This window comes from Eulemur rufifrons, chromosome 3, assembly GCF_041146395.1.
Source record: "Eulemur rufifrons isolate Redbay chromosome 3, OSU_ERuf_1, whole genome shotgun sequence".
Lineage (NCBI taxonomy): Eukaryota > Metazoa > Chordata > Mammalia > Primates > Lemuridae > Eulemur > Eulemur rufifrons.
The window spans coordinates 5998564-6132477 of record NC_090985.1 but is presented as its reverse complement, the minus strand read 5'-3'; the positions used below and the strand labels follow the sequence as shown (position 1 = coordinate 6132477).

Sequence of the window (133914 nt, the reverse complement as noted above, 5' to 3'; positions counted from 1 at the left end):
TTGGGCCTCCTGCTTGCCCCTAGTGGCCCTCCCTGTGGGTTAAAGGAAGCGGGATCAAAGATAGGTTTGGGGCCCACCTTCACCTGTTGGGGACTTTATGCAAATTCTTAATTTTCTTGCACCTTAGTTTCCAATTTGTGTAATGAAAGCCTCGGGGCATGCATCAGCCTGGACTGTGGAATAGAGTAGGGACCAGGAGTGGGACCCTGATTCCCTCTAAAGGCGGGGAGACCAGTGAACCATTCCTCTTCTGAGGCAGACTGGCACTGGGTGGGCCCTTCCCTGGTGGGGGTGGGGGCGGTGGGGAGCACACCGTGAGGAATCCATCCCGGGCACATCCAACAAGCTGGCCGAATCTGATCAGGTTGCTGGACCATCTGAGCAGAGGGAGGGATGAGTCTGCCCCCCAGGACACCCCCAACTTGGCAGGGTCCAGGGCTAGGCCTGTCGCCACAGCTGCCACCACTGGCCTCTAACAGGTGTCCCGCCACTTTTGGACAGGGGTAACAGGTTTCGCCAGTGAAATGTGAGTGAAAATGACAGAAAAAGCATTTGATAAAATTCAACACCCCTTCATGATAAAAACTCTCAGAAAACTGGGAACAGAGAGGAATTTCCTCAACCTGATGAAAGACAGCTGCAAAGACCCTACAGGTAGTGCCACACTGAAGAGTGAAAGACACTGAAGAGTGAAAGACAGAAGGCTTCCCCGCTAATACCGGAAACAAGGCGGGGCCGTCTGCTCGCACCACCCCTATTCAATATTTTCCTGGATGGAGCGTCTAGGCTGTGCAATAAGGAAAGAGAAATAAAAGGCATACAGGTTAGAAAGGAAGAAATCAGACTGTCTCTGTTTACATACATGATTGTCCACACAGAAAATGTCAAAGAATCTACATTGCCTGGCCCCTCAGGGGGTTGAGTTTGCACACACGTCTCAACAGGTACGTTATGCGTGAGTATCTACGCTCAGCTAGACTGTGAAGTACCTGGTGTCTGGCATCACATCTCTACCTGTTTCTCGGCACCTTTTCCCTGGGCTTCTCTGCCCCCCAGCCCCTCCACTGTCTTTTTTTTTTTAGCTCGTACTGCCCTAGGCCTCCTATAATACCTTCTATACCCCCCCTTCTATCTGTCCCAGCAGCCCCAGAATGCCTTTGCTCATGGTCACGTCCAGGAGAAGCAGTGCCAACCCCACTCTGGGGTGGGGAGAAGGGGAGGAGCCTACTCCCTGCGCATCCGCCATGGGACCCCTCTACTCCCAGGGAGAGCCTGGCCTGGAAGCTCCTCCTCACCCTGGAGCTGTCGCAGGGCCCACCCTTCTGGACCTGGGTGGCTGGATGCCTTTCTGGGGCTCCAGATCCAAGCCAAGAACCTGGCATGGGAGCCCAGTGATTTGGGCCTCTCCGATGCAACTAGGCCCCAGGGGACAAGTGTTGAGGATTGCTAGAGTGTGCGGGGCACTGAGGAGGGGGGCCAGGCAGGCAGGAGCAGTGGGTCTCACAAGGTTCTGGGCACCATTTTCCAGGGACTGCCAACCTCTTGAATGTCAAAAAAGCCCTCAATTCCCATATGATTGTGATTTCATTTAGTAGCTAATAATGGAGAAAACTCAGAATGACCAAAAGCTCTTGTTTTATTGTCATATTCTTGTTTACTTGAAAATATAATACATGTATGTGGCTAAAAAGTCAAAAGGCCCACAGGGGTATAACAAATCTCTTTACTCCCCTGCCTTGAGGCTTCCAGTTGCCTGCTCCGGGGGCCAGCACCGTTACTGCTTCTTGTCAGCAACGCTGTAAAATACATTAGCATTTTATTAAGGACAAAATGAACTAGACATATTTGGATGAGAGGCTGCAGGTGTGGGAGGCACACTTGTTAGGTTGAAAAGACAGCCCCTAGGAATTCTCAGACAGGAAACCCTTTGGTTACCATTAATCAAGCACATGGGAGCCACTGAAAGATTCGGAGCAGGAGCAGGAGAGGCGCAGCATGAGTCGTGCATGCCAGGAAGATCTTTGGTGTCAGAGCTGAGGGAGGGTTAAAAACACACAGGGACAAGTGTGGAGGCCAAGAACCCACAAAGGTGGCAAGAGAGAGGTGGGGCAGTGGGGGAGCGGGGGTGGGGCAAACGGGAGGGCTCTACCCCAGCCCCAGCCTGGGGTCTTCAGCCCTCAAGGCTGACAAATTGCAGGTGACACGTGGAGCCCTGCCCTCTCCTGTTGCCCCTAGAGTCTCTGGGAAATTACCTCGGGGGCCCAGCTGCTGCAAAGATGGAGCCAGGTAGGGGGATGGGTGGCACCCCAGCCTGGAGCCTGGGCCCTACCACCTCCCACCGGCCAGCCTCCGTCTTCCCTCTCCCCCATGTCTGGCTTTCCCCTTTGATCCCCTTATCTTGGCCAGCCTCTCCGGTGGGTTCATTTGGGAGCTGCCTGAGTTAATGAGTTCTCCGGGCAGCAGGGCCCACAGGCCCCCCCACTGGGGTGAGGCCTTCACACTTCTGGGGCCTGTGTTTTGACAAGTGCCGGACCAGTGGCTCCTGCTCCCCTGGCCCGAGCCTACCCTCGCCTGCCAAAGTGTAAGGCTGGGAAATGGGGCCTTGAGGCAGCCCCACCGGAGCAGAGGTGAGAGTTCAAGCCCTGGCCGGGGTGGGGGCAAGCAGGACAGGGCAGCACCCGCTTAGGCTCAGGCCCAGGCCTCAGCCTTCCCCACGAGGCCCAGCCTGCTTCCTCAGGCCAAGTCAGGGTCCTGGGCACTGTCCCGGCCCACACAGCCCCAGCCTCAATGCCCTCATTTCCCGGCCAGCCCCTCTGACAGGGGAGTGCTAATCAAAGGTGCTATGTAAACACTCCCCTTGCAGCCCCTAATTCCCCACCCCTCTGGAGCCAGAGGCCCCAGGAGAAGGAAGCAGCTCTGCTCCTACTGCCAGCCTGTTTAGCATCAGCAGGCACATGTCCTGGGAAGCTCCTAATTTGGGTGTCACCTACAGCCAAGGATCTTCCGCCACACCTCTGCACCAGCCTGAGAAACAGGCCCTTTCATGGAGAGACTGTTAGTGATGAAGCCTCTGCCTGCCTTTAGACAGCCTAGGACACCCCTCTGGGGTTTGGCCAATGTGGGTTAGAAACCCCATATTGCCACATGCTGCCTGTGCCACCTGGGCACCTCACTGTCCGTCTTCGGGCCTCAGCTTCTGTTTCTGTGCCACAGGATGAGTAATACGTGCTGTGGGGGTCAAACCCAGCTGCACTCTAGCCCAGGCGGCAGAGCGAGACCCTGTCTCCAAAAAACACCCCCACTGCATGGAGCGTGCATGTACCCTGTTGTCCCTTGAGGCCTGGCGGTGTGCTGGCGCTTGGCTGGGGCACACTCACAACACCCTGTGATGTGGGTGTTGTTGCCCCACTTTGTAGATGAGAAAATGGAGGCTCAGAGAGATTGTCCCATGTCACCCAGCTAGCAGGGGCAGAGCAGGGGGCCATTTGGCTCTTTCAGAGGCCAAAGCCTCTGCTCCGTCCCTCCCACGCCTCCCCTGCCTCCTTTGGAGGATGTGAGTGGCTCCTTTAATCCTGGAGGGATGCCCTGAAGGTGAAGGGACCCAGGAACCCTCAAGCCCAGATTAAGTCCGGGTCACAGAGATCTGTGGAGTTATAAAAACAGTTTTCTAGGCCCCCCCTGGACTCGATGGACCAGAATCGCAGGAGGATGGAGCCTGAGAATCTGGGTATAAAAAATAAAATCTCCCCAGAATTATGAATCAGTGCCTCACAGTGAACATCCCTGAGTCAGAGACTGGAAATGGCACTGGGGACTACCCAGCTCCCCACCATGGAGCCCGAGCCCCCCAGGTGGCGGATGGATGTGGCCTGGCAGCTGTTTGGGCTCAAGCCCAGAGTAGTCACGGGGCCCAGCAAGGAGATCCCCGACTCCCCGCACCCTGTGCCTCCTTCCCCATCAGCCTCCAGCTAAGACCCGAGGCTCCCAGGGGAGCCCCTTCCAAAGACCAAAGACGAGCACCCCCTCCCCTCACACCTCTAGCTCCTGGAGCCACCGACCTGGCAAGCCATATGGAATAGATTATTCTGGACCCACGATAATCTGATTATCTTGGCCACGGATAAAAGTCGCAGGCAGCAGAGGGGTGACAAGGAGGGAGGGGGTGGGAAAAGAGGGAAGAGATTTGGCGAATTCCAGGAAAGGCTCCAGAGGAAGCGCCAGAATCTCAGAGGGTCTGGAAGCCCTGCTGGTAATTCAGGCTAAGTGGATAGCACCTCTCTCCTTAGGGGTGTCGCAGTTATAGCCCTTTGCTTCATCCAGGTAAGTAGGGGGCAAGTCTGAGCCTTCGAGTGAAGAGTGGGGAAACTGAGATATAACGGGAGGAATGTGGGGAAAGTCATCACATAGCACCTCAGTTTCTCCAACTGTAAAACTGAGCAGGGATTCCCGACTGCCCGCTGAGACGTCGCCCGGGCGCCCGGCGCCCCCGCATTCCCAGCGGCAGCCAGCAGAGGGCGCTCCGGCCCGGGATCTTCGCATCGGGGCGGGCGTTCTGCTCGGCCGTAGGGGAGGCCGTTTCTGTGGGGCTTGGGCCGGAAGCCAGGCGTGGCTCCACTCGGGGTGCGGGTGGGGTGCGCCGCGACCCGCGGGGGTTTGTCAAGGATGCTGAGGCCGGCTTAAGAAGCGGGTAATCCCAGCTCAGCGCCGGGGTGATGGGGTGATGGGCGCCGCTGGCTCCCTCCGGACGCCAGGTTGCCCATTTGTCCACCAGGCAAAACGCACCTTTCTGTGCAAAGAGGCAGAGCAAGACGGGGACACAGAGGAATGAGGAAAAGAGACACAGGTTCAGCAGGGCAGGGGCCAAGCAGGGCTCGGCATCCCCTCCCACCCCGTCCCGCACACACATCCCTGGGTGCGGCCAGGAGGGAAAGACGTTAACCACAAGCTGCCTGAAACTCTAGGCAGGGGACGCCCGGGGCTCCGTGCCCTCACCAGCTCTCAGGGGAGGGGTGCAGGCCCCGCTCAGCCGCCAACATGGAGGGCATCCAGCCTCAGCTGCTCTTCTTCCTCCCACACCAGCCCCTCCAGAAAAGCCTGGGCTGGAGCTCTACCCGGGCAGCAGGTCCAGGTCTCAGGCCCTCTCTGAGCGCCCCAGCCTCTCTCTCTGCTCACAGCAGGGGTAAGGTGCCGGGACAGCGGCCAGCACCTGGCAGGAGGAGGACATGTGCCCAGGTCACCAGCCTGGGATCCCGCACGTGTTGCTGGGGTGGTTCAGGCCCTCGGCCAGCTCTTGGTCCTCCTTCCAAGGGCAGGGGAACGCCCTCCAGGTATCTGACTTCAGACCCAGAGTGGGGCCTCCTAGGACTGAGCCAGAGGCCTGGGCAGGACCTAGGGGAGCACGGAGCCAGTGGGGTTGCTGCGCTGCTCAACCACAGGACCTACGGCCTGCTGTGCTCCCCTCACTCAGATAAGGAAACCTCATCCAGGGAGGTCACATCACTTGCCAGAGGTCCCCAGAGCCAGGGTCCCAACCCACTGGCATCTGGCTTTGAGTCGGAGGCACCAATGGGGAATACTGCTGGGCTGGGGCTGAATCTTTGGGAGGGACGAGTTGCCTGCTCGGGAGTGGGAGGGGAAGGGCTGACAGAAGGACTGTCAGCTGAGTCCAGTGGTGACCTGGTGTGCTGGGCGCCCATGGGAGACAAAGAGGCACTCTCTGCCGGGGCCATCAGGGCAGGTGGGGGGGGGTGCGTGGGAAGAGGGGACCTCAAATTGTGCATTTTCTCCAAGAGGAGGTGGGGGTGGCTGTTCCTGGCAGAGAAAGGTGTGAGCCCAAGTCTGAAAACGAGGAAGCCCAGGGCGAGCTGGCAATGCTGGGGGGCTGGCGCCCCGGTGGGACATGGTGGGGACAAGCGGGTGGAAAGGGTGGGGTGGGAAGTCCTGCTGAGTGAGGAGTTTGGACTCTTGGGGAGGCAGTGAGATCCGCAGAAAGTTTGAGGAAGAAGAGGGCCTGGAAGGTGATGAGCTGCAGGCAGGGGCGGGGTGCTGGGGTAGGCCCAGATGCCAATGCAGGCTGTGGCCACAGGCGTCAGGAGCTGCCCGGCGGCAGGCTGGGGCAGAGGCCTAGGCTCTGCTCTTCCACCAGCAAGAAGGCTGAGCCAAGGAGCCCCAGGGCTGCCCGGTCCAGCTCCCAGAACAGTAAGGTCCATGGAGGCAGCTCAGGCCTAGGGCCAGCAGTGCCTGGGCTCAGCACCCCATCTGAACCTCAGTCTCCTAATCCATGGAATGGGTGTCCTTACTGGGAGGACTAGAGGCAGCACCACGTGTTGGGCACTTGGGTTTCCACAGGGCCTGCCTGCCTGCTCTGCTGGAGAGGGGTGACCCTCTGAGGCCCTGCCGGCTCTGGAAGGAAGACCCAGCCTCCCAGGCCTTGTCTCCAAGAGCCACAAGGGGCTTGGGCTGGAGCTGCGGAGAGGGTCTGCAAAGCGTTTTCTTGCCCCCTTCCTTTTCTTTCTTTTCTCATTACCAAAGTAATACAGGCTCCTTACAGAAAAGTGGGAAAAGCGAGGGGAATTTAAAATGCCCCCCGGCTCCATGCACCCAGAGAGAACCCAGCGACATGGCCCATGTCGCTGCAGCAAGCCTGTCCTAGGCATCTCTGCTGACACAGGAACAGAGACAGAGGCATGAGAGACAGCATGTCACTTTTTTGTCCCTGTTTTCCATTTTTTAAAGCTTCTAGTATGTATATTTCTTTTTTTAACAGCATTATTGAGATAGAATTCACATACCATACAAGTCACCTGTTTAAAGTATACAGTTTGACGTTTTCATATATTACATTTTAAATTATTTAAAAATTGTGGTAAAATATATATAACATGAAATTTGCCATCTCAACCATTTTCAAGTGTGCGATTCAGTGGCATTACCTGCATTCACAATGTTGTGCAACTACGGCCACTGCCATTGCTAAAACATTTTTATCACCTCAAACAGAAACTCTGTACCTATGCAGGAACGTGCTCCATCTCTCCCTCACCCGTCCCTTGATCACCTCTAATCTGTTTCCCGGCTCCATGAACTTGCCTGTTCTCGGGACCCCATATGTGTGGGATCAGACAGTCTTTGTCCTTTGGTGTCCGGCTTATTTCACTGGGCAGAATGTTTGTGGCGTTCATCCACCACATTGTAGCAGGTATCAGTATTTCATCCCTTTTTATGGTTGAATAATATTCCACAATAAAGACAGGCCACGTTTTGTTTATCCATTCATCCGTCATTGAACATGTGGGTTGCGTCCACCTTTTGACTGTTGTGAATAGCGCTGCTACGAACACCTGCTGGAGTCCCTGCTTTCAGTTCCTGTGGGTGCACAGGGAGCATATTGTTTTGTGACCAACTTCTCACTGACGTATTATCAACATTTTCCGGGTCAGTAGATGTATTGCTGCAATTAGAATTTTAAGGCAGGCCTTGTACTCCACCGCTGGCGTGGTGGTAACAGTTTACTAAGCAAACTCTACGCTGAGATTCCTTAATGTTTTCCGTGTAAGTAAACCCTTATACCCATGTTTTAAAAATTATTTTAAAATTGCACATATAATACATGAGTGCAGTCTACTTGTGAAAACGTTAAACATTACAGCTAAGATTCAAGCTCTCTTGACCACCCCCCAGAACCCAGACCTGCCCCGCCCCACATCGAGTAAGTCCTAGTGTGTCGTTACACACCTGGCCGGCATCGTGAGGCCTTCGTCTATGCATTTAGACACATATATACAGCAGACCCTGAAAAATACGTGGGATCATTTGACTTTCTGTGTAAGGGTCGTCTTTCAGGTTTTCATGTTCATATGATTTTGCTAATACCAATGGTGTTATACTGAATGTGTGTTTTGGGTTTGTCACTCAGCAGTAGGTCTGAACTTGCACTTTTAATCTTTTCTAATCAGGGTAGATTCCTGCCAGGGGAATGGCTGGGCAAAGGGCATGCTGAACCTGTTCAGCCTCAGGCCAGCCCTGTCGAGCCCCGGAGGTGGGTTGTGGCGCCAACCTGGTTAGTGGCAGCCAGCTGCACCGCCCACACACTTGGGGCGCCTCGGCCAGGCACCTGGCCAACCTGTGCACTCCCAGGGCCTGGGGTGGGGCATGATCTCCAGGGTGGAAAAAACTTCCTCGGCTCAGGCGCTGGATCTCGAATCTGTGTTCGCGAGGGGCCTCCAGAGCTGAGGATTGAGTTCATCCTAGCCTCAGTATTTGGCACGTGGTCAGTGCTGATCACATAAGACACTTTTGTAAATTTGACATCCAATTTAAGCTTTATCCCCCTTCCCCTAGTTGTCCTGCAGCCTGTCCAGGGGCACCCCTGTCCCCAGCCTCTGGCAAAGGACCCCACGTCCTTCTGTGGAGAATACTCAGCGGACGAGGCCAGTCTGACAGCCTGTCAGGGCGAGCCCCAGTTCTAGTGGCTGCTAGGTGACCTTGCCCTGGAGGCTCAGTCTCTGGGCCTCCCAAGGACACTGATGGTGCTCTGCTTGGCAGGGCCACTCATCGGGCTTCCCTGGCTGTGCCATGCGCCCGGCCCTGGGGCCAGGGCAGGCTGACGTGGGCTCCGAAGTAAGGGGCCCGTCCAGACCTGAGTCCTCCCCGACTCCTTCCACGCCCAGCCCGGGGACACGGGAGGGCCCTGGGCCTCCCGGGGCTGGGACCTGCAGCCTCCCACCCCCACCCAGAAGGACTTTCTGGGGCTTCTGAGGGGGCGTGCTGCCAGGCTGTTTTGGAGGCCCCGGCACACCCTGGTTCCCAAGTCAACACCTTCTGCCCCAAGGGAGGCAGCCTTTGTGTCAACAGGCAGCCAGGAGGTGTGAAGGCAGCCACCGTGGCCAAGGGGAGGCTGGGCTGGCCCTCTCTGCCGGGCTGGTAATGAGAATACCACACCGGCAGCCTCCCTGCCTGCCTCCCTCCCACCCACGTTCCCACAGCCTGACCAACCCCAGGGCCCAGAAGGGACCAAGGGGAGAAGGGAAAGGAGACCGGAGGGTCAGAGGCCAGGCCTTCACCTGGCTCCAGGTCCTTGCTGCTGCCCAGGGACAAGGTGCAGGTGGAGGACTCCTGGGAGCAGGGTCGTGGGCAGCCAGGTGCCTGCTGGGGCCGTGTGAAGCCACCGAGGGCAGGCCGGTCCAGTCACACTGCCCTCCCACGCCCCTCGCAGCCAGAGCTGACTGAGCACACTGGGGGCCAACCTGGACCTCTGCCCTCCCCGCCTGACTAGTGGTTGGGGCCAAAGTCCTGGGAAGTCCATAAGGGAGTGGTGGGACGGAGGCCTCAGTTTCCGCACCTGTCTAATAGGGAACATTGACATGGGCACTGCGGGCCTCAGCACCAAGCTGACCCGTGCCACACAGGTAAGCCCAGCCCAAGGTAGCAGTGGCCTGTGGTTCCGGCCCTGAGGGTAGGCCCGGCTGAGCCACCTTCGGGCAGGAGGAAGCAGGGTGGGGTGGTGTGAGCCTGCAGCACCCGGGAGGCCTCACCCTGCACTCCCCCAACCCAGGATGCTGAAGGGTCCCCGGTGCTCTACCCACGCTGCCCAGTGCTGAGGCAGCAGCTCCATCCCGCTCCATTCTGGCCTCCGTGGGCATGGGGTCCGGCCGCCTTGTTTTGCAGAGCTTGGCAGAGGCACAGCGGCCATCCGCTCCTGCTCCTGCCCGGCCTAACGTGCAGTCGGCCGGCCCCTTCTTGATCACCTCTGGGAACAGGCCACTCCCCCCCTCACAAGACAGCTCCTCCGACCTTAGAAAGTTCTTCAGACTCTCCCTGGAGTGTTCCCCCAAGTCCAGGCCTCTGGAGATAACTATCACATCCCCTGTGTTTTTTCTTTTTGGACTAAACACCTTCAAGTCCTTCAGCTATTTCTCTGGTGACCTGGCTTCAAGCCCCCTCACCAACCTCCCTCCCCTGAGCTTGGGTTCGTCCCCGTCGCTAATAAACTGGGGCCCCAGGTTTCACCACTTACCTAAGCATGGCCCACCCTGCCTAGGGAATAAGGAACCGTCACCTCCTCAGTTGAAGACCCCTCTGCTTCTTGTGAATTTGAATGCAGCTTAGGATCACATTTGCTTTTCATGCTCTTGACACCTGGAAGGCAATGACTGCCGGGCCCTTCCCCCACGTGCTGCCGTTTGTGTGCTGTCTCCCACCCTGAACTTGGAGCAAGGGCACACAGAGCTCTGCTGAGTCCGCCTTAGGCCTGATGGGCTGTTCCAGGCTGTCAGGGTCTCTTTAGATCCCCCTGGCTGTTGCCCAGTTCATTTCCTGGGTGTGGGACTTACCCCAAATTAGATCAGTTCGTATCTCCATATAAGATCATAACACTGCCCGTGACAGGGCTGGGAATAGAGCCTGTCACACATCACTAGAGACCTGCCCCAGGTGAGCATCCACCCACTCATCTTTGGGAACACTAACTCGGTTGTGAATCCACCTAACTGAACTGTCATCCAGCTCACATGGCCCGGCTTGTAGACAAGGAAGCCCTAGGAGCTTCCTTAGTACGTGGACAGGAATTGTGTTTGGTTGCTCACAGCAATACCTAAAATGACACCTTAAGGTGGTGATTTTCTCTCACATTAAAGAAACTCAGGGGTGGAAAGTCCAGGGCCAGTATGGCACATCCATGTTGTCACCAATGCCTTCTTTTTCTGTGCCACCATCCTTAGTGTGTGATTTCTGTCCTTGAGATTGCCTCAGGGTCACAATAAGGTTGCTGAAGCTCCAGCCATGACATTTTCCAGGTAGGAAGAAAACACAAAGAGAGAGAGACACAGGCATGTACTGCTCAGCTTTAAAGAGCTCTCCCAGAAGCCCCAACCAATGGCTTCTACTAATATCTCATGGCCATTATGTCTTCAAGAGAAGCTGGGAAATGTAGTTTTTAGCAGGGCATATCACCACCCACAACAATGTACGGTCCTGTTATTAAGAAAAAGGCGCATAGATGCTGTGTGGGCAACCAGCAGTGTCTGCCACACTTGGGAAATCCACACACATTCTACGGACCACGTTTCCCTGATCCAGCTACCACCTCCTCCTATCACAGAGAGGACAAGGTCAAAACGGTGCTACTTGCACGCTGAGGCCCAGAATTTAGCTGCCTCACCCAACAGCACATGGCCACAGTCCCTCCTTTTAACAGGTGAGTCACATGCAGGGGAAAACCGCGGAGAAGGGCCTGCAGGGCAGGACCCAGACCTAGTTGTTCCCCCAGCACCGGAGCAGGTTCCAGCACAGAGCAGAGACCTGGCTCCACACCCATCCAAAGGCGGAGGGCCCCAGGGCTGTGGGCAAGCTGGACGGGCAGCCCGGCCAGGACCCAGCCTGCCAGGAGAGGCTGGTTCTGCGTCTCCATTTCTAGCCTTGCTCCAGCGCCAGCTCCAGGCGCCTGAGTTCTCCCGCTGCCTCCGCACTGCTGCTCTGGTTCCCCTGCCACAGGACGGGAGCTGGAGTGCCCTGCTGAGGATGACCCCATGCTGGGCCCACAGAGCAGAAAGGCTGCAGATGGGGGCAGGGGGCAGGGCAGGCTGCCCGAGGCCTGGTGCGGGGCTGCGTCTCAGGAGAGGAAGGAGAAAGGGGGATGGTTTCATGCCCTTACTCACCATCCAGCACACTCCTTACCCACTTCATTCTGCTGCCCCTCAAAAAGCATAACACTGGCTTTGTGCTAAGTACTGTAACATGCCTTATCCTCTCTTATGCTAACAAGGACCCTGGAGATCAGAATCCCCACTTTACAGATGAGAAAACTAAGGTCGAATAAGTTGCCCAGGTTCTCACGGCCGGTAAGGGGGAGAGCTGGGGCTCTGAAGCAGGCCTGACTCCACAGCCTCCCAGCCACGAGGCTGCACTGCGCCCCTGTGCTGAGTGGAGGCCCACTGGGCGTCCCCTTCGGTTTCCCTCCCGGTGAGTGAGGCTGGCAGACAGTGGGCCCTGTGCTTCCAGAGCCTGGCTGAGGGGCCCAGTGAAGAGCCAGGGCCCACAGCACACCAGGCCCAAGGCCCCACCCTCCAGAACTTACACTCCGAGATTCAACAATTAGTCCAGGACCCGGGCTCTGGGGCTAGCCCAAACCCAGCTAGGAGGCCAGGCAATCCCGCAGGAAAGAGCAGTCAGTATATACGAAGTGCAGGGCTCTGTGCCGGCAGGAATTCCGAGTACTCAGCAAATCCCTTCCTGGGAAATCCCTCTAGGCTGGCTCTAGGGGAATCATTCTGTAAATTCGGAACCTTTCTGGAGACCACAAGGCCATTCCACCGCGCATACCCAGCCGTTCCTGCACAAGACGGCACTGTTTGGCAGGAACTAAACACACGCTAAAGGTGCGTGCTATGGAGTATCACACAGCAATTAAAAGGCGTGAGTCAGAAATGTAAACAGAAACGGCACATTAATCTGCCATTTCAGAACCTAGATCAAGGCATATCTATGAAACCTGATGACTTTTGTTTACAACTGTCAAATACTGGTGTGTAAGTTCCTTGATAGACAGTATGTCAAGAGGTTTATAGTGCTGTGCGGCCTTGGGTGAATAAATGATGTATTGAAACTGCATTTGCCATGATTTCAACCTCAAAAGTGGAGGACTGAATGTTTTGTAAGTCCCGCCTTATTTCCCCCTAGGAAATAATTTCATTTTGTTTTGTTTTACCCCAGTTTAAACCCTTTTAAGCCGAAATGTTGCACAGTTAACTGCTTTCCAAAGAAAGCCTGTTTAAAATTGATTCCATGTTCTTTTCACATTATGGACAAATTAAAAATTTCTCCTCTTTATTCATAGAAGCTAGAATAAAAAACAGTTGCCTTGATGAATGCTATATAACATTGATTATTACTTCATCATAAACTTAAAGCGGTAACTTGGTGTACTTTCTCCAATATATTTTAAAATAAGTTCTGAAAAGGAAAAAATGATTTATAATTTTATCATTGAAGGTTTATCTGTACCTCTTGCCATTTTACTTTTTCCGAAGTTAAAGTTACTTAAACGGATGAACACTTAAATCAACTATGAGCAAGGTTTTCTTCTGTATATAACCCATAGTTTAAATCTGTATTCACAAGCAGTAAAGATTTGATCCATTATTTAAAAAAAAAAAAAAAAGGATAAGTTAGCAAAATTTGTCCTGATATGGAATGTTCTAAGACATGCTGTTGAAAGAAAAAAAAAAACCCAAACACAAAGTTACTGACACACACACCTACAATGTGCATAGTGTAACCTGACCGAGTGCCGTGAGTCCGAGGAGGATACGCACGTCTATGTAAATGCCCTGCACTGGTCTGGAAGGACACACGCAACCTAACAACAGCTGTCACCTTTGCCGAGGGTTATGGGGGTCGGTTAAAGGGACTCAAACTTTATCTGATTTTCCATTTCTCACAGTGAAATGTCATGGTTATGTAATTTGTGTACTTAAAAGTTAATTTTTAAAAACAGCCACAAAAAAATTACAAGGCCATTGACTACTTCAGGCTGCTGCAGGCTAACCTATTCTGGAACACCACTGTCATCGTTGACCTTTTGTTGCTGATTTTTACAAATTTTGTCACTCTTCTGCTCAAAAGTCCCTATGGCTCCCCATTGCCCTGGGAATACAACCCAACTCCTCAGGCTGTCGCCAGCCAGGGTGTGCACTGGCCCCCTCACCACCGCCTTGGCGCCCTGCTCCTGAAGACCTTGGAGGGTCCCACGGCCAGGCCCTTGCTTGTGCAGTTCCCACCCAGAACCTCTGCACCCGCCTCTCTCCCTATTCAAATCCGACTCACGGCTCAAGGCCCAGTTGTGACCTCTCCACCTCTGGGCTAGAGCCCTACTGGCCCTGGCCTTCATTTGCTCTTAGCCTGTGGGCTCAGCCCTTTCCCTGATCACTGGAGACACTGATAACCTTTAAACTGTCCTTGTTGCTGAGGAGTGAGAATGTTTATAAATTTTACTATCTCAATTACCCCGCACAAAAGTCCGGTGAGAAGATACTACCATTATTATTCCTGCTGTATTAAGCAGAAGTGCAAGCTCAGGCAGGTTAGGGGCCCTGCCCAGGGGCACAGAGCTAGTTAGTGGTGGAACTGCTAGTTACACAATGGCCGGTTCACAGTTCATTTGTCTTTCCCACAAGACTGAAATCTCGCGCTTGCTACTCATTCACCCTGGTGCACCTGACATTGACTGGTTGCTAAATAAATATGAATTAAATGAATAATGCCCACAAATGCCTTAAAATGTAAGCACCTTCTTTATAAATAACAGGAAACATTCAGCTCACTTGCCAGGCCCTTTCTAAGCGCTACAGGGACTGCCCACCTAGTACCAGCAACCACCCCAGTGTAGGCATTTTGTACTACTGTTGGTACCATGACCAGGACCTAAGGCTCAGAGGAGGTAAGTGGCTTGCCCAAGGTCATACGGCCAACAGAGAGGCCGGCATGGGGGCCACCTTCACCCAGTTTTCAGCACCCACTGTAGCCCATTCCTATTGTGCAGGCTGCTCTGCCCCTTCTCGCAGGGATAGAAACAAGCCGTGGGCAGTGAGATGACTCTCAGCGTCATTCAGCAAATCAGCAACTGTGGTTCTGGAGACCCCACAAGGGTCCACCTGTGCGCCCCGCTCCCAGTCATGAGGGCAGGCTCCCCAGGCTTGTCTGCCCAACACACCAGTAGGCGCTGCGTGGAAGTCACTGGGCACAGGCCCCGGAGGATGGTGATGAGAGAGGCAGCCACTCCTCACGGAGACCATGAGGAACCCGAGGGACAGCCCGGCCGCCCGCGGACTATGGCACTACCCGCCACTGCGGTGCTCCTGGGCACTCGCCCTGCTCAGCGGACGGGGCAGGGGCAGGGGCAGGGGCATGGGTGGGAGCACGGCGAGAAGCTTAGCAGCTCCATCCAGATGCGAATTGTCCCTCCCACACTTCCCGGGCTGCAGGGGCCTCCATTAGAGCCCCGGAGGAGTCAGAATCCACACCTCCGCAAATGGGCCGCTTTCCCAGGGCCCCCCTGCCCAGACCTTCCCTGGGCTCTGTGGGTTTTGACACCTCTCTGTAACCTGGCAGGGGGGCACCTCGCACCTTTGGTCCAGATAAAAGCTCAGGCCTGGAGGTGGCCAGCGCAGCCTCCCACAGCCTGCAGCCTGGGCCATGGCTCAGTCGTCTCCGCAGAACCTCCTCAGCCACGACCACTGGATCTTCTCCCAGGGCTGGGGCTGGGCCGGCCACTCGGACTCCACGTCGCCGGCCTCCTCCTCGGACTCGTCGGGTTCGTGCCCCTACGACAGCACCCGCGGCCCCTCGCAGCCCGCGCTCCCCGCCGGCAGCGCCCGCGCCGCGGAGGCAGCCCCGACGGCGCCGCGACGTGCGCGGACCTGGCCCTCGGGCGGGCAGCGGCAGAGCGCCAGCGAGCGCGAGAAGCTGCGCATGCGCACGCTCGCCCGCGCCCTGCACGAGCTGCGCCGCTTTCTGCCGCCGTCCGTGGCGCCCGCCGGCCAGAGCCTCACCAAGATCGAGACGCTGCGCCTGGCCATCCGCTACATCGGCCACCTGTCGGCCGTGCTGGGCCTCAGCGAGGAGAGCCTGCAGCGCCGACGCCGGCGGCGCAGCGACGTGGCGTCCCCGCTGGGCTGCCCGCTCTGCCCCGACGGCGGCCCCGCGCAGGCGCAGACGCAGACGCAGGTGCAGGTGCGCGGCCCGGGCCTGGGCTCAGCCGCCCACTCCGGGGAGTCCTGGGGGTCCCCGCCCGCCTGCCCTGGACGCGGAGCCGCGCCCGAGCATCTGGGGAGCGGGGTCCCGGACACAGATCCCTGGGTGACACCCCCTTACTGCCCCAAGATACAGTCTCCCCCGCATCCGTCCCAAGGAAGAACCCCTGACGAGTCTCTTTGGATGCAACCCCAAGCCTTTCCCAGGACGCAGACATCCCCAGAGCCCGGGAACTCGGCAGTGCCCTGGACCACGCCCCCGGGGCCCCTGGAGCTGGCTGCAGTATACCAGGTACGCGTCGAGGCCCTAGATGCTTCCCTTGGTCCCCGGACTTAAGTTGGAAATGGAACCTCTAGTGTGCAAAGAATCTCATACTTTTTACATCCCAGGTTATGTAATCTAATGTTATCTAACAGAGGGGAGAATGGAAGGAACCCTGACCTCCTTGGGGGAAGAGGTGGGGCCCTGAGAAGTTAATGCCACCACCAGTCACATCACTGCCACCCAGCAGTCTTCACAGCCATGGGGGAAAGGGGATAGCCCTCGAACTGGCTTAGAGAGTAGGAGGTGGAGACGGGGGGCTCTGTCAGGAAAATTGCTCCAAGTGCTCCTGTATGAAGGGTTCGGGGAGGGAGGAAGCCCTGGGGTAAGGGCAGTGCTCCTTGAGTAGACCGGCTCAGGAATGGTGACTTCATGTTCTCTTCAAGCTTCTTTCATTCATGAGGCCCATGACTGACTCCTAGTGCATAGAAGATCGTATTAATAACCAAAATTTACTGAAGACTTACTGTGTGCCCAACATCACTTGTGTATTAACTTATTCAGCCCTCCCAGCAACTCTGGGAAGTAAGTAGGTGTTATTAGCATCATCCCATTTTGCAGATGAGAAAACTGAGACTACATGAGGTTACCTGAGTTCTCATTGGTAGTGAGTAGCAGAGCTTGGATTTGAGCCGTGGCAGTGTGTCTTTGGAGCCAGGGCTCTTAACCACTGTAACCGCTTTGCTTCGCTGCATCCATGGACCAGGGCTGTGCAGACTCTGCCATTCACACCTGGGGGAACTTTCAGGTTTGAAATCTCATCAGGTAGTGGCCCACTAACCAGCTGCTCTTACTTCTCTTGCAGGGTATCTCTGTGTCTCCAGAGTCCTGTCTGTCGCTGGAAACCCCACCCCTTCTGCCCCGCCCATCATGCCAAAGACTCCAGCCTCAGACCCAGTGGGGATGCTGGAGCCACAGTGCAGAGGTGCTTCCCTGCTCAGACGACCAGGGACCAGGCCCCGCCTTCCAGCTCAGTGAAACAAGCCCTCCCCAGAGCTCAGGCCTGCGGCTCAGTGGCTCCCCTGAACTTTGGCCAGAAGATCTGGAGGGGGCCCACCTGGGTGCCTTCTACTAAATGGGATTGCCTGCCCCCTTTTCAGCCAGGACTCAGGCCTGTCACGTGGGTGCCTCATTTGCTACCTCAGTGGTTTTCAAGCTTGCTGTTAGCCAAGGATCCTTTTGCCCTGGGATGTCTTTCAAGGAAGCAGTGCTTGACACGGGTAGTGGCTGGGGCAGTGTCTTCCACTGCTAGACCCCCGCAGAACGCCCGGTGCTCTGCACAGCAGTCCGAGCTGCTGTAGGATGAGGGCTGTGGGCTGCTTGACCCCAAAGGCGGCGGGGCTGGGACTGTGGGGAGTGGGTGTGGGGGCAGGCCCCATGCTCAGCTTCTTGGTGATAGCCAGAAGCCTGTGTACTTAAATTTTTTGTACTTCTTAAAAGAAAACACACAACAAAAATTTGGTTTGGTCTGTTTTTGTTCTATCAACTTGGGTTTTGGGTTGGTGTTTTGATTTGTTTTATTTTCTTTGTCTCTGGAAAAGAAAAAATTGTTCCCCTTCTGGGGGGAACAAGTCATGCTACTCTTCTCCTCCCTAAATCCACGCCTTCCAAGGTTGGCATGGGCCTCACTTGCCAATTTGATAATACTTACTGCAGCTGGGCTCCAGGGCCAGGGGCTCCCCTTGGCCTGTGTGCAAAGTGGCACAGGTGGGCTGGGGCTTGGGCCTGTTCGCTCACCGCAGACACAGCACCACTGCCCTCTTGCATTCTTCTGGGTGCGTTCCTGCTGACTGCGGGCTGGGTGCACGCAGCTATGGACTTCTGGACAGACGGGGCCTCAAAACAGGGAGACCAGATTCCCAAAGACCTGTGATTTAGAGCTCTTTCACAACTCTATCAAATTGGTTTTCAAAGGCTGGCTGTGAGCGGCCGCTGTGTGCTAGGCCCAGTGTGTTGGTTGCCAGGGCTGCCACACCAAACTACCACAGACTGCGGGGCTTAAACAACAGAAATTTATTTCCCCGCGGTTCTGGAGGCCAAAAGTCCAGGATAAAGATATAAGCAGGGTTGGTTTCTTCTGAGGCCTCTCCTTGGGTTGCAGATGGCCACCTGTTCACTGTGTCCCCACATGGTCACCCATCTGTGTCTTAATCCCTTCTTACAAGGACACCCATCATATTGGTTTAGTGCCCACCCTACGGACCCCATTTAACCTTGGTTACCTCCTTTAGGGATCTGTCTCCAAATACAGTCACATTCTGAGGTGCCAGAGGTTAGAGCTTAACCGTATGAATTTTAGGGGGACACAATTCAGCCCATGACACCTGGTGTTGGGTGCCAGAGAGAAAATATTTCCCAGCCAATGAGGTGACTTACAGGGAAACTAATGAGCGGAGCCCAGATCCTAAATGCAAGGATGGGGGTCTGCATAAGGCGCTTTAGGACTAGGATGTGACAGCCTGGTGGGAGGCAGGGGTGGCAGTCCCATTTCGTTCTGTTTCGTTCTTGAGTGACCTGCTCCGTTAGTCCTGCTGCCTTGATTGTGCTGTCCTGTAAGAGTGAGAGGCACGGCCAGGATCTTGGGGAAATGACGCCATGATCTGTTAGCAAAGGCTCCCATGGGCAGGGGACCCAGCAGTGGTGGTGACTTCCTTCTGTATCTGCTGGCTCGGGAGGGGAGAGTTGCAGGAGAGGTGACCTTGGAGACAGGTGTTGAAGGATGCGCAGGAGTTTGCCAAGAGGAGTGAGGGAAGAGTGACCCAGGCAGAAGAAACAGCACGAGCCAAGTGGAACCAGAAGTAGCTAGCGGCTAGAGTTGACAGGGAAAAGGACGATCAGGGGTTGGGAAGGAGCTCGGCCGCATGGCTGTGGCCGTGTGGAGCCCCCTGTCCTGGTGTGGCGGGACACACAGAAGGTGGGGAATAGCGGGTGAGCTGGGCAGTGCTGCTCTCGGTCCCTTTGGCAGCTTCATAGAAATGGAGCCAGGCACAAAGCCACTGAGACGGGCCAGGTCGAGAGAAGGGAAGAGAGGCAGCCCAGAGCACGAGCTGCCTGACCTCCTGGCTTGTGCTCCTGGCCATGTGCAGGGTGTCCCATCTGACCCTGTGTGGCTGCCCTCTCCCTGCTGCCATGCCCTGTGGCATCAGGCAAGTCACTCCCTCTCTGAGCCCCAGTTTCTTCAACTGTGAAGTGGAGGCAATAATAGACCCTACCTCTCAGGCTTCTTATACTTGGCACATAGTAAATACTCAATAAAATGAGTAGCTGAATAGAGTCATGTTACCCAAAAGATGACCTAGTCCAGTGGTTCCCCAAATCTGGCTGCATGTGGAGCCATCCTGGTCCCAGGACCCTAGTCCAAGAGGGTGATTCAGTGAATTAGGTTCCCCGGCTAAAGCCCCAGGTTCCTAGGCTGTGACAGGACCCTTTCTAGGGGATTCTGAGGCCCAGCCAGCTTTGGGAGCAACAGCTATTCTTCATTCATTCATTTTATAAGTGAGGAAACTGAGGCCCAGGGAAGGGAGTGACTTCCCCCAGCCCTCCAGAGAGGTGTGGCCGCAGGCCCCTGACTCCTGCAGCCCTTTCTCCCTTCCACCCTCCCACCCTGCCACAAAGACCTGAGGTCTTGGCTTCCTGGACTCTTGGCATCTGTGCTGAAGGCAGAACTAAACAACAGTCCTGGGTCCTTCCTGTGGCTCCCACCTCTCTGGCTCCCACCTGTCCCTGTGGGGACAGAGGCAGGGCCTCCCAACCACGCTCTCCAGCTCCCAGGCCCTGCGAGGGCTTCAGTGGAGCCCAAGAGAGGACTGGCCTCCACCGGCAGCAGCTGGAGATGAGCATCCTCTAGAGCCTGGCAGCCCCATCCTCTGGGTACCCTCAACGTGTTCCTCTCAAGGCAGCAAAGGCAGAGCAAGTGGCTCCTGGCATCCCTGTCATTCCAGCCGAGGGACCATGTGTGGATTATGAGCTGGAGTCACCTGGGAGACGTCCTAGCTGCTGCTGGGGTGAGAGCAGCTCAGCTCAGGCTAATTCTGCAACTCCTGAAGCCTCAGCCCTGCCTCCCATCTATCCGTCTGTCTGTCCCTCCACCCGTGGCTCCATCCCAGGCATGCAGCTCTGGCTGCACCTCTCTGCCAAGTGCCTGGCGCAAGACAGAGAGAGGCCGATGTTGGTACCCCATCTGGGATGACTGGTCTACCCACACCTTCTTCCTGGGGACCCCAGTCACCATCCAGAAGAGACTGGAGTCACTGAGTAGCTCACCCAGGCCTTTCAAAGACAGTGCAGTGGCGAGGACACACTGGTTTTGCATGTGGGCAACTGAGGCTGGGAGAAGGGCCCTGTGGGCCCAGGTCTGGCCCTGTGCTGAGCAGTTGCTCAGCTGGGCTGCTGCCCCCGCCTCCACAGCTGCTCCTTGCTGATCCGCAGAACCTTCCCCCCCACCCCCTCCTACCCCCCCCACCCCCCGCTGGCCTCCAGCGCCAAGGGGTCATCCCCCTGCAGACAGAGCCCTGGGCAGGGAACCAGCAACCTGAGTTCTAGCTGGTTTCTGCTCTTTGACCTTGCTCAGGGTTCTCCAGGCAGGTCTCTGGCTCTGGGTTGTCCTCACTGCATCCCGGGACCGGCCTCCTCCAGCTACGCACACACGCAGGGCCTTGTGAACGCCAGCATGGTAGGCTGCCCAGTGGCACGAGCGTGGCAGCGTGGACAGTACCGACCTGCCCCAGCTCCGGGTGGACAGTGGGCATCCACACATGTGCAGTAGAGCCGGACAGCGCGTTCTAGTTCTGGCCCCACTAAGCTGTGACTTAACCTCCTTGCCCTTCAGTTTCCTTGTCTCTAAAACTGAGATAAAGACAGTCCTTATCTCACAGCACGAAGAAGACTAAACGAGATAATGTGCATAAACTCTTCTCCCTGGCAGGCCAGCTCTCCCCTGGAATGTCCCGGGAGCCCGGAGCCCATCAGGGACCCAAGATGGTGAGGCTGGCCCCTCCCCCAGCCGGCCCCCAGAAGGTCAAGTGCCAGCCACAGCCGCTGGGTACTGGCGACAGGAAGGGCCAGCCCAGAGGGGCTGGGGGACTTAATCTGCGGCAGCCCAGGGAGCCTCCCGGCTGGTGGAGGGACATCGCCCCCCATCTCTGCAGGGCCCCATCTCTGCAGGACTCCGCCCTGCTCTTTGATGTGCGGATGGTGGGAGGGGGGTGCCTTCCTGGCCCACTGCCTGCTTCTCACAAAGGGGAAGGGGCTGGAGGGGCTTGCAGCCAGGAGACAGGGCCCAGGCAGTAATAATACCAGCTGTCCTATGTGTCAGGCCACGTGCTAAGTACGTGAATCTCCACACATCCACACACCAACCCAACAGGCCTCGTTACTTCCTCTTGTAAATGAGCAAACTGAGGCTCGGGGGTTTGGGTCACTTGCCCAAGAAACAGTGGCTGAGCCGCGATCTGAAACCAGACCTCCTGGACTCCAAGGTTCCAGCCCACAGTGTTGGTTGGAGGTGACTAAGGCCCCCTGCAGCTGTTATCACCTTCCTCTCCCTCCCATCCTGCTCGGATGCTCTGCTGGGCCTCGTGGGGCTGAGGCTGAGGTGAGCCTCCCACAGTCTGGCTCCCTTTGCCAAGAAGGGCCCACCAGGAGCCGTGTGGGTCCCAGAGGTGGCCTGGGTGATCTGGGGCACAGCACCCATCTTAGGAGCCTGGTAAAGCTGTCTCCACCTGGCGGCTTGCCTGTCCCCTCAGCCCAGCCCATCCCTGTGTGCCACTCTAGAAAACAATCCCTTTCCAAGTTGATATCCCACCTGCCCACCCCCCACAGAGCCTGCAGAGGCGGTGGGACGTGGCCCTGGCTGACGAGTGGTCACACCAGGCCTGGGCCCGGGCTTGCTGCCTTCCCTGCGCTGACCTTTCCCCCACTGTCGCAGGTGTCCCAGGCGTTCCTGTGGTGCAGGAAGCGGGGTGCAGCCAGCACCTGCTCCGTTGCCTCACGCAAGGGCGGGTGCTTTCTAGAGCGCACCCTCTGCACTCTGCCAGGACCCGCTGTCGCCATGTGGGAGTGCTGGGTCCACAGTTGCTTCCCCGACACCCGGCATCTTGAGCCGCCACAGCCCACAGGAGTCGGGCTGAAATGATCCCCGCAGGCAGACACCTGCGGCGGCACGGGTGCAGCGCGCCCTCGGGAAGGGCCGGCAGGCTGGGCACTCGTCCCCTCCCAGGCCCCACAGAGCTCCCTATCACCCCAGCTCTCCTCCGCCTCAGCATCCCCAGCTGCAGTGCCGACCACTCTTGCCTTAGTTTAGTAATGAGCCTCAAGTCATCTAGAAATCCTTTATTTACAATTTCTCTTAGAAAAAATATACAGATCTGCTGCCTGCTGATTCCTCAGGTTTGGGGTCTTTATGGGAAGGTGAGAAGAGGGTGCAGGGCGGCCCCACCAAGGCCGTCCATTGTCCGTCGAGGGCTTCTGCTCACGCGGCCCTGCAGCTGGGCTTCCCTGAGATCAGCCCCAGCGCCCTGGGCGACAGGCGCCACGCCAGGCCTGGGGCAGGGCTGGCATGAGGGGCAGGGCTGGGAGGTGCTGGGACAGGCTGGCCATCAGAAACTAGACTGGCCCCAAGGGCAGAGCAGAAAGGATGACACTGATGCCTCAGGCTCCGGGAATGGAGGCCCCGTCACAGGTGACTGGGACAGACACACATGGGCATCTTGCATGGGGGCCAGGAGACTTGAAGGACCAGGACTATTTGTTGTTTTCTGTGAACCACGTAAGCACTGTCTCCTTGTTCTCCTTCACCCACTTGATGTTGGCTTTCGTCTTCTCCAGGGCTTGCTCCAGGGCCCGGGTGCCTGAGCCGAAGCCTGTTTCCTGGTTGTCCTCCTTGAACTGTTCCAGCTGCCGGGACACAAAGGCTCTCAGCCCCAGGCTGGGCTCTAACACGCATCATCGAGGGGAGGGTCTCCCAGTCCTCTGGCTCCCCACTCCACTTTAGGGCCCCCAGGGATGGGGACCATGGTGTGGAGGACCAGTCCTTCACCTTTCCCCAGGGCAAAGTCCTCACCTACGCAGCCCCAGGTACAAGCTGGCTCAGGAAGGTATGTATGTAGCCCTCATCCTGTGATATTTCATTGAGGTGACCCTTAGTTTTTAACTGAATTATAATCTCAATCCAATGGAGAGGGGAGGGAGGGAAGAATTAAACAGACATCACATGGAAGCAACCAGCCAAATCTAAAATGTGGAAATTTCTAAACCAGAAATGATCCAGTTGCTTCAATAAATAAATGGCTTTAAAAAAAAAAAAAAAGACCATTATAGCTTATAAGACATACCAGTATTGGAGATTCCAGCCAGGGCAATTAGGCAAGAAAATGGAATAAAAGGCATCCAGAGAGGAAGAAGTAAAACTATACAGGCAGATGACATGATTTTGTATACATAAAACCCTAAGAAATCCAAACATAAACACACACACACACACACACACACACACACTCACTAACAAACTGTTAGAACCAATGATCTCAGCAAGGTTGCAGGATACGAGCGGGATACAAAAATCAATTGTATTCCTATACACTACCGATGAAAACCATGAAAATGAAATTAAAGGAAACAATGCCATTTATAACAGTATCAAAAACAATAAAACACTTAGGAATAAATTTGGCAAAAGAAGTATAAAACTAGCATACTGAAAACTCTAAAATATTGTTGAAATAAATTATAGAACACCTAAATAAAAGGAAAAAAGGCCCAAATAAATCTGTGTTCACGCATTGGAAGATTTAATATTATTAAAATGGCAATAGTTCCCAAATTGATCTAGAGATTCAATGCAATCCCTATCAAAATTTCAATTACCTTTTTTTTTTTTTTTTTTTTGCAGAAATTGACAAACTGATCCTAAAATTCATAAGGAAATGCGAGGGACCCAGAGTAGCCAAAACAATATTGAAAACACTGGAGGACTCACACTTTCCAGTTTCAAAACTCACTACAAAGCTGCAATATGGTGCTGGCATAAGGAAGGAAAGAGAGATCAGTGGAATAGAATTGAGAGTCCAGAAATAAACCCTACATTACAGTCAGCTGATTTTCAACAAGGTTGCCAAGCCCATTCAATAGGAGGCATAGATTTTTTCAACACATGGTGCTGGGACAACTGGATAATGACATGGAATCTAGAACCCTGCTTCACACCATACGTGAAAATTAAGTCAAAATAGATCAAATTCCTGCATGGAAGAGTGAAAATAATAAAACTCTTAGAAAAAATAGGTGTAAATTTTGGATTAGGCAATAATTTCTTAGATATGACACCTTAAGTATAAGCAACCAAAGGAAAAATAGATAAATTGGATTTCATCAAAATTAAAAACTTTTGTGTATCAAGAGTACAAAGACACTCAATTCATACAATGAGAGACAATATTTGCAAATCATATCTCTGATAAGAGTCTAGTATTAAGATTATATAAGATCTCTTGGATCACTTGAGGAGTTCGAGACCAGCCTGAACAAGAGTAAGACACTATCTCTACAAAAAAATAGAAAAATTAGCTGGGCGTGGTGGCACGAGCCTGTAGTCCCAGCTACTCGGGAGGCTGAGGCAGGAGGATCCCTTGAGCCCAGGAGTTGGAGGCTGCAGTGAGCAACGACTTCACTGCATTCCAGCCTGGGCAACAAGGGGAGACTCTGTCTCAAAAACAAAAAAAGAATCAACCTAATGCAATAAGTTGTCTTTGTCTGGCTTCTGATTCAAACATATATATCAATTGCAAAAAGACTTTAAAAACAACCTAGAAAATTTGAATATGGCCTGGGTATAAGATGATAGTAAGGAATTGTTCATTTTCTTGGGTTTGCTAATGACAGTGTGATTATGTTTTTAAAATGCCTTTATCTTAGATATGACTAAAGCATATACAGGTGAAATTATGACAGTGACATGCTATAAAATTGCCTACCCCAAGAGTATGGGCAAAATGTTGATAATTGTTGCACCTGGGTAATGTGTACATGGAGGTTCATTGTATCATTCTCTTTACTTTTGTGCCTAGACAACAATTCCAAGATGAATTTTTAGAATTGAATTGGCAACACTGACAGCTTCTTCTGTAAACTAGGAAAGCCTGGCAACGTGGAGCCGGCGCGCCCTCGTGACCACGCTGAGCGGGAGCTGACTGGTAGCTGCCCCTTTGCACCGGGAAGGGGCCAGACGGAATCCAGGGCTGGGGGACAGCTCCTTACCTGTTTCAGCTCAAACTCTGTGGAGAATCGTCGGGTCACTCCCTTGATGAGGTTGGAGAAGGAGAACGAGCCGCCACCATAACTGCAGGGCAGGGAGAGAGGGGCCGTAAGGGGCTGGGAACTAAGGGTCGCCGCCTGGCAGGCGACACTGACTCCTCACAGCTGCCCCGCGAAGGAGGCCAGATTATAGACGCACTGAAATGACTGACATGCCTCAGCAGACACCACTAGGACGTGGGGAGCCAGGACTTGAACACAGGTCTGACTGCAGAGTCCCTCACTGCCCTCTCTTCCGGAGAACACTCCCCCCCAAGCTGGGTTACTGTCTGCCCGGTCCGTGCAGCCCCCCACAGATGGGCCGGGCTCGGGCCCACCTCGGCGCTTGTCGCCCCCACTCCCTCTCCGCAGACTCACTCCTCAAAGAGCGTCTTCCAGTTGGCCTGGATAAATTCCCAGACCAGAGGTTGCCCAATGACGTTGTTGACAATGCTGATGATGGTGGAGGTAGCGTCCTGCTTCCGGATCAAGCTGGAGTTCAGGGTGTAACTCAGGTACCTGTGAGGGCCGGATACCGGTCAGCGACCACTTCCGAGGGCTACGGGCCGCAAAGGACCCTCCTCTCCCACACACATCACCTCCTCCTGCATCCCCCCCACGGCCCTTTGGTGTGCAGAGAGCTGAGGGACCCATTGGTCCCACCTCCCTCTGTAGATGGGAAACTGAGTCACCAAAGCAGGGTCACAGGGTCACTGGCTATGCCACAGGTCATGCCTGACATGGAAATATTCAACCATGAATAAACGAAGGAAGGAGAACTAGAGTCCCAAGCCCTGGCGTCAGGTAGGTGGCCACTCCTGTCTTTCACGTTGTGGGTCCAGGTGACAGCATGTGAGGCACGCAGTGGGGGCTTGAGGGGGTGCCCGGCTGGACCTTCAGAAGGACTCAGGTCCGGCTACGCCAGAGCCTGGGCAGGAGGGAAATGAGTTGTCGATGGAGGCTAAGAGGCCGCAGCAGTTAAGAGCCAGGACGTGGACCCAGACCTGAGCTTGCCTCTTGCGTCTGCCGCTTACTAAAGCCTCTGGTCTTTGGGCAAGTCGCTTTGCTTCTCTGAGCCTCAGCGTGCTCCCCTGTGACACGGGAAGGCACTGCCCCACCTCAACAATTTGTGAGGAGGGCAGGGGCCTGCCTGGTCCCCCCGGGGAGCGCAGGGGCGCGCCAGTCCTGTCCCGCTGGTCCTCACCTGTTCAGGATCCACACCTCCCTGCTGCAGGCCAGGCCTGCCCGGAGTTTGTCAGCCTCGTTCACCAGCGTGGCGTTTTGGAACTGCTCCCAGGCAAAGTCCCACTCCTCCTCACCGCCCAGGGAGATGGCGTTGCAGTAGATGGTGGTCCGCAGGTTGGGGTGGATCCTGGGGCAGGGTGGGGACGTGAGGTGTGGAACAGCAGCAGGGAGCAGGGACAGGGTGGTGGGCTCCTGGCTTCGGCGTGAGGGGCAGATTGGTGGGGAAGGAGCAGCAGAGACACTCACGGGTTAACGCTGGGGTTCTCCATCCACTGCCTGAAAAGGTCGGAGGCCAGCTGCTGACACTCAGAAAGCCCATTGGAGCAGGCGGTGCTGATGGCGTTAATCTCGCAGTACCTGCGCGGGGTGACACGAGGTTAGCACGCCTGGCCCAGACTCCAGCCAGGATTCGCCTCCTGACACACAACCCGGCCCTTGAGGGCTCCCCTATTTGCCTTGTGCCTTGGGCCTGAGCTTTCTTGGTCCCCAAAGCAGCCCAGGGACCCACAGGGGCTGGCACACGGTCCAGCCCCAGCTGCAACACCTGGAAGCTATATAACCTTAAACTGGTGATGTGGCCTCAGAGAGTTTCAGTTTGGGCCTCTTAATAAAGAGATAGTCTAAAATGAATACTGTACCCAGTGACTTCAGTGGTACCCTTTTTTCCTGAGACCATATATAATTTTAGTGGCAATAGAGTCAGTGCTAATCTAACCAAATTACATATATATATTCATAAAGAATTATTTCACATGGCATTCTCCACATGAAAAAAAAAATTCTGGGAGATGGTCCAAGGATGTTCTATGTCAAAACATGGCCTATTGGCCCTAAATTTTCCTAAGAGGTAGCGGCTTATCTGTGATCAGCTGTCAGAAAGTAAATTCCATTTAAGCTCTTTCATCAGCAAATTCAAAAGTGCCTCCTACAAGGGCACAGTTAACCTTTCTTCTTTGGATTCCAAGTTTTGATTTCTCTCTCTTGAATTCAGAGATTGAGAGTTCAGAAACTGACTCTGCACAGGATCTTTTGACTATATCAAAAAGCAAGTCTTTTAGGGGTTATTCTCATACATGTTAAAAAAAAAACAGACCACACAGAGCCTCGGGGCAGGACCCCCGCTCCTGGGTGGGCGTCTCCCCTGCCGGGTGGCCCCTAGTAGCCAGGCACTGCCAGGGCGTTGCTCCTGACGCCCCAGGTTCCCTGAGACCTCCAGACCCACAGGAGGTCACACTCACTGGTCCATCAGGCTCTCCGGGACGTCAGTCCAGTTGCTGGTGATATTTTTGAAGTGGTAGAAGAGGGGCGTGACCTGCTTCTTCAGGTAGTTCTGGGGAAAAGAAAACATGAACAGCTTCAAAGACTCACACCTGACCTGCCTGGAGCCCCACAGACCCCTGACGTGGGGGGACAGGCGCTGGCAGGGAGGTCAGAGCCCAGGGCCTGGCCCCGGGCAGACAGCGCTCACAGTAGGTTGGTGACTGAGCTGCGGTTCTTTCTCCTCAAAGCCTCAGTCGGTTCCAGCATCCTCTGTCTGAGACACCGTTTCTGAATAGTGCTTATCGTGCGGAATTTAGAAAACACAGAAAAGCACAGGCAGAAAGTACAAGAACACCCAGGAGCTAACCGAAACTGTGATCTCCAAATGAGTGGGTCTACTCCTTCTTTTTTCTACTCTTCCTTCTTTTTTACTTAGCATATCTACCATTCTGCACACAGCTTTTGCCCACCAACATCGTAACAAAAGCAGGAACTGGTGTTACTAAAAGCCTGTGAACTCTGGTTCCACGTGGCAGATTAGCTGCGCCAACCTAGAGCGTCCAAGTGTCAAAGGAATCAGCCCCCAGGAACAAGGAGCACAGGAGAGGCAGGAGCGCATCTGCCGGCGGCACAGCACAGGCGCCGGGCTTGGTGGAGTGGGAGAATTTGCGACTGAGCATCTGTAGAAAGGGAGACAGAAGCAGACTTGCTGTGACAGGGCTCAGAATTAAAGGGACAGGTCATCAGGGGATGTGGGGACGCAGGGGCTATGAGAGGGAGGTGGAGACAAAGTCTGTAGGAGTAATTCAATCCCCAAGTCCCCTCCTCCCCCCTTGCAGCAGGCAACACCCCTCACCTCCCCCGTGGGAGAGACTGGACCGGGAGCTCAGAACATGGGGTCACCAGACACAGTGGGAGGGTTGCTGGATTGCAAAGAGGGTCAGAGGTGGAAGTTTCCATGCTGAATAGCGGTATCCTGGTTCCCTCCCGACTCTGATCCCAGAGCGTGAGTATAAGACGGAAGCTCACTCTCCGGCAAAACTGAATGGTCTCGAGAGAACACACCCACGGATACTCGTTTGTGAGGGTCCTCACTGAGGAGTTACTTGGCCACTCGTCACCCCGCAACGAGGCCTCTCCCTGCCCTCAACAGGCGACAAACTCCACCCTCCCTGGAGCTTCCGATCACTTCTTCTTGTCTCACTCTCAAATCCAGAGCGGCAGCCCAGCCTCCAGCTTGAAAGGAGACCAAAACAAACATGAAACTCGGAGGAAACAAGTCAACGGGAAAAAAAAAACTTCCTAAAAGCCTGCAATAAACACCCTCCGAGAGTGAAGACATTGCACAGGACGCTGGAACCAGAAAGAGCATTTGGAAATCTAAAAATATGACAGAAGAAATGAAAACAATTGCCCGGCGAGGTGGTGATGCAAAGCTGAGCGAACCTCCCAGAGGGCAGAACAAAAAGTGAACAAGCTGGAAAACAGAAGATGTCAGGAAGCTGGAGGACCAGGCAGGAAAAACAAGCTGGATTAACAGGGGTTCCAGAAGGCGACGTACCTAGAAAAAAGGAGGGGCAGAAAGGCTAAAGAAGCAATGCGAAAATGTTCTAGTACTAAAGGCCGTGGACATCCGGATTGGAAAAACTGGAAGGATGAGAAAGGGCCCACATCAAGGCCCACCAGGATTGATAGAAGCACCCAGAAGCTTCCAGAATGGGGAGAAACTGATCGCATCAAAAATAACTAGAAATGAGAAAGGCTCGGGCTTCTGAACGGCAACACCAGAAGCTGGATTTCAACGGAGCAAGATCCTAAACATTCTGAGGAATAATTTCCAACCTAGGAACCTCTAAACCCATGTGAATTCTCAATCCAGCGTAAGAGCAGAATAAAGACACTTCAGACAATCTACCTCAGAAAACGCACCTCTCATGAACCCTTTCTCAAAAACTCCTGGAAGATGTGTTCCCCGATGAGAGAAAAAAAAAAAAAAAAAAAATCAAGAAAGAATCCAGGGGACTCGGGACACGGGAGATGCGACACAGGAGAGGGAGCCGTCTCTGAGCAGAGGGCTGTGTAGCAGTTCCAGAGTCCGGGACCGAAGACTCCAGGAGGGAGGCCTCCGGGCAAAAGCAAAACCGATGTATCATGTGGTGCATTTGAAAATGTGTACAAAAATGGAAACATAATATTTAGATAACCACACTAAAACAAACGCTGAATACTAATTTGACTAAATATTGTGATTTAGCTACATGAGGAGGATGAGGGGAACCCAAGCAGAGTTAAAACTACATTTACTAAAATGCTTTTCTTACCATAAGGGTGTTAACAGATGACTTAAGATTTTTTAATAAAAAAAGATCTCTTCAAGTATGATCTCACGGCTATATAACATCCCATCCAATGTGTATTCCACAGTTTGACTTTGCCAGTCCCCGACTCTTAGACATTGAAGTACTTGATCTTTCATTAACCACGCTGCGGCGAACATCCCATGCACGTAGCTTCATCCAGAACAAGCCTGAGTTTGCTTCTGGGCTCCCAAGTGAGAGCCTCAGCCCCCAATTGGGTCACTGTGTTCAGCGTTAAAACACTGCCGGGCTGTCAACCCTGGCGTCTCCCTCACAGCCCAGGAGGGCTGGCCAGGCAGGGCAGGGCCTGCGCATCTCACAGAGGAGTTCACTGGGACTGAGAATGGGTGCCCAAGGCCACACGGCCGGCTAAAAGACAGGTCTTCTGCCCCTCAGCACAGTGACGTTTTCTGTGCCTTCCGGAAGCATTCATTTTCCATATTTTGAATTGGCAAATGTTGCTGGAAGCTTCAGTGACATCTTTGCGTCCCACCCACTCTGCTCACCCTTTGAGCTCCTGCTTCCTCCGCCTCCATACCCCTCTCAGGCACTCACTCCTTGGCTCTCAGGAAAAGACCCGAGCCGGCAACATTTCCGGCCACTTCCTAGTGGTGCCCTGGCGGGCACCGGGCACAGGGGAACCCTGCCATACAACCTCGTACCTTCATGGGGCCATAGACCTCGGAGCGGTCGAACATGAGCTTGAAGTAGTTCAGGCTGTCCAGGGCGGCCTGCCAGGGCATGTACTCCCTCTCTTGGATCAGGAAGAGGGTGTTGTTCAGCGCCAGAGTGACAGAGACCTTCTGGGCACTGGGAACAGGCAGAGGGGCCCAAGTAAGTGCCCCCACCCAGCCCAGCCCAAGCCCTTAAACCTGGGTCCCTGTGTGCCCTCCTGGAGCCCAAGGTCCCAGGGCCCCAACCGAGCCAGCTCAACCATTTGCCACAGGGAAGGAGCACCGTGGCTGCCGGGTGGTGTCTTGGACAAGGCCCTGCCCTCACCACGGCCAGTCCCATTCCCATTGTACAGATGAGGAAACTGAGGCTCAGAGAAGTGAACTGACTTGCCCAAGGCCACACAGCTCATAAGAGTCAGAGCTGAGATCCAAAAGGGCAAAAAGCCTGCGCCCTTAACTCTGCCCACCTCTTCTGATTTGACGGACCCTCTAGGCCTCCCTCCCTCCTCCTCCTCCTCCTCCTCTGCCATCTGTGCACATTTGGTCCACAAATGTCCTTGTCTGTGGGTGACATCGCTCATGGCAAAGAGCTTAGCACCTCACCACAAACACAGTGGGTGCTCGATAAGTGTTTACCCATGCTGCATCCCTCCTGTCCTATCCCTCCCAGGTTTGTTTTAGCACCTAGCACAGCGGCCTGGCCCTCAGTCGGCCCTCAGGAAAAGCTTGGTGTTGTGGACTAGAACGTGGCTTTGGAGTTGGGTGGGCCTCCGTCTGGCTGTCATGGGCTACTGTGTGACCTCAGCAAGGTGTCAGGTTTCTCATCTATGAAATAGGCGTATGGGGACCAAGGGAGGGACATAGAGGAGCACACGGAGCCCACTGCACAGGGCCCGGCACACAGGAAGGGCAGTGGGAGGGAGCCGGGCTCTCATCACGGACTTGGACTCGCTGAAGTCGTGAGGCTTCTGCCGCTGAGCCAGGAAGGGGGTCACTCACCTGGCCAGGTTGAAGGCGTCGTTGATTATCTGCGCCCGATTGATGACAGGGATGGCCTAGAATGGGAAACAGGAGCATGTGACCACGGGCTGGCAGTGGGCGGCAGGCCTTGTGGTCTGGGGCCCCACTTGGGGCAGGGGACAGGGCGGGGTAGCAGACACCCACCGACGGGTCTGTCTGCAGCTGAGTCTGAATCTTGTTCCAGTTGTCTTCGTCATAGTTCACCTGGTAATAGCCTGTCACATTGATGTTCAGCAGGATCCACTCACTGTCGGCGGTTTGGAACAGGGGGCTTTGGGCTGCGGGGAGGGACCAGAGCTGTGCGGGGCTGCTCAGAGGCCACGGGCCGACCCCGGACCTCCTCTCTACGGCCTCGGCCAGGGCAGCGGCCCCCACAGCCTGGCACCGGCTCACCCTCAAGCTTCTGGGGCGATGCCAGGAGTGGGCAGGAAGGGGTGAAGAACTGGGCTGCCGGGTGACCTTGCAGACCATGAGCCATCTCTGAACCTCAGGGCCCACCCTGCCCCCCAGGCTCTGACAGCTGCCTCAGTGGCCCCACGACACACTCCCAGCCACGGACTCAACCACCCAGCCTCCTCCTCCTCGCCCTCCTCACTCCAGCACACGCTAGTCACCCTGGCTAGTCACCCCGGCGGGAACCCAGGCAACTCCTGCTCCCGTCCACTCAGACCCCAACACTGCTGTCTCTTCCTGGGGCTTAGCACCCCCTGCTCCCTGCCGTCCCCCTCCCCACTCGCCTCTCCCATACTTTCTTCTGGCAGCGAGGTCAGACCCAACCATAGCCACAGGTCAGAGCCAATCGCGTGCCCACTCCCCCACCCCCCACCCCAGCCATTGTCTTCTGCAGCCTGTGGGGCCCTTGGGGAACAGCTTCATCTCATGGGCACATCTCTGCCCTAGCCACACTCAGTCCCATGCTCTCTCCTACCTATGCCCCAACACTTGCTATTCCCTCTGCCTTGGAACACTGTTCCCTGCTGCATTAGCCTGCCCGACTCCTACCCTCCAGCTCACCTCCTCCGGGAAGCCCTCCCTGACCTCTCCATGACATGGAATGTCTCTATTCCCCCTCTCTGGCCCCAGACCGGTAGCCCCGACCACACACTGTGTTAGAGCACTCAGCACAGCACTGGAATGTCGCCAACTGCTGGTCTTTGTCTGTAGCCTTGGCAGAGGCAGAGGACGACTTGCCTTGACCTGGGTTTCCCCCGAGCCAGGCTGAGTGGGGCTCCTCAGACCGGGTGCCAGGCGCTGTTTTAGGCATTTTATGTGGATTTCTACTTTAACCCTCACACATTCCAATGGAATATTATTCCCAGCCCCATTGTACAGATGAGGAAGTAGAGACCAGAGAGGCATGATAACTTGCCCAGAGTCACAGAGCTGGACAACAGCAAAGTGGAGACTGGAACCAAAGAAGTCAGCTCCATGTGTGGAAGGAAATAATGAAGAGCCCCTGGCTGAGGCCCAACACGCCCTCAGAACACGGGGTGGGGCTACCGCCCACGGGGGCAGGCCTGGCCTACCTGTCTCGTTGCCCTCCAGCCAGTATTCCTCCTGCTCTACGCCATTCTTGAGGGATGAGATGGGCACGATCCACAGGTAGCTGCGACAAGAGAGCCAGAGGCCAGTGGTGAGAGACGGCAGCTCCTGGCCACTGTCAGCGAAGAGCAGGTCCGCCCCGAGCGCAGCTTCCGCCGGCTCTGGCACCGAGTGCCCCAGTCCCCTGGCTCTGGCGGGGGGCCTGCCCACGGCTGCCGGGGCTGGGTCCTACTACGGTCAGGGGCCCCACAGCGACCACCCTCCTCCCTGCCCAGGCCTCAGTGACCGCGTCTGCTCACTTGAAATCTGAGGGGCGAGTCACATTGGAGTCGGGGTCAAGGAGGAAGTGCTGCTGGGAGATGTTCCCTGTCTTGGTGTCCACAGTGATGACTGGGAAGCCCATCTGCAGGATCCAGGGGTCCATGATGTTGCGCACAGTGGTGGGGAGCTTGATGGACGTCTGGTTGTCCACAGCCTGTGGGCAGCGTGAGAGAGCGTGGCGGTCGGTGGGCTGCCACCCCCTGTCCCCTCCCATCGAGGGCACCATCTGGGCTGGCAGCCAGGAGCCAGGGTCCCAGTCCAGCTCTGCCTGTCCTCGGCTGTCGGTGCTGGGCGGGCCGGAGAACTTCCAGCCTCTGGTTCGTTCGACATCACTTAAGCAAATCTACGTGGCCCTCCATCCTGTGGCCCACCCTGAGGGGGGTGTGTGTGTGTGTGTCGGGGAGAGCATGCCTGGGACACCCACACTTCCTCCTGAATGACACTGGGAGGATGAGAAGGAAGAAGAGACAGGAGGAAAGCCAGCTGTCCAGACGTCTGTCACAGGCAGGGGCGAGGCACAGGCCGCTGGGGGTGGTGCGTGAAGGAAACGCACCCAGACTGGGTGTGAGGGGATGGGCTGCGGGTGGTTGTTATTGTCTCCTTGGGTCTTTGCATCCTTTCCCATGCATGTGCCTTGCTTGCTTTCACAGTGACAACAAAGCCAACTCCTGCTAATAATTGAGAAAAGGAGTCACCTGAGAATGGGGCCAAAAAGAGGGAGAAGCCATGTCAGAGGGTAACAGCTGAGGGGGGCCTGGGGGGCTGCGGGGTGGGCTCCGGGCAGGAGGGTGGGGAAGCAGCAGGGCAAGGAAGGGCGGGCAGGTGGAGGAGTGGCAGAGTCTGGGGGAGGAGGAGGGAACTGGTCCCAGTTGTGACTCTGTGACTAGACCCTAGGTCCCCCCTCCCTGGTGGGACTGGCCCTGGGGACTGGAAGGACAGCAGCAAAAGTGGGGGAGCAGCTGGACAGGAACACTGGGCCCTGGGATTCGGGAGAGCAGGTGGGCGCATCCGGCTGAGGCTGGTCACAGAGAGGGATGGGGGTGGCTGTCAGGGATGACAGGGAGCGTGTGGACTCCAACCCCAGGGGAGGCAGGCAGGGAGTGGCGGCCTCTGGGGAGGGCAGGAGGGTGTGTTGGTCGGAAGGTTTGCCCCGCAGCAGGGGCTGTGGGAGTTTGAGGGCAGAGGACGGTGAGGCGGGCGGGGCAAGGGGCACACCTGGTGCCCGGGGAGGTGCTGTGTGCAAGGACGACCGGAGGGGCCAGCCGGGCCGTGAGGCAGCTGGGAGGGCAGAGTAGGTTGAACTCCTGGCTCCAAAGTTCCAGGCAGAGGAGGTTTGGGCTTGGGAACTTTGAGGACCCGTTTCCTCACGACTACAGGGAAGGGGCCCCACGGCTCCCATCACAGAGCCTGTTTGGCGGGAGGTAAGCTGCGGCCGGGGGTCCCGGCCCACGGTCTCGCAACACCTCCTGCCAGGGGCCGTCACTGTGCCCACCGTACAGATGAGCACCGCCCGGGCTGGCCGCACGGAGCTGGCACAGCCCGCCACGCACGCACTGCCCCAGGCGCTTCGCCAGCAGAACAGCTCTGGGGGCTGACACTGACCTGCTGCAGGTGCTCCCACAGGTCCAGGTAGATGGTGTTCTGGTAGGCAAAGGTGTGCAGGTAGGACTGCGGAAAGACAGGCTGCAGTGAGGGCCAAGCTGGTGCCCCCACGCCCCACCTCTGTGGCAGGCCGCGGCTCAGGGACGAGGGGCGGGGGCGGGGGCTGGCCCCGGGCTGCTGTACTCACCGCCAGGCCCTCCTTGAACAGGTCCTCGGTCAGGAAGGTGGACAGCATCCTGAGCACCGCGGCACCCTGGGGAGGGGCGGGGGGCTCAGAAGGCTGCCCGAGCCCCCAGGACCCTGTGCCCCAGAGCCTGGCAGCCCCCTCCCCATGCTCCATTACGTCTCAGGACCAACAAGGAGGCAGGGTGGCACCTTGTTGTAGGTGATGGTATCGAACAGCTCGCTGATCTCGGCCGGCGTGTTGATCTCCGAAGCGGGAGTGGACAGCGGGTGGGAGGAGGCCAGCGCATCCACGGCCATCACAGGGTATATGTCGTTCAGCACTATGAGGTCTTTCTGCAAATTCCCGACGGCCATCAGGAGACTGGCCCGGGAGGGGTGGCCCAGGTCCCCCTCCGCCCCCACCCCAGGCCGCAGGGCAGCTGGCTCACCACGTTCCAGGTGGACTCTGCATAGTTGGCACCCAGGTACTCCACGTAGGAGGCAAAGCCCTCGTTCAGCCACAGGTCGTTCCACCACTCCACCGTCACCAGGTTCCCAAACCACTGCAGGAGAAGCGGTCAGCCCTGCAAGCCACGCCTGATGGGCACGACAGTCCCCAGAAGTACCCTCCACCAAGTGCCGGCCACCTGCCGACGTCATCGCAACCCCTCCCTCCTACTATCCTGCCAGGTGGCACCGTTCTCAGCGGCTCAGGGCAGAGCCAGGACTTGTGCCATCTCCTCCCAGAGCCCCTGTGTCTTCCCCTGCACTCCCTGTGGGGGGACTACCTGGTGGGCCAGCTCGTGAGCAATGACAGTGACCACCCGCTCCTTGTTGGCAATGGAGGACGACGTCGGGTCGTACAGCAGGGAGTTCTCCCGGTAGGTCACCAGCCCCCAGTTCTCCATGGCGCCGGCGTTGAAGTCAGGCAGGCCGATCTGGTCTGGGGAGGTGAGGCCGTTGGAAGGAGGGGCTCTGGGTGTGGCACCGGCCACAGCCTCCCACCGCAAGGCCCCTCACTCACCAGATTTGTTGAGTGGGTAGGGTGTGTTATAATGTCCGGCAAAGAAGTTTAGGATAGGGCCTGTCACATTCAGGGCATAACTGCTATGGTCCTCCTCAATGGCACTGGGCCGGGCCCAGATCCGGATCTGCGTGGTGGTTGGAAATGGGTGAGGGGCCCCTCCTGGACCCTGGTGCGGGTGAGCTGCATCCCAGGGCTCGGTGGGCTGGGGGACCAACTAGGCCTGGTCAGCAGAGGTGAGGGCCAGGGGGCCCTGGAGGCTGTAGGTCCCAGGGAGGGGGCTTTGGATGGAGAGTAACAATCGTCACAGCCACCATCTGTCTGACACCTATGCGTCAGGAACTCCTCCCATGAGCAGGAGCTGTTATTCTCATTTTTCAGACACAGGGACAGAAGCTCACAGAGCTCACTAGGTGTGGACTCAAACACTGGCCTAATGGTTCAGAAGCTGGTGCAGGGATGGAGGGAACAGGGTTACCCCTGGAGCCAGGGCCAGCCTGGGCGAAGGACAAATGGGTCTGGCTTCATACCAAGACGCCATTGGGTGCCTGCTCCTCCACGTGCGAGAACTCGCTCACGATATAGGCCAGAAGGTACGTGGACATCCTGGGCGTGGTCTCGAACTCGGTGACACTCCAGGTGGAGTCTTCCTCAAATGGGACGCTGGGGCCTAGGCAGGGAGCACACAAGCCTGTGGGGTGCGCCCTCTCTCCTGCCCTGCACCCCAGCCCCAGGGTGCCTGCGCCCCAAGGCTGTGTGACCCAGGACAGACACTCTCACCTTTGGGAAGCATGTTGGACAGAGCTGTGAAGTTCGCGGGGTGGATGAGCGTGATGTTAAATTCGGCCTTCATGGCCGGTTCATCAAAGCACGGAAAGGATTTCCGGGCGTCTGCAGCCTGCATCTGTGTCGTGGCCAACACCCTGCCCAAACCAGAGTGTTAGAGGGTGCTCCTGGGCGTGCAGGGAAAGGGGTGCTGGAAGGCTGTTCCGGCCTAATCCCTGCCGTCCAGCCCCCCTCAAGCAGCCTCCCCACCCGCCAGGCCAGCCGACTGTGGGAGGCCTGGCGGCTCCGGCAGTGCCATTAGCTGGGGCGTTGGGCAAGTTTCTCTCCTCTGAGCCTCAGATGTCCTGGCTGTGCCCCTCCTCCCTGACTCCCCATGTGGGCCGGAGAAGCCCTCCTCAGTTCGCCGTGTGGGCGGCTGCTCCACTGGCAGCCGTGGATGAAAGGATGGGCCCGCCAAGGGCTCCAGAAAGTCCAAAGGTCCCACATCTAAACCCTCACGCAGCCCCCAGCATCCAGCTGTGCCCTGGCACCTAGGACCTGCCCCCGCGGGCAGACCCAGCAAGAACTCACTTTTTGACATTGTTCTCCGTGTACTCGCTGCGGTAGAAGCCCGCCAGGTCGTCCGCCAGCTCCCCCTCGAACTCGCTGTCCATCTCATACTGGCTGTTCTCCTCCAGGGAGCCGTTGAGGTGCACCACCAGGTACTCGGTGAGCTCCACCAGCTCGGTGCTGACGATGCCAGGGGGCTGGGAGCCCCCCACGCCCCGCAGGGCCACCCTTTGCCCCTGGGTGAGGGTGTAGTTGAGCTGTTTGCTGTGGATGATGATGACATCAGTGGCCTCCACGCAGGTGAAGCGGACGGTGCTTGAGCCCTTGAAGATGTACAGGCCGTCGCTGTTGGGGGTGAGGTAGGGCCTCAGCGTCACCTGGTAGGAGTCGGGTATCAGCGTCTTGGGCAGCCGGTAGAGGTTCCACGGTTCGGTTTGGTCTGAGGTGGTGGCCGAGGTGGTGGTGGTGCTGGGGTTCCCGGGGGACACCGTGGGGCTCGTGGAAGACGCCGTGGAGCTCGTGGAGGACGCCGTGGAGCTCGTGGAGGATGCCGTGGGGCTCGTGGAGGACGCCGTGGGGCTCTCAGCGTTCCTGTTCTTCTCCTGGGCGTACACGACAGACAGGGCGATGATGGTGCTCAGAGCCACCAGGCCCAGGAGGATGCCCAGGATGCCCAGGGACTTGGAAATGTAGAAGCCCTTGGCCATGGCGAGGGCAGGGAGGGAGCTCGGGCAGCTCAGGCCGGGCAGAGACCGAGCAGCCTCAGGCCAGGCTTATATCCCTGAGAGGGAGGAGCCCGCAGCAGGCAGACTGGGCAAAAATTAACCAGGGCTCAGACAGGCGAAGGTCACTGGACTGGGCCAGGGCCGCTCTGCCTGGGCCTCTGGAGCGGAGGTCCAGGCGCGTGGGGAGCTCGGCTCAGGGGTGCCTGCTGGGAGCAAACAGTGTCCAGTTACAGGCTGCGACTGCCTGGGAGCTGGCCCGAGGGCTGAAGGGCAAGCTGCAGGCTGCAGGCCCAGCAGGCAGAGGGAGCGGCCAGGTGGCATTGCGTTGATGTGCCTGCAAGCCGAGATGGCGGGAAAAGCGGCAGGACTGAGGTTAGAGTCAGGGAAGGACTTCCCAAGAGCAAGACGTAGGAAATGCACAGAGAAGACGGGGACTGTTCCCAGCTCCTGTCAAGAACATGCCGGATCACCCTTTGGTTGCATCTCTGGAAGGATGCCAGGGGCTCCTCAACGGCAAGATCCCAGCCTCTGTCGCATGCGTCCGAGCAGGGAGTTCTCGCAGGTTCCCTCCCTGCCATTCCTGCCAGGTACTTTCCCCTCGATCATCAGCTCACTGAATAAGTAAAACGAGCTGTCCTGCCTCTCCCACGGAGGCTTAAGCTCTCCCCACCGTGACCTTGAGCGTGACCTTCCTGAACCTCTGTCCTCATAGATAAATAACAGTATTTGCCTTTCAGGTTTGTTGAACAGATTTAATGAGAAAACATTAAACACCACATAGTAGAACCTAAAACTCACCCCCTGCTTCTTACCCAGAGCTCAAGCATTGCCTCTTTTTCTGTTCATGGTGGAAATGAAGATATCACTTATACTCAACAAAACGTGCCCTTACAGGAAAACAGTGTTCTTCACCCTTCCCACCCTCCAGCCCACTTCCTCAGACCTTGACACCGCCCGACCCGCACCCCCACGTCCAATTCACCCCCATCTCACCACGTCCTCTGTCAAAGCCATTCTCGTCATTTATGTGGACACAGCTGCACCCCTCAAACCTGTTCTCCACACAAATTGGATCATTTTCTGCCACTGCTAAAAGCTTTCCTTTCTCTCATAGAATCCACACAAAACCTTCCACAGGGACCCCCAAGGCCGGGTGGAATCCGCCTGCCCCGTTCCCAGCCTCTCATTCCTGCCATGCTTCCTCTTGGGCTGTGCACCAGCCACGCTGGACTCCACCCATCCCCTCTACCACAGGGCCTTTGCACATGCTATTCCCTCTGCCCAGATCACGTTCTCTTATCTCTTGCCCTGGTTAATTCTTTCCATCCTGCAAGTCTTCCTCAGAGAAGTCGCCCTTCCCTCCCCAACCAGGTCAAGCCCCTGTTAGCTCCATTAGCACCACAAATCTCTTCTTCAAAGTCCCAGAACTCAGCACAGTTTTCCATTTGATCCGCGTGATGATGACCTGAGTCGTGGACTGTTTTGCCCCATGAGAGCAGGGCCTTGGCTGCTTCTTGCCTGGCACATGGTAGGTGCTCAATACATGTATGTTGAATGGATGCACACAGGCATGAATGAATGAATGAGTCAATCCGCGAGAGACTCCTTACTGAAGTCTTTCTAGCCTTCATCTCCATACCTGGCCCTGCCCCACACCTGCCCCAGGAGAACTTCCCCCCTTCTCTGAGCTCTCCACCCAAGGCAGACAGACAGGACTCTTGCGTCTCAGGGCTCCCGTGCCGGCTGCTCCTTTATCTGCCACCGCTGAGCCCACATGAAGGCTTGTTAACTAAATGCATGCATGAAATGGACACATAGATTAGTTCCATCAGGCATAAGTGCAAGAGGAAAAACTGCCACCTCTCATCTGGCCCATAGAGGTCGAGGCCTGAGCACAGGGTCGGTCTTTGGGGGACGTCCCGGGTGCCTATCTTTCAGAATCAGGGTGCTCGGAGCCCTCAGCATGTCCCCCCTTCCCTCTAGAGACCAGCCCCTGGGGACTTGGTCTGGGGCCCGTGTGGGCTTCCCACTGCAGTGACCAGAAGCCACCCCATCAGGCCTGGGCTGATGGCCAAGGGGCACTAGTGGGAAGCCAAGTGTCTGGAGAGGGCTCCAGCTTGGGCACAGTGAGAGAGGAGTAATGGCCCCCAGGGCTGCCAGTCTCCCTCTATCAGGGTGGAACTTGCCAAGGGAGGCCATCGTCACAGCACCACGTAGGCTGGCACTGAGGGGCCATGCAACCCCCTGCACCGCGCTCACTGTGTCCCTGACTTGGCCTGCAGCCCCCTCCCACCTTTGCAGCAGAAAGACCCACAAGTTGGCTTGGCCTAATCCCTTCTCCAAACAAAGCAAGAGGCCCCGCCTGGCCCACCGTGGTCTCTTCCTGTTTGCTTTGGACTCAGACCACGGGCCCAGCCGGCTGGAGTCTTTACTGTTTTGGAAAGGGCCTCTGGTCCTCCAAGCTGGTGCAGCAGGCAGCTCAAAGTTGGCCCTGTAATGAGAGGTCCCTGCTCTGGGCACCATGCTAGCCCACGCTGGGGGTGCAAAGATGGGCATGCTCTGCACTTCCCACCTTCGGGAATATGGAAAAGGGACCCCCTCTCCAGGCCCTTGCCACGGCCTAGGCCTGGCCACCTCCACACCTCACTGGGCAGCGGTGGCCATGCTGACCTCCCCTGTCACCCAGCCCCACCAGCACACCTCAACAGAGGGATCTTCTTAAGAGTGTGATAAGAACTCTCCCACTCAAACCTGGTCCCTAGCCCCTCACTGCCTGCAGAATGAAACCTCAACTCTGGCGTGGGCCGTAATACCTTCTGTGAACTTGACCGTCCAGCCTCTCTTCTTTTCACTGCCCACTGTGGCTCCAGCAGCCAGCATTTCTCCAAATCCTCTGGGCTTTTTGTACCTCTGTGCCTTTATTCATTCTGTTTCCACTGCCAGAATGCCTTTCCTCTCCTCCTGTCAAACTCCTACTCATCCTTCAAAACCCAGTTCAAATATCATACATGGCAGCCCCTCTCCCCTCTGTGCTTCTCCAGTCTCCAGTTCACACCTCTTTCACAGCGCTTATGAAAAGGCCACCAGTGTGTTCAAAAGCCTGCCACTAGACCTAAGCACCACGAGGGAGCCTCTGTGGGTCTGTAGGCCTCTTCGTGCCTAGCACAAGACAGTGGCACAGTGCACGGCAGCCGAGCGAAGGACAACACCCGCCATTCCCGCCATGGCCTACAGGCCCAGTTCTCTGGTCTCTCTCAAGCCCTCCCCAATCCCCTCTGCCCCAGTGGCCTCTTTGGTTCCTCAAGCCCTTCTTCAATCCCCCTTCCTCTTCACACACAAGCTGGTCCTTGGGCCCAGAAAGCTTCCTGCCTTTCCCCCACCTACTGCCCCCTTGTCCTGGAGGCTCACTTTATCGGTGCTGCCCCAGGGAGCCTCCACACCAGGCCTGCACCCAGCGCACAGCCGCGGGCAACACGTGCTCCTGGAATGACATAGCAGTTTGAGATGGAACTTCAGACCCTTGACCCTTGGGACGGGTTCCACCCTCCACACCACACACTCCTTCCCGGCTCCTAGACTGCACAAACCACATGTCTGATCTTCCTGTACATTATCTACTAAAGTATTTTGCTTTAAATCAATTCGCTTTTTTACTCAGTCTCCTTCTGAGCAATAATGAAATCATGGTTAGATATGTTAACTTCCACATATCAATCGTGACTACTGATTTATAAAAGCTGTTCATCTAGGTAGCCCCTAAGATCATCTAGTATAGCTGCACCCACTCTGGGAACCTCTGCTCCATCCTGCATGATTGGAGGTGGCATCGCCTGTGGGTTATCAGGTGAGCAAAATTCACGTGTTCCCTTTACTGTTAATCCCTTGAAGGAGTGGAAGCCAAGCCCTCAACCCATCTCAGCAAAGCAGCCTTTCTGCAAGTTTATGTGTTTCTGCCCTGCCTATGTTTTAGTCCAGAAAACGTAAGTTCTTCTATAAAGCAAACAAAAACCTTAAGGCTGACAACAATTGTGCTAGGGCAGGGGTCCCCAACCTAGGGTGAGTTGTATAATTATTTCATTATATATTACAATGTAATAATAACAGAAATCAAGTGCACAATAAATGTAATGCGCTTGAATCATCCCAAAACCATTCTCCCTGGCCCCTAGTCCGTGGAAAAATTGTCTTCCATGAAAATGATCTCTGTTGCCAAAAAGGTCGGGGACCGCTGTCAGCTAGGGAATATTTAAGGTATGGCCACACCTGTAGAAGATATCAGCTGAATGGGAAAAGGCTGCTTTGTCGCAGATGTGGGCTACAAGGTGCCTTTCTACTGAACTGGGACAACGCCAGGAGCCTGGGCACCCGCAGCGCTGCCGTGGGATCCAGGCTACATCCCAGACCCCTGGGCCTTTGGTAGGTCTCTGCCCACTCTCAGTGTCCCCACCCGTGAACTGTGGGGCTGGGCAGGCTGGGAGCTAAGGGACAACCTGAAGCCCACCTGGCCACTCGGAAGGAGCAGTGAGGGGCGGGGGACAAGGCTGGGGCCCCGGCCAGGGCATGCTCTGGCCCCGCAGACCCCTGGCTTTCCCCCACGCTTCTGAGGCCTCGGCCCACAGCTGCATCTCCCCAGGGTGCTTCCTCTGGGAGCCTGGGCATGGTCCATCCTGTGCGAACCACACAAGACCCCCAAGAGACTTTGGCTCCCATCAGCCTCCGCAGCCCACTGCAGGGCGCTTGGAGGGGAAGGAGCAGAGGGGCCCAGGGGGCAGTGGGGAAGTACATCAGCCACGGAGGGGCCCCGTCGGGGGTGCAGCTCTTGCCTGGCAACTCCCATCTGTGTAACTGAGCATCTACTTTGTGCCTTGCCAGGATAATCACCCCCACTTGGCAGATGAGGAAACTGAGGTGCCGAAAGGTGATTTGCCCAAGGTCACACAGCCAGTTAGTGGCAGATTCTATGGGCTTAACCACGCATGCCTCCTAAGAGCATCCTCCCGCACAGCCCCCCACATCTACTCCGGCAGTGCCAGGGGAGTTGAGGGCCACAGCAGGACACATACACCCTTCCAGCCAGCCCGGGACTGGAGCTGGGGAGTTCTGGGAAGTGGAACTTTTTGTCAGCAGGGGCCGGTTCCAGACACAGGCCAGTGAGGACCCTGGCCCTGCCTCCAAGGTGTGAGAGGCCACCGTAAGGCAGGGCCCCCACGGCAGACACCTGGGGCCGGGCCCAGGCTGGCGGATGGGGCCCGCCAATGGGGATGAGGGCACCCAGGGACCTCAGTGTGCACAGGCGCGCGCTGTCCCTGCCGTCCCTCCGGCACTGTTCGGAGTTACCCCTCTCCGGAACACCAGGGATCGCAATGGGAACCTTGATGTGTCTCAGCTGCTCCCGGGGGGACCTAGGGTGGGCTCCATAATCCCTAAACCTCGGTTCCCACGTCCCCAAAGCCCGCATTTTCATAGGGTTGTTAGAGGAGGAAGAGGGACCTGAGGATGGCTAAATGGGCCCTGGAAACCAAGAGCTCCCTTTCCTCTTTCCCGAGGGCAGGGGCGCAGGCTTGAGACGGAGGCACAATGTCGCAGAGTGACAAAGGGTCCTCTGGCCCTGCTCGGGGCTGTGGCGGGACACCGAGTCGGGCGGCCTCTGCTCGAGTCGGGGCTGCGCCCCCATCCCGCGCCCGGCTCCCCACACCGCCCGGCGGCCTCTCGCCGCGTCCCTCCCAAGGCTCCGGCTGCCCGCCCCGCCCCGCCCCGCAACCCACCGTCCCGCGGGGAAGGCCCCTGGCCCGCTGCCACGAGATCGCAGTGGGAGTTTAATTCACTTTCCCCGCCCTCAGTTTACCCATCTGAGAAAGGGGGCAGCACACATCGGCTGTCTGTATGCGCCGGGCGTCGAGGTCCCGGGCTCCCTCCGGCTCCCGCCCACCCAACGCCCGGCAGCCCCCGCACCCCGGTCCCGCCGCGCCCCACTTGCCTGGGCGCTGGACCCTGGCGGGCTCCGAGCTCCGGGACGCCGCGCCAGCTGCCACCGACACTGCCCCGCCACGACCGGACTCCTCCTCTCCTGTCGTTTTAAAGGGAAGTAACCTGACCCGACCACCACTCCTCCCGCGTTAACCCCTCGCAGGCCGCCGCCCGCGCCCCGCCGCCGGACCCGCCGGATCGCCCTGGGGCCCCGGCCTCCCGCCCGCCGACGCCCTCCGCGACCCCCCGCCGCGGCCCCAGGCCCTCTGGCCCACATCTGGACCGCATCTGCCACGGGGGAGGGGCGCAGGGCCGCGCCCTCTGTGCCCGCGGGGAGCCTCCCTCGGTAGGAAGAGAAACCGCGCGTCCCGGGAGATGGGTGTTCCGATAACTGAGCCTTCCCAGGACTAACCGAACTTTCTTGAGACCTGGGGCTGTCTAGAAGCAAGGGAGCAGCAGGACCTAGCACAAAGGGACCGGGGTGGGGAGCAGGAGCTTCTCATCCCGACTCCGTCCCGCGGGCTGTGTGGACGTGGGCTGGCGCTGCTTTCCCCGGGGGGCATCTTTCCCCAGACGATGCTGGTACTGGTTCCCACGGCCGGTGTCAGCAGGATGCCGTCCTTCTTGGAGGCTCTGGGACAGCATCCATTTCTTTGCCTCTTCTGGCTTCTAGAGGCTGCCCCCACTCCTTGGCTAATGGCCCCCTTCCATTTTCAAAGCCAGCAGTCTCTGGCTGGCGGGTTTCTCTCATGCTTTGTCACTCTGACCTTGGCTATTCCGCCCTTGCTCGCTGTTAAGCACCGTTGTGATTACAGCGGGGCTACCGGTATAATCCAGGGTCATCTCCATATTTTAAATCAACTGATTGGCAATTTAATGCCATCTGCAACCTTGATTCCCTGTTGCCACATAGCGTAACATATGCACACATTCTGGGCATTAGGACCAGGCACCTTTGACAAGGGGGTCATTATTCTGCCTACCACGATGTTCAAGGTGACTTTCAGAATTTCAGGTTTAGAAGCAAATTTAGGGATTATCCAATCTAATCAGCTCTTCCTCATCCATGACTGGGTCCACGGGACAGTTTAGCCCTGCACTGTGTGGTCCAGATTCGTTGCTTTTAGACTGACTGTTTTTTTTTTTTTTTTTTGAGACAGAGTCTCACTCTGTTGCCCAGGCTAGAGTGAGTGCCGTGGCGTCAGCCTAGCTCACAGCAACCTCAAACTCCTGAGCTCAAGCGATCCTCCTGTCTCAGCCTCCCGAGTAGCTGGGACTACAGGCATGAGCCACCATGCCCGGCTAATTTTTTCTATATATATTTTTAGCTGTCCATATAATTTCTTTCTATTTTTAGTAGAGGTGGGGTCTCGCTCTTGCTCAGGCTGGTCTCGAACTCCTGAGCTCAAACGATCCGCCCACCTCGGCCTCCCAGAGTGCTAGGATTACAGGCGTGAGCCACCGCGCCCGGCCTAGACTGACTGTTTTATTATTCTTGTTCTTGCCCTGCCTCTGGAAACTGCACAGTGGGCTGGGGTGCCTCTAAGTAGCAGCCTTGTTTCCCCCTCTTAATTTGTTGCTGTGATCTTAAAAAACAGGTCATAAATTAATTGGATTATAGAATTGTATGTAAAGTAAGAGTAAGTAGGCTCTGAGTGAGACTCAGAGGCTATCTGGGGTTTTCTCTCTTTCTTTCCAGTCTGTTGCATGCCTGACCCTCTCCACCATCATATCTGCCATCATCTCCTCTGTGACTGACAAGCCAAGGAAATGCTGTCAGGCCAGGAGAGAATCTTCCACCCTGGGTCTGCCTCTTCTAGCTCAGACTCTGGGAGGATTTTGATAGAAATAGTTATCTGGGCCGGGCGTGGTGGCTCACGCCTGTAATCCTAGCACTCTGGGAGGCCGAGGTGGGCGGATCGTTTGAGCTCAGGAGTTCGAGACCAGCCTGAGCAAGAGCGAGACCCCATCTCTACTAAAAATAGAAATAAATTATATGGACAGCTAAAAATATATATAGAAAAAATTAGCCGGGCATGGTGGTGCATGCCTGTAGTCCCAGCTACTCGGGAGGCTGAGACAGGAGGATCGCTTGAGCCCAGGAGTTTGAGGTTGCTGTGAGCTAGGCTGACGCCACGGCACTCACTCTAGCCTGGGCAACAGAGTGAGACTCTGTCTCAAAAAAAAAAAAAAAAAAAAAAAAAGAAATAGTTATCTGTGGCAGAAGTGCGACCCAACTTTTGAGGGGGCAATTTGGAGATAGGAATGAAGGTCACTTTCAGAAATTTAGCCCAAGGCAACGGAGTATTTACACATAAGGCTTTGCACTGCAGTATTATAGTATCAGAAAACCAGTAGTAAGAGGAAGAGCCTAAATATTCAGCAATAAGGGATTGGCTGACTAAATTACAGTCCTCCCATATGATGAAATACCATACCACTATTTTTTAAAAATTATGTTTTATAACTATTTGATGAAGTGTTGGGAGAATTGTTTTTTTTTTTTTTTTTAAACCCTCAAAGTGGGGAAGGTCTTTCTAAGTATAAAAAAACCTAAAGCCTCAAAAGAAAAGACTAATAAATTTGACTACATAAAAAATTAAAATTTCTGCATTGCAGAAACCACCACATGCAAAGTCAAAAGAAAAACTCTAAGGGAAAAACTACAAGTCACAACAGAAGCAAAGGGCTGATTTCTCTAATATATAAAGAGCTTTCATAAATCATTTGAAAATGAACCAATAGTGGCTCACATCGGCGGGGGAATGGGCAAAGGTTATGAAGGGTCCATAAACATGTGAAAACATGCTCAATAACTCTGTTAATAAGATAAAAGAGGCCTCGCAGTGGCTCTTGCCTGTAGTCCCAACTACTCCAGAGACTGGAGACTGAGGCCGGAGGATCACTTGAGCCCAGGAGTTGCAGGCTGCAGTGAGCTACAATCACACCACTGCACTCCCGCCTGGGTGACAGAGCAAGACGTTATCTCTTAAAAAAAGAAAGAAAGATAAATGAAAATTATGACACTACAAAAGATACTATCAGATCACGTATCAGCCCAGCAAAGATAAAAAAAAAAAAGTTTAGTGATTGCAAGGGCAGGAGCGAAACACACACCCTCTGCATTGCTCTTTGGTCTGTAAACTGACTCAAACTCAATAGAGGAAATTTGGCAATATTTATCAAACATCTAGACACAAGTGCTTTGACCACGCTTGTACTTGGACAGCACTCGTGATTCTAAAAATTTATCCTACAGTTATACTCACACATAAGTGAAACCACCACGTAAAAGGCTTTTCACTGCAGCATTGTTTGGAGCTGGAAATGACCTGTCTGCCAGTGGAGATGGGGTGAATGAACTATTATTGTAAGCCCAGGCGACAGAATGCACATGGCTATAGAAAGAACTAGGGCGCTCTTTATGGAACACTCTCCAACGGACTTTGTTAAGTGTGAGGACTGAACTCTGATCTTTTTCTTTGCCCCTCCCCCAAATTCCTTTCTAAGGGGGTCTGGTGAGTCACACCTACAAATGATAAAATCTCAGTAAACAAGTGTTTATGATAAGGTTTGCTTTCCAACCTGATTCCGATATGGCATCACGTGAAGGATAGAAGATGCTTCCTTTCCTGTGATTCCTGGTCTTTTGGACAAAGCCTAACTCTTTCGGCCAATTGTCAACCAAAGAATCCCTAAATCCACCTATGACTTGTGAGACCCCGCTTTGAGATGTCCCACCTTTTTGGGCCAGACCAATGTATGCCTTCCATGTATTGATTTATGACATTCCCCTGTAGTCCCTGTCTCCCTGAAATGTGTAAAGCCCAACTGTCACCCAGCCCCCGAGAGACCACTTAGTCAAGGCTTCTTGGGTGTGGCTCTCAGGGCCATGGTCCTCAAATTTGGCTCAGAATAAACCTCCTTAAATTACTTTACAGAGTTTGTCTTCTTTTTCCGTTGACAAGTAATAAAAGCTGGATACAGGGCGGTGTTCAAGGAGTTTATCCATTATACTTTAAATGGAGAAAGCAGTAGGCACGGAATTAGCTTTCATAGGTGCGGATGACTCTAAAGACAGGGACACGGATAACATCAGTTCCTCCCCGGGAGGGAAACCTGGCAGCTGGAGAACAGGATGGGAAACAGGTATTTCAACATGTCTTTTGGTCTTTTAAGTGTTGAACCATGTGACTATGGCTTTTAAAAGTCAAGACAAAGGAACAGAAGATTAACAGGTTTTATAACATAAAAATTTTAAAGTAGCATATTTGTGGGTGAAATGATTTGATGTCTGGGGTTTGCTCTGACATGATCCAGATGGAGAAGTCAGAGGTGCTCCATACGGCAGGACTGAAAATAAGGGAGATCAGAAACAGCAGGATGTTCAGTAATGGGGTGATTAGGTCAGTTGTGGTCCTCCATGTGAAAACCCCTATGCCACCACTTAAAAACAATAAATCATATCTTAGAAGTACTGGAAGAATATTTTTTGTTTTGTTTTGTTAATCATCATGGAGCAGGAAGACTTTTCTAGGAAATCCAGAAGCCACCACAGGAAAGACTGATGGATTTGACTACATAAAAGCAAAGGTCTCTGCATTGCAAAAACCACCACAAGCAAAGTCAAAAGGTGGGGGCAGGGGGTGGGCTGTATGCTGGTGATTGTTGAAGCTCAGAGATGGGCGTATTGGGGGTTCACTATTACTGTTCTTATTACTTTTGAGTGTGTTTGAAATTTTCTGTAATAAAAGGACAAAAATTTAAGTATATACAAACGTCTGTATGGCCAAAGACAAATATTACACTGCACAATATTTGTAATATATAAGCAACAAAAGCTTAATATCAATAATGTTCAAAAAAGTCCTTCAAGGCTGGGAACGGTGGTTCACGCCTGTAATCCTAGCACTCTAGGAGGCCAAGGCGGGAGGATCACTTGAGCTCAGGAGTTCGAGACCAGCCTGAGCAAAAGCCAGACCCCAACTCTGCTAAAAATAAAAAGAAATTAGCCAGACAACTAAAAATAGAAAAAATTAGCTAGGCATGGTAGCACGTGCCTGTAGTCCCAGCTACTTGGGAGGCTGAGGCAGGAGGATCGCTTGAGCCCAGGAGTTTGAGGTTGCTGTGAGGTAGGCAGACACCACGGCACTCTAGCGCAGGCAACAGAGCAAGACTCCCTCTCAAAAAAAAAAAAAAAAAAAAGGTCCTTCGAGGTGTTTAAAGAAATAAAAACAACACAATTGATAATGGGGCAAAATATTAGATCCCAAAATTCACGGAAGAGAAAATAAAAGCCACTGACACGTGAAAAGATGTTCAACCTTAGTCATATTCAGGAAACACAATTTCAGAACAATGAGATGTCAGTCTTCACCCACAATATTGGCAAAGGTTTAGGCCAATTGCTAACATCTAGAATTGCCCAGGGTGTGGGGAGTTGGCATTTTCATATACTCCCGGGGGACTTGTGAATTGCTCTGATTGTTTGAGAAAATAAAATGGCAAGACCTGTTTAAAATTTAAATGTATATACCCTTTCACCCTGTGATCCTGCTTTGGGGAATTTATCCTAAACCCAGGGGGAATGAAACCAGTACTTATAAGACGCATGTAGGAGGAGCTTTGGTGTAGCATTCCTTGTTACAGAAGACAAACAGCCCAGGTGTCTACAGAGCACCCTTGTTTAAACAAGTGATTAAATGTCCACAGGAAACATTATAGAGCAGTTAAAGAGAATGAGCGACTTGTGTATTTATCAACCCGGAATGATGTCCACAGTATATTTTTAAGTTAAAAAAGCAAGCTGAAGTAATACATTTCATCTTACCCCATCTTCATAAGAAAGAACTCTCTCTAGATGCATCGTGCTTGTGCATTGTCACGAGTGCTGGGACGGAACAGAGGCGAACTTGCCAAATGATTAACCCACGTTGGCTCAGTGAGGTCCACCTCGTGCAGGGGGTGGACTGGGGACAGGAGAGAGCGGCAGAGACTATCACATTTTTCCGTATACACCTGTGTATTCTTTGAGTTGTTAGAATAAACATGCTATTTTTATAGCAACCACACACCACCACCAAAACCATTAAAATACTGCTTAAAACAGGAAAGGAGAGCGGGGAAGGGGGCGACGATAGGGGCCTGGCAGGGCTAGGAATGATGCCTTGCTCATCCTGTTGGCGCCCCTCGGTGCCACCTCCATCCTGACACCATGTCCCTGCACCCCTGGGAAGAGGGTGCCAGATGTCGGGGTGTGGCAGGGAGCAGCAGTGAGAGGCAGCTCAGTAGGGGCCTTCAGCCTCCGCTCACTTCCGCAGCCTGTCTCCCCACACCACAGCCTCCCCTGCCTCCAACTTCCAAGAGAAAATCACCAGGCATCCTTCCCTGCCCTCGGGCCACCCTCCTGGTCCCTGGGAGACCTGCTCAGAGTTGTCCCCTCAGGCTTCCTCATTCCCTCCTCAGCCCGTGGGGCCTCTCCGTGCTCACCCTCCCCTGGCCTGACCCACCCAGGCCTCATCTGCCTCAGCTGCCAGCCTCCCCGGGGCATTTGCCTGCCGACCACTCACTGCCCCAGTCTCTCCAGCCCCACGACCCTGTCCTCTCTGCTCACCTGCATCCCTCAGCCACAAACCTCGGAGCACCCTCTCCTCCCACCACAGGCGGCCCACCCCTCCCATGGGCTCCCCAGCTCGCTGGACACCCTCCTTTCCATGCATGGCCTGGGACGTCCTGGCCAGCCCCGTCCACAGAGCCGGCTCCCTGCAGACATCTGAACTGGGCGTCCCGGGGGCCCTGCACGTTCGCGTCCAAAGCTGCCCCTGCCATCTCGCCCTACACCTGCTCCCACCAATCCTCATCCTTGCCTAGTGGTGTCACCACCGCCAGGCTCTTTGCTTCGTTGTCCCCTGTCCAATCAGCCCCAGTCCCTGAACCCTGCCTGAGCGGTGGGTGGCCGCTCTAACCTCCTTGGCAGACCCCCTGCCCTCACCTTGTGGGTATGAGCCTTGCCAGGCTGGCCAAAGGCAGACGGACACTTCACTGAGATCCTGAGATAACTTCCCCTCTGTCGGTGGGGGTGAGGGTCTCGTCTACTGAGGGCCTCTTTCAGGCCAGATGTTGCCAAATGCTGCACAGGGTTTTTCTCAGTTAACTCTTCCAACAGCTCGGTGAGGAACTGTCCCCATCTCAGAGGAGACAGCTGAAGGCTCAGGGGCTTGTCAGTGTCTGTCCCACTGCAAAGCTGGCCTCCCACTGAGCACCCCTGGGATCCCAACCCGGTCCTGGCAGCCACACAAATACAGGCGGAGCTCGTGGTCCTGTGCTTGGGTGGGCTTCCTGGTGGAAGGGACCCCACCCAACACCTCTGCCACTGACAGCTGGATTGGCCTTTTAGAGATGTCATCGTCTCCCTCTCCCCCAAATTGTTTAAATCCTTCAGGACTCCACCGTTGCCAAGGTCAAACTCCACGCAAGGCGCCTATCGCCTCCCCTCCCCCATCAGCACATCAGCCTTTCCCTGGATCTGGAGCGACCCGCTTGCCCCTCTGCCCCGGGGGTGGGACCTGAGTGTGAGGCTCAGCACCCAGCCTGGCCCAAGGCTGGCTGCCAGCAAAGGAGGGTGAAGGGGTGCAGGGCTCAGCTCTGCCTTCCTGCCCCGCCCTGCCTGTGGCCTCAGGGAACTCTGTCCCTCCCGCTGGGCTCTGGGTCCATTCTGTCCCTTCCACAGCCTGGGACAGCAACAGGCCCTTCCCCACTTCCTGAGAAAGTTCCCCAGAAAGTTTGCTCTAAAAGCTACTCTTTGTCCTCCTTTTTTTCAAAACAATGTGTTTTTAATCAATTTTATAATAAAACGCAGAGTTCTTGAAAACAACAGCAATGAGAAATTTAAAAAAATCTTAGCTGCAGGAAGTGCTGACTCTAGCATGCCCTCCCCGCCCAGCAGCTGCCGGCGCTCCTCCCCGTCGCCTGCCCCCCCAGGCCTCTGGGACCTGCCTGGGAAATAGCCTGAGCTGCCCCTCTGCGAAGCCTGAAGCCCCTCACTGTTGCTGCCAAGGTCCTTGCCTCTGGAGAGCCCCTGCTGCCTCCTGCCTGGCTCCCTTCCAAGCCCGGCCCCAAATTGTCCCCAGGGGCTCTCTTTAAAAGGCAAATCTGACTCCATCAGGGTCCTTTCCTCAAAATTCATCGGGGATTCAGCATCCTCCAGGAATAGAGCCTAAACCCCTAGCACGACATTCAAGGCTCCAGTGGCCAGTCCCTGACCACCCGGCCTCATCGCTCACCACGCACCTGGTCCCCTGCCTTTGCATATGCAGGTCCCTCTACTTGGGACACCCCTCCTTCTCCTGTCCATCTAGCTAATTCACTCCTTCCTCAAGACTCAGCCCAAATAGCTCCCTAAAAACTTGCCTTCTGCCCTCCCTTGCACAATGGGGCCTCTTCCCTGCTGTCCCGACAATGCTGTGGATTGAATTCACCTGATCTCTACCAAGTCCTGTGCTAGGTGCTGGTGCACAGGCCGGGCCCCTGCAACTGAGAAGTTTATTATCCCTGCTGCTGTTGCCCAGGTAGACCCGGGGTCCCCTGAGGATGGTACCACCTGTATCCAGGGAGCCCAGCATGGTGCCCACAAGGAGCGTGTGCTTCTTTCTTTCTTTCTTTCTTTCTTTCTTTCTTTTTTTGAGACAGAGTCTTGCTTTGTTGCCCAGGCTAGAGTGCTGTGGCGTCAGCCTAGCTCACAGCAACCTCAAACTCCTGGGCTCAAGCGATCCTCCTGCCTCAGCCTCCCGAGTAGCTGGGACTACAGGCATGTGCCACCCTGCCTGGCTAATTTTTCTATATATTTTTAGTTGTCCAGCTAATTTCTTTCTATTTTTAGTATAGACGGGGTCTTGCTCTTGCTCTTGCTCAGGCTGGTCTCGAACTCCTGACCTCGAGCCATCCTCCCGCCTCGGCCTCCCAGAGTGCTAGGATTACAGGTATGAGCCACCGTGCCTGGCCGGCGTGTACTTCTTAAATGCTGGTTGATTGTGAGAGGAGTGAATGATAACCACACCACCACCATGACACCCTGCTCCTTGGGACGGGGGTGGTGTAGGCAACGGACCGTGAGAGGCGAGAAACAGTGCTTTAGGTCCCCAAGGCTAGGGGACCCCCGGAGTCCAGATGCCTCTCCTGCCGCCACCACACTATTTCTGAATTCATGGGAGAAGGAGGTTTGGAAACAGCTGCCCCTGTCCCCACCAAAGGACTCCAGCCTGGAGGAGGGGATTTGGGGGAAAGCCCCCCACTGAGCTGCCTCTCACAGCTGGTCCCTGCCACACCCCGACATCTGGCACCCTCTTCCCAGGGGTGCAGGGCCATGGTGTCAGGATGGAGGTGGCACCGAGGGGCACCAACAGGATGAGCAAGGCATCATTCCAAAGAGTTAGGCTTTGTCCAAAAGACCAGGAATCACAGGAAAGGAAGCGTCTTCTATCCTTCACGTGATGCCATACCGGAATCAGGTTGGAAAGCAAACCTTATCATAAACACTTGTTTACTGAGATTTTATCATTTGACTCACCAGACCCCCTTAGAAAGGAATTGGGGGGGGGGGCAAAGTAAAAGATCAGAGTTCAGTCCTCACACTTAACAAAGTCCGTTGGAGAGTGTTCCATAAAGAGCGCCCTAGTTCTTTCTATAGCCATGTGCATTCTGTCGCCTGGGCTTACAATAATAGTTCATTCACCGCATCTCCACTGGCAGACAGGTCATTTCCAGCTCCAAACAATGCTGCAGTGAAAAGCCTTTTACGTGATGGTTTCACTTATATGTGAGTATAACTGTAGGATAAATTTTTAGAATCACAAGTGCTGTCCAAGTACAAGTGCGGTCAAAGCACTTGTGTCTAGATGTTTGATAAATATTGCCAAATTTCCTCTATTGAGTTTGAGTCAGTTTACAGACCAAAGAGCAATGCAGAGGGTGTGTGTTTCACTCCTGCCCTTGCAATCACTAAACTTTTTTTATCTTTGCTGGGCTGATACGTGATCTGATAGTATCTTTTGTATTGTCGTAATTTTCATTTATCTTTCTTTCTTTTTTTAAGAGACAACATCTTGCTCTGTCACTCAGGCTGGAGTGCAGTGGTGTGATTGTAGCTCACTGCAGCCTGCAACTCCTGGGCTCAAGTGATCCTCCGGCCTCAGTCTCCAGTCCCTGGAGTAGTTGGGACTACAGGCAACAGGGCTAAGTTCCGCCGCAGTAACAAACAGCCCCCAAGTCTCAGGGGCTTACGACCAGGTTCATTTCTTGCTCCCACGGCACCCCCTTCACGGGTTGGCTGCAGCTCTGTGCCACGTCGTCTCCACTCCAAGAGCCGGGTGGCAGGAGCAGCGCTTATTTGGGACACTGCCTGTGCCCTGGCAAAGACAAAAACAAGCCCTGCAGCCTGATGCTATGACTCCAAAGGTTTCCTCTTATCATGCTCAGGTGTCATTGACCAAAGCAAGTCCCATGGCCGAGCCTGATGGCAAAGGAGTGGAACATGCCACGCTGCCCCAGAGAGGGGCAATGAAAATTCCCAACAGTGACAATGTCTACCACAGCTGCTCTCACTGTCATTGTTGTTATTGCTCAGCCCACCTACAAGCAGGAGGTCACGCAAGGGTTTCACACACATGTCCCAGTCTGTTGTCCCAGGCACATCACTCCAGGCTGGGCTGACTCCTCCCCCTGGGCCAGAGTCCTCCACTCGCCAGCACCTGCCGTGCATTGTTTTGGAAATTTAGGGACTAGCTAAGCCCACCAGGCCCCAAATCTCTATCCGATTTGGCCACAGCCCACTCCGTGCGTCAACTCCCTGACAACCCCTACCCTCCCCCTTCCCACTGGGCTCCAGAAACGCTCCTTCCATGGCCCCCACCCTCTCCTAATCTCAGCCTCTCCTCTGAACGTGATGCCTAAACAGGCAGCCTCCCCCAAGCTGGGCATCCACTGTAGACACGGCTTCCCTCTGGAGTCTTGTGACTTTCCCTTCCCTGCTGACCCCACGCTCCCCGGGCTTTTCCTGCCTACTGCGTCTCTGATGTTTCTCTTCTTCCTCTGCTCCCCAAACTCAATTTACACCCCCATCCTGTTCCTTCCACCATGCCCGACTCAGAGCAGGTCCCTATCAGCCACACAGACACCAAGGCCCTGGCCACCTGCTGCCCCTCCCTGCCTCCCACATGCCTCCCTCCCAGCCCTGTGACAATCCCCACATCCTGCCAGTTCTGGCCCCAGAGTGTCTCAAGAATCCTCCACTCCTCTCCATCCCCTCTGTCCTGCCCTAACCCTGTCCAGGCACCACCAAAAGTCCCCTAACTGGGACTGAGCATTTTTTTCTTCTCCTTTTCATCCATTCTCTGTACTGAAGCCAGGTGCAAAAATGGAAACATCACTACTCTCCTCCCCAACAGACAGACTGACCACTCACCGGCTCCCTGCTGTCCTGCCATGAGCTCCAAATCCCTGCCCCGCCTCCCTGGAGGCCTCAGCTCCCCTCACCTGCTCCCCTCCTGCCCTCAGCCTCTGGGACCCTTGGGTGGCCCACCTCTCACCCCTCTGGCCCCAGGTCTGCGCGTGCCCTTCCTCCCCCCAGCTCCCCATCACTCACCTGCTCAACTGCTACACGCCTCGGTGCGTCACTGCGGGGCACCTTCTCACAGTCTTTCCCCATCTCCCTGGGAACAGGAAAGCATAGGGGCCCCAAAATGGCCTCAGCACCCCCTGGACTTGTGGCACCTGTTCTGTCCACTGTAGGGGTTTGAGGGTTGGGAATATACCTGTCTCTTCTAGCCTCGGGCGGATGTAGAGGTGTCTGGAGGGTGGGAGAGAATCAGCACTGAAAAGGACAATAGGGCCCGGGCGCGGTGGTTCATGCCCATAATCCTAGCACTCTGGGAGGCCGAGGCGGGAGGATCATTTGAGCTCAGGAGTTCGAGACCAGCCTGAGCAAGAGCGAGACCCCCGTCTCTACTAAAAATAGAAAGAAATTATACGGACAACTAAAAATATATATAGAAAAAATTAGCCAGGCATGGTGGCGCATGCCTGTAGTCCCAGCTACTCGGGAGGCTGAGGCAGGAGGATCACTTGAGCCCAGGAGTTTGAGGTTGCTGTGAGCTAGGCAGATGCCACTGCACTCTAGCCAGCGAAACAAAGTGAGACTCTGTCTAAAAAAAAAAAAAAAAAAAAGGGACAATAGGGACAATAATAACAATGACCTGACATCTATTCAGCTCATACCATGGGCCAGGCACTATGCCAAGTGTTTCCCATGGGCTAATCCTTTTTTTTTTTTTTTCTTAAACCTGTACGTTAAATTTTTTAAATCGAAGTATAACATGCCTAGAGAACAATTCAAAATCCAAAGTGAAGAGTGGATGAAGGCTCACAAAGGAAACACACAAGAGAAATCAGCACCCAGGTGGAGGAAGGGTGCACAGCCCAGAAGCCCCACTCATGCCCTTCCAAGGGGGCACCGCTTCCCTGACGTTTAATACCATAGATTCACTTCGCCTGTTTTTAAAGTTCAAATAAATGAAATCACACGGCCTCCAGGCTTGTGTGCTGCCTTCTCATGCCCAGTGTTGGATTTATCTCAGTTGTCGAGTGTCGCTGTGGGTAGTTCTTTCTCTTAGCTGCGTACTATTCCGTTGTACTTGTTTCTTTGTGCAATCCATTGTTGGCGGGCACGTTGGTAGTAGCCAGTTTTCGGCGAGTCCGCTTGATGCTAATAACATTTTATGCGTGTCTCTTGGTGGACGTGCGCGCTCATTTGGCATCACTGAGTCATGGTGTATGTCAACTCCAGAGCTTTCTACCAGTTTCTCAGGTTTCACACCAGCTGTGTATGAGAGTTCTGGATTAACTCTTAATCCTCACGACAACATCTGCATGCGATACTGAGGACAGCTGCCCCCTGTCTCTTCCTCACTGGGCGAGCTCCCCACTGTGAGATCCTGGGGCCAGCCTCCCCCTACTTCCTGGCCACAAGGCTCTGCCCGTGACCCAAGCTTCACCAAGCAGAGGCAGCCACTAGACGTGTGTCTCTTCAGGGAAAGGCAGTCCCATCCGTGGCCTTGGGGTCCAGTGTTGGCAGTGCCGGCAGCGTGTCTCAGAGGATCTTTTTCGCCTGTGGCCTGGCTAGCTCGGTTCAAGGCTTTCCACCTTCTCTTTGAGTCTACGAGAGTGCTCCCCCGTGCCCCCAAAGCCCTTTAGCAAATGCCACTTCTGGGTTGGTTCTATTGTGTGCAACTAAGAATGCTGACTGATGCTAGGGAGCTGTCTTGTTCCCATTTCACAGATGAGCAAACAGAAGCACAGAGAGGTCACTTATGTTGCCCAAGGTCACAGGGCTGGAAGTGGTGGAGCGAGGATTCAAGCCAAGTTCATGTCTTTACATCTATATAGTAAAGTTCTTTCTCACACACCACTCCTGACACCTAGAAGTGGGCAGCTAAGTGACTTGCTTAGGGCCACACGGTGGGACTAGAGCCAGGCCCTTTGGCTCCCACCCCACAACGCCTCCTGCCCTCAAGGCTGATGTGTGTGCAGCTTCATGCACGCCGAGAGGGAAGTGGAGGGGCAGCGTTCGTTCATGTGTTGAACCATCATTTGTTTGCTGACAGTGTAAGACGGGTCAAGCACTGTGCTAGGCACCCACGACACAGCAGCAAAAAAACTGGGAAAGACAGAGCTGACAGCACATGTGCCGTCACGTCAGGTGACAAGTCCAGCGAAGGATGAAGTGGGGTAAGGGATGGGGAGTGATGGGGACAAGTGGCTATTTTGGCCAAGCTGATAGGCAAGTCCTCTGAAGGTGACACTTGAATGAACTGGGGAGTGAGGCAGACCTGGAGACAGAGGCAGGGGTGGCAAGGGCCAAGGCCTGAGGCGGGAAGAGCCCAGGTGTGGCAGGCAGGAGGGGTGGCACAGGATGGGGACAGGAGGCAGAAGCGGACTGGCTAACCGGCGCCTTGTATTCCATTCTCAGGCTGGCAGGAAGCTTTGGGAAGGCGTTAAATACTGCCGGGTAGACAGGTGGCCTGATGAATGTGTCAGAAGGCTCACTGTGGTTGGGTGGTGACATGGGGCGTAGGGAGACAAAGGGGAGGCAGAGAGACAGCTGAGAGGCTGTGGCGCCCAGGCACGGGCACTGGGGTGCAGGGACGTGATGCAGAGGTGTGGGCTCCGGGACAGCCGACTGTCAGACAGGATCTGGGCCAGGGGAAGCGTGAGCCCGTCACTGACACAGCTGGGGATGCGGGCCCAGCGCAAAGAGGCCACCTGTGAGGGTCTGTGGAGGCCAGGGAAGCTCTGTGACCTGAAGAGAGGGCCTGGCCTGGAACCGGTGGCCTCTCTGGGGCTGAGGGAGCCCACAGCAGTGGGGCAGGGCCGGGCTGGGGATTGGTGTGCGGTGACCTGCCGAGAAGGGTTGTAACGCCGAGCTCCAGGGCTCAGGGAGCGGCCTGACAGGGAGGGCCCGCTTCAGGTTGCCAACCTGTGCCAGGTTCAGGCCGTGATGCCAGGTAGCGTCGCCATCACTCTTGGCTGTTTGGAACAGACTTTGGACCCAACCCTGTACCATCATTGTGCACTTTAAACAGCTGCCGGGCAGGCTGGCAGTTCCTGGGCCAAAGTAGGGCCTGGTTGGTGGAGAAGAGACAGACGGAGACTGGGAATCGGGAGGCGACTCTCAGCGGAACCACGCCCAGAGTCCAGCACCTGAGAGGGAGCTGCCCCCCACCCAGGCCAGCCACACCTCCCAGCCACATGAAGCAAGTTCCAGAAAAGCTGGCTCGGTAGTTGGCAGTACAAATCCTAGCTTGCCTCAAGGAGAAAAGCACTTCCCTACGAGAAAGGATGACTTCCTAGGCCACAGTGCTGCAGCTACCTTTGGCTTGCAGCCAGCTGCCTGTGGCCACTGGGAGAACACAGGCCACACGCATCTAGCTGGGGGGCTGTTCAGAGGGGTGGAGAGGGGACAAGGCAAGGGCATGTAGTGCCAAATGCCCAGAACCAAGAGGCTGCAGAAAAGCTTCACTCCAGGGCTGCCCAGGGCAAAGGTCGTGATCTTTGGCAGCAGGAAGTGCCCTGGGCTTCTAGCTGTCTCTGGGCTCCCAGTTTTGCTGCCAGCCTGTGAGGGGAGATAAGTAAGGCATGAGAAGGCACCCGTCCCTCTCACCACAGTGCCCGAGTGGGAGGAGCCACGCTGACTCACGAAGCCACACGTCCCCCATGGGCCTCATCTCTGCCTCCGCCAGGCCAGCCAAGGACTGAACTGCAGCAGCCCCAGACACAGCAGCCTCCTGGGGTCTTCCCTCTGTTGCTTCAGGAGAGGCAGGAGGCCTGGAGGCAGAGCCAGCATGTGCTACCCCCAGATCAGATACCCCCACCCTGATTGGTCAGGGCCTGAGCCATGCTGCTTGGTAAATATTTTGAGTTTCACCTCAGTCTGGGGGAACCAATGGACCCATTTCTGAAAATGGTCCCTGGAACTTCTTTCTGTCATTTTAGCCGTACCTTTCTCTCCTGGGTTTGCAAAGGACATTCATTCCCAGCAATGCAGAAGACAGCCTCCAGCTTGCCCCTCTTGAAGTCGTGGTCCAGTCCTCAGTGGCTGGGGGCAGAGGGCACCCCTGTTCCCAAGTGACCCCAGGAGGCCAGGCTGATGTCAGAATTGAACAAAAATGTAAGGTTTGCTCTTGATAAGGCCCAAAGATCCCATTTCTCATGGGAAGTGTGGAGTCCCTACAGGCCCCCTGCTCACCCAGGCCTGCTTGGCTCCTTCCACTGTGCCTGCTGGGACCACCTGACTCCCTCCTGGCTCCAGGGAAGGAAGTTCTGTGAGCCCTGCCTGGCCCCACCCCGCCCCCACCAATGGCGGGTCCTACCCATCACCAGTTTGCTCTTCTGTCTTCAAACCCTCCTCATCGTAAGGGAAGATTCACTTTCTGTGGACCCCACAACTGCTCCTACCGCTTTATCCAGTGGAGCCTCTGGATACAGGCATGAGACCCCTTTGATGGGCTAGGCCAGGGGCCACCTCCTGTCATCCCTCCGCAGCACCCTCCTTTGAGACCCACCTGGTTCTGCTGCCCTCACTTCCCCTCCCCCTGCTGCCAGGACATGAGCACCAGCCACTGCCCTTTCTCTCCTTCCCAGAAGCACTGAACTTCTGACTTATGCCACCCACCTTCTCAGCTCCCATCCCCTCTGCAAAGTTCCCTGTGACGCCAGCAGCCAGTGCTGACCAAGCCCTTCGTGGTCTACATCGGGGTCTCGGTGAATCCACACAATAACCCCGAGGCAGGATTCGTTACCCCCTTTGATGGATGAGGAACCTGGTCTTCCAAAGGGTCAGACCGTGTTTTGCAGAGCTGGATGGTGCCCCACTCTCAGACGACCAGCCTACCGTTTGCCCCACCACGGGTGCAGAGCCACATCTTCAAAGTTCCCCCCGGGGGCTTGGCTGGAGCGACTGCAAGCCCGAGAGAGGGCATCTCTTCTTGGAACCCCTCCCACTGCAAGTCCTCCCTTGCCCTGGACTCGCTCCACCGTCTCCATCTCCTCCCTTCCCTTGCCCACAGGCTCAGCTCAACCCTCCTGTCCTGTGGCCAACTGTGCTCGCCCCCACAGCTCCAGCTGTCACCTCTGCACGGACATTCATTTCCTCTCCTGTCTACTCAGTTTCCCATCTGCCCCAAGATACTCTCCAACCTCACATGTCCACATCCGAACTCTTGATCACTGTCCCTCCCAATCCACCTCCTCCTCTCTCCAGAGCCCCGTCCCCATAGCTGCTGCAGCCACACGGGCACCACCTGCCACCATCGGCTTTGCCTTTCTCCTCTCCCTCATCCTCCACAGGCGAGTCCTCCCCATGGCCTGCCCCCAGTGCCACCACTTAGGTTCTCCTTCCCGAAGTAGTGAGCACAGGAGCCTGGAGAGCACACGCTATGAGAGGCTGTGAGAAGGAATTAGCATTTGCCTCGACCATTTACTCATTCAGCAGTTATTTATTGAGCATTATGGACCAGGCACTGTTCATAGCAGCTGGGATGCAGCACTGAACAAGAGACAAACCCCATCCTAGTAGGGGGAAACAGAAAATAACTTAAGAAACCAAACGTACAGCATGCCAGAGTGCCGTGGGAAAAGGTGCGGCCAAGCAAGGCCAGGCAGTGCTAAGCTGGGGGTGCTGTTCTCTATGGGGTGATCTCGGAGCTCCTCCTCCCTGAAGAGGATAGCATGATTGTGGTGGGCTGAGGCCAACCACCAAGGTCAAATGGAACATAACTTAGACTCTCAGGAAGATATACCTTCAGTTTTGGTAATAAAAATCCAGGGACTTTGTTTCTTCATCCTCTAAATTGGAAACACTTGTTGCTCCCACGGATGGGGCCTCAGTGTTTGGGGAAACAGGGTGGGAGTTGTTTGCTGAACAGCCTTTCTTTTTTTTTTTTTTTTGAGACAGAGTCTCACTCTGTTGCCCTGGCTAGAGTGAGTGCCGTGGCATCAGCCTAGCTCACAGCAACCTCAAACTCCTGGGCTTAAGCGATCCTCCTGCCTCAGCCTCCCGAGTAGCTGGGACTACAGGCTTGCGCCACGATGCCCAGCTAATTTTTTCTATGTATATTTTAGTTGGCCAGATAATTTCTTTCTATTTTTAGTAGAGATGGGGTCTCGCTCTTGCTCAGGCTGGTCTCGAACTCCTGACCTCGAGCGATCCACCTGCCTCGGCCTCCCAGAGTGCTAGGATTACAGGCGTGAGCCACCGCGCCCGGCCTTGTTTTCTTAAATTTTGAACTATATGCATGTATTTCCTTTGTTGAAAGGAAAAATTGAAAGAGAAAAGAATTTTAACAGTCTCTTGGAAAAGATTAATCATTTTCATGGAACTACTTCTCTACCGGGCGCCATTCGTATCTGCCAACCTCTGCCAGAACGTCACAGATGTCGGTCCCTCCAGTGCTCCCAAGAGGGCAAACAGTCTTAGCCTTAAGGACAGTCGCTCACCAACCTGCGAGCACCAACACGTGCTGGTGTGTGAGTGCAGGAGGACCCTAGGCTAACCATTAGCACGCAGGGAGGTGGGCACACTCTCTGCAGTAGCACAGACTTGGGAGGCTGAAAATCAGGACGTTTGCTAGGCGTCAACAAACTTCTCTGGGTCTCTCATTCTTCAGTGGCTTTTCATTTTGGCCACTGCTAAACTTGGACTAGGCCGCACTCCCGATCTTTATTTTCATGTACCAATCACCGCTGCATCCTATTTGGAAAGCCATGGACAGACGGTCACACTGAAACTCCCCACTAAAGACTGGTCCACAAGATAAGATTTAACCAACAACCTGGTTTATGGCCATGTCCCCTGGTTTCTTTTCTGGTGAAGCTGGGGTCAGAAAGGGCTTCACTAAGTTGGCTCCATGATGGTGGAGGTGGTGGGGAGGGCGGGCTGGCTCTGTATGTGGCAGAGGCCTGAACAAGCGGGGATGTGAGAGGACTCAAGACATCCTGACTTAACCCTCTACACGGGAACAATATTCCTCAGGTCCATGACCAGGCCTAGAAGACAGGCTGCTTTGGGCATGGCCCAGCAGGCCATGATGCGATCAGCTGGGGGCTAGGAAATCGGTTATTGTCCTTTAAATATTTCATGTATCACAAAGTCACTAACTTCAGTCTCCACAACTTCAGGCTACCAGTCAGACTCCCCATATCTCAATAATCTGAGCGCTCTATCAGAGACGCTCACAGAGCCAACAGTAGGAAGCAGAGCCTCGTCTCTCAATCTTCAGAGCCTGAGCCTAGCTCTCACCAGGCACTTAAATGTTGTATAATGGAAGAATTTTAGATTTTAATTAGTGGCAGTGAGCACTGAAGACCCAGTATTCTCGACAACCTCAGGAAATCCTCAGCATAAACCATCCAGGACCAAGGACTCCCAAAGTAAATTCAAAGCTAGCGGATATCATGACTGATATATCATATCATAATTGATACCTCTCAGCAGCAAAATCTGTACCCTTCTCCAAAAAAGGCTAATAAGCATTTCCTCTTAACCTAATTTTTTTTTTTTTTTTTTTTTTTAAAGATACTTACGGCTTTGCTGATAGCAGGCTAGAAAGCTAGCTGAATTTGCAGGCAACCTCAAGTAGTCAACGAACAATTATTGTGGCTTGAGTTTTCCAAATAAAAAACCAGGCTAAAGTTTCACGCTACTTTAAGAAGCAGTGTGAGGGGTGCTTTTGGACGCTCACTTCTGAATCTATGGGACCACTCAGTGATTTGGGGAACCACTGGTTTCTGGTAGGCAAAACATTTGAAATCAAGACTGTCTAGGAAATCCAGCACAGGTGGCTGTCCTGCAGTATGGACCACACAACAAACGAAGTAGAGAAAAACGATGGGGCTCTAGCTTTGTGACCCTCAACACAACACTTAAAAGTCTGGGCTTTGGCTTCCTTGTCAGTTGAAAATGGAGCGACACAGAAGACCCCTTCAGCTCTTATACTCTACAGTGTGGTCACTGCTGGCTACCTTAGAAAACCAAGCCTGTTTTTGTTTTTTGAGACAGAGTCTAGCTCAGTCACCTGGGCTAGAATATAGTGGTATCATAGCTCACTGCAGCCTCAAATCCTGGGCTTAAGCCATCCTCCCACCTCAGCCTCGTGAGGAGCTGGGACTAAAGGTGCACACTACCATGCCCAACTAATTTTTCTATTTTTTTGTAGAGACAGGGTCTCGCTCTTGCTCAGGCTGGTCGTGACCTCTTGGCCTCAAGCAATCGTCCTGCCTTGGCCTCTCAGAGTGCTAGGATTACAGGTGCGAGCCACTGTGCCTGGCCTCCGAGCCTGTTTTTACCACAGTTTGTGACAAGTTACTTAATCTCTTTGAGTTTTCTTTTCTTTTTTTTAATAGAGACATGGTCTCACTGTCACCCAGGCTGGAATGCAGCAGTGCTATCTTAGCTCAGTGCAGCCTCAACTTCCTGGGCTTCAAGCCATCCTCCCACTTTAGCCTCCTCAGTAGCTAGGACTGGAGGTGTGCCCCACCACAGTTGGCTAATTTTTTATTTTTTTGTAGAGACAGGGTCTCACTATGTTGCCCAGGCTGGTCTCAAACTCCTAGCCGCAAGTGATCCTCCCACCTCAGCCTTCCAAAGCACTGAGATTATAGGTGTGAGCCACTGCACCGGCCTGTTTCTTTATCTATAAAAAAGAAGATAATAAAATTAGGAGAAGCCATCTTAAGCAGAGAGGGAAAAAAAAAGGACTTTGGAGTCAAGTGGGCAGACAGTCTCAAATCTTAGTCCTGTGTGACCCACGAGCAGGTTACTTGACGAATCTGACTCTACTTTCTTCATCTACAAAATGGGGATAAGAATGTCTGTTACAAGGACTGTCGAAGGATCTTGCTCACGCCAGTTTACAGATGCAAAATAAACATTGATTTCCTTCCTTTTTTTCTGATTCTACAAAAATGTCAATGTGCTAAAAATGTCTGCCAAAAAAATCAAGAAACCTTTAAAAGAATGTTATTAGGGGTTTTGACAGATCTATTCACCTGCATTTCCCTCTTCCAACATAAGAGGCCGACCTTCTGATCACCACCACCCGTCTCTGAGGTTCTCGCAGAGGGGCTGAAAGAGTGAGGACAAGAGGAAGCAGGGAGCACAGGAAGCACCATCCACAAAGGGAAAACGACACGGGCCTGACACATGGCCCTGCCGTGTGCCCTCTCCAGCTTGCTCTGCAACCGCAGCAGGAGGCCTGAGGAAGCAGTCCAGGTCCCCAGCCAGCAGGCCTGACAAGTACCCGGGCTGGGAACTTTGACGTGACAGTGCAGTCAGCTCCCTGATGGCGAGGCAGCTCAACACCATACCTGAGACCCAGCCTGTGAGACAGTGTAGGAGCAGTTTTAGCTCTAAATTAACCACAGAAGAAAGACTCTTATCACATGTAAACATTTATGGGTCTCCAAAGCTCTGGGAGAATGTCACCTGAGGGAACACAAGCAGAGTTCAGGGAGGGGAGAAGATGCGAGCACACTTCCTGTACCCAGGCCCCAGATGGGTGACCCCAGCGCAGGCTCTCATGCTCCAGAAGCTGGTGGAGGTGGCAGTGGGTTTCCTACGGAGACGACTCGTCATTCATAACACAGCAACTGAACCTTCTGCTCCCATGAGGAGAATGTATTTTAAACATGGGAAGAGTCATAATTCTGGGATAGTCCACGGTGTCGGCTTAACCTTCTACAGACACAGGGCTTCTCCTCTGTGAGGAGGGACCCCTCTGGCGAGCCGCAGTGTGTGTGAGGGGTGCTCTCCCTAGCGGCGGAAATGTGGTGGGCATGCACCAGGGTTATGACTGGGACTGAGTCCTGCACATAAACACCTGTGAGAACAGAACTGGGACTAAGACAGCAAGGAGACATATTCTGCAGGAGGTGGTAACCAAAAGGCTTGGCTATACAAAAGGATTCTGGGCATAACGATCTTAGTAGAGCCAGCAGGGGACTCTGGTTCTCATAAAACCTGCCTTACTTGCTACCCACCACATCCCCAAATCTGAAGGGCCGGCTCTTTTCTACCTAGGACACCTCACCAGCAAGTAAATGCTACGGGACCTCAGAAGCCCGTGGTGCTAAGGATGGAGACTCTAGTCAGAGAATGTGCTCAGTCCTCGTGCTGGGGTTCTGGGAAGCAAGTGGGCCTGCTCAGCACAGTCCCCAATCTCTGGGAGCGGCTGTGTGTGGGAGGTAAAGGTGCGGGTGGCTTGGGCACGCTGACTCCCTCTGAGGACAGCAGGCCCCTCACACGTGCACCACGTGCGTGGAGGGCAGCACGGCTGCCCGTGTGAGAACTGAGCACACCCAGGCAGCGTCCACACGAAGCCCTTCCCGTTCCACGTCAAACACTCTTCCCCAGACAGAAAGGTGCAGGGTCCTGAGGCTTGACTCTTCTAAGGCTCAAAATGGGTTCTGTTTCCAGACTTGCTTGGCTTTGCTTGTTTTAAGGACTCCAGTTCAGCCCAATGCTCCACCCTCAGACAAACTGGGACAGGTTGGGGACTTTGATGTTGAGATCACCAATGTTGATGTTCCGAGGAATCTCAGGCAGGTTGATATTTTTCACAGCAGACACCGCCCGCGCAGGGGCTGCTGAAAGGCCGCCCTGAGAAGAAACGAGAGGTGGGGATGAGACAAATTCTCAGTGACATCTGCTTAATGCTAAAAAACCAAAACCAAACAAACAAAATAACAGGTGAGGGAGGCTAGAAAAATTGGAAACTGAGCACACACAACAGAAGTTTTAACTTTTCCTCCTTATTCCTCAAAGGTAGCCAACAAAGCAATCTTTAGGTTAGACGGGGTTTGGTCCAGGGCTGTGAAGCCTGCACTCGTACCAGACTACACGCTTATCAAAGGCGGGATGTGCCTTGTGTAGTCTTACAGCTGCAGCATCTAGCAGAGCCTGCCATGTGGTAGGTGCTCAATAAATGCTTGCTGAAATAACAGAATATGGTTTATCCAAGTCACATTAAGGATCGGGGCACTTTTCTGGTTACAAAATTTAAAAAACACCCTTTCCTTGACTGAAGACTCTTATTGATGAGTGCAAAGTCACAAGGAAATTCTTAAACGGAAAAGGAATGTCACAGCTCTCAGGCAGTTGCTTGCCAACTAATAATGTGAGATGGAAAAGAGCTGGCTGTGGAAATGTCATGTGGCAACAAGCTGGGAGGCACGGACACGTGGGAGGCGGGGTGCACCATGACACAGAAGGTAACGAAACACAAGGAGTAATGAGGCCTACGGGCAGCCCCCGCCCTCCAGGCTCACTCCAGTGTGGAGAGACAGGGAGAAGTTGACAGAGACGCTCTCAAAATCATTCTTCCCTTATTACCACTTTCAGGACGCCAACTCCACTTCCACCCTTACCCAGCAAGTCTCCATCGCTTCTTGTTTCCAAACCCCTTGCCTCTGACTCACTTACTATTCCTGGAAGCTTCCCAGCCGCAGTTCTAAAAGAACTATAGCCGCCACAATAGCTGTGGTCTGGAAAAGCTTCCTCAGCAGGACTGCCAGTCCTCGCAGAGAGAAGAATTCCTGGTTTCGCAAGATCAAGTTCCGTTACACAAAGCAAAAAAGCTCTTTAAGACACTCAGATAATTGAAGAGCTAATTTGTTCTGCTATTCCTGCATGTAAAAGCGAATGTCTGTAACCTCTGCTCCCTGGTAAGGCTGAGGAAAGGGACGGAGAGACCTCGGGGGATAGGACAGAATTTACTGTGAACATCTGTATTAATGCGGGGTGGAGTGGGGCGCGTTATTTGCAAACCCAGCCCAAACTCTACTGTAGCTTTTTATAAGGCTAACTGGAAACAAGAAAACTGGCAACTCCGAGGTCTCAAAGACACCAAGAGAAATGGCTGCTGGGAGACCAGATTCGTATAGCACAGAAACTAGGAAACCACTAGAATTGGAGAAGGGGATTCTGGGTCCCTCCAGGGAATGTGTGGCTTTGAAAGGAGGAATTACAAACCACAAACATGGGCCATAGTCCCCCAAGCCAGAGCTGTTTGTCTCCCTCTGCCATCTGGCTTTAACATTCACACTTCTAGCCTGATAGTCTGAGATTTTAAACCTCATAACCTGTTTAATTTTCAGAGCAGACCTTTAAATCTATCAGTTTTGATGGACTCAAGGCAGAAAGAAGATGAGTATAAAGCCTTTCCTGAGGTTCTGCAACAACACAAACCAATACACATGCCCATTCCTCCCTCTGCCCAGGACTTCTCTACCCAGCCAGGGTGGAGCACAGCTGACTACTCACCTCGGATTTCTCCAGCCTATTTTGAGCTTCAATCTGAGCCACGATTTCATTCATGTTTGTTTCCAACACCATCCCACCCATCACCACCTCCTGGAGGATGTAGTGCACCTAAAGGGGAAGCAAAAATAAGAAGGGTCAGAACACTCCGTGCTAGGTACGGTAGGTACCGGCTATACCCAAGAGAGTGAGGTGGCAGCTGACAGCACAGGCTTTGAAGTCAGACAGATCTTGTTTACATTCTAGCTCTGCCATTTGCTTGCTGGGTGACCTTGGGCAAATTATCCTTTCGGTGCTTCAGCTTCCTTCCAGGACTGTGGCGAGGGCTGGATGAGATAACGTGTGTAAAGCACTTAGCCTGGTGCCCAGGACACACTGGGCTCTAAGTAAGTAATGATGGTTTTCATTACTAACACTATCATCATCAACACTGACTGACATTAAGCAGGTCCAGTTATGACGGAATAATCCCTGTCCAAGCAGCTGCAATGGAATGTCTCCCAGGTTCCATAAGGCAGATCCTCCAGCCTGCCTCCGTTGGAGGAAGTGATTTGAGCAAGACAGAGCCCATTCCTTTACACCTATCCTCCTCACCCTATTGCTTACAGCTTAGATAGGAAAGCAGGTTCAGCATAAATACTTTTCTAAGCACGAGGCTCACATTTGGGCTCAGATTCCATCCAGCCAGTAGTTCTCTAAACACAGTTGAATATCAATGCCTTCAACTGCTGTGATGGAACAAAAGTAACTCAACAACTGTACCCTACGGTGGCAGGAAAGCTGTCACAGAAAGCCCTGGGTAGGTTAAGTCAGAGGTGTCCACCGGGGTTTATAAGGGGTGGCACTTCATATTTCAAACCAAATCATAACAACATGACCTTCAAGGTGCATTCAGTCAAGTTGGGAAGATAGAAAGTACCACCTTCTATTGTTAACTAAGTGCCGAGTTATTGAAACAGTCCTAAAGGAGGTCAGAGAAAAGAGATAACAGTGGCTGGAGAAATAAGAGAGCTTCAAAGAGACAGTGGGAAGACAGAAGCTGGGCGCTGACATTAGAGAAGCAGGGACAGGTGGAAGGCATTGGAAGAAGCAATTCAGCTGGTGTAGGGACATGTATGGAGAGCTCCTGGGTCTGCCTAGGTTGGCAGCTTTATTTATGCAAGAGACAGGCTACAGACAAGGCTGAGAAGGCAACTTGGGTCTGGAGCAGGGCTTCTCAGCCTGGGCACTAGTGACATTTTGGGTTGAATAATTCTTTGTTGTGGAGCTGTCCTGTGCATTGTAGCATGTTCAGCAGCATCCCTGCTCTCTACTCACTAGATGCCAGTAGCACTCCTCTATCAGTGACAACCAAAAATGTCTCCAGACATTGTCAAATATCTCCTGGGGGCAAACTCACCCCGGTTGAGAACCACTGGTCTACAGTCTAGAGTCAAGCAACAATTTACTCTGTAGGGCAATGAAGAGATGAGAAAAAAGTTGTGTTTGCATGTCTGTGCACTCATGTAATTTTGACATCTGAAGTTCTCTGGCACAGCAGTTCTTTATATTTTTCCCTCAGTAAGTGGAGAGAATGCATTAACAGATATAACTAGAAATAGTTCTAATCTTGGGAGGCGAGTACAATAAATCAGGTATACTCTCTTGTATGTGCCCACATCGAGCCTTATTAACTACTTTCCTGTCTACACACACATACTCTCATGAGGTATTCTTAAATTTCATACAATATGCATTATTCATTATCTATATATGAAAATAAGATCTAATGCTAAAAGTTTCATATTTAGATATTTACAAAATGTTAAACAAGATTGGTTTTAAAATTATTCCCTGGAAAATACTAGTGTTAATACTTCACCAACAAGAAATAGGCTTCTGGGCTGGGCATGGTGGCTCACACCTTTAATCCCAGCATTTCGGGAGGTCTAGGTGGGAGGATTGCTGGAGGCCCCAGGAGTTTGAGAGACCTGTCTCTCAAAAAAAAAAAAAGAAAAAAAAAAAAAAGAAAGAAAATAAAACAAAAAGAAAGAAAAGAAAAAAAGAAATAGGCCTCTGAAAATAATATGACAGTTCCTCAAAAAATTAAAAACAAAATTACCATATGACCCAGCAATTCCACTTCTGGCTTCTGGGTCTATGCACAGAACTGAGAGCAGGGGTTCGAAGAGGGATTTGCACACCCATGTTTACTCACAGCAGCATTGTTCACAAGAGCCAAAAGACAGAAGCCACCCAAATGTACATCAACAGATGAACAAATAAACAAAACGTCTTATATAAATACAATGGCATATTATCCAACCTTAAAAAGGAAGGGTAAAAAAGGATGAATTAATGCCTTTTGCAACAATTTGGATGGAACTGGAGACCATTCTCCTAAGTTAAGTATCTCAAGAATAGAAAAACAAATACCACATGCACTCACTATTAAATTAGAACTAACCGAGGAGCACACATGTGCACAGAGGGAAGTAAAACTCAGTGGAAATCAAGTAGGGGGAGGGGGAGGGGGAGGGTAGAAGGGACAAAAACCTGCCTAATGGGTACAATGAACACCATTTGGGTGATGGGTACGCCTATAGCCATACTCAAGCATTACAAATGTGATCCATGTAACCTAAAACATTTGTACCCCCTTAATATTTTGAAATTTAAAAAAAGGGGAATTTTTTTTTTTTTTGGTCTGAATTGAGATGTACTGTAAAAAGGAAGGGAACTCTGACACATGCTATATACAATATGGATGAACCCTGAAGACAGTATGATACATGAAATAAGCCAGTCACAAAAGAATGAGTATATTAAACGATTTCACTTACATGAGGTACATAGAGTAGTCAAATGCACAGAGACAGAAAGTAGAATGGTGACTGCTACTGGCTGGGGGGGAGGGGAATGGTGATTGGTGTTTCATGTGTACAGAGTTTCCATTTTGCACGATGACGAGCTCTGGAGATGGACGGTGGTGATGGTTGCACAACAATGTGAATGTACTTAACGCCACAGAACTGTAAGCTTCAAAATGGTGAATGTTATGTATATTTTACAATTTTTTTAAAAAGGGAAAGACATAGGCCTCTATACTCGTACTTTTAGTATTTATACCTTTTGTTTAATCTATCCTTTCCTCATGGGTAGAAAGTAGTATTTGTTGAATATCTACAAGATAAAGGTGAATCTTTATCTTGTTAAATATATGTACCAAGTACTTTGTGTAACTCATTTTAATTTTACAACATCCATCTGAGGCAGGTAATGTAATCATCCTCTTACATATGAAGAAATGGATCAATTTTATATATGAAGAAATCAGTAAAACTACCCCAATGTCATGCATATTAGTAGCAGAAATGAGTACTGAATCTAGGTCTGTCTGACTTCAGAGCTCACGTTCTACCCTTTAGACCAGCAGTCCCCAACCTTTTTGGTACCAGGGACCGGTTTCATGGAAGACAATTTTTCCATCAGGGGTGGGGGTGAGATGGGGGTAGGGGGTGGGAGGGGTGGCGCAGAGCTCAGGTGGTGATGCCAGGCCCACGGCCAGTTCCTAACAGGCCATGGACTGTTACTGGGGTGTGGCCCAGAGGTTGGGGACCACGCCTTCTGCAGCTTTATACCATGCTTCCTCAAAATCCCAAACTGAGTCTTCCACTTTACATATCCCTTATCCCTAGTCCATATGGAATCATTTTAAGACTTGCCTTTAGTGTGTCAAGATCTTGTATGAATTCTTCCATGTTTTATCTCCAAGGCCTAGAACAATGCCCAGTGCAAAGTAGGCATGTTGAATAAATGAAAGTCTTTTTGTACATCTGAGTAGCATATTACTTGGACTTCAGGGACTTAGAAGATGGACAACAGTGTGGTGGTGGAAGCTTTATGGAGAATGTATAGTAAAAGGCTTAATATATGATGTCATGGAGACCAGTAGTTGGTTAATAGAAAAAAATCAGTGAAAACTTCTGATTTGAACATTGCATAATGAAGTCAGCATTTTCAAATGCTATTCAAAATGTACCAAATGCGAAAAAAAAAAAAAATGCAAACTCCATTTCCAACAAAACTAGAAGATATCCAAAATTCCAACCTCTGGGAGGCTGAGGTAGGAAGATCTCTTGAGTCCAGGAGTTCAAGTCCAGCCTGGGCAACATGGCAAGACCCAGTTTCAAAAAACAAAAACAAAAACCCAACCCCCCCAAACAGGTGGAAAAGCTGTCAAAAGAAGGGAGCTCAGGCAAAGGCTCTTCTGCTTCACAGAAGGAAAAGAAGAAAGGATGCTACAGAGAGGGAAAGTAGGAGCTGGAGACCTCAGAAAGACCTGCAAAAATATACTTTCTGTAGGTAAAGGATACAGCCTCTGGTACCAAACCAATTCCTTGTTTTTGGAAGGCAGGAACTCCCTTGGACCTGGAGTTGGGGCTAAATGAGAAACCACACAAAACAAGCTATAATTGCCTCACAGAGTTTGTCTCTGTGGCAGTGGAGAAAACAGCCTTTGCATTGTGGAAATGCTAACAGATGTCTGTCTCTATAGGCTGGATAGAGAGAAAGGTACATGAACTCACCCAGAACCCTAAATCAAGGGGACAATTGCAGCCAGCCTGGAGCATAGCCCCAAACAAGATCCTGCAAATAGCTGGTTCCTGAAAAACCCACCTATTTAAAGACGAGTATAAAAAAGAAATCTGTACAGGATCTATATAAAGATACAACAAGAAAAAATTAGGAAAGAAACAGGAAAACCAAATGGCAGACTAAGACCACAGACTAGAAAAACGCTGCCATGGAGCACACAAAATTGCAATAAAATATTATAAAATTAAAAAAAGAAAACTTAATGAATGAAACAGTTGTCTCCATGAAGCAAGAACTCAAAGGAGAAATGTAAGATGTAGCGAGATAACAAGAAGAGAAGATTTATAGTAGCAAAGCTGAGGGAAGAAGTGGAAGGAAAAAAGTTATAGAAATAAAGGTGAAATTGGAAGGAACAAAAGAGAGAAGAGACACTGCTAAAAACACAATAAGGAACAAAAGGAGAGAAATGGAAAAAAGTAAATGAAATGAAAAAGAGTTAAAAGGAATAGAGAGAAAATAGAGTTACAGAACACAGCAAAGGAGATATATGCATAAAATAAAACCATAACATGAACAGGAAAAATATGTAAAGATTTGTTCATAAAGATTGCATAAAGATAGAATTCAAGATATTTCTGAACTATAAGAAGATCGGGATCTATATACTGAAAGGGCACATTGAATCCCAGGAAAAATGGACCCAGAACAGTCAGTGCCAAGATACACCTTTTAGGTAAGGTTTCTGGGTTTCTGCAATCACACAAAAAGATCAAATCACTTAAAAGAAGGAAAAAAATCTTGAAATTTTCCACATTAATATTTAATGCTAGCAGAAAAAGAAGCAATATCTACACAATTCTCAGGGAGAGAAAGTATGACTCAGAGATTTTTATACCCAGTTGATGGCTAAGCAAGAGTAACAGAGTGGGGAATGTTGTTCCCCTAAGTCTTTTTTTTTTTTTTTTTTTTTTTGAGAGGTCTCACTCTGCCAGGCTAGAGTACAGTGGCGTCATCATAGCTCACTGCAACCACAAACTCCTCCTGGGCTCAAGCGATCCTCCTCCCTTAGCCTCCCGAGCAGCTGGGACTACAGGTGCACACCACCACATTTTGGCTAATTTTTCTATTTTTCTGTAGAGACAGGGTTGTGTTCTTGCTCAGGCTGGTCTCAAATTCCTGGCCTCAAGTAATCCTCCCGCCTCTGCCTCCTAAAGTGCTAGGATTACAGGAATGAGCTACCGTACCTGGTCCCCCTGTGTCTTTATTGAGGAAATCTACAAAAGGAAACAGTTGCGCCAACCAAGGGGAAAGACTGGCCATGAGCACTGAAGCTACTTAACTGTAGGACTAAAGACTAAAATGGGATTAGGGAGACAACAGAACAGTCAATGCTATTGAAAAACTTTGAGAGCCACCAAACTTTTGATTAGGGTCAAAAAGGTCTTTTCTGATTAGAGTTCTGTACCATTAGTGCAGAAAACTCACCTAGAATGCATCATCTACAATTTCTAGTTTCTCTAAAGAGGGAGAACTCAGACTCTTGTGAAGCAGGAAGTACAGAATCCTAGATTTTTAGGATCCTTTCACCTCCAGTGTCCTATAGTTATCTTGCCCAAACCTAATTCAACTTCATTTCCTTTTTTAAGTAACTTGTCCTTCCCAAGCATTCTCCGTAGTTTTCACAGAATGATTCTCTTACTCATGGTTTACCTATTATTTAATTAAATTACATAATTACAGTACCAGTCTACTGAATACAGCATAAACAGATCTGACAACATTACAAGTGACCTTGGTAAAGCATAATGCCCAAGTGGTGTAAGTGAAAAGGATGAGCAAACAGCTGCCCGTAAGCCAACAGCCTATCTTGATACAAGGGGAAGGCAACAGACAACTTCTTTGGGTAATAAATCTCAAATCTAAAAAGGTAAAATGAGGGGTGGAAATGGATGTTTTCCAAGATCAAGACACATAAATTTTTGGCCACACTTTAGTGAGTGAAAGTCAGCATCTTCAGCTCTGTAATCTTGCAAGTCAGTTCAGACCTCTCCCACTGAGTATGAAGTAGACTATGAAAGATGGGTAGAATTTCGTTGAGCAGAGATAGGGACTTGGGAAAGTTGGAGGCTGCCAAGCATGGATGTGAGCAGCATACAGCCCAGAATCAATGCTAAACTGACGACCTAAGGAAGTGGAGACACAGTGAGAGCACAAACAACAGGAGGTGACTGATGGCTGGTCTTGAGGATGGCAGCAGAGACCTAGGTAAACACCTGCGAGAACACTGAGAGTTACAGTGACAAACCAACAAAGGGGGTGGGGGAAGGAAACCTGGGATCTGAGTCATATAGATGGCATCCAGAATGACAGGAATAGGAATAGAAGAAAGCAAAGACACAAAGGCCCACAAGAGGCCTAAACCCAGACTAATGCAGTGTGCACTAAAAAAATATGAATTATCAATAATAATTCAGTTTTCTGCTAACTCAACCACCATCGAAAATAATTAGCAAAATTAATTCAGAAGTATTTGTTAACAGAGTATAAACAAAAGTGCTACTGACTTCTTAGTTCTTTGCAAATCCAATGGTAACTTAACCTAGAAATAATGACAACCAGGAAGAGTTTCATCTGATGTAAAGATTAAGATAACGCAATAAGCCAATAGGGTATCTTGATATGAGGGAAAGGCAATGGAGAAATACTTTGGGTGACAAATCTGAAATTTTAAAAGGTAAAATGTGGGGTAGAAAGTGTTATTTTCTAAGATCAAGATATATAAATTTATGGCCACACTTTAATGAGTGAAAGTTGGTGTTTTTAGCTCTGTCCTATTTAAAATTTTCTCTTAAAACCCCTCAAAACAGTCAAGGAATGATTACTAAAATCAAAATGTCAATTTCTCTAAAGACAATTTAGCCTGCTAACGAGTCTCTATGCTCTCCTCCCTATACCTTTGGACATCTGTGTCCCGTTATTTTTCTTTTCTAGGAAGCTATCACATCATCCTTCCTCCCCTGAAGGTACCTGCTTCTATAACTGGATCCATGGGCATCCAGTTGAGTCCACCTATTATTTTCTGTCAATAGGTTAACTGTTTGAGACTTCCCCCATGTCATTCCCTAGAGGCAACATGAATGTCCCAATCAGGACAGGGACCTAGAATTTTGTACCTATGAAGTTTTTCTGTAATACAGTTTACTACTAGATGAAATAGAAAGAACAAATCTGTGTACGCTGAGGACTGGTGCTTAGGTACAACTCTGGGACTCCTGGAAGATGTGACTCTCTTGAAGAGCTCAAATCGGAGGTTCTATGGCCAACAATGGCCACAGCAGCTTCACTGTAAAAAATGCACAGAAAGGGGAAAATAAGACTGGAAGATATCAGAGGAGAACTAAAAGACTGTCTAACCTACTGGGACTTCCTGTTCGAAAGAAAGCACTCCTCCAAATCAGAACAAGAGCTTGTAGTGCTGCTGACTTGCTGAGATTTGCTAATACTAACCCTCAATATCTTCTACCATACTTCATGCTGATGCTGGTAAACAAGTTCTGTAAAAATCAGAAATATTCTTCCAGGATTTGCTGAATACCCAAAGCTCGGGCCAATTAAACCCAAGAAAGGCTAAGGACCTCTACAGGTTGAGTTACCCTCTTCTCAGTGACACTGTGGTACCTAATACAGGTGTCTACTGAGGTACTTAATTCAGTGTACTTGTCTGTCTTTTCTCCTCAACTACAATCCTTGCGAGCAGGTCCTATGTCACATTCTTCTCTGGGTCCTCAGTACTGCACATTGTGCTTATGAAGTGGTACTTCATAAATGCTGGCTAAATGGGCTCATTTTGTTCAGAAGTCCTGATTTTGAGGAGACACAGGCATTTTGAGCTGGCATGGCCTCCCATTCTGGCACATGCTCTACTGTTTGGGACACAGAGTTAAACTCTACAGACAAAAGTAGGTTAAAAGGAGCCTGCTAGTTTTATATTAGGACTGATGGCATCTAAGAGGAAAAATAAAAGTATCATCTTAAGGATATAGGTGCCTCAGGAACCTGGCTCTGGAACTGCTAGGGGTGGAGACAAGTCAGTTTCAACAACCCTTCCCACCGTCAGAGGATTCTGTGATCTTCATCCTTGGTTATGTTTCTCACTGAAGTCAAAGAAAGTTGAAAGTTCTGAATCTAATCCCACATCGACAGAGACCATCACTAAAAATCAATTGATCTGGAGCCTGAAGATAACAAGGCATAAGCAAGACATTTAAATTACTTTCTCCTCTGGTAAAACCACACAGTCTCCAAACCTTAAATTGGTCATGTTCCAAAAGTTTATTTTTAAGTATTAAACTTACAATGCATTTTCCCATAGATACAGTAAAATTCTTAGCAGCTTACAAAGGCTAACTTAAATCCACACAATGCTATCCAAAATGTGATACCAAAGAGTACCCCTGCAGCTACACCTAAGCATGAATAATACTGCTTCTACAATAAAATGCAGTTCTATATTGGAATGGCAGGATCCCATCTAACAGAACTTCATGGGTAGGTAAAATCTTCCAAGACACTAGGGGTGCATTAACGCACACCACACCCTAAACTTAATCACATCCATAGAAACCTCTAATCTAGATCAACCCCCCTCCAGATGTTTTACATTAGAGGACAAAGGCCTGCTGTGCCACAAAAGACAGGGGCTCACACTCCCACTGCCTATTCATACCCTTATATCTTTCTTAACTGTGTTACTACAAAGATGACAATAAAACACTAATCAAGTATAAAAGAGCACTGTCACAGTGCTTTTATGAGAACATGAGGATGCCAGTATCCCAATACAACACTTAAGGTTTAAAAAGGAATTGTTAATAATTGACAAGATACGTAGCCTACTATATAAAAAGCTGAGTGCTGGCCGGGCGTGGTGGCTCACGCCTGTAATCCTAGCACTCTGGGAGGCCGAGGCGGGTGGATTGCTCGAGGTCAGGAGTTCAAGACCAGCCTGAGCAAGAGTGAGACCCCGTCTCTACTAAAAAAAAAAAATAGAAAGAAATTATATGGACAACTAAAATATATATATACAAAAAATTAGCCGGGCATGGTGGCGCATGCCTGTAGTCCCAGCTACTCGGGAGGCTGAGACAGGAGGATCGCTTGAGCCCAGGAGTTTGAGGTTGCTGTGAGCTAGGCTGATGCCACGGCACTCACTCTAGCCTGGGCAACAGAGTGAGACTCTGTCTCAAAAAAAAAAAAAAAAAAAAAAAAAGCTGAGTGCTGATAACTTTTTCTACCCCCTTCTTGACTTGGTTAGTTTCACTAATTCCTAAGAAAGGCCTTCAGAGAATAAGCAGGGAAGAGATTGTTGGGAAATGGGATATGCATCATTTCCTTTCTGTGCTAGAGGGTGTGGTGGCTCTTAATGAGCCAATGGGTAGGGGGATGCCCACAGTGGACTCAGCAGACAGGGGAAGGGAAAATCATTTGAAAGTCATCTTGGCCCAGAGTCAGTCTCTAGTTCCCATATTATTCATTTTAGAAAGAAAATAAAAAGCGGAAGAAGGCATAAAAATGGTTTCTAGAGATCTGGTACATATGTCTTTTTCTCTCTTACTCCTACTTTCATCCCAAAGTCCAGTGTTTTAAGACATGCACAGACTGCCTATGCTCATTCTCTGTGCTCACCTTGCATCTCTTTTGCCTAAAAGTGAACGTACAGCAACTAGATTCAATGACTGTTGGCTGAACTTCTATGTAGGTATAGCTGCAACAAACAAATGAAAGCACACTAAGAAGTACCAGGCACACTTGACTCCACTGAAAAGTTGACTGTCTAGCCAGGGAGACAAAACAATGCACAGAAGAGTTAAACATTAAATCACCATTAAATCATTTTAACAGAAACCTTTGAAAGTGTATTATACACTCCCATGACTTCTAAAACAGAATATTCTAAACACAATTTGGCTTTTCGTTTTTGCCACTCATTGTTAATATTGTAACAGAGTAGTCGCCCTTCCTCCCATAGATACAGAAGCAGAAGCGGGGGATTGAAGCCGGGAATTGAGAGCATGGAATATGTAACAGAGGGAATGGCCTGAAAACAAAAAGCAACAGCAAAAAGACATTTTCTCTCTTTAAAACTTCTCCCACTCTTTTTGGAAACTGAGGCCTGCAACCCTGCCTCAGGGGAGGTGGTCGGGAGGGGCAGGGAATGTCTTTGGTTCTTCCCGTTATAGAAATGACAGTTCAGCTGAACTGTCAGCTCCATCCCAGGCCCAGTGCCTGGGCGCCAGGCTGGCAGAGGTCTGGGTAGGCCTCCTAAGTAAGCAGAGCTCACAAGCTTTGTCTTCAGAAGAGATGGGATGATTAGAATCATTAATAACAATAGCCTAGAACTGAGGGCCTTCCCTTTAAAAGCTCCATATTTCCTCTTATATTCAGGAAATTTGGGTTTTGAGACAAGATTCTGCCATTTTTCCCCTTTGCCAGCAAAGTAATAACCTTCTCTTTCTTTCTCCTCAAACCACTTGTCCTCATTCTTCTGATGCAGCCCTGAGGACAAGTGCAGAGCTTTCCGTAACAATATCAGTTAAGGAATTGTACATGCTGCGATACCTTCAGGAACTCTCAAGCACACAGAGTTGTCTGGTCCTAAGCACCTCTGCTATAGTACAGAAAGCAGGCAGAGAAAGCAACGTGCTTTGTAAAGTTCTGTATTTCTCTTTCACCTGCTACTAGCATCTCCTGCACCACTTTTATTACTTTTTTGATCTTTAGACTAGACATTTCCATGGTTTTCTCTAGATGTTTTCTCGTCACAAAATTCCACGAGACTCAATCCTTAGCCTTAGATTTCTTTCTTTCTTGATTTCTTTTTCTCTTTCTTTCACTCACAGGACGATATATTCTTTCAATGAGCAATGAATGAATCTAGTGGCATCTCATCTTACATAAGGTATAAATTCTCAAGTCACCAAGTAAGATGGAAACTATACCTGGCCAAAAATCCCTTAAATCATCTATGTAATCCAACATAGCTAATTTTTCTGCCAGTGATGAAAGTGATTACTGTTTAGATTTTTTTGTTTTCCTTTTTTGCTGTTGAGTACCAGATGAAGTGGCTGGCTTATTTAAAGACCACACAAACTGAAATTTTATTTTAAGCATTAGAATCACTCTACGCACCCTAAGATGCTTATGAGAGGCACATGACAGGCATAAAAGAGCAGAGGCAAAGAAGAGCAGCTTCAAATATTTCATCTCACACTCACTCCAGGAATATACTAATTGAGTAGAATTGAGGGCAGAATCATCCTGGATTTAGAAATTTTCTTTTCTTTTTTTTCTTGGACAAATGGATAGAATTAAATAAGTTAAATTTGTATATGTGACCCTGCTGTACCTACTGCACATAAGGTAATGTATTAGGTTTAAGGTATTCACTCATTTTCACCAAAAGAATGTAACCTGTAACAACGTCTATTTTCAAATATGCTAACGTCACAGAATGTTAAGCACTTAAATGAAGATAAGATGTGGACCCTGTCCTCAAATCATTTAGAATCACGTAAGAATTAACTATGCACGTAGAATTAACTATAATAAAAGGAAGACTGTCATAAATACCATGACCCAAGTACAAAGTGCTGTTATTAATAGCTCAGAGGAAGGTGAGCCTTAATCTAAATGGCAAATGGAGAAAAACGCATCCAGGCAGAGGGAATAGCAAATTGCCTAGCAACTTATTAATTATTCTTTATGTTCTACTAATATATCATCATCATCTTTTTTTTTAATTAGAGGGTCACTAACTCACTAGCTTCATAGTTTATGCTCTTTGAGTATGTATGGTTGACTACAGTAAAGTATACTCACTTCGTATTATTCCTTCCTTTATTTTTATTTTTTTCAAAGACTAGTCAAGTGCAGTAGTGAGGAGGGGGGAAAGTAGTAGAACAAGGAGTTCAATCTGTAACTAACTGTGAACAATCAAGTGAGATAACTCACTACCTTTGGACCAGCTGATTTTTAAACCAATTTGTCTTACAAGTCAGGGTTCTCTGTGAAATAATTTCTTAAAAATGTTCTAGCAGGACTTTTTCTTTCTAGCCTAGTGTTTCATCCTCCCTTCTCTCCTACCTGTTTGCAGTACTGGTCTCAAATGTCAAGCACAGTAGTGACTACAGAAAACAATCCAAATCTTGTCCTCTTGAATTTTACCTTCTCCCTGGTTGGGTTAGCTGCTAACAAAACATGACGCAAATACATCTTTTCCCACATTTGGGATGTTAAAGCAGGAGGGCACACTATAGGCAGCGCTGCACAGTGTAGAGCGCGTAGACCCAGAATCAGAGAGTCCAGGGTCTGAATTCTGGCTCTGCCGCTTACTGGCTGTGTGACCTTGGAGAAACTGAGGCTTCCTATCTCTAAACTTCAGGTTCTTCATCTGTAAATAGGGAAAACCAAAATTCTTAGCTGTCAGGCCTATTCTAAAGATAAAAAAGATGACCCAGGGAATAAATGACACACTGTGTATAAAGCACTTAGCTATTATGTGCCTGTCACTAAGTACTTGATGGATGTTAGTTAATTTGGTAGCTATAATCAAAGTCATCATATTCGACCTCCTTTCCAATGCAGGAATCTGTTCTTTGTGACCGTATAGATCCTTCACTTCGGTGCAAGAACTTTCCTGTTAGTGAAGAGAGCTCACTACTGTTCCTGAGCTGTCCAGTCTACTGCTGAGCAGCAATACCTGTCAGAAAGTTCTTTGCTGCGTTGAGGTATAATATGCATGAAATCATTTCCATCCCCTGATCCTACCTGTGTCCTCTAGAGCAACAAAAATAAGTCTCTGCCTTCTACCCTGGGATTCTATCACTCTGCCTAATCTGAGCAAACAGCAGGTAGATAGATAAGTGAAGTACAATCTGCCAATCAAAAAAAATTCCAAACTCCACACCTAGATTCACAAACCTGTTTCTGAGGAGATGATCTCCATCCCCACAGTTCCTGTTCCTTCTAAAACACTGCCCATGGCCGGGCGCGGTGGCTCACGCCTGTAATCCTAGCACTCTGGGAGGCCGAGGCGGGTGGATCGCTCAAGGTCAGGAGTTCGAGACCAGTCTAAGCAAGAGCGAGACCCCGTCTCTACTAAAAATAGAAAGAAATTATCTGTAAATTAATAATTTAAAAAAAAATAAATAAATAAGAAAAAAATAAATAAAACACTGCCCATGGAACAGCCCGGGGCTCCACTCTCCACTCCACCTACTTGCCCTGTACATGCAGGTCAAAGACATACAAAGCTATAACACCCCTAAGGACAAGTTACACAAATAGTTCAGTGTTGTTGGAGCATACACTTTAAAGCCAAGAGATGGCAAGAGGTGAGGCTAGAGTGGCAGGCTGGGAGAGCTCATGGAGGTCTTCGTGTAGGATATTAAGGGGCTTCAGCTTCATCCTCTTGGCACTGATCCCCAAGTTTTTTTTTAACATTTATGAAAATTCACTTGCATAACATACTCCCCTTAATCACTCAGTGCCATTTAACATTCCTGAGGGTTTTGGGGAAGGTGGTGGAGGGGAGTGAGGCATGTACTCCTCTTTAAGAATCACTGCAGGTGGAGGTATGCAGCCTTTGAATCATTTACGCAAGGGAGTTCGACAAAAACAAATTTTTTAATATATCATTAGGCTGGTGTGTAAAGAATGATTTAAGGGGGTGATACTGGAGGCAGAGAGATCAGCAGGAAAGTAAAGACAAATTTACCATTTATTGAGCTAAGCAACTACTCAGTAACTCCAATCTTCAAAATAACTAAGTGGTGGATGTTATATATTTCATCAAATCCAAGACTCCACCGATTATAAAACACACCATTATTTTATGTATCACTAAAAAAGAAAAATGTTGCCAATTAAATTATGATATACCATTGATTTATAAGACAAATCTTGATATGAGATGTTAAAATCATATATCTTACCAAAAAAGTGAGTCAATGAAATATGATATCATCCTTGTTTTACAACTGAAGAAAACTGTGGCACAAAGAGGTCTTTAAGAGGGCTGCATAAGTTACCAGGTAGAATCTGGAAAGCCCAAAGCCCACAAAGCCACTTCATGCAGAATCCCACTTAAGAAACACAGGGTTCCTCCTGAGTCTACCCAGAGGTTACCTCCCAAGGGAGCAAAGGCAAAGTGAGTGAGTCCACCCTGAAACTAGCAAGTATGCACAGGTCGTGACCTTGAAAGTCAAGGTCTAATTAGAATCTGGTTTTTAAAAATAAGTCTATAGCTATGCTAATCAGACAGCATACCTGAAAAGTTCCTTGAAAGTAAAAAACACAGAATTGGGACACATATCTACTACACATAAACCAATCAGTGTAGACTGAAGGGAAAATAAAAGAAACGTTTTCTATGGAAGATTAGATGGGCGAGGGAGATTGGGGGAAACATTGGGGAGAGCCCCTGCAGTCACCTAGAGCTAAGGGAAGGGAAAAAAGAGAAAAGAAAAGAAAGGAAAGGAAGAGGTCGACTTGAAGAAAATATTGAAAGAAGTGAGGTCAGGCCGGGCGCGGTGGCTCACGCCTGTAATCCTAGCACTCTGGGAGGCCGAGGTGGGCGGATCGTTTGAGCTCAGGAGTTCGAGACCAGTCTGAGCAAGAGCGAGACCCCATCTCTACTAAAAATAGAAAGAAATTATATGGACAGCTAAAAATATATATAGAAAAAATTAGCCGGGCATGGTGGTGCATGCCTGTAGTCCCAGCTACTCGGGAGGCTGAGACAGGAGGATCCCTTGAGCTCAGGAGTTTGAGGTTGCTGTGAGCTAGGCTGACGCCACGGCACTCACTCTAGCCTGGGCAACAGAGAGAGACTCTGTCTCAAAAAAAAAAAAAAAAAAAAAGAAAGAAAGAAGTGAGGTCATCTGGTCACTACTTGGAAATAGAAGGGGAAGTACACATCCCCGAGACTTCATGCCTTGACGAAAGATGGTATTGCTGAGAACTAGGAAAGCTAAGAAGGGAATATGGCTGAGGAGGTGAGGAAGGGGTGGGTAGGAAGGGATGTGAAGTAGGGAGGAGACAATGTGTGGTTTGGTGCTTACTACATTTGAAGTGGTAGCAGGTCATCCAGATGGAGAGGTGCTGCACACTCCTGGGAACAAGCCTTTAGCTTGGGTCAGCATGCAGTGTAGATTTGTGAGCCATCTGTAACAGAGTGGATGAGTGCTCAAGGGCGAATGCATACGGCCAGGCGTGGTGGCTCACACCTGTAATCCTAGCACTCTGGGAGGCCGAAGTAGGAGGATCGTTTGAGCTCAGTAGTTCAACACCAGCCTGAACAAGAGTGAGACCCCCGTCTCTACTAAAAATAGAAAAAATTAGCCAGGCAACTAAAAATAGAAAAAAATTAGTTGGGCATTGTGGCACACTCCTGTAGTCCCAGCTACTCAGGAGGCTGAGGCAGGAGGATCGCTTGAGCCCAGGAGTTTGAGGTTTCTGTGAGCTAGGCTGATGCCATGGCACTCTAGCCCAGGTGACAGAGAGAGACACTGTCTAAAAAAAAAGGGTGAATGCATAAACAGAAGGGCTAGCAGGGTGCCAGGGACGGGGCTGTAGGGAACATGCCCATTGCCCTACTCACTCTGTAGGTAGGAGCAGCAGTCTTAAAGGCCCCAGGGGGCCGGGCGCGGTGGCTCACGCCTGTAATCCTAGCACTCTGGGAGGCCGAGGTGGGCGGATCGTTTGAGCTCAGAAGTTCGAGACCAGCCTGAGCAAGAGCGAGACCCCACCTCTGCTAAAAATAGAAAGAAATTATATGGACAGCTAAAAATATATATAGAAAAAATTAGCCGGGCATGGTGGTGCATGCCTGTAGTCCCAGCTACTCGGGAGGCTGAGACAGGAGGATCGCTTGAGCTCAGGAGTTTGAGGTTGCTGTGAGCTAGGCTGACGCCACGGCACTCACTCTAGCCTGGGCAACAGAGTGAGACTCTGTCTCAAAAAAAAAAAAAAAAAAGACCCCAGGGGTCAGGCCCAATGAGTAGGGATCTTCCACTCCTTCCCTGAGACTTCTATAACCAACATTAAGCATGATACCCATAGGGCAAATTCAGGTATGTGGATTCTGAACATCCCACCGGATGCACTGATGTAGTGATTGAGCAGAACACAGGAAATGCACGGCCCCTGGCTCTGACAGGATGATTTCCCTTCAGTGCTGTCAGTAGTTAAACCAGGAAGAACAGGCCTGGGCGTGCCTGTGCCCTGAACTGCTGGTACAGTATAAACCTGGCTGACTTCCGAAACAGGTTCAACAAATTGTTCTCTACAGAAGGTGAACCTTAATTTTTGAAGTAATAAACAGATAAGGTCACAAAGATTTAACAGTGACCAAGGCATAAATACAGTACTGGTTTTCACCAAGCATGTAAATCCCTCTACTTTCAGACTAAAAAATGTGTCCTACGCCATACTCTGGGACATTATCTTTGCTGTGCACACACTCCCTTGGCCCTCCCCACTTGTGCACTAGGAGTTAATCACTGTTCCTAAGCTAGAATGAAGGGATAATCTGCAAACGATTTATCTGGCCTCAAACTCAGACTTTGCCTTAGAGGAACAGAGAGCAATTTAACTGTTAACTGCACTAGGCAATAAAGCTTGTATAGAGAGAGGACTGCCTGTACTCTTCAGTGTATTGAGCCTAAGAGGTCCAAGGTGATACTGTAGCAATATGTGCACATGGTACAACATTTTTGAAAAAGTACCCACACTTACGTATTTCCGCCTCCCCACAGGCAGTGACTCTTCTGACTCTGACCAGTTTCTTCTGTAACAACAACCTATGATGACCTATCCTCTTCCCCATCCGATCTCATTTGTCCCTTCCCACCTTGCCCACTGCAGTCCAGCCACACTGGCTCGCCTGTTGCTCCTCAGACATGTCCAACATTCTCCTGCCTCAAGGTCTTTATACTTGCTGTTCCATCTGCCTGGAATGTTCTTCTCCAGAAAGCCACATCTCTCTTACTTAGGTTTGGATCATAATCCCAAAAGACACAATCCCAAAACACCATAATCCCAAATGTTGAAATCCCAAAAGATCAAAATCTCTAACATTTAAAATCCCAAAAATCACAATTCTGAAAGATTAAAATCCTGAATGTTGAAATCCTGAGAACTGAATTCTGGAGAAGGAATTAGTGTGTTTTTGGTTGTATGAAGGATAGCTGCATCATGTTAGCCAAACTGTTACCTTATTATTGTCTTTATTTGGAAATCAAGTATGGTTTAAGTAGATGCATATGGGTGCCAAGTTAATAAGGGATGGACTTGTGTACTTTAGGTGTTAACTTGACTGCTTTAAGGAATACCTAGAAACCTAGGAAAACATTATTTTGAGTATATCTGTGGGGGTGTTTCCAGAGGATAGCAGTGGATTAGGTAGGGAAGATCTGCCCTCAGTGTTGGCAAGTATCATTCAATCAGAGAGAACTACAGAAAGTGAATTGGCCTCTCTGAGAGCTGGGACAGACTTTCTTCTGCTGCCTTGGACATCAGAAATTTGACTCCACCAAAGTACATTATCTCTTTCAGACTTAGTTTTGTTAATAGGTGTATATATTTTTTAAAAATCTAAAAAAAAAGTACATTATCTCAACATAAACTTCGTGTGTAAGCATGTGCGTGTATGTAAAAACCCTCAAACTTTCTCAATAAACGAAGAGATGCCCTTGTGTACATCTGCATTTATGAAAGATAAAATTTCTTGAGATCTCAGTTCTTTGGCATATGCGGTGATGACCCACTGTGGTTTTTGATCAACCTTGTCAAAAGACTTAGGTTGTTGTCATATATTTCAGATGATTACAGTTATAAAGCTGGATGCACACAATGAGGGATATACTTTTCTCTTTTTGACCTACTTCTTAAAGAATAGGGTTTGTCGGGTCGTAACTATTATACCTGTGCCAACTGTCATTAGAATACCTGAGTGCTTATGCTTGCAAAAATACATGTATTATTCCCTATTTCACTGTGTAAAGTGGCCTATGAAGTGTTTTGTCATTATTTTTTATGTTTCTCAAATAAATTCCCTTTTTAAATGTAAATAAATATCTTTTAAAATTATTTTTTCCAGAATTATATTTTTGGGATTTTGATTTTTCCAGGTTGTGATTTTAAGGATTTGACCCCTTGGGATTTCAACAGTCAGGATTATGGCGTTCAGGATTGTGTTTCAGGATATGACTGGCTCCCCTCTTACTTCCTTCAAGTTTTTGCTCAAAGCCCATTTCATCAGATGCCTTCTGACCAGTCTATATAAAATATCAAGCCATATCTACCCAACCCTTACCCTGCTATATTTTCTCCCCTGCACTTACCCGCAGCTAACATATTTTATTTTGTCTCCCCCTACTAGATGTAAGAGTCATGAAGACAGGAATGTTTCATTAACTGCTACCCCAGGATATGGATGGATATATGAATTCCCACCTAGAACAGGAGATGGATATATGAATTTGACAGTAATTGAGTAACCAATATGTACCAGCTATTGTGCTAAAAATGGAAGATAGTGGTGAATAAAACAGTCTGATCCCTACCTTCAAAATACTATCTGGTGGGAGAAACAAAGTCATGAAATACTATGTGTAGGCACAGTTCTAAGCACTTTAAATATATTTTATCCTCACAGCCACCATAAAAGCTAGGTGCTGTCACGCATAAGCTCCTAAGGCACAAGCCATTCAGTTCCTAAGTGGCAGAGCCAGGATTCAAGCTTAGTCATGAAGCCTCTGGAGTCTATGATTTTTTTTTTTTTTTAAGAGACAGGAATCTCACTCTGTCACCCAGGCTGGAGTGCAGTGGTGCAATCACAGCTCACAGCAACCTCAAACTCCTCGGTTCAAGTGATCCTCCTGCCTCAGCCTTGGAGTCACTGGGATTACAGGTGTAAGCCACCACATCCAGCTCAGAGTCTGTGCTTTTAACCAGACAAATAAACCTATTTCAGTTCATGGGTGGGAAGGGAGTACCAGGAAAGGCTTTTTGAGAACTTTTTTGAAAGGTGAGTCTAGAGATGCAGGGGGCTGGAGATTGTTTTGGACATACTGAGTTTGAAGTGTAGTCAGTTTGGATGGTAACTGGAGAGTTACCAGCAGATAGATAAATGAAGTCATGGGATTATAAGAGATTTTCTAAGCAGAGGTTGTATAAGAGAAAAGAGAAGAAGGACCATTTAAGAGATAAGAAGCCCAAAGGGCAAAAGAGAATGGCCAGAAAGGTAGAAAAAATACCAGAATACCAGGTGAATGTGAATCACAGGAACTAAGAACAAAGAATGTTTCATTAATAAGAATGAGGAAATATCAAAGTTGCTTGGTGAAAAGGACACTGGAAAGTGTCCATTGGACTCAGCAACACAGAGGACAAGGCTCTCCACAATTGGATCGCTGTCCGCTACTTCAAACTTCTCTTAGACTAAATTCCATACCCATACCCTGTACCCTACCCCATGGTCTTGATCTAGGACAGTACTGTTCCTACCTCAGTGGGTATCTGGAAATTAATCAGGCAGGCGCCCTACTGGCATTTAGTAGAAGGGGCCAGGGCCACTAAATACCAGCAATTCCATGAAAATTGCACTGTTCAAAATGTAAACACTGCCTCCACTGGGGGACCCTTTGTCTGGCTGGAATTTATGCCTAGCTCCAAATCTCCTGTGGCCCTTAGCCCTAACCTTCACACATTCCCCCCACTGGCTGCCATAGCCTTTGTTCCTACTGTTTTGTCTCCTAGAATTCTCTACAAATTTTTATATCTATATCCATCATAATATTTATGCTTTAAAATTCTTGAATTCTGTGGTTTAGTGGAAAGAACACAGGTTTTAAAGTTTCAGGTACTGCAGCCTGAGTTTCATTTTCCTCAACTGTTATACAGGAATACTACCACCTACTTTATATAAAAGATTGCTGAGGATAAAGTACCTAGCACAACGCCCGGCATTTGGCAGTTGCCCAATTAATATTAATTTCCCTTCCTATCACTACTCCTCCCTTGATAATTTCTCTACTCAGGAATTTACACAGCCTTCACCGCTCTTCTCACTTGGCATCGATCTTCTACCTCAAATTGCCAATGTATTCCCCGCAGCTATCTGGCTTAAGGCAAGTCACGCTTGTGGCGCTGAGCCAGCCTTGCCTGTGTTGTTACACAGTCAGTACGGCTCGAGGCAGCACAGGGCCACTGCACTCAGTCAGGAGGCTGCCTGCCATGCTCCTTTATCTAGGACCCCAGTCGCTCAGCCAAAAGCTGCAGGTGGCTACCATCCAACCTTCCCATCTCGGTGGCAGGGCCTGGCCTCAGAGACACCTATGTCTTCAAAGTCCCATTCTTCTTTCTCTACTTCTGATCAAATAACATTAAATAAAAGAGCTTCTGATTAGGTACTGTATTATTCTAAGTAAATAATTTATATTCACTTTAGCTTTATAAAATGCAATATGCAGATATATATATCCAAGGCAGTGCTTACGATCACTTCTATAAAAATTAGTACAAGAGCTCCCCAGTATAAACACCATACCTACCGAAAAATTACATTCAATTGACAGTACCTTTTCCAAAATACACTGCTTACTCCAAGACCAAGGAATGTCTGTGCGATCCATCTATCTAGCTGGATTATGAGCTTCTTGATGGTAAGGAATTTGACTTTTATATCTTTGTATCTCCATATATAACATGGCAACCTTCTCATAGTGAATGTTTAATAAATGTTTGTTATTTACCTGATAATCACAGAAAAAAGACAAATATACTTTCTTTTTTTTTTTTTTTTTTGAGACAGAGTCTCACTCTGTTGCCCGGGCTAGAGTGAGTGCCATGGCGTCAGCCTAGCTCACAGCAACCTCAAACTCCTGGGCTCAAGCGATCCTCCTGTCTCAGCCTCCCGAGTAGCTGGGACTACAGGCATGCACCACCATGCCCGGCTAATTTTTTCTATATATATTTTTAGCTGTCCATATAATTTCTTTCTATTTTTTAGTAGAGATGGGGTCTCGCTCTTGCTCAGGCTGGTCTCGAACTCCTGAGCTCAAACGATCCGCCCACCTCGGCCTCCCAGAGAGCTAGGATTACAGGCGTGAGCCACCGCGCCCGGCCTATACTTTCAACAGACATCAGTACTTCACCAAGGTCAGAGAACCAAGGTAAGGACAGATTTATGGAAAGCATCTATAGAAAGGGGTCACTTGCCTCCCAGATATGAAAGCAATTTACACTGTTAGGGAATTTTAATTTTGTAAGTCATCTTAAATTCATTTGGGAAGTATATAAGATATAATATCAAATATTCTATTAGAGAAACTAAAAAGATGCTATGTGAGATGCCTTTTCCTAAGATTCACCCATGTTTCCTTTCTTAAAAGAGTAATCCTCTATTTTTCTGATACTAAAATTTCTGGGTACCCTCTTATATAGTGATACTGAATCAAATGTCAGCTTTTCCTGTAAGAAAATAAATGAAAAACTGTAGTAGTCATTAGTAATATTCAAAACTAATTCGGGTTCTGCTCCCTCCTAGGCACATGGTAGGATTGTACTTCCCTAGGCCCCAGGTGTCGGCATGTGACTTATTTTGACCACCAAAATGTGAGTTTAATGGGATGTGCCACTTTAAGAGCCAATACACAAGTACATATGTAGAAGCACATGATGAGGAAGATTTCCATCAGCCTGGACCCCTGAGTAACTACAGTGAGAGAGAGAACACAATGGCCGTGTCACATAAGTAAGAAATACACCTTGTTGTTATAAGCGATTGGGATTTTGGAGTAATGTATTATCTATCTAGCCTACCTTGATTGACAAAAATTAAGCCTGGCAACGGGTTCTTAGTTAGGGATCAAGAAATTCTGCTTCTTATCTCAGAGTAGACAATCCACTTCTGCAATACAAGGGATAATAACAAGAACAGTAGAATCCAATCTCAATCCCAGCCTTTTTAGGTCACCTACAAATCAGCAACCAAAGCAATATACGATTTGTTTTATCTGCAACACCTCCAAGTAATACAGTGGTACTAAGCTTCACATACTGCTATAACTTTGACAAATACTAGGTTTTATTGAAAAGGCTGGACATCAAACAGATAGTTCTAGAAGTGAAATTTTGCTGTTTTGTGTACACTATTATCCTAATTTCCTTAACCAGTAATAAGGAATGAATAAACATACCAAAGAGGTTCTCTGTAATTTCAGGCAGCAGGCAATCAATGAGATTGTGCATTGAAGCAGTGCAGAGTCAAGTAAGGAAAGTGAGAGTGTGTATTGTAGCAGATACTAAGTGTAGTTTGCAGCAATCTTAGCTTTGATTTTTCTTTTCTTTTTTTTAACAAACTATAGCAATCTCAAAAATTTAAGAAATCATTATTGCTGGTCTCTGTCAGTTGTTCTGAAGGAATAAGATCCTGACCTCTGAAAAATATTATGCAGCCAACACTAAGAATTGAAGATAACAGATGGAAAATACAGAAATATCCCCTTACCTGTGGAGGACATGTTCCAAGACCCCCAGTGATTGTCTGAAACTGTAGATGGTACTGAACCTATTATATATTATGTTTCTTCCTTTATATACATATCTAAGATAAATGTAATTTATAAATTAGGTACAGTAAGAGATTAATAACTACTAATAAAATAGAACAGTTATAACAATATGCCAGCATCAGCCGGGCATGGTGGCTCATGCCTGTAATCCTAGCACTCTGGAGGCAGAAGCAGGAGGGATCACTTGAGCTCAGGAGTTCGAGACCAGCCTGAGCAAGAGCAAGACCCCATCTTTACTAAAAATAGAAAAAATTAGCCAGGCAGCTAAAAATAGAAACAAAAAAATAAGCCAGGAGTGGTAGAGAGTGACTGTAGTCCCAGCTACTTGAGAGGCTGAGGTAAGAGGATCACTTGAGCCCAGGAGTTTGAGGTTGCCGTGAGCTAGGCTAACGCCACAGAACTCTAGCCCAGGCAACAGGCAACAAAAAAAAAAAAAGGAAAACAATATGCCAGCATCACTATTCTTGCACTTAGGGGCCACTAAGAGGTAAAAAAAAAAGGTTACTTGAACATGAACACTGTGATACCACAAGGGCAGACCCAATAACTGAGACAGCTTCTCAGTGACTAACGGGTGTGTATAGCTTGGACACACTGGACAAGGGGATGATTCTCCTTCCAGAGGAGGACAGTAACATTTCATCACATTACTCAGAACAGCACACAATTTAAAACTTAAGAATTGCTTTTTCTGTCATTTTCCATTTAATATTTTTGGACTGCAGCTGACTGTGGGTAACTGAAACTACAGAAAGGGAAACTGCAGATAAAGGAAGACTATGGTATCTGGGTCTTTGAAGACATTATTAAACCATTGTCTCAATCACCCTTTAGCTCTGACCTACAGCTGCCCTTTGTGTATGTGAGATGATAAATTTCTGTATTGCTTAAGCCAAAAATAAAAAATTCTGCCACAAAATTTTTACCTATCAAGCATCAACAGAGAATGGGTAGGGATGTGATGGGACACAAGGCTGGCCTTGGCTCCCCTCTTCTCTCTTAGGCACAGCCAGACAGAGAAACAGAGGTAGCCAGGCCTGGTCAGCTATCTTAATAAGCACCTTTTACAAGAACTAAACTCAAACAAAATGTTTTATTCTTCCAGGCCAAAACAGCTCCTCCTATCAAAAACACAAAAATCTGTTCCCGACCTCACTGTTCCCTCCATTCCCGGAGACCAGCAATCAGGATACCTGCTTCAGCGTCACTAGGGTGTGGAGGGCGTTAATGAGCTTTATTATTATAAGCTCTGTTCCCAGAAGGGCCATTTGACAAATGTAATTCATTATTGCTATTTATGATCCTTTCACCTTAGTGCTGACCAGGTTCAATTTTGAACCCTCGGTGTTTTCCCATTTCAGCAGCCTATCCATAGCAGAGATTGTAAATTCCATACTAGGAGGTTTTCTCGGGCTCAGACCCATCCAGAAGCATACGCTCCAACTATCTCGAGAGATTTTAAAGATGAATAGGGTAGGATTCTAACTCCTTGCATCATTGCTTGTCAAAAACCCCAGGAGATATGAACCAGTCATTTCCTTAACACCACGTGAACAACAAACAGTTTTATAACTATAAGAGAAACTTGCAACGGTAGCAAAATACTTTATGTAACTTATTTGAAGATAAGACATATGAGAAAGAACAACATTTTTATGGCCTTTTATTTCCTTTTAAAAGGCATGTGCAATAAAATAGCTAGAATTAGAATTATTTTACTGCTCTAGCAGGCTTCCTCATAGATGTCTAAAAAGCAACATTAGAAGGATGAGGCAAAAAAAAATCATGATTATTACTTCAGGAGATGGAAAAAAAGCTTTTGATACCTTTTAACATCCTTTCATGATTAAAAACCTTTAACCACTGGGAAGAAAAAGGAAGAAACTTCCTTAATCTCATAAAGAATATTTACCAAAAAACCTATAGTAAATATTTTACTTCATAGTGACAGAATGAAAGCTTCCTTTGAAACCAGGAACAAGACCAGATGCCCACTGTCACCACTTCTATTGAATACAACACTGGAGGTCCTTGTCAGCAGAGGAAGGCAAGAAAAAGACATAAAAGGTACCAGGGTTAGAAAGAAATGAGGAAAATGTTGACATGTTGACAGATAGAATATCAGAATTAATAAGAGTTTAATACAATCTCTGGTTTTAACATCAACATATAAAAATAAAGTGATTTCTATATAGCAGCAATAAACAAATATATGTAAAATCTCTATAGGAAAAAATTATAAATGTTCATTGAGAAACCTCAAAGAAGACCTAAAGAAATGGAGAGATATACCATACTATGAATAAAACTAGATATTGTAAAAATGTAAATTCTCCTCAGAAGTTCTATAGATTTGATGAAATTCCAATCAAAATCTCAACAGACTTGTGTGTGTATGGTGTGAGTAATTTTTAACTCTAAATTGTGTACTAAAATAGAAAGGACCAAAAACAACAAAGCTACTCTTGAAGAAGAAAGTGGGTGGATTTTCTCTCCAACAGTTACAAAACTTCTTAAGAAATTACCGTATGGCCAGGTGCAGTGGCTCACACCTGTAATCCTAGCATTTTGGGAAGCTGAGGCAGGAGGATGGCTTGAGACTAGGAATTTGAGAACAGCCTGGACAACAAAGTCAGACTTCACCTCTACAAAAAATTTTTTTTTAAATTAGCAGGCATGGTCACACACACCTGTAGTCCTAGCTACTCAGAAAGCTGAGACAGGGGGATTGCTGGAGCCCTGGAGCTCAAGGGTGCTGTGAGCTATGACTGTGCCACTACAGTCTAGCCTGGGTGACAGAGCAAGACCCTGTCTCTATTAAAAAAAAAAACAAAAAGTAAAAAACAAATACTATCGTAATTAAGACAGTGTGATGTGGAGAACTAGAAAAAGAGGACAGAGTATAGAAATAGACCCATGGATTCTTAATTTATCACAAAGGTGGTGCTAAAGAAAGAACAATAGGGAAAAGATCTTTTCAATAAATGGTGCTATAAACCTTGGGTATCCACACTAGGGAAAAAAGTGAAACTGGACTGTACCATATAAAAATATAGTCCAGGTGAGTTACAGACTTAAAGCTTTTAGAAGATAATATAGAATAATACGTTCATAACCTCAGGGAAAGAAAAGATTTCTTGGATCTTAAAAACCCTAACCATAAAGGACAGCTTCCCCTTCTTCTCTTTCCTAGAGGGCCCATCTGTAACCTAGCAATTCCACTACTAAGAGAAACAGATGTTCCAAGAGAAATGCACAAAAATGTACAACAGCATACATTTTCAAGAATATTCATGGCAGTGTGTTTCATAATGGCCCCAAACTCAAACAAATCAAATCCATTAGTCACAGAATAGATAAATAAATCTGGTACATTCATATAATAGAATGTTATGCAGCAATGAAATTAAACAACCTAAGGCTACATGCACAAAAATGGATGATTCTTACAATAATAGCAAGCAAAGAAGGTAAGACACAAACCAACATATGTTATGATTCTGAAAGTCACCTTGGAAGCATACTCTGGGTTGCGTAGATAACAAACTAGCTTGGACTGGGAGGGGGACTCCCTCTTCTCCTAGTGAGAGGGGCTGTACCCAAGCACAACTTCCTACAGGACCTGCAACTGTCTCTTCCAGTTGTATCATCCCACAGGCCCCCAAGTTTTCAGGTGTTGGGCCCCTGGCATTTCCAGACAACTTCTATAAACAGCTGGCACTCAAATACAGATTGCCTGGTGTCCAAGCACTTTGTGTATCTCTTCACTGGTAAGGCTTCTCTCACAGTTGCCTGATAAAAAGAGAGCACTGGGGGAGGGGGACAAGCAGACGTCACACCAGCAGAGATCGGCCTTGACACGCCCCCCATGAGGACAATGGGAGGATAAGGGATCTGTGCCTTTTCTTCTCTTGCTTGGAAAATTCCTCTATTCCCAGTAAAATATATGTCTGAATCTATGCTCTGAGATGTTGAGAAATGTGTCTCCAGCCCGGTAAGCAGGTGGAAACTGCAAAGGAACCCACTTTGCATACCACGTGGAAACTCCAAAGGTAACAACTTGTATTTCACAATAAAAAAAAGTGTTTTAAAATAATAACAGGCCAGGCACGGTGGCTCATGCCCATAATCCTAGCACTCCGGGAGGCCAAAGCAGGAGGATCACTTAAGGTCAGGAGTTCAAGATCAGCCTGAGCAAAAGCAAGACCTGGTCTCTACTGAAATTAGCTGGGCATGGTGGCACATGCCTGTAGTCCCAGCTACTCAGGAGGCTGAAGCAGGATTGCTTGAGCCCAGGAGTTTGAGATTGCATTGAGTTATGATGACACCATTGCACTCTAGCCAGGATGACAGAGTGAGACCCTGTCTCAAAAAAAAAAAAATTGTGGACTGAATGAATGGAAGCCTTAAAGCACTGGAAGCCCCACTCTCCAGGAGACAGGGTTCTAAGCGTAGGAGTATTCTCACTCATATCAACAGAGCAAGACTCTGTCTCAAAAAAGCAAAATAAATAAATTAAATTAAATAATAACAATACGGCCTATAGAAGACACTCCTCCATTCCCTTCATGCTTTCAAGTTTCTTTAATAAAACTACTACTACCCTCTTTCCCCACTAAGTACAAAAGGGAACTAGACTTGAACTATGGCTATCCTTGACAGAAATTATAAGATAGCAGCACCCTTAACAACTGACAAGCATAAAACATGTCTAAGTGCTTGCAAAGAGAGGATGCTAAGCGATCTCTGAAGTTTCCAAGATCCTCTCACATGAAAAGGAGGGTGACTCAACAGCATCAGTGAGTGCTGGAAGCCTTGTGAGGCTGCCAAGAAGTCCCAAGTCAGGTATCTAAAGAAGGAATGGGGTTCCATGATTCTTCTGCACCAGGCTGCTGACGGAGCCACAGAGCCAAGCCAGACGGTGAGTGAGAAAACTTTGCTTCATTCCAACATTCAAACTTAAGAATACTCTCACTGCATTAGCCTGTAAAGAGGCATCTGCAAACCTTGGTAGTCAACTGAGACTGAAGATCCTACACGAAAACAAGAAAGTCCTCTAGACGGCAATGCTAGCAACAACAGATCTAAAATCTCCTGCCTCGTCATAATGAAACCGATTAATAAAGGATCATGGCTCAGTAATTAGTAGTAGTTCCTAAAAATCCTATCTCCCTCCAAGGGCCATGGATCATAGTAAATAATCAGTTGAGGAAAAACCAGGACCAAGTAAACTTAGGACATACCAGCCTCCACCAGTAAACAGCACTGGGGACAGCATGTGCCCAATTGTATAAAACAAATGTGGCAGTTCCCACATATCCTTGCTTGCTATCTCCCATGTTTGATACTGTATGAAGACACAGGCCATGTCACAGTTATGCTAGCAAAACAAATCTGAGAACATGGACTTGAGACTACTTTAATTCTGCCTCTGATAGTCTGCTTTCCTACAGAGTTATTGCCTGGCCTCAAATTATGTTACAGATGTCTTCGTCACTGTATCATTCTTTAGGAAAGATATTACCATAAATTTTACTAGCTATGCCAAAGTCCCTGTGTTATGATTATTTCAGAGCTTCACTGTCACTGGCCTATGCCTAGGAAACTAATAGTATAATCGACATAAAACTATTTATCTCACCTTTGGTCAGGTAGCCAATGACATCACTGTCCTATACCAAGAAGTCTGTCTGTAAATAGATGAACCATGATATAGTCCCCATATTAATCTTATGCATGTTAAAACTGTTAATAGATGTTAGCGGGAAAAAAAAACCCAAACTATTAAACTTAAATTACTAAATAAAATAGGTTGTAGGACTACCTCACAGTAAAAAAACAAAGAAAGAACATGAAGGGGTGGAGGTGGCTAGAGATGCCCTAGGTTCTTAGTTTTCCAGTAACGCTGGTTTGGGAGAGAATGTACCTTATCCATATGGAAGATCAAATCCAATTCACACACATTTTCGAAACACTTATCCAGAGTCTCCACAAAAACCTAGGAAACAAGGAGAAATAGGTAAGAGAAATAGGAACATATTCATAGTTCATCAGTTCACATTTGAAGGTAAAGCGGCAGTCATGATACTATTTACCTTAAGATAACTGCCGCCCACAAAGCCCTACCTTTTATTCCAGCACTAGCTAATCACCCTACTCATCCCATTTAGAGGGGACAATCTAGGACAGGAAAACCTTGTTTTTAGTACAGCAACACAACCAGCAGATACATATGGCCCTTTCCCCCTTTATAAGATGCTAATTTACATAAAATATTAACAAAATACAACTACTTACAATACTATGTCCTTTCCCCAAGTCACAATGTACACAGATACAAAAAAATTTTCATTATTAGTGTTCAGTTTTGTCTTATTAATTTCAGTTAACATTAACTTCAAAACACATTTCCATGAATCAACTTAATTTACACACATAACTTTTTAATAAAATAGAAAAATGTATAAACAATAACAGCACACCTTAATGAATTTTCAGAATGAATATACTGCGTAACTACCATCTAGATATCTGTCCTTAACTTTTTCTTTTTAAGAGACAGGGGTCTTGCAATGTTGCCCAGACTGGAAAGCAATGGCTATTCACAGGCACAATTATAGGGAACTACAGCCTCAAACTCCTGGGCTCAAGTGATCCTCCCGGCTCAGCCTTCCCAGTACCTGGAACTACAGACATGTGCTACCACATCCAGCTAACTTCTTGATTTTTCCCTCAGAGAATGACTTCATTTCAATGATCTCATTGTCACAATGTCATCAGTTGTTCAGTGCTGCACAAAAACAGGTCTTACTTAAGGCCTGCAAATGACAGGAACTGGGCACACCCTTCCCCTGTGGCACAAGATGGGTGTGCATAGGCAAACGGCCCTGTGGCAGTTGTGGGGGAAACAGACACACTATCCACGAGGAGCTGACGCACATTATTGGAATGGATCTTCTCTGTCTCTTCTCTATGTAAGTAAATCATTGTTCCACCCAGTGCTTGACTGCCACCTTGTGTTTTCCGTGGTGACTCTGCTACCAAGATGTCATGGGTAGAAGTGTGTGGATTCCTCCCCTGGGATTGGTAACCAGTGCACAGTATTCTGCTAGACACCAACCACTTTGGAAAACTATTATATTTGACATTATGTATTAATACTCCATGACTCAGCAGTTTTACTCCTAGATACATATCTTACAGAAATACAAACATATGCCAAAAAACATACAATAATTTCATAACAGTGCTAATCAGAAATCTTTACATTTTTAACAGCGGAGAATATTTCACTGTAAGGATAACATAGTTAAATATGGGTCTATTTCCAATCACCGGGCTGGGTATTTGGTGAACCCTTATACTCCTGCGGCGCAAGTCCTTCAGTTCTGGGAAATTTTTTCAAATCATTTTGTTGAGAATTTCTTCCCTTCCACATTCCTAATCAATCTTTCTAAAGCTGCTTATATTCAAATCTCTTCTTTATTTTCGCTCCCATTTTCCATCTCTGCCCACTCAGGGAGAGTCACTTAACTTGATCTTCCAATATGCAAACTGAGGTGGTTTTGTTTGTTTTCTTTTTTTTTTTATTGACAGGGTCTCACTCTTCAGGTGGGATTTGGTTTGTTTCCTTCCTCTCAGGTTTTTTATTTCTAAGAAATCGTTTTGTTCTGTGAATGTTTTTGCCTTGTTTCTCTGTGGCCTAAGAACAGGATTTTTTGTTGGTTCTTTTACTGTTTTCCTTTCTTTGTATGGTGTCCATTTCTTCCAAGCTGCTTTTTATTGTTTGTTTATTTTGTCTCTTTCTTTCATGTTAGAGGTTTTCCTCAGATGTCTGATAATCTTTGGTTTTTCATTCATAACAATAAAAGGCTAGACCGGGCACGGTGGCTCATGCCTGGAATCCTAGCACTCTGGGAGGCCAAGGTGGGCTGATCGTCTGAGCTCAGGAGTTTGAGACCAGCCTGAGCAAGAGCGAGACACCGTCTCTACTAAAAAAATAGAAAGAAATTATCTGGACAACTAAAAATATATAGAAAAAATTAGCCGGGCATGGTGGCACATACCTCTAGTCCCAGCTACTCGGGAGGCTGAGGCAGGAGGATGGCTTGAGCCCAGGAATTTGAAGTTGCTATGAGCTAGGCTGACGCCACGGCACTCTAGCCAGGACAACAAAGTGAGACTCTGTCTCAAAAAACAAATAAATAAAAGGCTGATTGGAAGCTCTATGCTCATGGCTACTTGTTGCCCACTACCCTCCATGCCCTGCCCCCAGCTTTTAAAATTTCCTTCCCCTTAGATTGGTCATATTCCCCAGTGAAATATTACAATCTCCTGCTTGTAGAATAAAAGACTGGCTGCCAGAAATGTGGGAGCTGAGTGGGGAAAAGGGCTGCAAAGTTAGTACTTAGCAGTCAGAATGCAAACCTTCATTTAATCCCCCTGATTTGCAACATCAATTATGCCTGGAGTCTCTCAAGCCAGAGATGTTTTCTTTCACCCTCTGTAGACTATACCTCTAGTCTTGTGTGGGGAAAGCGCAATACTCAGAGAACTGGAATGGGGAAAAGGACTCAGGGATCCAACTGGTTCTCAGACAGCTTTCCCTGTCTGTTCACACTCCGCCCAAGGGAGAGTCTTTGCGGCCAGCTCTGTGCCTTTGAGAGTTCTGTGGTGTGTATCAATGTGGCTGTCAGCTTTCCCTAGTGCTGGCCTGGGAAGTGGCTTCCTTGGGCTTGCCAAGTCAATTACCAGGCATTCATATTCTTTCCTGCTTTCAAAAATTTTGTCACTATTGTCTCTTTACCTGTTCTCTCTGCCTTTGTGTGTGTCTGTATTTTTTTAAAAATTCACTTTCTGCAGTTTTAAAGGAAGAAAATGAATTTAGAAGTGTGGAAATCCCTAGTAGGATCTTTAAAAAAGAAATCTGACAAAGTCTAAAGTTCTTACACAATATAAAATGTGAAAGAATACTCTGCCAAGAAAATTTGGAAAAACAGTGATAATAAGGAATGACTTGCCTTTCTAGGTATCAGAATTTGTTGCAAAGCTTTGGTAATTAACATAGTATAATACTAAGATAGGAATAAAAGTATAGGTCAGTCGGGCAGAATATAAATTACTGAAACATATGTTTATAAGGAAATGCAATTTTTTATAAAGGTGGTATTTTAAGTTGGTGGGGAAAAGATGAACTGACTGATCAATAATGTTGGGACAAACACTTACCCTTTGGGGAAAAAATAAAGTTACCTATCTCAGTGCAGACATAAAAAAATCACAGATATTAATGAGCTAAATGTAAAAAAAATAAACTAAAAATGCAATGGCAGATTCTCTGGGTGCCATTGAGGTCTCTCACTGGAGCAATTTAGTCAGTGTGTGGCAACTGCTACTGTTAAAAGCGGCAAGCAGAGGCTCCACCCTAGTGGGCTGGACTCCGCTCCATGCACCCACAGCACATGTGAGGAGAGGGGACCATGTTTTGTATCAGCACTATGCCAACTTTCATTAAAGATGGTTAATGAAATTAAGACGGGGTTCTCACATGGGCCAGTGATACAGAACACGATGGACTAGCCCAGAAAGGACATCTCCAGATAAAGGTAAGCAAGGAGAACAGTCACATGTATCTGTTTTTCCTAAAGCCTTAAAACATTGTTATTCAAGATTGCGATCAAGGTCAAGAGAAAGAAAACAGAAGTCAGATAATAAAGGACAAAAACACAGGAGCTGGAGCAGAAGCAAAGAACATGCTAATGGACAGAGAAGGAACCAAAGACATTGCAGACTCAGATAAGAAAATATAATAACAAGCCTTCATTCATGATAAGGTAAGAATGTGAATCTACAAACAAATCCTCCAAGAAATGCACATCTGAGGAATACAATGACGAAGAACATTCTTCTGATAAAGGAATAGAGAGATGAAATTCATCTGAAAATTGTGAGGACAGACACAAACACAAAGAACGAAAGACATCAAGAAGCAGAAGTCACTCAAGATATAGGTAAAGGTCTCGTGAAAGGCATCATCACAGTAGAACCACAGAAGATGTCTAAATCTAGAAGCAGAGAGAAGAAAAAAAATCACGATCTTGAAATTGGAAAAGAAAACCACAGATCAGATCTTGCTTCCATTCAAGATCAAGACACTTGGGCCGGGCGTGGTGGCTCACGCCTGTAATCCTAACACTCTGGGAGGCCGAAGCGGGAGGACTGCTTGAGGTCAGGAGTTCAAGAGCAGCCTGAGAAAGGGAAAGACCCCATTTCTACTAAAAATAGAAGGAAAAAAACAAAACAAAACAAAACAAGATCAAGACATAGGCCAGAAGAAGGAGTAGTACAAAGAGTAGAAGTCCAGGAAGAAAGAAGAGCATTGAAAAACTAAGACTGAGTAGAAGTTTAAGCCAGATTTCCAGTCCACCTCCCTTGAGCACAATGGATGCACAGGAAGCTTTTAGCTAGGAGATTGGAAAGGGCAAAGAAATTATAACAGCAAGAAAAAAAGAAATGGTTGGGGAAAAAAATAAGAAATAGCTGCAGTTACTGGAGTTTCTGTTCTCAGTGTTGTTGTCTTGCTGGCATCAGGAATGCAATTAACTTCTCAGATAGCTATGGCAGCTCAAATGGGAGCCCTGCAAGCTACAGCTTTGGCAGAGACCATAGTAGCTGCACCTAGCTATTATGATATAGCAGCTGGAAATCTGTGTACCAGAGAAAACAAGGCAAGAAGGATAGCACACATCCATATTTCAGTGTGCTGAAATATGATAATTTGAAGACAAGGACCAAAATGTCATATATGAGAAATTAATGGGTCTTAACAGCGAAGATGGGCTGGCCGCAGTGGCTCACACCTGTAATCCTAGCACTCTGGGAGGCTGAGGTGGGAGGATTGCTTGAGTTCAGGAGTTCAAGACCAGCCTGAGTAAGAGCAAGACCTCATTTCTACTAGGAAAAAAGTAGAAAAATTAGCTGGGCATCATGGAGTGCACCTGTAGTCCCAGCTACTCAGGAAGCTGAGGCAGGAGGATCGCTTGAGCCCAGGAGTTTGAGGTTGCAGTGAGCTATGATGACACCATTATACTCCAGCTGGGGCAACAATGTGAGACTTTGTCTCAAAAAAAAAAAAAAGAGTGAAGATGAAGCTGGATGTAGCTCAGTTGATAAAGAAAGTTACTCAAGATTTTGAAAAAACAGGAAGAAGCACTATATTTAGAAATCTAGATGCTCAGTATGAAATGGCAAGACCACAAACCCACACACAAAGAGGAGTAGGATTGGGGTTTACATCTTCAATGTGAGAAATGGATGCAGTTTTAAAAAGATCATACTTTTGAAGTTTGGGACCTTACAGATTTCTTGTTCCAATGTCAGGTCCTTGTTCCAATGTCAGGTCCTTGTTCACCAAACAGCTAAGTGTTTAGCTTGTTTGAGTGTTGCACTGACTTTTTCCCTCTCAATTTTTTTATTATAGTAAAATTCATATAATGTAAGATTTACCATCTTAACTATTTTTAAGTGCATGATTCAGTGGAATTCAATACACTCATAATGTTGTGCAACCATCACCACCATCCATGTCCATAACTCTTTTCATCTCGTAAAACTTGTAAAACTCGGCCGGGCGTGGTGGCTCACGCCTGTAATCCTAGCACTCTGGGAGGCCGAGGTGGGCGGATCGTTTGAGCTCAGGAGTTCGAGACCAGCCTGAGCAAGAGCGAGACCCCACGTCTACTAAAAATAGAAAGAAATTATATGGACAGCTAAAAATATATATACAAAAAAATTAGCCGGGCATGGTGGCGCATGCCTGTAGTCCTAGCTACTCGGGAGGCTGAGACAGGAGGATCGCTTGAGCTCAGGAGTTTGAGGTTGCTGTGAGCTAGGCTGACGCCACGGCACTCACTCTAGCCTGGGCAACAGAGTGAGACTCTGTCTCAAAAAAAAAAAAAAAAAAAAAAAAAAAACTTGTAAAACTCTATATTCATTTGCCTTGACTTTAATGAATTAATTTTTATTTTTCTGAGACAGAGTCTCACTCTATCGCCCTGGGTAGAGTGCAGTGGCATCGTCATAGCTCACTGCAACCTCAAACTCCTGGGCTCAAGCAATTCTCCTGCCTTGGCCTCCTGAGTAGCTGGGACTACAGGCACTTGGCAGGACACCCGGCTAATTTTTGTATTTTTAGTAGAGAGGGGGTCTTGCTCTTGCTCAGGCTGGTCTTAAACTCCTGAACTCAAGTAATCATCCCGCCTTGGCTTCTCAGAGTGCTAGGATTACAGGTGTGAGCCACTGCATCTGGCCTAACTTTTTAACTTATGGAAAAATAAGATTTTTCCATACAGTGATACAGGGGTTAGTGTTGTAATCACATTAAACTGACTTCCATTAAACTTCAAAGGACTACAGAAAGATAATATTTTTTAGCTCATGAATTCTACTTTGCAAACATATAAAAACTGCAGGAAGGATAAAATCTCATGTGGATTTTTTGTTTCTGTTACCTTGTGTACTTTTGTATTTAACTTTATACAGTTACTTTCATCTCTTGAAACATGAAAGAAACATTACGTAGATGTTCTTTAGAAGATTTGGCCATTTGGTACATAATCCAGCACAAATAAGCTGGGTGGTGATGACAATAAAAATGGGTTTCTCACACAGACAGACAGAAAAGCAATGGCAAAACTATGGAGAACATTTATATACCTTGGGAGCTATAAGGAAAAAGATCAGCAGATGTAAAGTTAAGAAACCAATGGACGAGGAGAAAATATTTCAATAAACATTACAAAAAAAGGATTAATACCTATAAAGTTGGGAAAAAACTCAACACTAACAAATGATTAAAACAAATGAGCCATTAGACAAGTGGACAAATGCTGTAGTTAGACATTTCCAACTACCAATGGCCAGTAAACACAAAAATATATGTAGCCTCATTAATATTCAGGGAAGCTCTAGAGAAAACGATGAATTTCTATTTTTTTTACCCATCAAATTGACAAACATGAGAAGTCAGTGAGGTCATGGGGAAATAGGCACATTCTTATACTCCACTGGTAGGATTATCAAAGCCAAAGCCTTTTTTGGGAGGCAATTCGGCAAAATCTATCAATTTAAAAAGCACACACACTTATTAAAGCAGCAATTCCAATTTTAGGAGTCTATCCTAAGGAAATTAACATTTGTGCATATAGATGTACGTGAAAGGATGTTATTGCAGTATCATTTGCAACAGCAAGAAATTGGGTAAAACCTATTACAGATGCCCACAAGTAGGATGGATATTGAATCAAAGGTGATGATATATCCATATTATGGAAAATCATGCACCATTAAAAAGAATGTATAAACGTGGAAAAGGCTCCAAGACTTATTAAGTGATAAAAAAGCAAATTGTAGAACCATGTATGTAGTGTGATTACTCTCTATTTAAAAAATTAAGTGATATATATGACGTGTGTGTATACACCCATTAGAAGACTTACTAGTGGTTACGTCTATAAAGAGAAGTGGTCTATGAGACAGAACGGATGAATGCTACGGGGGAGGACTTTCCTATTCTACTTAATAAACTTACTGTTTGAATCTTTTACAGCAAGAACGTATTCATGTACTACTTGTGTTATTTTTAAAACCCAAAGCTAAATATTTAAAATTCCAGAAATAAGCTTAAATTTATACAGAAATTTAAGTTAAACTTGGAATAGCAAAATAATGGGAGATTGGATAATTTACAACTATTATTGGAGAAACTGGATAATGATATGGATAAAAAGTAACTCAGTTCCATATTTCAGCATATATCATCATAAATCTGATTTGTATACATTTTTAAAATTGGAAACAAATGGTTTAGTGACAGGAAGATATACTTAAGACTAATGAAGAAGTAGAGGAGATAATCATAAAGGGGATAGTTTCAACTATACTGAAATGCAAATAATGAACAGTATAAATTAACAAATTAAGAATTAAATGAAGGGTATGTAATGGTAAAGAAATATTTGTGAATATAACAATGAATAAAAGCTCAATATCCTTACTATCCTAAAAATTCAGAATAACCATATCAGGACCTTTTGTGAATAAAAACAATAAAATTTTAATGTTAAGATTTGAAAGAAGAAATGAATAAATTGAGGAAATGCTACTTTTAACTCACTTCTAATTATAAATCCAACAGGGACTTTTGGGACCTTTACAATTATTCAGGAATATACATATAGATGAACAAATGGCCATAAATATCAGAGAATATATTGGAAAAGAACTGCACCCAAGAGGTATAACTGGCCTTACTAGGTATGTGAACCTATATTAATACAACAATAAATAAAACAGCGTGAAACTAATGCACAAAGAAAAATGTAACTCAGTGGAACAAAATGAAGAATAAAAACTAAATTCAGCTATATGTTAAATGTTTATTCAACCAATGTTTAGTGAGTGATTACTACATGCTAGGCACATACCATCCTACTCTGGGGACCCCAGTCAACAAGTCATGCTCTCTCTCATCCAGCTTATATTCTGGGTGTGAGTGAGAAGAACAAGAAGGCAAATAAGCAAGATCTTTTCTGTTGTCCTAAGTGCCCTGAAGGAAGTTAAACAGGACCATGTGACAGGGAGTTACTTTAGACAGAGTGCCAGGAAAGTCTCTCTGATGATTAACATTTGAGCTGAGACTGAAAAGAAGTCCCTATTTGAAGAGCTGAAGAGTGAAGGAACCTAGAGGAGAGCATTCCTGTGGACAGAACAAGCGTAAAGGCCCTGAGGCAAAAGGTACCTGTGTTTGAAGAACAGCAAGGCAGGAGCGAGGGTGAGAGTTTCCACATTGCCACGGTGAGATCAGGGAGGCAAATTAGCCAGATCAGCACAGGCCTTATGGACCGTGATAGGGAGTTGGGGTTTTACTCAAAACTTTATATAACATACATTAAAGCCTCTTCAGCAAGGAGAGGTAAAAATGATTATTTATATTTAATATCATAGTTTAGAAAAAAATTAGTTTGGAAAAAATAAGTTCATTTTACAATAAACTCGAAATACACAGAGAATTACTTTTTCATTGCTTACAGGGCAAACCATTATTTTATGTGCAAATAAAGAAACAAATGCTGTAAATTATAACTGTAAGATGTCATCTATTCTAATACACTCCTGATTTTACAGTTAATAAAGTATGATAAAATGTACATCTTAGAATAGATGAAATATGACATTATAAACCAGGATCGAGACTTCACGGGACAAGTGGTTCAATTATATTACAGAAGGCTGACATGGAAAAGAACATTATAAACCCACACATGGAAAATGTAGGCATGATTAATATAAAATTCAGACATATGTGATGTACTTCTGAATAGAAATTTAAATGACATGTTTCAGTCCTTGGAGCTAGGAATGAATAAGCTCCAAGTACTGGAGGCATTATAAATTAACATAGTGGATCCATGACTCAAACCCAGGTTTTCTGATGCTAGATCTTGAGCTTTTTCTCTTATGCTATGCTAACTTTCAATGTCCAATCTGACTTAAGTGTTAAGAAAGCATTTAAAAATTATCTCAGATGTTCTCACGTATAAGTGGGAGCTATGCTATGGGTATGCAAGGGCATACAGAGTGGGACAATGGACAATGGAGACTCAGAAGGCGGGAGAGAGAGAAGGAAGTCAGGGAAGAAAAATCACCTACTGGGTGCAATGTACACTAAAAATCCAGACATCACCACTATACAATTCATCCATGTAACCAAAAGCTACTTGTGCTCCTAAATCTATCAGAATTAAAAAAAAAAAAAGAAGACCTAAAGAAAAATCTCAGAAATGAATCTTTTCTTAGACGTTTTCATCATTTGTTTATTCATACTTTTATGTATAAGTGCACATGATATTAATTTAATTATATTAATAATTTTCCAAATGTGAATGGGTATAAATACATGTATAAAATAAATAAAATTTAAAAGCTGCTATGCCCATGTAGAACAACACTTTATATCTATAAGAGTTTGGTGAATTAGAAACAAAAATATATATCCAAAATTTCCATTTATTTGTTCCTAGGTATATTAAATTAGCTTCTTTAACTTTATCTTAACAAAATAAATATAGTTCTAAGCATGTAAAGTTTACATTTTATAGCTAGAGAATTTTCTTTCCACAACTGTTGTTAACTACGTTTTCAATGTAAGGTTCTATCTGAGTACTTTCTATCTACAGGGCTTATTCAAGTCATTTTAAAAAGCCCACTTAAAATCTCATGGATAAAATGATGGAATTGTATCAAATGAATGGTTCCCAAGTGAGGGTTTTTACATATCTCAGTTTCTATGAAGATAGGAAAACAATCTTAAACAACTTCTAATTTTCAAAGAGCCTAACAAAATTCACGTTTACTTACATCGAGATTGCATAGACTTACTAAAACATCAAGTTTCTTTGTTTTAGGCTAGAGTTATAAGTGAAAATAAAAGGTAAAATTTTTTAAAATGTCATTTGATTTGATAGTTGAAAAAAAAAAGATGCAAAACATGAAAACCAAGGGCAGTGCAAAGGCTGGGTAGAAACCAATAAATCCAAAAGCTCTGAGAGAACAGCTCAGGAGCTTTCCCAGAGCACCATCTGGTGGACATCTGGCAACTTTCACCAATATCAATAAGGAGACAGACAAAGGCATCCATAGGCTGGTTACTCAAAAATTCTGTGCTGACTCTCCAAAGTTGCTGCCATCATTAGCTGACTACACATACCTGGATGAGGTCCAAGATCCCAAGTTCACTCTCTGACGAATCCACACAAAATACAAAGTAGAGGGTAGCGTAGTGTCGGTAAATCAGTTTGTAGTCAGAGCCACCAATCAAACTGTGGAAGATGGGAAACATTTAAATGCTTATATCTTGGACTTATTTTATTTTTTAAGAGACAGTCTCACTATGTCACCCAGGCTGGAGTGCAGTGGCATGATCATAGCTTATTGCAACTTCAAACCCCAGGGCTCAAGGAATCCTCCTACCTCAGCTTCCCAAGTAGCCAGGACTATACAACCACAAGCCACCATGTCTAGCTAATTTTTTAATTTTTTTTTGTTAAAGATGAGGTCTCGCTATGTTGCCCAGGCTGGTCTCCAACTCCTGGCCTCAAGCAATCCTTCTGCCTCAGCCTCCCAAAGTGCTAGGAGTATAGGTGTGAGCCACCACACCTGGCCATAAATGCCTGTATCTTAATTAAACACATCAAAGAGAAACCTTATGCCAAAAAATGAAAAAGGGCCCAATAGAAAGGGGAAAGCCAAACGCTAGAGGCAGGCCATTTCTACCAGGTGAATGGCAACCAAGTTTGGCATAGGCACCTAAAGCCACTTTACCTCACCTTTTCTCCTGCCTATCCTCCCAAGGGCCAACATCTAAATGAGTAATATCTGAAGCACAATAATTCAACAGCTTCTCACAGAGAATCAGGTCTCACCCTGAGCAGATCATGCTAAAACCAGTTCAACTTGAATCAGGTACCCACTTGACACTGCCAGAAGAAGCAACAATGATGAAGGCCACCCAAATGTGGGTATATGGGGAGAAAACTGAAGCTAACAGTTTACCTTCCACCCTCCAAGAAGTTACAAATGTTGTCATCTCGCTTGAGAACTAGATGGAAAGTCTCTCGAACAATCTGCTGTTGAATTTCTTCTGGCTATGGAACAAAAAAAAAAAAAAAGTCAATCAGTGGGCAAGTCTGAAAAACTACATCCCATCAAAGGGAGGGAGAGAAGCGTTTCCAAGCTGGGAACAATGTGAACATTTAGTGCTAATTTCCAGAAAAGATAAAAATGATGAGTAGAGAAAAAATAGTGAATCTATGAAACATGAACAAGGCTCTGCTATAGGAATTAAGATAGGGTATATTTACTTAGATATCTAGGTCACTAACCATTACTGTCCTATAGGTAAGCTGATATTTAAACAAGGAAAGGAGAATCGATAAACTCTCATACAAAGTCAAAGAATAATTAGAAGGCCTGATCCTGAAATATTTTGTTTTCCCCTGGAAAACATCTATGCCAGGTAAATAACAAATCTCAACAGGTCTAACACTATAAGAAGGTCAAGATGTAATCATGTATATATTTTTAAAAACTGAATCTGCAATCTTTTGTACTGGTAATGTAGATACTAATACATTTAAGATGCTGTGTTACCAACAAAATATTATTGGGAAAGATAGAAAAACTTCTATTTACAGATTAGAACTTGGAAAAATCTCAGAGCTACAAATAAAATTTCTTTTCTCACTTACTATACACATAAGAAAGGTCAAGCCTGATGAATCACTTGAAAACTCACATTTGATTTCTACTTATACATGTGAGTTTCATAGTAAGTCTGGTAAAAATTGATGATGGGAGAGAAAAAACAGTCATTAAGACAAAAAGTAGTTAAAAGCTCTAGACCAATGCTTCTCAAACCTTAATGTGCAATGAATCAGTTGGGAATGTTGTTAAAATGCAGATTCTGATTTAATAGGACTGGATTAAGTCCTGAGCTTGCAGTTCTAACAAGCTCCCAGGTGATACCAACCCTGCTGGTCTAGGGACCACACTTGGAGTAACAAAGCATACGAAAACCTTCAGATTGGACTGCCCTAAGAGACAGAAAATAGATTCAAGTAATTTTTATTCTTTTTTTTCTAAAGCACTGGATTTACGTTTGCAATGGTTAGTTATGTAAAAGAAATAGAGAGAAGGAAAATGTCATTGTGGGGAAACTACTTTGAACCAACATGGGTAAGGAATGGCTCTCAGCACTGAATACATGAATGGAAACGTGCTAATCACCGGTCACTATAAACTTGAGGAAATCAATCGCTATTTTCCCAGTTTCCATTTAAAGAACACACGAAGCTCACAGATGCCAGGATGTTGTAAAGGATTAACTGTAAGGTGAAATACAAAACATGCTAAGCATCAGCACTTTTTTAAACCGACAAAAACAGCTTTAGAATTAACGCTTTTTATCTGACGCTAGGGGGAAGCGGCAGCAGTGGTATGAAATGGTGAGGCTACCTACTTTCCAGCTCAGTAAAAAGGTAAGCTGCCCATTGCTTACATGCCTCAGCGATTTTAATAAACCTTCCTATCTTTTTAATATTCTGCAGTTTTCAAGGTACTTTCACTCATGAACTCATGAGGGTCTTATAAAAATCCTGTGATCTCCAAAGATATATAATAAGCACATGAAAAGATGCGCAACATCATTAGTCACTATGGAAATAGAAGGCAAAACAACAAGATACCACTAATACGCATTTCATCAAAAAGACAGATAACAAATGTTAGTGGGGATGGGAAGAAACTGGAACCCTTTTACATTGCTGAAATGTGCAGAAATGTAAAATGGTGCAGCCACTTGGAGAACAGTTTGGCAGTTCCTCAAAATGTTCACCACAGAATTACCATATAATCCAGCAATTCTACTCCTAGGTATATAACAAGAGAAATGAAAAAATATGTCCACACAAAAACCTGCACAAGAATGTTTGTAGCAGCATTACTCAGAAACGCCAAAAAGGCTGGCATGCCGGCTCACACCTGTTATCTCAGCTACTTGAGAGACTGAGACGGGAGGATGGCTTGAGTCCAGGAGTTTGAGGCAGCAGTGAGCTATGACTGGGCCACTGCACTCCAGCCTGGGTGACAGAGTAACACTCTGTCTCAAAAAAAAAAAAAAAAAAAAAAAAGCTCCAAAGAGTAGAAACAGTAACCGACGAATAGACAATCAAAACGTGGTATATCCATATTATTCGGCAATAAAAAAGAATGATACATGTTACAACATGGATAAATCTTGAAAACATTATCCTAAGTGAAAGATGGATACAAAAGACAGCGTATTTTATGATTCTATCTATATGCAATGCCCAGAATAGGCAAATTTAGAGACAGAAAGTAGCTAAATGGTTGCCTAGGGTTGGGAGTGTTAGTGGAGAAATAGGGAGTGATTGCTAGTGGATAGAGGTTTCTTTTGAGTGATGAAATGTTCTAAAATTGGTTGTGGTGATGGCTGCATATCTCTGAGAACATATAAAAAAAACCACTGAATTGTACATTTTAAAGAGGTGAACTGTATGGTATGTGACCTGTATCTCAATAACCATATTAGAAAAACCTGCAGGGGGGGGATTCACACACACACCCAAACGCAAATATGTATTCAATAAAATGTAATCAAGCTTTAAAAATCCTATGAAGGGGTAAATTTACTTTTTCATTTCCATTTGACAAAAGAGGGAATAAAAGTCTGAAAAAGGTTTATTAACTTGTCAATAGACACAAGAGTAGAAAAGGTGAAGCTGAGGCCGGAATGTTTATAATTTTTCTGACTCTTTCCCCTCTTCAGCTTCACTAGTCCCCCGAGGAACATTTTGAAACCTACCCACGAAGAAATAAAATCTTAGGAGGCAGGAGGCAAATAATGATGTTTGTGTTTTACTAGAGGAAGGTTTTTGGAAAATTCAAATCCACAAGATCATTCACTTATTGAGCTCCCACGCGGCAGCATTTATAAGTTCTCATCACTTTCCCACTTTTATTAAACTTTCTTCAACCCTACATAGTGAAGGGTATCCAATCCCGGGAATGTTCCATCCAACAATGAAACAAAATAATTCCGAAAAAGAATTTTTCCAGATCCTCTGGCTAAAACAAAAACTTTAACCTGAATGTTTCTTCCTCCTCACAAAACTTCCGTCAACAGCCAAAAAGATTAATGACAGTGGCTTCAATCATTCCATTTCTCAACGAGGCACACTCCCCACCGTCACCTATACCTGGTGCCCCGAGACCAAAGGGAAAATGTCACAAAATGGCACAGAAATGCTGGGGTCCAGAAAGGGTTCTGGGACAGCGGGGGCACCGGCCCGCGCCCAGGGAAAGTGGTTAAGCAAGGTGAGGGTCATGCACCGTGCAGGAGCCCGAGGTGATATGCGAATGGTGCCCGCGCGCGCAGAGGGCCAAGGGGCAGGGAAGCGGGCGCGGGCGGCCTGAAGGGGCATGGCGAAGCCGGGCCGCACTCACGAAATGCTGGTAGAAGCGGACCAGCCGCGGCTTCCCATGATTGTTGAAAACCAGAATCGCCTGAATCATCTTGGCCGGCCACGCTTCGCTCAGCACCAGCAGCTCCCAGAAAGCATCTTCTTCCGCCACAACACGGGCATTTCCGGTTGGTGCGCGGCTAAGAGCGGCACCTAGAAACTTGGTCCCGGCGTCCAGGAGCCCCAGCACAAAAGGGTCCGGCCTTGCAGGAGAAGGCAGCGAGCTCGTCGGGGGAGGGTAGGCGGGGACGCAAAGAAGGGCCGGCACCTGGGCCAGTCGGTGGCCGGTGAGAGCCTGGCCAGGATGCGAACCCAACGGCCCAGGATCCTGGGCCCGGGACAAAGCCGAGCACATCGGAAAGGCAGATGCAGAAGCTGACACTTGACCAGCAGCGGAGCTGCCAAGTCGGAGAAGAGGCAGCGGGAGCCTGCCTTTCTCCCCTTCCACACCCAAACTTGCAGGCCTGCCTTCTCCCCAGCGTTTGCAGAACGTTCCGCGGTGTGGAGACGCCGGTTAATTTAGCCATTCCTCGGTTAAGGAATATTTAGTTCATTTTTATTTTTCAGTATTACAGACAATGCTGCAGTGAGTTATATAGCTGTCTCCTCTTGCAAGTGTGCCGTTTCTCCATGGTAGCTGGTGAATGGTGGTCAAGGGATCTTTAGTGCAATCCCATTTAAAAGGTACCGGCGATCCCAAATTGGCCAAGTTAATTGTTTTTGCTTTTTCTTTTAATGACCTAGTGTGGGTGAAGTAGAGCACGTCTGTACACTGCAGATGGAGCTGTACATAGAGCCGCAAATCTATCCAGAGGACTGTTTGACACTATGTATCAAAAGCCTTTAAAATATGTAACATTAGACCCAGCGTTTCCAGCTCTAGAATTTACAATAAAATGATTATGGGTGTGTGAAAAGATTTAGCCTCAGGAACATGCATCTCAGCAGTGTTATTAAAGGAGAAAAATGGGAAGCAAAGTAATTATTCCAAAATGAGAATTTGGAATGCATTGTTCTACATGCAGATGAGAAATATTAAACATGCTTGTATTTATTAAAAATCATGATGTGAAAGGTTTATGATATAGGGAGATGTTCATGACATATCTGTTAAGTGAAAAGATTACATAAGGTACAGAAACAGCCCACTTTGTACAAGACTGAAAGTAAATATGCCAAAATATGCATAATGGACCTGATGGAATGGTAGTGTCAGAGTGTCTGATCCCCACAGGGCAGTGGAACCACACGGCCCTCATTAAAATCCTGGCTCTGTCGACCCCCTGGGGATCCTGGGCGAGTTTCCTCATCTGTAGAACAGGTATAATAACGGTTTCCTTAACTGGAAAACTGGAAAATGATTCTACTTACCACAAAGTTAGTTGTTATAAACACAAAAGGAGTTACTATTTGTAAGCACGTGGAGCAGTGCATGGTACATAATTGAGAATTATGTAAGTGATTTAAAAGCATCTTTAAGTGGTAGGATTATTGATTTTTTTCTCAAATAAATCTTTTGTAGCCAGAGTTTTTAAATAAAAATCTAAAGGCAATTGTACGGAAACTTCACAAAATGTTTCAAATGTTGAGGAGGAATATCAAAGAATATTTTAAAACAGTAATGAAGAAGAGCTAGCCCTACCAACTATTAAAACCAGTATGATGGTTCAAATTGTAATTATAGGGAGACTTAGAATTATTATAATTTAGGCATAAAATAATTTTAGTATGTGATGTAGGAGTCATGTGGGAAGGAATTCAGTAAATAGGATAACTGGTTAGCAATTTGAAAATTAGCAGGTAAGTATAAAAAAACATGATAACCAAAATGGAAGAAAACAAAATTGAATATCTAACACCCGAAAAGAGAATATGTATTAGCTTAGAAGCAATGAAAATCACAAAAAGTCAACAGATACATTTTTATAAAGATTTTAGTTTTGTCTGTAAAAAGAATTTTTAAAATGGCAAAATTGGTGTTAAAATGTGGCAAATGGTTATATTAAAATATAAATAACTCTGATAAACCAAAAAGTAAGACCCCCCCCCAGTAGATAAAAGAGCAAAGTAACTGAGTAACAAAAGAGGAAATACACCTAGGAAATGAAAAACACTGTTTAAGCTCACTATCAATGGGGGGAAAGGCAAATTAAAATATATCAAAGTATTATTTTCACTTTCTCAAAGAACATTTTTAAAAAATGTTTTTATACCTGATTCTGACAAGGGTAGCATGAAAATGGTTCTCACCTACATTCCTGGTGAAATTATAGTTTAGAACAACCCTTTTGGGAAGCAATTTTGCAATATAACAAGAACTTTACAAAAGATTCATGGATTCCTAGTCATCTGACTCCTTGGAATCTGTTCCTAAAGAAATAACCCCAAAATATAGTGTGTGTGTGTAGGGAGTGGTTGACAGAACTATATCATTTTCAACATTTTTTGAAACATTAACTATATTAGCTAGTGATCAATTTCAATATCCAAAAATTGGGCCATGATAGAACTATTCGATGGTAGCCAATCTTAAAAAATAATGGTTATGAAGACTATGTAGCAACATGGAAAGTATGTAACATTAATTGAAAAAGTAATATAAAATTTTATATGTGGGCATAGTATTATAATGACTATGTATAGAAATTGCATATTAAAAAACCAAAACACTAAAAATTGTAAACATGACACTGAAATTATGAGTCTTTTTTTTCTCTTTAAAGATATTTTCAAAGTGCATTGCTATTTATGGAGATTAGTTTAATCCCTAAAAACTTCTTCCTCTATGAATGGAAGCTCAGAGGATTTGCTTGGGTCTATCTGAAGATATAAAATAACTGTCCATTTCCATCACTGGCCACAGGGATGAGAGGCAAACTGAATGTTGGAGGAAGAATAGAAATTCAGATGGACAGAAGAAAGGGACCTCCCAACTGGAGTCCCAGCTGAGCAATGGAGGGGGAAATGGCCAGCCCCTCTGTGGGACTGAGGCAGCCTTTTCAAAACCATGTTTCTCAGAACAGCTGTCCCATGAGATGCTCCTCACAAGAAAAGGTTTCTGTGTTCAAATAAATATGGGAAATATGTAATCATATCATACCGTGTCTTGAAGAGTTAAAATATTAGCATATTAAAAGCTCTGAGAACTACAGAAATGTTTACTTAAATCTAATGTTGTACCAACAAATTAGATCATAGAAACACCACCACCACTGCGGCTTTTTGTTTCTAGCATGTATTATTAACCTGCAGAAGATCCTTCCAGATGCTCTGGGATATGGCCCAGAGCTCATAAAGAGGAAGCGAATAGAGAAAGGAGGGTTGTGACATTGTGAAGAGCTCTATGACTTGTGTTAAGGAACTTGAACTTTTCACCTGGGGAGTAATGGGATCCAGTCCGGTTTCAGAAAGCTGGCCCTGGCAGCCACGCTGGGGGACCTGGGGAACCCTGGTCAGCCCCTGCCTCATTTCCTCAGCTCCCCACAGATGTGTCAACTAGTGCTTCTACCCCTGGCTAGGCCTGCCTAATGCCCGTCCTGGCCAGGGCAGGAGGTATGACGAAATCGGGAGCTTTGGCCTCACCATCTTCGGGGGAGTTTGAGACAGCTTTGCTGTCACTGGGTCGTCTATCCAGGGTGCCAGGATGAGCCCTGGGTGCCCATGCAGCCTCTGAGCAGCTTTCCAGCCTTTCCCTTCCTAATCCTAGGGAATAAGATTTTGCCTCAGTTTCCCTACCTGCTGAGCCTGGAACCCTGTCCTTATCCCCAGCCCACGCTGTGGTTTTCCCATCCCCAGGGGGCTGGTTTCAGCTCCCTACACTTCCCAGACATAGGCTGGTCTCCTGCTCAACAGCAGGTCACCCAGAACCATAACATCCCTGCTTAAGCGCTGCACCACCTCCATTTGCCTAGAATCTGGGCAGCATTCTTGACCCCTCCCTCTCTCTCCAGGTCCTCCTGATTCTGGCCCCTGAATGTCCCTCAAACCATTACTCTCTTTCCATCTCCCCTGCTACTGCTGTACACCAGGCCACTCCAGCCGCCCACCCGGACAGTTGCAGCAGTCTCTTAAATGAGCTCATTGCCTCCAGTTTCTCTGCAGTCAAGTGACCTTTGAAACATACAAATCAGATCTTCTCACTCACTCTCCATAGGATCACTGGCTTCCAGGATGTTAGAGATAAAGTCCCCAATTCTTTAACATGCCTGAAGATGCCATGCCCAAGCTCCAGCTTCATCTCAAACACATACCCCTGTGACTCATTCTCTGAGCTCTCGCCACAGTGGCCTGCCCCTTCCTGGAGCCCCTCCAAGACACTAAACCCTTTTTGTTGCCTTAGGACCTCCCCCATTGACACACTGGGCCTCCTTGTTTGTAATGGTCGTTTGCCCATATGAGTTTGCCATACCCTTTGGCCACAGTGCTATGGACAGCACGATGCCCCCACTGGGTGACTCTACCCCTAGTCAGTGTCCCCAGTTCCCCTCCTGCTCAACCGCCTCCCTGACCACCCCCATGGTTGAGGTCCCAGCATGACCTGCCTGTGAGACAGCCACAGTCAGACACAGGACACCAGTGAGGTGGCTACTACATCCTTTGGTCCCTGTATCTAAGACCCTTCTGTAGGCCATGGAAGGAGTATAAGCTTTGCCCTTGACAGCTCTGGATTTAAATCCTCGTTCTGCCACTTATTAGCCATGTGACTTGGGGCAAGTTGAACCTCTTTTCCTCCTCTATAATACACATGTGGAAGCAGAACAGTCCAGTGGCTAAGAATATGGGCTTTGAAACTGCCTGGGTTTAAATTCCTCTCTCCTCTGTATACTATCCATGGAGCCTCTGAGCTTTAGTCTCATATGAAAAACGGGGATAAGAATCACATGCACCTCATTGGGACTGTTGTGACAATTAAGATATTGCAAGTGCTTAGCACCTAGAAGCAGTCCACAGTCAGGAGCTGTAGTTGTTACCATGGAAAGCCTCTGGCACCGTATTTGAGACACTAGCGGGGCTCGATAATTGTTAGTTCACCACTACCCTCTTTTTCTTAAGCCAAGCAGGATCCACATGCCACCAAGTCCTCAGGACTTTCAACTCCAGATCTCTTCACAGATCTGGGTGTGGGCACACTGCTCAACAAGACAATGCTCATGACCCAAGAGAAATGGCTTCCTTCTTATGGGAACAGTGCTCGGCTGAAAGACCATTTACACCTGGCAATAACCCAGTCAGTGCGGAGGAATTCTTTTCTGAAGATTTACTCATTCATAAAAATGAATCTTCAAGGTACAAAACAACAAAAAAAGTATTCTCAACCATGTGGCCTGGCAGAGTGAGTGTGAGAGGTGCAGCCAGCCCGCCCACCTGTGAGCACTGTTGGCCTCCCTGGGAGCAGCACCCAGGAGAGCAGCCAGGGCGTCCGACGACAGCACCCCTGCGGTGGCATCAAATCAGGGGAGGAATAAAGAACTGGCCACTGGGCGGGGGCAAGGTACAGAGGACCAGGAGGTTTGAAGCAGGACAGCAGAGGCCACAACACAGAGTGCTGAGGAGGGGGCGGGTGTGGGAGGCAAGCTGGAAACAGTGAGAACAAAGGAAGGAGCCCGCTCGCTACCTTCTCCTGAGCCACTCTGCATCTGGACGAGGGATATCGCCCAGGTCTGCACCAAGACCAAGCCCAGTTCCTCTCACACTGCCCTGGGGGACTTGCCTACCACCTGCCTTCAGAAACAAGGCTGCCTTCCAGGGCAAGGTCACCATGAAAACATCTAGGAGGGCACAGCCAGAGAGGGGCCCCCCATGAGCCACACAGCATGGGGCCCCACTGGCAAGGCTGTCATTGTGGTCTTGCACTTGGTTTTGGCAGAGCTTGTTCAAAGAGTATTCCAAGGTGGCTGCAGGGAAGAACCGGGCTTGGCAGACTGCTCTCTCCAGGTCCAGAGTGGAAGTCATGGAAGAAATTCTCACCAGGTGCTGGTGGGCCCCGGAGGCATCCTTGTCCCACTAAGCTCAGTCGTCCTAGAGAAATCCAAGGAGTAAAGTAGAAAGATGTGGACAGAGCACACGTCATAAAGGCCATCAGACAAACAAGGGCTCCATCATGTGGTCCTTGTGGGGCCACCTGCCTTGGCCCCACCTCCTCAGAGCTGGCCCCGGAGCTGGCCTGGCAGCCCCAACCCTTTCTCCGTCCCAAACTCTCCTTGTTAAGGTGGAAGGGAGCAGACGCTCAGTCTGCCTGCCCTGTCTCCTCGGGCCAGGGCGTCATCTCCCTCACCTAGACAAATAGCCCATTTTTCTGTGACTTTGCTTCAAATGTTCCATTTGGGGTCTTTTGACATCAGTTCAATCTTCAGGTAAAATATGCTTCGGAAAGACAACTGTGACCAGGCTCAGGAGCAGCCAGGGGGGCTGACCCTCGGCAGAAGAAAAGCTAGTCAGGGCCGAGTCAGCCGTTTCCCAGCCGCTGCGGGCAAGAAGCCCGGACCAAAGGAGAAGCAAATACTCATGCGGTGGCTCAGCTGCCTCAGTGTGGCCACTGTGTCCCCTCGCAGCGCAAATGTTTTGAGACTTAATTACCACCACTGGTTCCCTCTGCGGCCCTCCTCCCCATCACTGGCTTTTATAAATCTTTGTAGACAGGCACAGTTCAGACCCGCCAACAAGAAAGGTCCCACATTGCCACCCTTCATACCTTGAAGGAATTTTCCTGATGCTGACACACTCTCAGGAATTCCACAGAATTCCACCAAAGCTGGGGTAAGATGTATCCTGCTGTCTCCTCGTCCCACCCCCAACCTCAACCAGTACGTACAAAACTCCCGCCATGAGGTATAACCACCGCACCCAACACCGGGTATATGACCTACCCACTCCTCGTCTTCTGCCCCGTCCCCCTGCTCTCGGATCTCTGCTGTGGCCCCCTCTGACGACTTCTGGGCCATGATGTTGTCTGTCCAGGACACCCCTGTCTTTCCATCACCAGCAAAATTACACTTGGTCACTGTTCCACCCTCCAGTTTGGCCAATGACTCTGAAAGAAGAAAAGAAGTTGAATGTCCTCTGTCCCTGTGGCAGAACCATAGTGGGGGCTAAGCCCACTCAGGAGGGGTCCCCTAGGCCTGGGTTAAGCCATTGTTCTCTCCAGGCCTAGGGGTGGTCAGTGAGGCCGTGGGTGGGACCCCCAAGGCACAGTGGGGAACAGTCACCCACAGGAACCATGATGGTACCCCAGGATCCAGGGTATCTAGCCTAATGGCTCCAGGGCACTTGTCCAGGGATCTAGGAATAAACCCCAAGGGCTTAGTTGTGTCCCCATGGAGGCCACACCTGGCCTGCTCCCAGGAGCTCTAAGCAGGAGGGGTGGGGGAGCCCGAGAAGGGAGCCCAGGAGCCCCCAGGGCCACACAGGAACATGAGGCCAGAGTGAGGGTCGCACTGCTCACCCAGGAAGGGGCCATCGCCCCGAGTCTTCAGCCGTACCCCGGCCCCAAGCTCGAGCTCCATCGCCTCCATGTCTGACTCGGGCATCCAGAAGGCCACCGTCTGCTCGGGGGTGAGGCTCTCGGTCAGTGCCAGCAGCTCTGGCTTATTCACCAGCTCTTTCAGCTCCTCGGGCGAGAGCCTGTCAGTGTCCCCCTTGGCTTCCACCTCTGCAGGCACACAGCACAGGGGGTCCTTATCGCCGTAACAATAGCAAGCACTGACTGAGGCCTGTTAGCAGCCAGGTGAGGACTGAGTGTTTTATACTCTCACAGTCAGCTGTAGGGTGGGACTCATCAGCGACCTCCTCAGCACAGGAGGTGCCGCCCGGCTCTGGAGCCCGGCTGCCTGCTGCAGATCTGGGCTCTACAATAACTTGGGCAAGTTACTTAACCTCTCTGTACCTGAAAAATACGATAAAATCGATGTCCACCTGATAGGAACATGAAGTATAAGTGAAACAAAGCATATAAAGCACTTGGCACAGTGCCCAGCACACAGTAAACCCTCAGGGAGTGTTAATATGTTGTCATTATTCCCATTTTATAGATGAGAAAACCAAGGCTTAGAGAGGTTAAGTGATTAGCTCAAGGTCACACAGCAGTGAAGGAGGCAGGATTCAAACCGCCCCCAGGATCCTACCTTCCTGCTGAGACCCCGGTGACCAGGCAGGGCTCTCTGCAGGCTCTCGGGGCCTCCCTGGCTGGGCGGGCTCGGCTGGAACAGGAGTGAACTCTGGTAGTCCCCATCCTCCACCGGCCCTGGCAGAGCTCGCCAGCTCAGGGAGGAACCCAAGTCCTAAATCTGCAGGGAGGGGAGCGCCCAGATGGTGCAGTGAGCGCAGCCTCCCAGCTGGGGGTGCTCCCGCGGGGCTGAGGCCTCCGGACACCCCCGCAGCAACCCCCGAGCTGATCCGATAGGCTGCCTTCTCCTCGCCAACGCCAGGTGACCACGCTCTGTTGGAGAACATGCCAGCCGACCCACCAACACATCCCATGGACCACATTCCATCCATGGTGTACAACCTCAGCCAGGCTCTGCCAGGGACGCCTTCTGGGAATGCCCAGACAGCTGGCACAGAGGAGGGCTCCACGCTCCAGCCTCTGCCCAACCTCCCCTGACAATCAGCCCACCTACTCTGCAAGAGAATAGAAGTCATCAGGTGGGGCCTCTCACTCCCCTGCCACCACCTGTCTGTCAACTCACTTCAAACCACACAAAACCTCTCCTCCCCTTCAGTCTCAAAGGCCAGAAGTCCTCCTGCCTCAAGCCAGTTCCCCATGAGAGCTCCAGACTCCTCCCACGCCCTCGAGGACCTGTCTCTCCCACTCCCTAGCTTTTCCTCAAGGTCTTCGACACCCACCGCTCCACACCCTGCCCTTGCCCCCCGCCCCCCCGCCCCCAGTCACGGTGAGTTCCTAACTGGCAAACCCCTTGGATGCTCCACATTCTGGATCTTACTGATCCAGGGCAGCACCTGACCCCACTGCTAGCTCCTCACTCCTGTTCCCCCGGGCTTCACTGGGCTTCAGGGACACCTTCCCCCTGTCCCTCAGACCTCTTCACGGGCCTCCTGCCCCTGTCCACCTCCTATCATTGCTGTTTCCGAAGACAGCCTCCTGGGCCCACTTCTTTTCTCGTCCTGGCCAACTTCATGCACTCCCATAGCTTCCATACTCTCCATGTGCTGCAGCCCAGCCCTCGCCCCAAGTTCTAGAACTGTGCCTCCAAGTCCTCAAAGGACCTCTGTCTGGCAGTGCCACCAGCAAATCCAACTCAGTGTGTCCCAAATGGAACTCCTCTCCCCAAACCTGCTCCTCTTGCCCCTCCATCTGCCCCCACCCCAGCCTGGCACCCCGCCCGGCCCCTGGAGTCATCCCTCTCACTCCCCCACAGCCAGTCCAACCCTGAGGCCACTGTGCCTCCTCCCGCTTGAGCTGGCCCTGACTCCCCACCCCTACCGACAGGTCCTCAGTCCGGCCTTCTCAGCTCTGCCCTAGGTCACCACAACAGCAGAGCCCTTCCCTGGGCTCCGGTCAAGGGCCCGACCATCTCCTCTACCAGACTGAGAACATCTCCAGTGCAGGACCGAGCCCTGCTTGTCCCTGGACCCTCAGCATGTGGCACGGGGCCTGGTGCATGGTAAGTGCTCACTAAATGTTCAGAGAAGCAATGAGCAACTGAACACGTGAATGAATAACATGACAGACTCTCACTCAGCCTCCAAACCTTCTCACGGAGCAGCAGGCAGCAAAGAGGTCCTACTATAGCCAAAGGTGGGAAGAAGAGCGAGACCATGGAGGGTCTGCAATGGTCTGAATGTCCCCCCAAAATTCACATGTTGGAACAATCACCAATGTGACAGCATTAAAAGGTGGGGCCTTTAGGAGGCAGGCGGTTAAGTCTGAGGGCAGGGCCCCCACGAGTGGGACTGCTGCCCTTAGGAACAAGGCTGTAGGAGCTGCCTGGCCCTTCGGCCATGCGAGGACACGGCAAGAAGGCACCATCCTTCAGCAGAGAGTACAGGCTCTCCCTGGACAGCCCTCACCTGCTGGCACCTTGACCCCAGACTTCTCAGCCTCCAGAACTGTAAGCAACTAATTTCTGTTTATAAATGACCCAGCCTAAGGCACTTTGTCATAGCAGCACAAATGGACCCAGATAGGGCCCAAGAACCAAATGAGGATTTTGGCAGTAAAATGAAGACCACTGGGGGCCTGGCCTGGGCTCTGCAGAAAGGCAGATAGAGCCCAAAGCCACGTTTGTGGATGATTCTGTCAGCCTGCAAGAGACAGCGGCAGGCGACGGGAGGCCAGCCTGGCCCCTGGGGCTGAGGTGGGGCAATGGCGATCCTCTGAGCAGATGGGAGGCAGGAAGGAGTCCAGGCAGGGGGGCCCAGGCCAGACACCAGCTTGGAGGCCAGCCATGCTGAGAAGATACTTTCTCGGGGCCAGGAGGCTCAGGAGACAAAGGCAGGCCACGCTGTAGGAGGGCCCTGAGGGAGGAAGGGCAGAGGGTACCTACTGTAGGATGACATGAGGAAGCCCGTGTTCACCTTCCTGGTGGCGCTGAAGTTGGGCTCAATTTCGTCTCCCTTGGGGTTGAATTTACGGCGGTGGATGCGACTGGGCCGGATGTACAGCACGTAGTAGCGCTCCTGGGGCCAGGCAGACAGAGAGTGAGGGGCCGCTTCACCCCACCCAGCGCACACACTCCAGGCTCTGGCTGCTGCCCTGCCGACCTCACCCTCCGCCCTGAAGCCCACCTTAGCTCCAGAAGATGTTCAAGTTGGGCAGATCCCCCCACTCAAATATCCATTCATTCATGTGTTCCTAAGAGCACCTGCCACGCCCAGTGGGCTGTGCTAGAAGTCTAGGACAGGGTGGGCACAGGGCCTAACCCCAAGGCTGCCACACAGAGACAAAAAATATATAGAGAAAACCATAATGCAAGAACCGAAGACTGCAAATGCCATAAGGCAGGAGTGGACGCTGCCAAGGCCCCACGGGAAGGGCAATGAAAAGGGAGCCCTGAGTGAGGGCAGCCACTCTGCCCCTCCAACAGACGCAGTACCTGGGGCAAATCACTCCTAGCCTTCTGAGCCTCAGATTCGCCTGCCATATGGGGACAATGTGATGCCCACTTCAGGAATGTTGTAGGGGTTCAACGAGATAACAGAGGAGCCAGCACAGTGCAAAGTACAAAGTGTGCTGTGAATGCTGCCTGCCAGCTGTTCTAATCCAAATGGGTGGAAGAAATGCTCCCAGAGGCTGAAGACAGGGAGGCCGCTTCCTGGGGCAAACAAGGAAGGTGAAGTCTTGAAGGATGGGGAAAGCTGGCCCCATGAGAATAAGGGTGTAGAGAGAATATTAAAAGCCCGGGACAGGTATGTGAGAGTCACGAGGCCTGTGGGAGCCCGGCCTGGGAAAGCAAGTGGGATGAGTCTGAGACAGGCCTTGAGTTGGCATTTGGAGTTTGGATTTTATCTGGCAGACAAGAAGGAGTCCTGAAAGGTGTGTGAGCAGCAGCAAGACCCTCAGGGATGTCTTTCCAGAAACAACTGGGAAGCGGGGCAGGGATGAGCTTTAAGAGGAGCCAGAGGCAGGAGGGCAGGTGTTATCAGGACAGGCCGAGGGCCCATCTGAGTGAGCAGACATGGAAAGAGGAAGGGAAGGGACAGGAAGGACCGGGCAAGGCAGAAGCCCAGCAGCACTTGGCATTGCTCACCTGGGGCAGGGGGAAGGCGAGCAGTGGGGCTCTGCAGGCTGATGGCTGGCGGGGCGACTGCACTATCACCAGGAACCAGTTTGGAGAGGGGCTGGGAAAACACCCTGCCTGTGTGAGAGCAGCCAAGGCAGGCAGCCCCATGCCAGCACGGGGCTACCGCTGGGCCCTGCCGCACAGGCCGGCCAGGGGCTCCAGACTGTGTGCCCACTGCCGACTTGCATGCTAAGGAGGGGAGGGTGCAGCAAAGCATCTCTTGACATGAAAACAGCGGTGAACTGGGAGCTGAGGCTGTTCCCACAGGGTAGAGGAGGGAAACGTAGGGTCCATGTAGCACCAGGCCTCTGGCCCCGCTCAAGAGGGCATTGTTAGAGACCAAGCTCAGTTTTGGAGACCGGTGAGATAAGGTGGTCAGTGCATCTAGCTCAGGCCACTGGAAAGTGGGGTGGGAGCTCAGAAAAGAGACACAGGCTAGGACAAGATGGTGAATGCCAACTATACCCGTGAACACCTGAGATGGGGTCACTGGTGATACAGAGCATGACCCCGGGAGACTGAGAGGGCAAAGGTAGCCGGGACATCAACATGGGAACTGAAGCCCCAGTGTCCGCAATGTAGACTTCACATTCAGGCTAGATTGGGTGTCGGGCCTGGTCTGTCTTCCCCGCTATGACCAGGCTCTTCTGGCAAGAACCCAGGCCCTGCCACCTGTCTGCTGCCCAGCACACCCTACAGCTCCCTTTCCACTTGGAGTCTCATCTGGCCGCTGATCTCCCCAGCCACTTCCCACCTGCCCTCTGAGCCCATCCAGGAAGGAGCTGGATCCCAAGCCTTGACACTGGAAGAGCCCAGCACAAGGAGATGCCCTGGTGAGGGAGGATGTGCAGCCAGGGCGCTGTGGGTACCACCGAGGAAGCATCCTCACCTTCCTGCCGTGGGCATCCAAGATGCTGTGCCGAGATACATCGACCAGTTCTCCCTCCAGCAGGACGCCATTTCCCCTGGGGATGAGAGGGAGAGAAGGGACGGCCAGGTCTGCCAGTCCTCAGGAAGGAGCCACGGGTGGGAGGCAAATCCCACCCTGTCTCCGATTCACCTGGCCCTGAGCAGGCCTGGGACTGAGCGGCCCCTTTCTCTGTGCTTCCACACAGGGGCCTCTATCCCTCCAAGGGTCCCAAAGGCTGGCGCACTGCCCAGAGGGCTGCCCTAAGACCAAGCTACGGCCCCCTCCTGCAGGGCCACTGGCAGTTACTGTCGCCAGAGCCTCAGTCTTATCTACAAAATGGGGAGAAAAACAGCTGCTTCGCTCTGCCCCTCTGCTGATGACCTAAGATCATGCATGTGAAGGTGTTTTGTAAACTAAGTGCTTACTAAATGTGGAAGATTTTACTTTTTTATTTAGCCACATTTGGAGGTACGTGTCTAAGCTGCTAGAAATGATCTTCCCTTTCCACTTGTTTTAAAATACTTCCGTATTCCTGTTCTCATTCACATCCATGTGGTCACCAAAGAAATGGTTATTGCCACTTTAGCGGTGGAGAAACCCAGACTTAGAAGTTTTGGGACTAGTCCAAGGTCGCGGTCCCTCACCGAGAGGAACTGGACCCTGGCCTCCTGATGCCAGTTTTCCTAAAAGCAGAACCTGGGTCTTCCTTTTCCAAAACCACAGAAGTGGGAGAGGGGTGGGGACAGCTGAAGATGATAGTGGAGGGGGCGGGGTGGGAAGTGAAAATTCCCTCTACCTTACTTGCTTCTATCCACCCCTCCCTATTCTTTTTTGAAAATATTTAACTGACAAAGACTGTATGTATTCAAAGTGTACCACGCGATCACCTGATATCAGTACACGCTGTGTAATAATTACCACAATCAAATTAATGAACACACCGGTCACCGCATGCTGCACATCAGATCCCCAGAACTGGCTCAGCCTGTAGGTGAAAGTTCACACCCGCCGACCACCTTCGCCCCATTCCTCCGCCCCATTCCTCCGCCCCCCAGCCGCGGGCAACCGCTGTTCCGCTGTCCCTGTGGTTCAACTTTTTCAGATTCCACGTGTAAGTGAGACCACAGACTATTTGTCCTGCGCCTGTCTTACTTCACTTGGCATAATTCTTTAGTGCTTGTAACTGCAAATGGAACGGTCCCTTCCTTCTCGTAACTTCGGGAAGGCAGGGCCCGGCCCTCCGGATCCTCGTACCCAGCTCGGGCAGGCCCTGCCCGCCAGCCCGGCCAACTCCCACCCACTGTTCCGGCCACGCAGCGGCCACCGTCCCTCCGGGGCAGGGCACCGGCCCGTGCAAAGGCCACGAGGCGCAGCAGCGTGACAAGAGGCTGGCGTTGCAGCCACAGGGGTGCGGTGGGGCACCGTCTTCGGGGCCCAGGTTGGGAGAGCCTCTCCCGAGGGCGCGCGGCGGGCGGAGAGTTTTAGGCCGCTCGGAGCCGCGGCCTGGAGCGGCTCCCGGAGGCCGGAGAGCGGCGCCTCCTCCCGCCGCATCCCGCCCGTGCAGGGGCTGGCCGGAGCCCGGCCCGGGGGCGCGCGGAGCCTACCCCTGGTGCGCGGCGGGGTCCCACCCCGGCAGCCGCGCGCTCCGCACCGCCTTGTTCCGGAGCGCGCCGTCCTGGTAGATGCGGCTCATTGTCCCGAGCTCCCAGCCGGGGCGCGGGGCGGGGCGGGGCGCGGGGCCGGCGACTCCCAGCCCGCAGATCCGGGCTCCGCGCGGCCGGGAGTTAAAGGCGCCGCGGGGCCGCACGCTCGGCGCGCCGGGGGCGCGAGGGAGCCGGGCCCTGCTCTCTTCTCCCCTTCTCCCTCAGTACTGCAGGGAGATACCTGCCGCAGCCCACGCGCAAAGGGGAAATTGAGGCCCGAAGATCCTCCTTAGGATAACCTCTGGAAGGATGGGATTCAGGGAAGCAGGAGAGGAGAAGAAACAGCCATTAGGGAGGGGTGCGTGGTCAGCACAGAAGCTGCCGTTATGCCCCGCCCTGGATCCCACAGTGGCTGAGGGGGGAGTCCCAGGGGTCTGTGACGAAGCAGTGGGGACTTGGATATCGGATCGACGACATACCAAAGTTTGAATCCCAGCTCTGTGAGCTTGGGCAAGTTCCTCAACCTCTCTGAGCCCTTGCTTCTTCATCTGTAAAATGGGGTCAGTACCAGAGGGGTCCTAGAGTTTAATGAGGGTGAGCCCCTCCCTAAAACATAGCATTGCCCTCCCTTCCTCTTCCGGCACTTCCTGAACTCCAGCCCTGGCTTCCCAATGCCCTTTGCCCAAATATGTCACAATCTGCAGGTGAATTTTCCCAGCCTGGGAGCAGGGGTCTCCTCTGACCCCGAGATTATTGCGGAGTCTTGGTTTGGTTGTCTTCTTTGTGCCAGGCGCTGGGGCGGGTGGGCTTATTCAGAGAGGCCAGGTGTACCCTCTGGGAGAGCGTTCAAAGGGGAGGTGGCCAGACAGGTGGGAGTCCAAGATGAGCCGTCAGAAGCACCTTCCCCCACCCCACCACAAACCTTATGATTCTCATAGGTCCTAGGCACTTTTGTTTTCAAGGGCCCTTTCCCTATTAAATTTTTAAAATTATATTTTACCACCAGGTTAGTATAAAGATGAATTATTAATATATATTAAAACATTTCTTCAGCCTAAAATTTTTTTTTCTTCTGATTTTAAAAGAAAGCCCTGGGCGATAGTGGTACCTGTAGTCTTGGCTGCCTGGTAGGGCGAGGCAGGAGTGAGGAAGGAGGATCACTTGAGCCCAGGAGTTTGAGTCCAGCCTGGGCAACCCCTGTCTATTAAAAAAATAAATAAATGGGTTAACTTTTAAAAGGGAAATTAAAACATTTTCATGGACTCTAGAAGTATGAGCCCTAGGAATGCCTAACGGATTAGTCAGCCCCACCCACTGTCTGGCCTACCCCACTGCTCAGTATATGCCTGAGAAGGATGTTTTAAAGCCCTACAGGGAAGCCCCTCTGGGCAGAACTGTCCTTTGGCCCTCTGTCCTCAAAACCCTGCAGCCTGCTCACAGCCACCTGGCTGGCTGCCCTCCTGTGTCATGGTTCCCCTCCCTGTGGCTCCAAATCTGCACTGTCCTCTGTGGTAGCTACTAGCCACCTGTGGCTATTTAAATTTAAATTTTAATTAATTAAACCTAAATAAAATCTCAAATTCATTCCCTCAGCCTCACTAGCCACATTTGAAGTGCTCAATAGCAACATGTGGTTAGTGGCTACCATTTCAGACAGTGCAGATACAAAATATTTCATCATCACAGAAAGTTCTATTGGACAGAGCTGCTCTAAATCCTTCCTTTGAAGACTCTTCTGCTTATAAGGCTTTGCAACTTCACTCCATGAGCACAATCTGCACACCAGGCATCAGCAAGGGCAGGGCAAGAACAGAAAAAAAAAATTTTTTTTTCAAACAGAGTCTTGCTCTGTTACCTGGCTAGAGTGCCGTGGCATCAGCTTAGCTCATGGCAACCTCAAACTCCTGGGCTCAAGCGATCCTCCTGCCTCAGCCTCCTGAGTAGCTGGGACTACAGGCGTGCACCACCATGCCTGGCTAATTTTTTTATTTTTGTAGAGATGGGGTCTCGCTTTTGCTGAGACTGGTCTGAAACTCCTGAGCTCAAGCGATCATCCCGCCTCCGCCTCCCAAAGTGCTAGGATTATAGGCATGAGCCACTGTGCCCAGCCAAAAATAATTTTTTTGAAAGATTTTGACATTTATTTCCTAAAAGGTATCAATTATCATGTGGGAAAAATCAGAACTTTGTTGGAATGTCTTATACCTATTTTGCAGTTTATTAATGTCTCTCTATTAAATTATAAACCACAAGATATACTATGGAGATCAAGTTATCTTAGATTAACACCATTAAATATTCAATTCCTACAACCAACTCCCCTTGCTCTGATTTTGTTATTACCAAATTTTTTTTTAATTTTATTAAAATGTTGCCAGCAAAAGTAGGTAGATACATAGCTAGAGAGGATTAAGCTTTAAGCTTGTTAGTTCCACGGGCCCCTTTTGAGGTCAGCATTCGAGGGATCTCACAATGTGTCCACATGGGCACATGCTTTTGGAAAATTGTCATGGGTAAGGCAATTTTGCTTCAACCAGTTAAGACCACTACCTCTTTTTGCCCAGTATTCTCCTTTGCCTCATGTCAGGTGATAGTGGAGTGGGCCATGGATGCAGGGAAATTGACATCTGATGTGTTTAGTGGGATAGATTTATGTGGTCTGTAGTCTTTTCCACCTATAATTATTGGTAGCCAACCTGGGGTAGTAATACCCTACCTCACTCTGTCCTGACATATCTGGAACAGGGCACAAAGTGGGTGACATGGAGGAGCAGGGCCAGAGGTCACATCACAGTAGAAATATGCCCTGTAGTGCCTGGTACTGAGACTTTGTGGGTTCTGGAGAAGGAACAAAATGTGAAACATAAAGAACCAGAAGCTGATGTGTAGAAAATTCTTCCAGCCATCAGACAGGTGAAATTGTAAGTGAAGGGTTCTCCTTAGTCTAGTCAAAATCAAAGTGCTTTCAGAAACGTCCTCGCTAAAGCTGTGCATGTAATTACAAACACACCAGCCTTTCTTGTCCCTGTCTTTTGATGGACATTAGGCAAATGAAATTTATCAGGATTCCTGTGTAGGACACAAATGTGTAGAGTAAAACAATCAGAGAGGGGAGTGCATTTGTGTATAGAGTCTTAGGGTTTTATGCATCAGGTCCCACCTTAGTGTATCTGACACATCTTGTCCTGACAAAGTCTGGTGGTTCCAGAGGGCATCGCATGCCAAATTGCTACCAATGCAGTGAAACAGCCTGAAGAAGCCACATACACATCATAGAGCAAAAGATACAAAACAAAGAAGCGATCGAGAGAGAAAGCATCATGTAAAATGAGATGCCAGGATGACGACCAAACCCATCCATCATATCACATCAATAAATGCAAATAGAGCGAGCCTAGTTCGGAAAGAAAATCTATGCTATGTCTTTGGATTAGACATCTCTTAATGCCACATCAGAGCCTCTCAGCCTCACAGTCCTCCAGGGCCTTTGACCTGTCCTGTCCTAGCCTCTCTCTAGTGACCAACTCTGCTGGGGCTCCCACTAACTTTATGAGAAACAATCCCTGCACCTGACCTCATGGCCACACCATGCCATTTGTCCCCCGAGACAGCTGGCCCCAAGAGTGGACCTGGGAAGAAGACTCTCAGGACAGGGTTGTGAAGTGGGATTACTTACTGTTCTGTTGACAATAGGGACACTATTACTAGTGGGAAGTGGTTTGTGATAATCGTTGGCATGAAGTGGCATCAAAATTTCTAAGGTTTTCACCTGCGATTAATTGGGGCGAGGCCCAGGTGGGAGGTGAAATTGGGCTGGGAAGAGGGGCGGGTGCCTATGGCATTTGATTGGTATGGGGACAATAATGATTATAAGAAATGTGGAGTAGGCCAGCTTCTATTAACAGCATTGAAACCTTGCAAAAAAGAAAGTAATAGGCTCAGGGTAGCTAAGAGCCAACTTTAGATATGTAAAAACCATGATAAGCTTTATAGCAGCTTTTTTATTTTCTTAAGCTCATGAAGTAAAACCGTATTTTTTAAAGTTTATTTATTTATCTATTTATTTACTTTGAGACGAGGTCTTGCTCTGTTGCCCAGGCTGGAGTGCAGTGGCCTCATCATAGCTCACTGCAACCTTGAACTCCTGGGCTCAAGCCATCCTCCTGCCTCAGCCTCCTGAGTCCTTGGGACTACAGGCATGTGCCACCATGGTGGCTAATTTTTTATGGAAGCTTTTAAGGAGAGACTCACATCTCCTGAACCTTCAGGGCCAACTGCTAAAAATCAGGCTCAGCATGTGATGGGGAGAGTGACAGAGCCAGCAAAGGAGGCTGAACGTGCATCCTCGATAGTTCCCCTGTCAAACTCACGGCCCCAGTAGGAAAAGAGTGGGACCCTGGGCTGGGGACATTGGGTGGATGAGCCTGAAAACCTTGAAAACCTTGACACTTGCTCACAACAATTAGGTGGAGATACCAGCGTTTCCTTGACACTGTATTGAAGAAGTAATCATAAAGCCCAGGGAGAGAGGAAAATGAGAAGGGATTTACTATGTGAAACCTGAGAACCCCCATCTGCCTATGCCCAGGCAGGCCCAGAGGCAATAGGGAAGTGAGATATCTTCCAGATGCCCCTTGTGGTTCATGCGCATGGATACTAACATGGGCCTGGACTCCCAAGTCAAGGTGGACAATGGGATTCTGGAATGGCACAGGCCTGATGGCAGCACTTACCTTCCAGCAAGGTAGATGTATTTGGTGGATGCAGCAGCAAGGCCAGAGTAGGCAATTAGGGTGCCTTGACAATTTTTATGGTCTTGCTAGGGTTGAGATAGATGGGCCGATTTGTATTTAAAAAAGTCTAGGGCAGATGGGCAAAAGACTGATGCTCACTGAAATGGGAAATTACGGTCCCTTCTCTGTTTCCAGACCTGAATCAGTTTTCAGATGCAAATCCACTGATTGAAGGAGATGCTGGGTCCCCTTGAGGAACCCCCCCATTGCAATTATAGATGTAAATGGTCCCCTAGTCCTGCCCCCAGAGGAATCAACTGTCATTTGATCAAATAACTGTGCACTGGGGAAAAGAGAGTACCCAGAATTTTAAAAAATTGTTAAATAGGAGTCTAAGCTGATGCGGATATCAGGAGACCTGAAATGCCATCCCGGGGTTCCGAGTAGAGTGGGCTTACAGAAGTCAAGCACAGGCCGGGCGCGGTGGCTCACGCCTATAATCCTAGCACTCTGGGAGGCCGAGGCGGGCGGATTGTTTGAGCTCAGGAGTTCGAGACCAGCCTGAGCAAGAGTAAGACCCCGTCTCTACTAAAAATAGAAAGAAATTATATGGACAGCTAAAATATATATAGAAAAATTAGCTGGGCATGGTGGCGTGTGCCTGCAGTCCCAGCTACTTGGGAGGCTGAGGCAGAAGGATCGCTTGAGCCCAGGAGTTGAGGTTGCTGTGAGCTAGGCTGATGCCACGGCACTCTAGCCCGGGCAACAGAGTGAGACTCTGTCTCAAAAAAAAAAAAAAAAAGAAAAAGAAAAAAAAAAAGAAGTCAAGCAGTAAACGGAGTTTTGACCTAATTCTTTTTCAGTTGGTCTGATGGGTGTCAGGACAATTGACTCCCAAATAGATTACAGATAAAAATGTAAAAGAGCTGTAAAAATACTAGAAGAAAACAAAGCAAAAATTTTAATAGTCTCAATGTATGTTGGCTTTTTTGAACAAAAACTTGAAGTCTTGCCATAAAAAAAACTGGCAAATTTGTTTCCATAAATTTTAGAGTTTCTGCACTGACATGCCAATGGAATGAGTAAAAGGGGGGAACACTAGTCTAGATTTATAAATGGCTTATAGACATATTAAAAGACCTCAGCCAGCCAGGGGCGGTGGCTCACCCCTGTAATCCTAGCACCCTGGGAGGCCGAGGCGGGAGGATCGCTGGAGGTCAGGAGTTCGAGACCAGCCTGAGCAAGAGTGCCCACGCCTGTCTCTACTAAAAATAGAAAGAAATTATCTGGCCAACTAAAAATATATATAGAAAAAATTAGCCGGGCATGGTGGTGCATGCCTGTAGTCCCAGCTACTTGGGAGGCTGAGGCAGTAGGATTGCTTAAGCCCAGGAGTTTGAGGTTGCTGTGAGCTAGGCTGACACCATGGCACTCTAGCCAGGGCAACAGAGTGAGACTCTGTCTCAAAAAAAAAAAAAAATTTTTTTAAATAAATAAATAAATAAATAAAAGATCTCAACCTTGCTCCATGGTTTTAACTTGCTTATCTTAATTATAAATAAGGTTGAGCGTCTTTTAATATGTTCTATAAACCATTTATATTTATTTTTTCTCTGAGAGCTGATTTATGCTTTCATCCTTTTCCCTTCCTCCTCCTCTAGTTTGGTAAAGAGCAAAATATTTGCTAACAAAGATTTGGCTACAACATGGAGAAACAGCCACTTATATACATTTCTGGAAAAAACATGTGTGCCAATTGGTGCAACCTTTTGAAAGGACATTTAAATTGTCTATTAAAATTACAAAACACATAGCTTTTGACCCAGCAATTCCATGTCTAGGAATAGAAATATTTGTGTGTGAAACAAAATGCATGCGAGCATTGTTCAAAATAGCAAAATCCTAGAAACAACCTAAATGTCTATCAAGGGGGGGACTAAATTATGAAATATCAATGCAAAGAAATATTATACAGCCATAAAAAAAGAATGAAGCATGAGCTTCTGCAATTCTTGCAGGGAAAAAAAAAGAATGAAGCATATGCATACACAACATATATGTATATGTGCATGTATATGTAATATTAAACCATTTCACTTATCATTAAGTGAAAACGGCGTACC

General features: G+C 49.1%; 4 protein-coding genes across 11 annotated transcripts; 1 reads left to right on the top strand and 3 right to left on the bottom strand.

Annotated features, from left to right (window-relative positions):
• Nucleotides 1-15159: 15159 nt before the first annotated feature.
• On the top strand, nucleotides 15160-17143 carry MESP2 (mesoderm posterior bHLH transcription factor 2). Its single transcript, XM_069465717.1, has 2 exons — nucleotides 15160-16038; nucleotides 16874-17143. Exons 1-2 carry the CDS (start codon nucleotides 15190-15192, stop codon nucleotides 17141-17143), a joined length of 1119 nt encoding a protein of 372 aa, XP_069321818.1. The 5' UTR covers nucleotides 15160-15189.
• A 5240-nt stretch (nucleotides 17144-22383) lies between these two features.
• ANPEP (alanyl aminopeptidase, membrane) lies at nucleotides 22384-38829 on the bottom strand. Of its 2 annotated transcripts, XM_069466618.1 has the most exons (21): nucleotides 38430-38829; nucleotides 37923-38369; nucleotides 37347-37489; nucleotides 37097-37236; nucleotides 36567-36693; nucleotides 36331-36485; nucleotides 35992-36105; nucleotides 35753-35896; nucleotides 35565-35630; nucleotides 35378-35443; nucleotides 33754-33929; nucleotides 33439-33518; nucleotides 32057-32190; nucleotides 31892-31947; nucleotides 30881-31028; nucleotides 27840-27931; nucleotides 26848-26958; nucleotides 26561-26728; nucleotides 25735-25875; nucleotides 25321-25402; nucleotides 22384-22962 (listed from the first exon to the last, which is right to left on the bottom strand). In XM_069466618.1, the coding sequence occupies exons 1-21, from the start codon at nucleotides 38606-38608 to the stop codon at nucleotides 22810-22812; spliced, it is 2922 nt and encodes a 973-aa protein (XP_069322719.1). In that variant the 5' UTR covers nucleotides 38609-38829; the 3' UTR covers nucleotides 22384-22809. The 2 variants fall into 2 exon arrangements, with proteins under 2 accessions (XP_069322719.1, XP_069322718.1); XM_069466617.1 differs by having other exon boundaries at nucleotides 37923-38829.
• A 24873-nt stretch (nucleotides 38830-63702) lies between these two features.
• On the bottom strand, nucleotides 63703-112886 carry AP3S2 (adaptor related protein complex 3 subunit sigma 2). Of its 5 annotated transcripts, XM_069466616.1 has the most exons (6): nucleotides 112751-112886; nucleotides 109280-109371; nucleotides 108435-108546; nucleotides 97596-97667; nucleotides 68460-68567; nucleotides 63707-66797 (listed from the first exon to the last, which is right to left on the bottom strand). In XM_069466616.1, the coding sequence occupies exons 1-6, from the start codon at nucleotides 112817-112819 to the stop codon at nucleotides 66669-66671; spliced, it is 582 nt and encodes a 193-aa protein (XP_069322717.1). In that variant the 5' UTR covers nucleotides 112820-112886; the 3' UTR covers nucleotides 63707-66668. The 5 variants fall into 5 exon arrangements, with proteins under 5 accessions (XP_069322715.1, XP_069322714.1, XP_069322713.1 ...); XM_069466613.1 differs by lacking the exon at nucleotides 68460-68567 and having other exon boundaries at nucleotides 63704-66797; nucleotides 112751-112868; XM_069466612.1 differs by lacking the exon at nucleotides 97596-97667 and having other exon boundaries at nucleotides 63705-66797; nucleotides 112751-112868.
• Nucleotides 112887-116003: 3117 nt separating this feature from the next.
• Nucleotides 116004-127130, bottom strand: ARPIN (actin related protein 2/3 complex inhibitor). 3 transcript variants are annotated; one of them, XM_069466608.1, is made up of 7 exons: nucleotides 127020-127130; nucleotides 125395-125470; nucleotides 123270-123402; nucleotides 120888-121049; nucleotides 120209-120415; nucleotides 119634-119797; nucleotides 116004-118785 (listed from the first exon to the last, which is right to left on the bottom strand). In XM_069466608.1, the coding sequence occupies exons 1-7, from the start codon at nucleotides 127106-127108 to the stop codon at nucleotides 118777-118779; spliced, it is 840 nt and encodes a 279-aa protein (XP_069322709.1). In that variant the 5' UTR covers nucleotides 127109-127130; the 3' UTR covers nucleotides 116004-118776. The 3 variants fall into 3 exon arrangements, with proteins under 3 accessions (XP_069322709.1, XP_069322710.1, XP_069322711.1); XM_069466609.1 differs by lacking the exon at nucleotides 120888-121049; XM_069466610.1 differs by lacking the exon at nucleotides 116004-118785 and having other exon boundaries at nucleotides 119687-119797; nucleotides 120209-120308.
• Between the last annotated feature and the right edge of the window lie 6784 nt (nucleotides 127131-133914).

Bases quoted from the DNA above. Each gene is read 5' to 3' on its own strand.
- AP3S2 (XM_069466616.1), bottom strand. From the start codon at position 112,819: ATGATTCAGGCGATTCTGGTTTTCAACAATCATGGGAAGCCGCGGCTG. The intron at 68,568-97,595 runs GTACATTCTCTC...CTTCCCCTTTAG, and splicing joins TGATCTTCCATATGGATAAG to GTGCACTACATCCTCCAGGA. The intron at 66,798-68,459 runs GTGAGTAGTCAG...GTTTCTTCTCAG, and splicing joins ATAGGCTGGAGAAATCCGAG to GGCGGCCTTTCAGCAGCCCC.
- MESP2 (XM_069465717.1), top strand. From the start codon at position 15,190: ATGGCTCAGTCGTCTCCGCAGAACCTCCTCAGCCACGACCACTGGATC. The intron at 16,039-16,873 runs GTACGCGTCGAG...CTTCTCTTGCAG, and splicing joins AGCTGGCTGCAGTATACCAG to GGTATCTCTGTGTCTCCAGA.
- ARPIN (XM_069466608.1), bottom strand. From the start codon at position 127,108: ATGAGCCGCATCTACCAGGACGGCGCGCTCCGGAACAAGGCGGTGCGG. The intron at 125,471-127,019 runs GTAGGCTCCGCG...TCTCATCCCCAG, and splicing joins GACCCCGCCGCGCACCAGGG to GGGAAATGGCGTCCTGCTGG. The intron at 121,050-123,269 runs GTAGGTACCCTC...CCCTCCCTGCAG, and splicing joins CTTCCTCATGTCATCCTACA to ATTTAGGACTTGGGTTCCTC.
- ANPEP (XM_069466617.1), bottom strand. From the start codon at position 38,608: ATGGCCAAGGGCTTCTACATTTCCAAGTCCCTGGGCATCCTGGGCATC. The intron at 35,444-35,564 runs GTGAGTACAGCA...GTCTTTCCGCAG, and splicing joins TGTTCAAGGAGGGCCTGGCG to TCCTACCTGCACACCTTTGC. The intron at 26,729-26,847 runs GTGAGTGTCTCT...ACCCTGCCCCAG, and splicing joins GAGAACCCCAGCGTTAACCC to GATCCACCCCAACCTGCGGA.